Genomic DNA, 137,889 nt, shown 5'->3' with positions numbered 1-137,889 from the left:
GGACTGATGAACCCACTTGCAGGTTTTTTTGTTGTTGTTGTTGTTGTTTTCACCAGTTGCTGAGGGTATAATTGGGATAAATATACTTAGTACCTGGAGCAAGAGACATTGTGAAGAGCCAAGAGGAAGTTCCAGAGACTGAATTCTTTCATCCCTGGACAAGATAGTAAATCAAAAGGAGTATTTGTCCTGGGAAAAATTACTGAAATAACACCATCATCAAATACTTAAAGAATGGTAGTTTTGTTGGAACTAAGTGATGGATACATAGGGGTGCATATACTATTCAATTCATTTGAACCTCCAGATTTATCTGAATATTCCAGGTCAGCAGAAGCAACCCTTCTCCCCTGACTCCTGCAACACAGTAGAGGATAATGAGTTAGTATACATTTAACAACATGGTAGCCCCAGTCATAGCTGCCATACTGAATGTGGCTTTCCCCCCCCTTTTTTTTTAAGAGAGAGAGAAACATCAGTGTGTGGTTGCCTCTCACATGTCCCCCATTCGGGACCTGGCGGGCAACCCAGGCACGCACCCCGACCGGGAATCGAACTGGCAATCCTTTGGTTTGCAGCCTGCATTCAATCCACTGAACTACACCAGCCAGGTTGAATGTGGCATTTTTACTGGCCAGCGTCTAGCACTTGATATGTGACTGTTGGTATCGAATATTGGTCTACCTCATTGGTAAGGATAGTTCAGAGAAATTTGCCTTTGTATGGGAAGAGCAGCAGCACACAATCACTGTCTTGTCACAATGTTATTTTCATTCTCCTGCTCTCTAACCCAGTAGTCTGCAGGGAACTCAGTTGTCTTGACATTCTGCCCAGCAACACGCTAGTCCACTTTATTGATGACTTATTCATTGGACTTGATGATCAGGAAGTGGCAAGTAGTTTGGTAGGAGTATAAGTTTCAGGCTTCTGACACACTGAAGAAATTTGTGGAGATCCAATAATCTGAGAAATGCCAGGACATCTCTGTAAAGGACGAAGAGCTGCATTTTGTGTCCCCTACTGCTAAGAGGAACAGTGGTTGGCAGAACTCTTTAGATTTTGGAGGCAGCATGTATCACACTTGGGAATATTGCTCCACACCATTTGTTAGGTGACTTGGAAGCCTATCAGTATTGAGTGGGGTTCAAAGCAAGACCTATGGGCAAAAAAGTAGTCACATACTAAACCTGCCAAGCTCAGGGGAGTCCTGTATGATGGGTCTTACAAACTCAGAGACCTAAAGTAACCACATAGGATGGTCTGAACATCAAAATTCATAACTAAAAGCCAATCATAGTGGATAGTCACATCCTAGGCCTGTAGCTTCCTTGACTAAGATCAACTTGACCATAAGTAAGCCTGTCTATTGTCTTTTTGCACCTAAGTTGGAATGTCAAAGTAATTCCCTTTTTCCAGGACCCGCAGGGTACAACCCACTGTATCAGAACAAGAGACCACAGAATGCCTCATTGTTCCCTGCATATCATCTCTATGTGCTATAAATGTTCATTGTTAACTAGCCCATACCCAGCTATGTAAAAGGGAGCATATATCTCTCTGTTTTATCCTTTATCCAGTCTCAGAGATTTCCCTGCCTTGCTTCCTCTCGATTTGCTAATCTACCACCGATGAGTTTCTTGTAACCCCCTTACATGTCCTCCTTTGATTCTAATATATAAAATAACCTATAAAACTACCATTCTCCATTGAGATTTTCCTGCTTGGCAATTGTCATCAGTTTGGCTCAAAAAACTTATAAAAATTCTCTACAGGTTTGGACGTTTCTTATGTTGACAGAAGGAAGTCTAAAGCAGGTCAAGGCTATGATTCAAGCTGTTTTGCCACTAACAGCACATGACACGCCAAAAATGCCATGAGTCCAAAGGTATCTGTGGTGCATCAGGATGTTGTATAATTTCTAGAAAGCCCCAGTAGGAGAGCTGCAATACTGACTGTTAGGATTCTAGAGTAACCATTTGCCTACTGCAGCAGAGAACTCATTATTTGAAAAATGGGCTACAAGGCTTGAGCACAGACCTAGTACCTGATTATGGGACATTGTCCAGAGCTATTCGTGTTGACTGGGTATTATCAGATCCATTGAGTTACAGGACAGTGAGGGCACAGCAGCAATCCTCTGTACCTGGGGAAGTGGCATATTTGGGATTAGGTCTGAGCAGATCTAAAAGACACGCCAATCACATGAAATGGTTATCCAGACTCCCATGTCATCTATGTCATTTGCACCAATGTTTTTTTTTTCTCAACTCACATCTGTGGTCTCAGGGGTAACTTTCCAAGACCAACTGGCAGAAAAGTAAAAACACAGGCCTTGTTCGGAATACCCCCAAGTATTTTGTATTAAGCTATTATTGTTATTTTCAGGTGTAATAATGATGTCTTTATTTTTCAAAACATGTTTTTCATTTATTATCATTTAGTAATACATATCATTTAGCAATACATACTAAAACATTTACAGTGAAAATATATAATGTCTGGAATTTGTTTAAAATAGCATGAGAGGGGAAAATGAATTGGACAGACATGGTCGCCCAAATCTTGGATTTGAGTCCCGGTTTCCTTCCCTTCACTCTTAGTTCCCTGTATATATTTCTTTTCTTTTCTTTTTTTTTTTTTTGAAAAAATATTTTATTTATTTATCTTTAGAGAGGGGGGAAGGGAAAGAGAAAGAGAGAGAGAAACATCAATGTGTGGTTGCCCCCCATGTACCCTGCACCGCGGACCTGGCCTGCAACCCAGGCATGTGCCCTGACCAGGAATCAAACCAGCCACCCTTTGGTTCACAGGTTGGCACTCAATCCACTGGGCCACACCAGCCATGGCCCCTGTACATATTTCTTTGTTTCACTTTGCATAGCCTTCACTTCTTCCTCTATTTTGTGACCATACTCAACCATTTCTGTGAGCATCCTAATTACCAGTGTTTTGAACTTTGCATTTGATAGGTTGGCTCTCTTCACCACTTAGTTCTATTTTTGGAACTTTGATTTGTTCTTTCATTTGGGCCATATTTTTTTTGTCTTGGCACACCTGTTACTTTGTAAGGGGTGGAGCCTTAGGCATTTGCCAGGGCAGGGCAACCCACTTGGCTGCACTGTGGCACTGTATGTGGGGTCCCAAAGGGAACAATGCCACTTGCTGCGCTCCCAGTGGGATCTGTCACTTCTCCCACTACCCACAAGCAAATTGGGCCCTTCTGGTGCTGATTCCTGGGTGGGTGGATTTGTGTACATTCTAGGACCCTGTGGGTCTCTCCAATGAATGCTCCTGTGAGGCTGGGAGTTTCTCCCACTACTACAACCCCCACAGATTTTTATAGCCAGAGGTTTTGAGGCTTTAGTTTCCTATGCTGTAATCCTGGGTTGTATGGTCTGTCTTATTCCCCAGTTGTTCCTCCTGCTTTATCCGAATGCAAATGTGGTACCATCCAGTCTGCAAGTTGCCACCTTGCTGACCCTGGTCCTCCAGCTGCAGCCTTGTCAGATGTCCTGTTGCTTGTCTCTGCCCCCCCTACCAATCTGAATGAATATTTCTTCTTTAACTCTTTGGTTGTTGGACTTCCATACAGTTCGATTTTCTGGCAGTTCTGGTTATTTTTTTGTTTTTAAATTTGTTGTTGCCCTGGTTGGTGTAGCTCAGTGGATTAAGCATGGGCCTGTGAACCAAAGGGTCGTGGTTTGATTCCCAGTCAGGGCACATGCTTGGGTTGCAGGCCAGGTCCCCAGCAGGGGGCACATGAGAGGCAACCACACATCGATGTTTCTCTCTTTCTCTCTCCTTCCCTTCCCCTCTCTCTAAAAATAAATAAACTCTAAAAATAAATAAATTTGTTACTGTCTTTCTTTTGATTGTGCAAGGAGGCAAAGTATATCTACCTACACCTCCATCTTGCCAAAAGCTATGTCTCTCTTTGCTTTATGTCTGTATCTTGTTTTAATCTCTATGCCTCTCAAGGAAAAGGACTATTTGATTTGCTGATTACTACATCCTGTACACAGCACCCAGCAGAGTTCCTGGCATATGGTCAGCAATCAACAATATTCTGGGCGCTAATGGAGAGAGGGCAGAAACAGACAAGAGTTGCCTGAGGATGGTCTGGAGTTTGTGGTTCCAGGGAAGGAACTGGGGAACAACAGGTGCCAGGAACCCTGTGCTCATTCTTCCATATCGCAAATGCCACCTTTCTTCTTTATAAACTATTTTTTAATGCACGCTGATATGACAGCCACCCCAATACAATCTAACAAAATTGTTTCTAATGAAGTTAAAGACAACTAAGCACTACTAGAGTAATCTTATGGGAGAAAACAAACGAACTTTTTGACCAACCCAATATTATGACAAAAACTGTTTTTTTAATCCTCACCCAAGGACATGCTTATTGACTTTGCAGCAGGGTGGGGGCAGGGCAGGGGAGAGGGATAGAGGGAGAAACATCAATGTTGAGAGAGAAACACTGATCACTTTCCTCCTGCACATGCCCCAACCAGGGATTGAACTGCAAACTAGGCACATGCCCTGACTTGGAATCGAACCTCAACCTTTTGGCACACACGACAACACTCCAACCAACTTGGCCACCTGGCTAAGGCAAAAAATGTGGGTTTTTTAAAAAAATTTTTTTAAGATTTTTTTATTTATTCACTTTTAGAGAGGGAAGGGAGGGGGAGAGAGAGAGAGAGAGAGAGAGAGAGAGAGAGAGAAACATCAATGTGCAGTTGCTGGGGGTTATGGCCTGCAACCCAAGCATGTACCCTGGCTGGGAATCGAACCTGCGACACTTTGGTTCGCAGCCCGTGCTCAATCCACTGAGCTATGCCAGCCAGGGCTGGTTTTTTTAAAATTTAAGATTTTGTTTTGTTTTATCTTTATTATAATTTTATTTATTTATTTTAGAGAGTGGGAGGGAGGGAGAAAGAGAGGGAGAGAAACATCAATATACGGTTGTCTCTCATGTGCCCCTTGTTGGGGACCTGGCCTGCAACCCAGGCATGTGCCCTGACTGGGAATCAAACCAGTGACCCCTTGGTTTGCAGGCCAGAGCTCAATCCACTGAACCACACCAGCCAGGGCCCAAAAATTGTTTTGACCTCATGGATTCCCCACTTTTTTTAAATAGTTCTTATCATCATCTGACATACTTATTTTCTTATAATCAGTCTCCCTGCACTAAAATAAAAATTCCATGAAGCACATGAATACCTAGTGAATGAATGAACGAATGAGTAAAAAAGGAACAAGAAATGTTATCATTTTAAGGATTATCTACTCATAGGGAATGTAGTGATATTTCCATAGAAGTCAGTTGGGGTGTTGAGGAGTCTCCCTCATTGGCCAAAGGGGAGGTTCTTATGTGGATCCATAACCTAGCAAGATAATTGGATAGAAAGAATGCCCTCCCCTCCCTATCCCTATAAGAACCACAGGCTTGAACAGGAAGTGGGGATGGTCTCTGAGAAGAGAGTCCATCATTCTCCCAGGTAGTGGCACCTGAAAAAAATTATTTCCTTTAGCACTAGCACCTGTCTCAGAAGTTTAGCTTTTGTTGTGGCAAGCAGCTGAAACTGGGTTTTCAGTTACAGTAGTACTATAAAATGTCTCATCTTTAAAATTTATTTTTTTTTTCTGTTTTGAGAGAGGAAGGGAGGGAGAAAAAGAGAAAGAGAAACATTCATGTGAAAGAGAAACATCAATTGACTGCCTTCCATACATGCCTTGACTGGGGACTGAACCTGCAACCCAGGCATGTGCCCTGACTGGGAATCAAATCAGCAACCCTTTGTTTTGCAGACCAGTGTGCAATCCACTGAGCAAAATCACCCAGGGAGTTTGTTCTTTATTTCCATGTCTCTGGTTCTGTTTTGCTCATTTATTTGTTTTGTTGATTAGGTTCCACTTATAGGTGAGATCATATGGTATTTGTCTTTTCACCACCTGGTTTATTTCACTTAGCATAGTCCTCTCCAGTTCCACCCATGATATCATGAAGGGTAGGAGTTCCTTCTTTCTTTCTATTTCTAGTATTCCATTGTGTAAATGTCCCACAGTTTTTTGATCCACTCACTTACTGATGGGCACTTAGATTGTTTCTAGCCCTTGGCTATTGTAAATAACACTGCTATGAACACTGTGGTGCATAGGTTCTTTTTTTTTCTTAAGATTTTATTTATTTATTTTTAGAGAGGGAAGGGAGGGAGAAAGAGAGAGAGAGAGAAACATCAATGTGCAGTTGTTGGGGGCCGTGGCCTGCAACCCAGGCATGTGCCCTGACTGGGAATCGAACCTGAGATGCTTTGGTTTGCAGCCCACGCTCAATCCACTGAGCTATGCCAGCCAGGGCTGCACAGGTTTTTTTGAATCGGTGATTCCGGATTCTTTTTTTAAATTAATTATTTATTTTTTTAAATTCTTCAAGTACAGTTTTCTGCCTCCCCTCAGGTCAACCCCCCAGCCCTCCCCACCTCCTTCCTGTTTCCACCCCTCCCCCCGTTATTGTTCACGTGTCCTTTATAATTATGCCTGCAAACCCTTCACCCTTTTCCCCTGAAATTCCCCTGAAATTCCCTCCCCTCTCCCCTCTGGTAACTGTCAGCCTGTTCTCAATTTCAGTGTCTTTGGTTATATTTTGCTTGTTTGTTTGTTTGTTTGTTTTGTTGATTAGGTTCCTGTTAAAGGTGAGGTCATATGGTATTTGTCTTTCACTGCCTGGCTTATTTAGCTTAGCATAGTGCTTTTCAGTTTCATCCATGCTGTTGCAAAGGGCAGGAGCTCCTTCTTTCTTTCTGCTGCATAGAATGCCATTGTGTAAATGTACCATAGTGTTTTTTGTTTTGTTTTGTTTTGTTTTTTAAGATTTTATTTATTTATTTTTAGAGAGGGAAGGCAGGGAGAAAAAGAGAGAGAAACATCAATGTGTGGTTGCTGGGGGCCATGGCCTGCAACCCAGGCATGTGCCCTGACTGGGAATCAAACCTGCGATGCTTTAGTTTGCAGCCTGCGCTCAATCCACTGAGCTATACCAGCCAGGGCTTGTTTTTTGATCCATTCATTTACTGATGGGCAGCTAGGTTGCTTCCAGCGCTTGGCTATTGGAAATTGTGGTGCTATGGTGATTCTGGATTCTTAGGGTATAATCCCAGCAGTGGGATTGTTGGATCAAAAGGCAGTTCCATCTTTAGTTTTTTAGGAAATTCCATACTGCTTTCCACAGTGGCTGCTCCAGTCTGCATCCCCACCAGCAGTGTACTAGGGTTCCCTTGTCTCCAGAACCTCTCCAGCACTTGTTTGTTGATTTGTTTATGATGGCCATTCTGACTGGTGTGAAGCAGTATCTCATTGCAGTTTTAATTTGCATCTCTCTGAGGGCTAGTGATGCTGAACATGCTTTCATATGTCTCTGGGCCCTTGTATGTCTTCCTTGGAGAAGTGTCTGTTCAGGTCCTTTGCCCATTTTTTAATTGGGTTGTTTGTCTTCTTGGAGTGGAGTCATGTGAGTTCTTTATGTATTTTGGAAAACAAACCCTTCTCCAAGGTATCCTTGGCAAATATATTCTCCCATATGGCTGGTTCCATTTTCATTTTACTGCTGTTTTCTTTAGCCATTCAGAAGCTTTTTATTTTTATGAGGTCCCATTTGTATATTGTTTTCTTTTGTGTCCCTTGCTCTAGGGGACATATCAGTGAAAATATTGCTGCGTGGAATATCTTATTTTTTTCCTGCCTATGTTCTCTTCTAGGACTTTTATGGTGTCACAGCTTATATTTAAGTCTTTTATCCACCTTGAATTTATTTTTTGTATGGTGTAATTTGGTGATCAAATTTCATTTTTTTTTTTTTGCATGTAGCTGTCCAGATCTACCAACACCATTTGTTGAAGAGACTATTTTTACTCCATTTATGCTTCTGTCCCCTTTGTTGAATATTAATTGACCATAAAGACTTGGATTTATTTCTGGGCTCTTGATTCTGTTCCATTGATCTATATGTCTGTTCTTGTGCCAGTACCAGACTATTTTGATTACTGTGGCCTTGTAATATAGTTTTATATCAGGTATTGCAATCCCTTCTATTTTGTTCTTCTTTCTCAAAATTGCTGTGGCTATTTGGGGTTGTTCATGGTTCCATATAAAGTTTTGAAATGTTTGTTCTATATCTGTGAAATATGTCATTGGTATTTTAATAGGGATTGCACTGAATCTATAAATTGCTTTGCATAGTATGGACATTTTGGTGATGTTAATTCTTCCAATCCATGAATATGCTTCCACTTGTTTGTGTCTTCCCTAATTTCTTTCTTCAGTGTTGTATAGTTTTCTGAGTACAGGTCTTTTACCTCCTTGGTTAGGTTTATCCCTAGACACTTTATTTTTCTTGTTGCTATATCAAATAGGATATTTTGTCCTGATTTCTGTTTCTGATATTTCATTGTTGGTGTACAAAAAATGCCTTCAATTTCTGAATATTGACTTTGTTTCCCACTCTTTAGTCAAATTTGCTTATTAGGTTGAGTAGTTTTTGGTGGAGTCCACATGGTTTTCTATGTACACTATCATGTCATCTGTAAACTATAGGGAACCTGTCCGTGTGGTATGGAGAATGTAGCCCAGCCCCTGATTCAGAAAACCAATGTGGAAAACCGAGATCAGCACACAGGAACCAAACCCACAGACTGGTTTTCCAGTGGGGAATCAGGCCTGCATTGTACCTAGCCTGCTATGAGGCTTGCTTTTGCTAAATCTTCCTTACCCTGGATTGAGGCAGCAAATGTTTACTGTGAATCTTTGAAATGGCTTCCCAAAGTCTGTGCTAAACCCCCCAAGTAGGGAGTATAACCAGTCCAAACACTTTTCCCCTGGATCTGCAACATCCTTCTTTTTGAAGTAATTAGCAACATTCTTTCCTTTGTTATCTGTAAAAGGTAATCAACTACAGCGAACCTGTACGTAGTAAATGAAGCCCATCCTCCATGTAACATACCTAGAAAAGCAATAAAAGCCTGTCCAGGCAGGGGTCAAGGCCCTCTCTCTCACTTAGAGAGTGGCTATGCTGTTCCTTTTTCTCCACAGGACTTCTGTGGAGAAAACGGACTTCTGTAGTCTGTGTGAATTTGTTCGTCGCAGCCACAACACACGGACTGCACAGGCCAGGGTTGACATCAGCAAACAATGACAGTTTTGCTTCCTCCTTTCCAGTTTGGATGCCTTTTATTTCTTTTTCTTTTCTGATTGCTGTGGCTAGGACTTCCAATACAATGTTGAATGGAAGTGGTGAAAGTGGACATTCTTGTCTTGTTCCTGATCTCAGTGGAAATGCTTTTAGCTTTTGCCCATTGAGTATGATGTTGGCTGTAGATTTCTCATATATGGCCTTTATTATGTTGAGGTATGTGCCCACTACTCCCACTTTGCTGAGTGTTTTTATCATGGATGGGTGCTGTACCTTATCAAATGCTCTTTTTGCACCTATTGATATGATCATGTGATTTTTGTCTTTCCTTTTGTTTATGTGCTGTATTATGTTTATTGATTTGCGAATATTGTACCATCCTTGCATCCCTGGGAGGAACCCCACTTGATCATGATGTATGATCTTTGTAATGTATTGCTGGATGCAGTTTGCCAATATTTTGTTGAGCATCTATATTCATCAGTGATATTAGCCTATAGTTTTCTTTCTTTGTTGTATCTTTATCTGGTTTTGGAATTAGGGTGATGCTGGCTTTGTAAAAAGTGTTTGGGAGTTTTCCCTCTTCTTGTTTTTTTTTGGGGATAGTCTGAGAAGGATGGGGGTTAACTCTTTCTTAAATGTTTTGTAAAATTCTCCTGTGAAACCATCTGGTCCAGGGCTTTTGTGTGCCAGTTTTTTTATTACTGCTTCAATTTCACTAGCTATTTTAGGTCTGCTCAGGCTTTCTGCTTCTTCTTCATTCAGTTTTGGGAAATTATATTTTTCTAGAAATTTGTCCATTTCACCCAGGTTTTCAAATTTCTTACTTTCTTACAATCTTTGTATTTTTCTGGAATCAGTTGTAATCTCTCCTCTTTCATTTCTGACTTTATTTATGTGGGTCCTCTTTTTTTTTCTTGATGAGTCTGCTTAAAGGCTTGTTGATTTTATCTTTTCAAAGAGTCAGTTCCTGGATTTATTGATCCTTTGGATTGCTCTTTTAGTCTCTATGTCATTTAATTCTGCTCTGGTCTTGGTTATTTCCTTCCTTCTACTTGCTCTGGCCTTTGTTGTTGTTCCCCCAGCTCTTGAAGGTAGATGTAGGGTTAGGTTGTTTACTTGAAATGTTCTACAAACATCTCATTTTTAAGACAAACAATTCTATTGTTGAATTTATCCTTAGTCACAAGTACTCTTACCACAAACCAAGGATGTTTATTGCTACATTGTTTTTATAGTAGTAAAAAACTGGAAACAATATAAATGATCATTAATAGGAACTATTGTAATTAAATTCTGAGATGTTCTGCAATTAAATACTATGTGTCAGTCTAAGAGAATGTGGTAAATCTGTACATGCAGGTTTGTAATGATCACCAAGTTATATTAAGTGGAAGAGCAAGGCGCAGAATAATGTGGTAGGTAGAATAATGCCCCCCTCAGAGATGTCCATGTCTTACCTCCAGAATTTGTGAATATGTTATGTGACAAAAGGGAATTAAGGATGCAGATTAACTAAGTTAGCTAGTTAGTTGACTTTAAAAAGGGGAGGTTGCCCTGGCTGGTGTGGGTCAGTGGGTTGAGTGCTGGCCTGTGAACCAAAGGGTTTCCAGTTCGATTCCCAGTCATGGCACATGACAGGGCACGCGCCCCAGTGGGGGGCGCACAAGAGGCAACCACACATTGATGTTTCTCTCACTCTCCTTCCCTTCCCCTCTCTTTAAAAATAAATAAAATCTTTTTTAGAGATGCGGTGTTGTGCTGTGGGGAAGGGAGACGGATTTGTAGACCCTAGAGCGAGGTTCTGTCTACCCGAGGCCACTGCTGTGTGGAGACCCTGGGTGAAACCACCATCACCATGTCTGACCAGGAGGCAAAACCTTCAACTGAGGACTTGGGCGATAAGAAGGAAGGAGAATACATTAAACTCAAAGTTATTGGACAGGATAGCAGTGAGATTCACTTCAAAGTGAAAATGACAACACATCTCAAGAAACTCAAAGAATCATACTGTCAAAGACAGGTCAGAGAATTGCTGATAATCACACTCCAAAAGAACTGGAAATGGAGGAAGAAGATGTGATTGAAGTTTATCAGGAACAAACAGGGGGTCATTCAATGGTTTAGATATTCTTTTTATTTCATTTACTTTTCCCTCAGTCCTTTTTTATTTTTTAAAATAGTCCTTTTGTAATGTGGTATTCAGAATTGAATTGAAAACTGACCCCTACCCCCTGTGTCTTTAAAACATCTGGTAATTTGAATTCTAGTGCCCATTCATTATTGTTTTGTTTTCATTGTGCTGACTTTTGGTGATCAAACCTTAGACCCCTTCATACTGCCCTCTCCTTTTTAAATATTACATGTGTGCACAGAGAGGCCACCTTTTTCAGGACTGTGCATTTTCAGGCTTGTGATAAATGAGGTCAACCAATTCAAGTGTTTGTAATGACATTTCTAATTGGCCCGGAAGTTCTAGCTTGTGATTGGTTCACTCCTGGACTATGACTTTCAGTGGGAGATGGACGTTTTTTGGAGAACTGAACCGTGGAAAATGACCTTTCCTTAACTTGAAGCTACTTTTAAAATCTGAAGGTCTGGACCAAAAGAAGAGAAATACCAGGCTGGAGTCAAGATGACAGATAAAGTGAGAGTAAAGACTAACTCCAAAGATGGCTTCACTGAAGAAAAAGCATTTTAAGAGTAAAGAAAAATCTTGCCAGACGATCCCAGAAAAGTTCTAATTTTCATTAACAGTTAATAAAGTTATTCATGCAGAAGTGTGTACAACAGAACACTGCTCTTTTTTATTTTAATCTGTACTTTTTGGCCTGGGATATGGGTTTTAAATGGACATTGTCTGTACCAGCTTCATTAAAATAAACAAAATATTTGTAAACATAAAAAATAAATAAATAAAATCTTTTTTAAAAAAGAGAGGTTGTCTTGGGTTATCTGTGTGGGCATTATATGGCCATGAGTCCTGAAAAGTGGATGTGGGAAGAGGGGAATCAGAGGAAGAGATGCACAGAGATACAATTTTGCTGGCTTTGAAGATGGAGGTTGGAGTTCTGTAGAAGCTGGAAAAGGCAAGAAGGTTTTCTTCCCTCCAGAGCCTTCAAATATAAATGTAGCCCTGCTGACAGGCACCCCGATTTCAGCCCAGGGAGACTGAAACAGTGCAAAATTGTAATGGTGGGAAATTGTAACCTACCCCACTATTCTTTTGACATTGTTTCTGTAAGTGCTGACTCTGATTAATATATAGCTTGTAGACGAACAGCATGTTTGTGTATGAATCCTAGGGACTGTATGAATCCTAGGGATTAACTTCAAAAGATACAGACTCCAATCTTCAGACTTCCCAGCTCCAGATTTGATCACCTTCAACCATGGAACCAAGATGACATGAAATCAGAATGATGCACACCGGACCATCACTTGCATTATCAGAATGGACTGTGCTCGCCTGCATGTAGAGAGCTTTGCAACCTCCACCCTTGATCTATTTATTCTCTTCCCCTCTCCCTCCTTACAAAAACCTCTGCCTCCACTGAGAGCAAGAGATGGGCTTCGAGACACCAGTCCCCCACCTTCCAGATGGCCAACATCTGCAAATAAACCACTTTTTTTTGTTTTGTTTTATATTTTAATATATTTTATTGATTATGCTATTACAGTTGTCCCATTTCCCCCCTTCACTCCCCTCCACCCTGTATACCCTCTCCCAGCCATATCCCCCCATTAGTCATGTCCATGTGTCATAATTGTAAGTTCTTTAGCTTCTACATTTCCCATACTATTCTTGCCCTCCCCCTATCTATTTTCAACCTACCATCTATGCTACTTATTCTCTGTACCTTCCCCCCCCTCTCCTCCTCCCACTCCCCCCGATAACCCTCCTTGTGATCTCCATTTCTGTGTTTCTGTTCTTGTTCTAGTTGTTTGCTTAGTTTGCTTTTGTTTTTGTTTTCAGTGTGGTTGTCAATGATTGTGAGTTTGCTGTCATTTTACTGTTCATATTTTTTATCTTCTTTTTCTTAGATAAGTCCCTTTAACATTTCATAAAATAAGGGCTTGGTGATGACGAACTTCTTTAACTTGACCTTATCTGAGAAGCACTTTATCTGCCCTTCCATTCTAAGTGAAAGTTTTGCTGGATAGAGTAATCTGGGATATAGGTCCTTGTCTTTCATGATTTGGAATATTTCTCTCCAGCCCCATCTTGCCTATAAGGTCCCTTTTGAGAAATCAGCTGACAGTCTTATTGGAACTCCTTTGTAGGTTACTGTCCCCTTATCTCTTGATGCTTCTAGGATTCTCTCCTTCATTTTTACTTTGGCTAATGTAATTATGATGTGCCTTGGTGTGTTTCTTCTTGGGTCCAACTTCTTTGGGGCTCCCTGAGCTTCCTGGAAGTCTATTTCCTTTGCCAGAATGGGGAAGTTCTCCTTCATTATTTGTTCAAATAACTTTTCCACTTGTTGCTTTTCCTCTTCGCCTTCTGGTACCCCTATAATTCAGATGTTGGAACGTTTAAAGATGTCCTGGAGGTTCCTAAGCTTCTCCTCATTTTTTTTTGAATTCTTATTTCTTCATTCTTTCCTGTTTAGTTGTTTCTTTCTTCCTTCTGGTCCACTCTATTGTTTTGAGTCCCAGTTCCCTTCCCTTCACTATTGGTTCTCCGTGCATCTTCCTTCATCTCTTTTATGGTAACCTGCATTTCTTCATCTAATTTGCACCCAAAATCAACCAATTCTGTGAGCTTCCTGATCACCAGTGTTTTGAACTATGCATCTGATAGGTTAGCTATCTCTTGGTTGCTCAAAAGGATGAGTTCTGGGGCACTGATTTGTTCTTCTATTTGAGCCATCACTCTCTCTCTCTCTCTCTCTCTCTTTTTTTTTGGTCTGGTCGCTCTTGTTATGGTGAGGGGAGGAGCCTTAGGTGTTCACTGGGGCTGGGCACCCCAGTCACTAGATTGTGACGTTGTATGTGGGGGCGGGGGCGAGGGTGAGGGCCAGGGTGGGGGTGGGAGGGAACAATGGTGGCAGCCTCATTCTCCTGGGATCTCAGTCCCTTCCCTGGGATCCTGGTGCGCTCTCTGCCCTGGTCCATAATCGCAGCCTCACTGGGTCTGCCAGTTGCCACTTGCGTACTCAGGGTCCACCGCTGCGCGCCCCGGGTGGCTTATGCGCTCCCGGTTGCCTTAGGCATCCAGCTCTCCCCACATTACACGCACCGGTGCTCATCTTTGCCCCTCCTACCGGTCTGGATGAACAGGTCTACTTCAACTTCTTGGCTGTCCGACTTTCATTCAGATAAATTCTGTCAATTCTGGGTGTTATTCTGCCTCTAAATTGTTGTTGTTCTAATCTTGGTTGTGCGTGGAGGTACGGTGCGTCCACCTATGCCTCCATCTTGCCGGAAGTCCTGCAAATAAACCACTTTTCTTTACATCAGCACCTGCCTTTAGAGTATTGGCCTTGTAGTGGTTGTCAGCTGGACCTGTGTTTGGTTACAGGGCTTTTATTGGACTTCTGACCTACAGAACTGTGAGATAATAAATTTGTGTTGTTTTAATCAACTAGGTTTGTGGCAATTTGTTATAACTACAACAGAAAAGAAATATACTACCATTTGTGTAAATTAGAAAAATGAATATAAAAATATATATTCAATTCAAAACCATATGCTGGCATAGATATATTGCTTTCTGGAATATCAGAAAATGTCTGGCAGTGGTTTTCTTCGGGGAGAGGGCCTAGGCTTTTGGCAGAGACTTTTGCTCTTCTGCTCTTCTATTTTATACCTTCTACATTGTTCTAAGCTTTTAAAATGTCTGTGTTTAAAAAAAAAAAAAACAAACCCTTTATTATGGAAATTTTCAACCATACAAAAATAGAGTGAATAGGGTAATAAATCTGATATACTTGTCACCCAAATAAAACAAGTAGGCATCTATAACCAATTTTATTTATCTATAACCCAACCCAGTCCCTTGTATCTAGATTATTTTTATTTTTACTTTTTTTTTTTAACTTTTAGAGAGAGAGGACAGGAGGGAGAAAGAAAAGGAGAGAAACATTGGTGTGCAAGAGAATCATTGATTGGTTGCCTCTCTCACACCCTCAACTGGGGACCTCACCCACAACCAAGGCATGTGCTCTGACCAGGACTCAAACAGGCCACCTTTCAGTTTGCAAGACAACACTCAGCCCACTGAGCCACATCAGTCAGGGCTACCAGGTTACTGTGAGGCAAACCCAGAAATACGTGTTTCTGATGTATCTCTAAGCATAAGGACTCTTATTTTCAACATTTTGTTATGAAAATTTTCAAGCACACATAAAAGTTGGAACAATTTTTTCCAGTGAAATCCCATAGAAAACCACTACTTAAGCTCTACAATAACATTTTATTCTATTTTTTCTTTATAACACAACTATCTATCCTTCCATCTGTTAACTCATTTTATTTTTTGAAGCATTTCAGAGTTGTAAACATCAGTATACTTTACCCCTAAACTCTTCTGTATATATATCATTAACTAGAGTTCAATATGTTTACAGTTTATTTTTAAAATTTTATTTATTGATTTTTAGTGAGAGAGAGGGAGAGGAAGAGACAGAGACATTGATTTGTTTTTCCACTTGCTTCATTCATTGGTTACTTTCTTGTATGTGCCCTGACTGGAGATCAAACTCACAACCTTGGTGTATTGGGGGCAATGTTCTAACCAACTGAACTACCCAGCCAGAGCTACCGTTTCTTTTTAAGGTAAATTTACATCCAATGAAATGCACAAAACTTTTTAAAATATTAATTTTTAAAAAAGATTTTATGTATTTATTTTTAGAGGGAAAGGGAGGGAGAGAGAAAGGGAGAGAAACATCAATTTGTGGTTGCCTCTTATGTGCCCACTACTGGGGACTTGGCTGCAACCCAGGAATGCACCCTGACTGGGAATCAAACAAGTGGCCTCTTGCTTCGCAGGCCTGCACTCAATCTGAGCCACACCAGCCAGGGCAAAATGTACAAAGCTTAAATGTACCACTTGATGAGTTTTGACAAATGCATACACTTGTGTAACTTAAACTCCTGTATCAAAATATAGAACTATCAGCCAGAAAGTTCCCTATGCCCCTTCCCAGTTAATGCTCATTCCCACAGGGGCAACCATTGTTTTTAGTGCTTTTTTCATCATATATTAACATTATATGTTCTAGGTGGTGTAGGTAAATGCGATACTTGATTCTTCCCTCAACCATATCAAAATTACAACTAAACTACAGAACAATCATCTTTCAGAACTGCCTGAAATCTAGCTGAACAGAAGTTGTACAACTAAACATATAAAGAAGCCACATGGAAACTGGTAGAGGGGTTGGGATGCAGAACCAGCTGGTCCCACACCCACATGTGGCAGATAAAAATTTGGAGGGATACCTTGTCTGATGGTCCCCCTGAGGAACAAGTGATCCCAGCTCCACACCAAGCCCCCCAGTCCAGGTTTCCAGTCCCAGGAAGAAAAGTCCCCATAATCTCTGGCTGTAAAAACCAGTGGGGATTGTGGCTGAGTGACATTAGGGTGGCTGGAGTCCCAAGAGTTCCTCTTAAAGGGCAGGCACAGGGCTTACTCAGACTCACTCACTATTGAGCTCCAGCACTGGGACAGCAGCTTGAGAGGCACTAGGGACATACAAGGAAGAACTGAATTGTTTGGCATCAGGGCACGAACTGGAGGGGTAGCTTGCTACCAAACAGAAGTGCTGGCAGAGGCCATTGTTCCTTTTCTGAGCCCTCCCCAGTAAGAGCGAATGTGCAGGTGGGCACCATATCTGAGGCTCCATCAACCTGGCTAACCCTGTTTGCCCTGCTCTGGTTATTCCCTGAGACCCTACCCCACCCAACACGTAGGCTCAACCCAAGTTGTTTTCAGTGACATTTTTCATACAAATAGTCTGTCTTGCCTCATGCTTTGGACTTTCCTAAAATCTTTCAAACAAGCAGCATCTGACCTCTGTATACCCTGTATCCCTTGTTAAGTGTCCCTAGGCCCAGCACTAGCAGAAGCTGGCCTTGGTTTGTAGCTTGGCCTCTCCTGTGTATCTCCAAGCCCAGCATGAGTAGCAGCCATCTGCAGGTCACTGTAGCTTGTGCCAGGTGGCCCCAGGCAGGGCACAGGTGGTGGCTGACCTTGTACATCTTGTGAGGTCACAGAGCCAGTGCACCCTGTGGACATCTTCAGACCATGCCAATTACAATCCTATCACCGTCACAAGCAACACATTCAAGGAGCAAACTCAGCAAGCACCAAAGCCCACTAAAGCAATTCCTGCTTCATAGGGTTTACTCTTACCCAGCAGCTCCTTCACCATAATTGCAGCTAGTACTCACAACCGGTCAGCCTGAGGGTCAATCCTTCCCAATGAAGCCAACATCAGCCAAGGCTCAACTACAACAGGAGAGTGCACACAGTTCACACATGGATGCATCCCTGGAGCACCCAGCTCAGGTGACTGAGGAGGCTGCACCACTGGGCCCTACAGAACACTACCAAGTCAGGGAGATGTAGCATCTCTACCTAATACATACAAACCAGCATAAGGTAGCAGACAAAATGCAGAGACAAAGAAACAGGTCCCAAATGAAAGAATAGGAGAAATCTCTAGAAGAAATAAATGAAATAAAGGCAGGCAAACTACCAGATACAGAGTTCAAAACAATGGTTATAAGGATATTCAAGGAACCTAGTGAGAACTTTAGGGAACTTAATGAGAACTTTAATAGCATGAAAGAGGATGTAGAAATCATAAAAAAAAAAAAAGAACCAGTTGGAAATGGAGGATACACAAACTGAAATAAAGGATAAGTTACAGGGTATCAACAGTAGACTAGATGAAGCAGAGAATCAAAATCAGTGATTTGTAATATAAGGAAGCAGAAAACATCCAATCAGAATAGCAAAAAGAAAAATGAATAAAAAAAATGAGGAGTGTAAGGAGCCTCTGGACAACTTCAAATATACTAACATTTGCATCATGGGGTACTAGAAAAAGAAGAAAGAGAGCAAGAAATTGAAAACGTATTTGAAAAAATAATGATGAAAATTTCCCTAAGCTTGTGAAGGAAATAAACATGCAAGTCCACAAAGTACAAAGAGTCTCAAGCAAGATGAACTCACCTACACCAAGACACATCATAATTAAAATGCCAAAGGTTAAAGACAAAGAGAGAATCTTAAGAGCGGCAAGAGAAAGTCAGTTACCTGCAAGAGAATTCCTACAAGAATGTCTGCTGATTTCTCTACAGAAACTTTGCAGGCTAGAGGGACTGGCAAGAAATATTTCAAGTGATGAAAAGCAAGGACCTACCACCAAGATTACTCTACACAACAAAGCTATTATTTAGAATCAAAGGATAGATAAAGAACTTCCCAGAAAAGAAAAAGCTACCAAACCAGTATTACATCACCACAAACCAGTATTACAAGAACTGTTAAAGGGTCTTCTTTGAGAAGGAAAAAAAGATAAAAATAGGAGTAATAAACGGCCACAAAAAAGAATAACAGCTTGCCATTTGAAATAGCATGGATGAATTTAGAGGGTATTATGGAAGATGAAATAAGTCAGAGGAAGAAAAATACCATATGATTTCATCTATATGTGCTAGCTAAAGAATAATATAAACAAACAAACAACACAAACAGATTTATAGATACAGGGAATAGACTGATGATAGGTAGAGGGGCCAGGGACTGGAGGACTGGGTGAAAAGATGACAGTATTGAGAAGAACAGGTTGGTAGTTACAAAATAGTCAGGGAGGTGTAAAGTACAGCATAGAGAATATAGTCAATAATAGTATCATAACTACGTATGGTGGCAGTTGGTTACTGGAAATAATCAGGGGGAACACTTTGTAAAGTATAAGATTGTCTAATCACTATGCTCTACACCTGAAACTAATACAAATATTGAATGTAAATCGTAATTGAACTTTAGGCCAAGATGGAGGCATAGGTAGATACACTGCCTCCTTGCACAATGAAAAGAAGGAAAAAAATTTAAAAAATAGCCAGAACTGCCAGAAAATCGAACTGTGTGGAAGTCCAACAACGAAGGAGTAAAAGAAGAAATGTTCATTCAACCGCTATGAGGAGTGGAGATGGGCAGCCAGGGCAAAGAGGATGTGTGGCAAGATGACAGCTGGAGTAATGGACAGGCAAGTTGGCTGCTGGCAGATGGGGCAGTCTCACATTTGTGTGCAGATAAACCAGGAGGAACAAACGAGGAGCAAGACAGTCTGGGCAACCCAGGGTTCCAGTGCTGGGAAATAAAGCCTCAAAATCTTTGACTGTAAAAACCTGTGGGCACTGTGGCAGTGGGAGAAACTCCCAGCCTCACAGGAAAGTTCATTGGAGAGACTCACAAGGTCCTAGAAATATACAAACCCACCCACCCAGGAATCAGCACCAGAAGGGCCCAATTTGCTTGTGGGTAGCAGGAGAAGTGACAGCAGGAGAAGTGGCATTGTTCCCTCTGGGACCCCACATACAGTGCCTCAATGCAGCCAAGTGGGCTGCCTTGCCCTGGCGAACACCTAAGGCCCTTACAATGTAATAGGTGTGTCAAGACAAAAAAAAAATATGGCCCAAATGAAAGAACAGATCAAACCTCCAAAAGTAGAACTAAACAATGAAATGATAGCAACCTATCAAATGCAGAGTTCAAAACACTGGTAATCAGGATGCTCAAAGAAATGGTTCAGTATGGTCATAAAATAGAGGAAAAAGTGAAGGCTATGCAAAGTGAAATAAATAAAAAAAAAACATGGAACCAACGGTGAAGGGAAGGAAACTAGGACTTAAATCAATAATTCGGAGCAACAGAAAGAAATAAACATTCAACCAGAACAGAATGAAGAAACAAGAATTCAAAAAAAAAAAATGAAGAGAGGCTGTGGAACCTCTGGGACAACTTTAAACATTCCAACATCTGAATCATATGGGTGCCAGAAAAAGAGGAAGAGCAAGAAATGAAAACCTTACTTGAAAAAATAATGAAGGAGAACTTCCCCAAACTGGCAAAGGAAATACACTCCCAGAAATCCAGGAAGCTCTAAGTCCCAAAGAAATTGTACCCAAAGAAGCACACACCAAGGCACATCATAATTACACTAGCCAAGATTAAAGATAAGGAGAGAATCTTATTTCTCTTGAGAAAGCAGCAAGAGAAAAGGAGACAGTTACCTACAAAGGAGTTCACATAATACTATCAGCTGATTTCTCAAAGGAAACCTCACAGGCAAGAAGGAACTGGAAAGAAGTATTCAAAGCCTTGAAAAGCAAGGACCTACATGCAAGATTACTCTATCCAGCAAAGCTACCATTTAGAACGGAAGGGCAGATAAAGTGCTTCACTGAGTACTAAACTAAAGTCTTTCACTTTCCAAGAAAGGAAAGAGGCCAAGCTTGGAGAAGTATACTAGCCCCTGCTGTTGTGAGCTTCTGTTGAGTTATAAAGGGCGAGGGAGTTACAGTCAAGTAATCAGGGCTATCACAAAACACGATGCTTCAGTTGATTTTGTGCAGGCATCACTCTATTTGGATGTTATCTTTTGGCTCAGGGTCCACTCATTGTGATATGGCAGGCCCTGTCTTACAAATTTTCAGAACACCTGCGCCTTTAGGGAGCTTTCAGTAATTATACCATCCTAAGAACAGAGGCTCAGAAAAACAACAGTTACTTATGCCTGACAGGGTCAAGGAAAGGACAGTGAGCTCTGATAAAGAGGGCCTAAAAAGGGCTTTTTGTCTTATTGTCAACAGCCCAGAGGCAATAAACCACAACTCGCAACGCCCACAAGAAAAGCTGGTTACCACCTAGCCCTGCCTGATAGGGCTACAACTCCGTTTCATCCTGCAGCCAACCTGCCAGGTCTTCCCTCAACTGCAGATTGGAGTCCTGCCCCTTTCTTCCTCCCCGTTGTTAAGGCTGGAATAATAGAGAGAAAACTGTCACGACTTCCTTGTTCTTTGCTATCCTAAAGCAGCTGAATTGAAGCGCAAGCCACTCAAACGACCTCACCTGCAGTATTAATAGAGAGCATCAACCCCAGCACCCACCCTGAAGTTGAAACACGTGCTCAGCGACGTGCGGACGAACTGCCGGCGCTCTCTTTGGCGCTTGCGCCTACGGTCTAGCGGGGCGCGGCAACCTCATTTGCGCAAGCGCCGGTGCTCTCCCAAAGCCCTCATCGCGCTCTCTCTATCTAGCTTGAGTCGCCGTTCTTGCGTAGGGGGCAGGGCTAAGGATGTCAATTGGCCTATTTTTGTGCCAGTCAATGAGGTGGGCACGGTGATTGGTGGCCACCCGGAAGGCAGCGGGTTTAGGTGTAAGCCTTGAGGAGGCAACGTTTTTTGCGCTTCTCTCAAGTTCTCTCCAGAAGCTTCTGCCTCTGAGCTCTGGGTACCTTTGTCTGTATCGCGTCGCCATGATGGGCCATCGTCCTGTGCTCGTGCTCAGTAAGTTGTGAGAAAACTGGGGGAGGGACCCCCTTTTCTCCCAGCTCGGTCCACGTTTTCCAGGGTTGCCTCATTCCAGTGCCGCCGTGGGACGGCCACTGAGCCTTCCAGTTCCAGTCATCCTCATTTGGGTGGATGCACCTTCTCCCGCTTTCCTGCCATCCTTTAACTCATCCCTGCCCTGACAATCAGTCTGACCTTCCGGTCACTGGGCCCTTGTCTTTAAGGCGACTCGTCTCAGGAGGCTCCTTGCGGTAGTAGGCCTTCGTTCTTCGCACCCTCTTACTCTGCACCCTTCCTTACGTGATTTTCAGTGTGGAGGTAAATGAGTAAGGGGTTTGGTTTGGTTTGGTGTTTATTTTGGCCTAGCTTTATAACCTCGGCCCACCCCTTAGTAGCCGCTATGGCCGCGGCTAAATTGCTTAAGTGTTTTCCATCTCTATCATTGGAGTTAACAGTATTTCCCCTTAGAATCTTGAGGGTCAAAGGAATAAGTAGGTAAACTGTTCAAAGAATGACACACAGCAAGCGGTATCTTGGGTCACTTTTCTTTTCAGCAACAACCCTCTTGATTATCCTCTCAGCATCCCCTGTCTGTTCCTGAAGTAAGTCTGCTTCCCTCAGTGCCTGAGATGTAATTACTCAGTGTCACCTGCGTTGTAATCTATCCCAGTAACCAACCCGAGTTTCCCCAAACTTATTGACTCATTCTCTTCACGAACATTCCAAATTTCTGACTGTTACGTACCTCGTTCATTGTCTTTCCCTGGTGTATTTGCATTCTGTATGTAACTTATCTGTGACATCTGCAAGACCACCTAAGATGGCCAACTAGCCGTTTTCCCTTGTTTGCCATCTTCTGTAGACTGAATGCCGTTCAGAGATTCTATCCATTTTTGTCTCTACGTGGAAAGTTAACTTTTCAGAAAAAAAATTCTCTTAACCCAGGGGGAAAAACTATTCTTTTTGATGAATCCATCAGAAAGGTTCATGCAGGAGTTTACTTATAGCTGCCTGAAATGGAAATCTAAATCCTGAGAGTTGTGAACGTTTAGACTTGATGGGACTGATTTGAAAATTTTACAGGTTTAAATTGTAGGAAATGTGTAATTTGGGGAGAGGAAAGAAGTGAGCATGTGTTGGTTGTTTTGGCTATAACCACTTGCTTGTCCATTGAGAGCGCCCTGGGGATAGTGGTGCATTGTGAAAGCCTTTTCAGGTCTGCATTAATCCCTGGCATTAGTGGCTGGAACCTGTTGGACTCCCTGTTGAAATATGTACACAGCTCTTACTGATAGGGAATGGACTACTGAGGCATTCTTCTTATATCTAAGCATGGAGTGGCTGTATCTTGCAAACTGGGATACTTTTCAAGATTTGTGTTTCATAGCACACTGGGGGTGGGGGGGCACTATCATTCATTACCAAGAGTGTGATTCTCTTTATCCAAGTAGGAACATATGAACCCCCATGCTCTTTCCCTTTTTACATAAAGTAGTGATAGGTTCTTTGTTAGGGTCAAGCCTTTTGAGAATCTAATAATAGCTGTAGAACCATTTCCCAGACAAAAATGCAGTCACTCCCATTTTATCAGGGATTTCACTTTCCCACTGAGGCCCATTCTCGAATCTTAGGTTATGAATCCTTGCTGTAAATACGTGAATGTTTGGTTAGAAAGTGATGAGCAAGATTCCAAAGTTGAAGCATAATTGGTTGTTTCTTAGCATACCAGGAGTTGAACTAAATAAAAAAGTAAGTAGCCATAAGTACATGTTTATTTTTTAACAGTTTTTGAGGTATAATTGACATATAACAAGCTGCACATACTTAAAGTATACAGTTTTGATAAGCTTTCATCTACATATACACCTTTGAAACCTGTGTGTTTTTGTTTCCCAAGGTTAGGGAATAAATAGCTTATCTACAATGTGACAATCCTGGGCTGTTGTCTTTTGTTTTTACTTATTTTAGGCCAGAACACAAAGCGTGAATCTGGAAGAAAAGTGCAATCTGGAAACATCAGTGCTGCCAAGGTAACGTATCTTTGAAGTTGTTTATAGTATTTTCCTCCAGCTGCCTTCCCTGTTATTTTTGCATCTGTTTGTAGTTAGGCAAAGGAAAAGTTGACTTCCCTTCTTTCTGGACATTTCCTTGAAGGTGGTAGGGAGAAGGAAGCTCTCCTTCTCTAATTAGGCCTTCTTATAATAATTTATGCATAATTTAATTGCTGTATATTGTTTTATATTTTATTTGTGTTTGTCTCTCATACTAGACTGAGTTACTTGAGGGGAAACACTATATTAATTCCTTGTTGTATTCTTAGTGCTGCTATAGATCCCAAATAGGTATTCAGTAGCTTTGGAATGAAATAGCTCTAGATCTGATTTAGCATGGTGTGAAGGCCACTGTCATGGAAAGAAGTACTAGGACATAAGATTTCTGTTTTTCTGGACTACTGGGAATCTGAAGCTCTGGAAGGCATATCCCTTTTTTCTTGTGAAAAGTCACTTCTTTCTATATCCACCCTGAAAATATTCCCAAAGGGGAAAACAAACAATCTAGCCATATGGTATGCAGTGTCTAAAGAAGCTGCCCACCCTACTTCAGAGATGACATTGCTAAAACACTGGCTCTGTGGGTTACTGATGCCTCTCTTCTAGCATACACACTTGCATCGTCCTCTGATTTGTGCTTATACGTTTTTCTATTTTCTACCCGATAGACTATTGCAGACATCATCCGAACATGTTTGGGACCCAAGTCCATGATGAAGGTAGGTTTATGTCTTGTTGAAACTTCGACTACAGATTTTCCCTTTCTGTTATCTGGAACACTGAAATACAACTTTTACTTTTGTCCTAGATGCTTTTGGACCCAATGGGAGGCATTGTGATGACTAATGATGGCAATGCCATCCTTCGAGAGGTGTGACTTTTCATTATACTTTCTAACATTTTTATAAAGTACCCATAAAGATGTGCGTAGATGATGATTAGTTTCTTAGGGCTGCTGGAACAAATTACCACAAACTTTAAACAACAGAAATTTATTATCTCATTAAAGGCTAGAAATCTGAAATCAAGGTGTCATGCCTCTTCTGAAGGCTCTAGGGAAGAATCCCCCATTGCCTTTTCTAGTTTCTGATGGTTGACCACGTTCTTGGCTTGTAAACTCAGCCTCCTCCTCAGCTGTCATATGGCAGTCTCATGTGTGTTTCATTGTAATAACGTCAGTGAATGGATTAGCCTATACTAACATTCATGTGACCTTATCTTGTTTACATCTACAATGATACTATTTCCAAATATAGTCACATTTACAGTTTCCAGAGGGTAAAACATCACCCTTTCCTTTTGAAGTACACAATTCAACCACAACAGTGGTGCTCCACTGTAGAAAATATAATGTAGAAAAAAGAATGTTTTGTTCTCAAAAGACTTTAATAGTTCAATTTTTCCTTAAAAAGAAAGGGACTTGGAAAGGTGGTTTGCTTAAATATTTTGGGGATCACTTTTAATCTTTCAAGTTACAGTAAAACAAGGAAAATGAAGTAAGTGTGGAAGCAAGAAGCTTAAGAATTAGAGCCAAGCAGAGCAAATTGAAGGGTCTTTGAATAATGTTGATTCTAGTGGTTGACTACATTTTCTTTTCAGATTCAAGTTCAGCATCCAGCAGCCAAGTCCATGATCGAAATTAGCCGGACACAGGATGAAGAAGTTGGGGATGGGACCACATCAGTAATTATTCTTGGTAAGAGGAAAATGGAAGGTTGATGAGGAAAATTGGATTGAAATGGGAGGATTTTTGCCAGAAACAACATCTGTGTCATATTTTAAGAAGGAAATTGTTACAAATTTAATTACAAATATTTTAAGTAACTTGTTGCTGATTACCTATGTATTCTTTCCAATTGAGTATAAAACATTCATCAGTAGTGTAGCATGAACTGTATAAATCTGGTTGAATAAAATACAGTTAATTCTCGTTAGTCATAGTAAGTTATATTCTATTAAGTAACCACAAACTGAATTAGTGTATACTAAGCCATCGGTCCTAGGGGAGATGTGGGATTAGGTTCCTGTGAGCTCTGGGCACATTCATTAACTGAATACATACTTTATTTTATGTTGTTTGTTTTTGTTGTTGTTTTGTTGATTTATGGCTAAACAAAGCTAATGTGTTTTTTCTTTTTTTTTCCTTTTTTTTTTTTTATTGATTTTAGAGAGAGGAAGGGAGAGAAAAACATCAGTGTGAGAGAGAAACATTGATCAGTTGCCTCATGTATGTGTCCCCCAACCAGGGATTGAACCCACAACCTTTCGGTATATGGGATGATGCTCCAACCAGCTGAGCCACCTGGCCTTGGCAATATGTTTTTTTTATAAGGCACATCACAGTGTTCTTGCATTTAAAAACTAGACAGCATTTGAGTGCTATGCCATTTTAACAGTGAAATTGCCAACAAAATGCACAAAAATGTGGAAAATGTAGTACTAAATATACCACATGAGGATACTTGCTTATAGTCAGCTCAAAAAAGGCAGAACATTGTCTTATTCTTCAACTTCACCTGGGAATGTATTCATTCACTGGAGGTTCAAATTTTTCAACTCTGTGCATGTCTGTGAGTGACCATGAAATTGATGTAAATACCTACTTTGATAGTAACAGGTTTTTAACAAGTAGTCAAATTGACATACAAAACTTGAGAATGAGTCTTGATTGTTCAAGTTTTAATGACTAGTCTTTCCACATTTACTAGGATCATAAAGGATCACTTTTGAAGACGTGACATATTGCTTTTATTTGTTGTATCAGTTTTTAAGTTTGTGAAATGTTTATAACAAAAGGGTTCGGGGGTTTTGTCTGTTTTAAGATTTTTATTTTTTTAGAGGGGAAGGAAGGGAGAAAGGGAGAGAAACAGCGATATGTGAGAGAAGCATCAATCGGTTGCCTCTGGCGTGTGCCCCCAACCAGGGACTGCAGGCAACCTAGGCATGTGCCTTGACTGGGTAATGAACCAGCAACCTTTTGCTTCTTGGGACAGTGCCAATCAACTGAGCCACATGAGTCAGGAGAGCAGTATTCATTTTTTAAAATCTGATTGCAGCAACACATTGCTAGGAAATGAGAAAAGAACTGTATTTTAGAAGTGCCAGTTTATAGTGGTGGTCCACATGCCTAAAAAGTAGAGTTCTTAAAATTATTACATGAACTTTTTAAAAAGTAACCGTTTAAATTATTTCTAGAATGCCTCTGTACTGCATTTTGAGAATGGGTTGGGTGGGGAAGTTTTCTTGCATCATCACCAACTAATCTCATCTTTAGGTTCAATTCTTTTGAGGATTGGGTTAGCCAAAAAGTCCATTTAGTTTTTTCCACAAAATAAAAGATGCGTTTTTCATTTTCACCAATAACTTTATTGATTTGGGTATTTTCAGTACTTGTTGTCTATCTCCCACTATTGGCTCCTAGTGGGTAGAGGCCAAGGGTGCTGCTAAACGTCTTCAATGCATAAAACAGCCCCACAGCAAAAATTGAGTGGCCTGAATGTCAGTAGTACCAAGAAACTTTGCAGACAACTTTCAATACGTTCGATCAGTCACAGCACCTTCTCCACACCCTGCACAAATCTCATGTTGTGTTTCTGTTGTGTTTTTACCTTTCTTGAAATAATAAAGCATAATACACTAAATTGTTGCATATTTTCTTCAATCTTCAATATTAAAATGGCTACACAAATATTCACCAATTTTAATTTTGTTTTTTTAATGCACCCTGGTGTAACAGCTGTCACAATACAATCTAACAAAGTCATTTTGAATGAAATTAAAGACAACTAAGCACTACTAGAGCCATCGTATGCAAAAAAGTAAATGAACTTTTTGGCCAGCCCAATACATATGATCAGTTCTGTACTTTGAAGCAAAACTTGGAAGATGAAACACAGAGGAGACTTCAGATGCTTTCTCACTATTTTGGGTAGAAGGTGAGCTTTAGATATCAGGCAAAATTTTCTAACTGATAATTTTAATCGAATCTCCTGGAGATACTAGGTAGGATAAATATCCTTAAGTGTAGGTATCTCAGATATGGGTTGCTTTATTTTATTTATTTTATTATTATTATTTGCTGTCACTAAAGACATCTTCTGTGTTGCTGTTCTATTTAACAGGGCATATGCTTTCTAAGCTAACATTTGAGCATCTTGTTAAGTATTTGATTATCTTTTAATATACATGGTGGTCACTTAGGAATTGGTATAAAGTATTGAATTCAAACATTTGAGCACATGAGTATACATGTGAACTTCAGTGTTAGATAGTATAAGCAATTTAATCTTCACCTGAGGATATGTTTTCATTGAGTATTAGAGAGAGGAAGGGAGAGGAGAAAAAAGACATCAATGTCAGAAACATTGGTAGGTTGCCTCCTATATGTGCCCCAACCAGGGGTTGAACCTGAAGCATTTGGGTGTACAGGATGACGTTCGAAACAACAGAGCCACCCAGCCAGGTCTTGTTATACTTACTTTTGGAAACAAGGTTTTTGCGTATCTATGTATTTTGTGTGTGAATTAATTACAAAGTACAGACAAATTTAAAAAGAAAGTGACATTTTACCAATAATTCCTCTTCCAACAGGTAAATTCTGTACATTTTTGTGGGTATTCTTCCAGGTGTAAAGTTTTTGTGTTTTGTTTCTTTTTTCTTTTTTTTAAATTAAATTTATTTATTTTTAGAGAGGGAAGGGAGGGAGATAGAGAGAGAGAAAAACATCAATGTGCGGTTGCTGGGGGGTCATGGCCTGCAACCCAGGTATGTACCCTGACTGGGAATTGAACCTGTGACACTTTGGTTTGCAGCCCGTGCTCAATCCACTGAGCTACGCCAGCCAGGCCTTGTGTTTTGTTTCCAATACCAGCAATTTGCATCCTAGGTGTTGAGACAATAAGTCAATTTTATGTTAAGTATTTTTCTGTTTTCCAGTCTTCGGAAATAAGTTTTTTTGTTTGTTCGTTTAAAACACTGGTAACATTTTGTTAAATCAAAAGACTAAGTAAACCCTAGAATCAATCTTTGATTGTTTAAACTATGTATGATGAAGTTACTTTCTTTATGAGTTGCCTTGTACAAAGTATAAAATTTGGAACAGTATTAACAGCCAAATTGCCTATTTTAGGAAGAAGGTAAGCTATCTTTAGAAGCATAATAAAGTTGCCTTTATATCCAGGTACTTTTTAAAACATGGTATTTTTATCCCTTTTTCAGCTGGGGAGATGCTGTCTGTGGCTGAGCACTTCCTAGAGCAGCAGATGCATCCAACAGTGGTGATCAGTGCTTACCGAAAGGCATTGGATGATATGATCAGCACCCTTAATAAAATTAGGTACTGAGGGAGGACCAGAAATGGGTAGTATCAGGTATGGGAGGCCTGGAAGAGGGGTCTGTTCTTAGGTAGGTGGAGCAAGTCCAGGTGCGTCACACACGTGGTGGTTTATACCCTTGTGTCATTTTGTGAGAAAGAGGACAAAGGGGAGAGCAAAATGAAGAAAAGGATGAGGGGAATGAAAGTTAGAAAATAGCAGAGAATACAAAGCAGACAAAAGGAGCTAGGTTTAATTCTTCATAACGTATTTTGGTTACATGGTATCTTCTGGTTTCCGTGTAAGGTGCTGCCATGGGCAATGTATAATAAGTAAAGTAGACCTACCTTCCAAGAACTTAGCTTCTCGTTAGGAAAATAAGGAGTTAAAGTAACGATTTGGGATTTAAAATATCTTACCATATGTGATTATAACTAATTCAGCCAACACTCTAATAAAGCACCAGAAAGGATGGTAGCCAGCAGATTTCCATTAAAATAAAAAAGACTGGGGCTGAAAATGATAACTTGAATCCATGTAGTAATTGAAGAACTTTCTCTTAGCCTCTATTTCTGAGTGCTAATAGGGTAATTAAAGGAATATAGAAATGAATGACTTCTAACTTTAGGGAATGTTAGTTAAATCATGACATACACGGAATGCAAAAACAAAGCCTGTAATGTTCTACCCTTTTATATGGCAGGGTCATTGAGTACCCAGTAATTTAGTGAGCTCTGTATTGTACTGCCTGCTGTTAATAAAAGCATATGATAATCTGGCACTTTTAAGGGAATGGGGTTATTTAAGTTACATTTATGAAATAAACTTTATAAGAATGTAGAGACATACAGGATTTGAGTGTGTGGAATCAAACCATTAGAAAGTTTTCCTGCAATAACTACATGCATTTTAGGTAATACTTTTGAAGCTATTGTTTTTTTTTTTCCCTAAAATATACATTCAGTAGCGTTTAGTGTTTGTATATTATGTGCCTTACCCTCTTTTATAAAAGTTCAGCAATATGGAAAAGTTTGGACAAGATGGTATTCAAGTACTATTACAAATTCATTTTATGGTTCTAAATAGTCTTACCATGTACAAATGCATACTGTTGTTAGGGGAGGCAAACACATAAAAACAGTGAACACTGTGTGGCGCACCATGTATTCAGGTGCTAGGTAGAGTGGAATCAGGTGTTCAAATGGATAGTTTGGACTGATGCTGATTATTAAGAGGAACTCTCAGAATTCATTAGGGGTCAGGCTTCAAAGACCAAATGTGTCTTGACTTAGGTTGTAAAAGTTTTAGAATTTACTTGATTGAAGCAGAAGGTTAAGAACAAATTATTTTACTGTAAGATACATATGTAAGTGTGGAAGAGTTGTCAGACATGGGAACAGATTACTCAGGGATTTTATACACCTCGTAGGGATGGGTTAGTTATAATCTTGCTGAAAAGGCAGAGGGTTGGACAAAATTACTTGATGTCACATTTCTTTGTAGTTTCCTACAAAGAAACATATTCCCCTAACTGATGCATTATTATAGTCACTGAGATGTAGATGAGAGACTTCTTAAATATCCAAGACCCCTGTTTAGCACACTATCCATTTTTCTTTTCTCCAGTACCCCTGTCGACACTAATAACCGAGATATGATGCTGAACATTATCAACAGCTCCATTACTACCAAAGCAATCAGTCGATGGTCTTCATTGGCTTGCAACATTGCCCTGGATGCTGTCAAAACTGTACAGTTTGAGGAGAATGGTAGGAAGGAGATTGACATCAAGAAATATGCAAGGGTAGAAAAGGTAAGCTCTTCTGGTCAGTACTTTGGAGATGAATTGTTTCCTAGCAGGAGTCATCCCACTCGTGCAGCAGTAGGTTTAAGTCAGAGCAAGATATCTTGGTAGTTAAAACTAGGAAGAAGAATATATGCTGTCTGGAAAACAAAAACTTGGAAAAGGGATATTTGGGAAGTAATTCTGTTATCTTCAGTGCTGTGCTAATAAACACAAGGTTTATTAGGAGCTAGGGAATAGTTCATTGGTGTGTTCATTTTTGTGCATTTGTGTACATATCAGCCACTTGGTTAGGATATAAACAATGTCTCTATTATACTGTTAATAAATCCCAGAAAGTTTTCTCCATTTCCCTACTAATTTAAAATTAAAAAGTAGCATTAATTTCTTATAGCCAGTAGATGGAGCCCCCATGCCTAAAATTCTATGGGACTATCTCAGGAAGTAGAAGAGATCTGAGCCCCTTTAATTAAATCTTTGTCCATTGCCAAGTTTCTGTGAGCTTCAACTGATCTTCAAATTAGGTGTCATGGTCTAAGATGGATGTGCTTCCTAGAGGGGGAAGAAATGTGCAACAGTATTGTTTCTGAGTTTTGTGGAAGAAAGATACTTTAGAAACCCAAAATAATCATCCTTTGGGAAAGATGAATATTTGGGACAAGAGAAATTGTCTCCTCCTGGTTATGGATTAAAGTGGCTCTTTTGTTCAGATACCTGGGGGTATTATTGAAGACTCGTGTGTTTTGCGTGGAGTCATGATTAACAAAGATGTGACCCATCCACGAATGCGGCGCTATATCAAGAACCCTCGCATTGTGCTGCTAGATTCTTCTCTGGAGTACAAGAAAGGAGAAAGCCAGGTAAGGTTCCTGGTTCTACTCCTTAAAATTGATATAAGAGCCCTGGCCTGTGTGGCTCAGTTGGTTGGAGCATCATCCCTAACCAAAAGGTTGTGGGTTCGATCCCCAGTCAGGGCACATACCTGAGTTGCTGGTTAGATACCCGCTCCAGGCGTGTATAGGAAGGCAACTAATCAGTGCCTTCCTAATCAGTGCCTTCTCTCTTGAATCGATGTTTTTTGCTCCCCCTTCCTCTTTCTAAAAGCAGTGAAAAAATGTCCTTAGATGGGGATTAGAAAAATAAATAAAATTAATATAAGAACCTATTTTAATATGTACAAGGGAAATAAAAGGTATGTTTATTACACACCTACTAAATGTCAGTTACTAATTTTTACATATACTTTCTGAATCTTAACAACAACCCTTTATAAACAGTTGGTATTGACTTCCATTTTACAGATGAGGAATCTAAAGCTCAGAGAAGTTAGATTGACCGGTTAAGGAACACAGCTGATACTGGCCAAATCAGAATTTCACATCGACTCTGTTTGGCCTCAGGTCCACACTGCCTTGGAGCCAATTTAGCTTTGAAGTGCTAAAGAATAATTTCCAGAGGGCAGGAACCTCACAAGGCACTTGCCCTTGTATGAAACAAAGTACTTCGAGTTTATCAATCAAGGATTTCAAATAAGAAATCAATTCATTGCTGGGAAGAGTTCAGACCCAAAATTAATGACACGCTGAACAAAAAATTAGAGGTAACGTTGAGCTGAGGGGTCAGAAATGTTAGGTCACACTCTCCACTAACTGCCTTATGACTTTGAATACCAATCGCCTTAAAATTAAAGTGTTAGCCCTGGCTGGCGTAGCTCAGTGGATTGAGTGCGGGCTTCGAACCAAAGTGTTGCAGGTTCAATTCTCACTCAGGGTATATGCCTGGGTTGCAGGCCATGACCTCCAACAACTGCACATTGATGTTTCTCTCTCTTTCTCCCTCCCTTCCCTCTCTAAAAATAAATCAATCTTTTTTTTTTTTTTAAAGGTGTGATGTCATGGCTTTAACATTATTCTAATTCATACTTTCTGGGATACATGAGAGGAATTGTAGTAGCTGGGGTGACCCTGATTGGTTCCTCTGCTGCTGTTAATACAACTTTAGATTGCACCCACTACTTCTACACTGATGCCTATGCTCAGATACCAATCTTTTTACTTTTTTACCAGAAACATTATATTTTATTTTTTATTTTGTTGAATATCTTTTTAAAAAATATATTTTATTGATTGTGCTAGTATAGTTGTCCCATTTTTTTTCTTTTTTATTCCCCTCCACCCCCTCCCATCAGCATTCTCTCCCTCTTAGTTCATGTCCAAGGGTCGTACATAAAAGTTCTTTGCCTTCTGCATTTCCTGTACTACTTTTAACCTCCCCATGTCTAGTTTGTATGTACATTTTTGCTTAGTCCCTGTACCTTTTCCCCCATTCTCCTGCCACATCCCTACTGATGAGCACCCATGTGATCTCCATTTTTGTGGTTCTGTTTCTATTCTAGTAGTTGGTTGCTTAGTTTGTTTCCGTTGTTTTTTGGGGTGGGGGGGTTCAGTCTTTGATAGTTATGAGTTTGTTGTCACTTTACTGTTCATATTTTTGATCACCTTCTTTTTCTTAGATTAAGTCCCTTTAACATTTTATGTAATAAGGGTTTGATGATGATGATGAACTCCTTTAACCCGACCTTATCCAGGAAGCACTTTATCTGCCCTTCCATTCTAAATGGTAGCTTTGCTGGATAGAGTAATCTTGCATGTAGGGCCTTGCCTTTCATGACTTTGAATACTTCTTTCCAGCCCCTTCTTGCCTGCAAGGTTTCCTTTGAGAAATCAGCTGATGGTCTTATGGGAACTCCTTTGTAGGTCACTCTCCTTTTGTCTTGCTGCTTTAAGATCTCTCCTTAACTTTAATCTTGCCCAGTGTAATTATGATGTGCCTTGGTGTGTGCTTCCTTGGGTCCAAATTCTTTAGGACTCTCTGAGTTTCCTGGACTTCCTGAAAGTCTATTTCCTTCTCTAGATTAGGGAAGTTCTCCTTCATTATGTTTTCAAATAAGTTTTCCATTTCTTGCTCTTCCCTTTCTCCTCCTGGCACCCCCATGATTCAGATGTTGGAATGTTTAAAGTTGTCGTGGAGCTTCCACAGTCTCTCCTCAGTTTTTTGAATTCTTGTTTCTTCCTTCTGTTCCAAATGGTGGGTTTGAGTCCCAATTTCCTTCCCTTCACTCTTGGTTCCCTGTATGTTTTTCTGTATTTCACTTTGCATAGCCTTCACTTCTTCCTTCATTTTGTGGCCATACTCAATCATTTCTGTGAGCATCCTGATTACCAGTGTTTTGAACTTTGTATCTGATAGGTTGGCTATCTCCTTGTAGCTTAGTTCTTCTTCTGGAGTTTTTCTTTTTATAAATTAAAAAAATATATATTTTTAAGGAGGGGAAGGGAGGAAGAGAGGGAGAAACATCAGTATGTGGTTGCCTCTCAAGCGCCCCCTACTGGGTACCTGTTCCACAACTGATACATGTGCTGTAGACTGGGAATGGAACCCACACTTTGGTTCCCAGGCCAGCACTCAATCCACTGTGCCACACTAGCCAGGTTTTTCTCGAGCTTTGATCTGTGCTTTCATTTGAGTCATATTTCTTTGTCTCAGAGCACCTGTTATATTGTAAGGGGCGGAGCCTTAGGTATTCACCAGGGTGGGGCAACCCATGGCACTATGTTGTGGCATTGTGTGTGGGGAAGGGGTCAGGGAGAGCACAGTGCTGCTTGCTGGGCTCTTACCCCACTTTCAGTCACTTCCTCCACTACCCACAAATGAATTGTGCCCTTCTAGCACTGATTCCCAGGTGGGTGGGTCCCTCCAAGGGACTCACCTGTGAGACTGGGACCTTCTCCCGCTGCCTCAACCCCCACAGGTTTTTACAGCCAGAGGTTTTGAGGTTTTATTTCTCCATGCTGGAACCCTGGACAGCATGGTCTCGCTCCCCCGTTGTCCCTCCCAGTTTATCTGTGCTCCACCACACAGCATGCAAATGTGGGGCCACCTTGCCTGCCTGCCTGCCTGCCTGGTCTGCCAGCTGCAGCCTTGCCGGGTGGCCTCTCTGCCCCAGCTGCCTCTGTCCCTCCTACCGGTCTGGATGAATGTTTCTTCTTCAACTCTTTGGTTGTTGAACTCCCACACAGTTCAATTTTCTGGCAGTTCTGTTTTTTGTTTTTTTATAATTGGTGGTGGTTGTCCTTTCGGTTGTATGAGGAAGCAAAGTCTATCTAACCTATACTCTATCTTGGCCAGAGTCCTGAAAACAGTCATTTTAATGCTAATTTATAAAAAAAGATAATTCTGCCCAACTACACAGAATATATCAGAGATCCAAATCAAATTTTATATTTCTTCTTGTTCTGAAATTGCCCTGGGCATGTGTGCATATACTTCATTGACTCTACATGCCCATGAGTGGGGGGAAGAGTGACAAATAAGAAATTAGTCCTGCATTTATTAAAATTGGGTCATACACATACTTACTTACTTAATTTACCTTTCTCCTTGCCTGCCTTTGCATGATCTTTAGTGGAGTTTTGTTATTAGCCTTGAAATCTAACTGGCTAGTACAGAATGAAGTCTATCTAGAAATGACCACTATAGGGCATATACATGTTAGGTATGTGTAAGAAGTCATTTGTCTTAAGATTTTAAAATCAGAGTGACTTTTCTTCACCACACAGACTGACATTGAGATCACACGAGAGGAAGATTTCACCCGAATCCTCCAGATGGAAGAAGAATACATCCAGCAGCTCTGTGAAGACATTATTCATTTGAAGCCCGATGTGGTCATCACAGAAAAGGGCATCTCGGGTAGGATTCTTTTTTTTATAGTCTGCTGTTAAGGTAGAAGAAGGTTGGTGATTTTATTTTTCCCATGTTGGCATAGAGTGAACATAGTAAATGTGATGGTTAGGGTACTTTGAGGATTTGAGGATAAAACCAATTTAAAACCCAGGAGTTCTGGTTTTGAGCTTGACACCTCTACTCTTGGGTTTACAGATTTAGCTCAGCACTACCTCATGCGGGCCAATATCACAGCCATCCGCAGAGTCCGGAAGACAGACAATAATCGCATTGCTAGGTGAGTAGGCCAGGTAAAAATAAGATTCTTCCTTTGCATGTGTTTCTGTTTTGTAGCTTCATAATGCATCACCATTACCTGAAAATGTCTAATATAGGATATAGTCAGCCATATGAGTTGCGGGTAGGAGTAACCTGAGTTTAGCTGTCTGTCATCTTCAGGAGTCCTCGTGTATTCCGAAAATTGTCTCCTGCAGGAGTCCCTTCTGTACTGCTCCTAACCGGTTGTAACCAGCTTACACTTAAGACTTCTGTGATCACTACCTTGGTGGGGATCTATTAGAGTAGCCTGTTTTTAACCAGCTCAGAATATAGCAGAACCGTCAGTTGCCTTGATTGGCCCCTTAGCTTAGCTACTGTTAATGCAACTTTAGATTGCATTCACTACTTCTGCCCTGACACCTGTGCTCAGATACCAATCATTTTTAATGCTAATTTATTAAAAAAAATAATAAGCCTGCCCCAACATCACAGAATATATCAGAGATCCGAATCAAATTTTATAGTTCTTGTTCTGAAATTGCCCTGGGCATGTGTGCATATACTTCATTGACTCTACATGCCCATGAGTGGGGGAAGAGTGACAAATAAGAGATTAGTCCTGCATTTATTAAAATTGAGTCAGACATATACTTAGGAGGGGGCACCCAAAGAATAAAAGTAGAATTATCTTCTAGATGGCAGACCCCTTGTAGTTCAGGCTTCCCCCGCTAGGTGAGTGTTCTAGGAACCCCTCTGTATCAGTGCACCAGCTGGCGTTGTCGTGAAAGGCTGCCTTCCAGCTTCGGTGAATTTTTTTTGAAGACTGTTTCAGCGTGTTTGCCCATTTTGTGATGGGTGAATTACGAGCACGCCTGAACACACCCCACAGAATGTTTAGCAATTTTTGACGAAAAATGGCATGATCCCTGTGTCCCACCCTCCCTGTTCACCCAATATCTCCCCAAACAACTTCCATTTCCCCGGATGAAAAAAGTCCTCAAAGGGAAATGTTTGCCATTGTGGAAGAAGTGAAACAAACAACAGAAGCACTAAAAGGCATCAAAATTGATGAGGTCAGAAACTGTCTTGAGCAGTGCAAAAAAGGTCTCTAAGTATATTGCATCAGATGGAGAGTACTTTGAAAGTGACTGAAGTTTAAACATGTAAGAATACCCAATTTTTTTTGTAAGTTCTGTTTTTTTGGGGGGGGTGCCCCCCCCCCCCCCCCAGCACCTTGTATGTACTTACTCACCTTCGTCTTTGCTTGCCTTTGCATTGTCTTTTTGGTTTGAGGGAGGTAGGGGAGGAGAGAGAGAGAGAGAAGCAAATGTCAGTTTGTTGTCCACCCTTCCATGCACTTATTGGTTGCCTCTTGTATATGCCCTAACCTAAGATCTATCTGCAGCCTTATCAAGACAAAGCTGTAACCAATTGGGCTACCTGGCCAGGGCTGCATTGTCTTTATAGAGTCCTATTATTGGTCTTGCAATCTAACTTGATAGTAAAGGATTAATTTTATCTACAAATAACCATTATGTGGTATATACATGTTAGACATGTATAAGAATTCATTTGTTCAAATTTTAGTATCCACAAAAAATATTACTCTGAATTAAACTATCTGGTTATGGTAGTTGTGTTAAGTATGTGCAGTTTTACTTATAAAGCCATATTAGCCCTGGCTGGTGTGGCTCAGTGGATTGAGCACCAGCCTTTGAATCAAAGGGTTGCCAGTTCAATTCCCAGTCAGGACATGTGCCTGGGTTGCGAGCAAGGTCCCTGGTTGGGGGCGCATAATAGGCAACCACACATTGATATTTCTCTCCTTCTCTTTCTCCCTCCCTTTCCCTCTCTAAAAATAAGATCTTTAAAAAATAAAAATAAAGCCATGTTAGTTTAAGGAAACTTGACCTGTACATGTTTGAAAATCTATTCCACCAGGCAGCCAAGACCTGTTGAGTTAGGTAGCAGTGTTTCTAGCATCCACGTTTCCCTGTCCCCAGTCATAGACCCTAGGGACTTGAGAGATGAGTAAAAGTATCTGAGATCATCTGGTTCCTCCTCCCCTCTCATTTAATCAATAGAGCCTGTGGGGCCCGGATAGTCAGCCGACCAGAGGAACTGAGAGAAGATGATGTTGGGACAGGAGCGGGCCTGTTGGAAATCAAGAAAATTGGAGATGAGTACTTTACATTTATCACTGAGTGTAAAGACCCCAAGGCCTGTACCATCCTCCTCCGGGGGGCCAGCAAAGAGATCCTCTCGGTAAGTCAGCCTTGGAACTGTGACTGACTGAACTGCAGGTCATTTCTTGACTTTCTCAGAGGGCTTAAATCACCCTGCCGTCCACGTAATAGCTATTTGCCTTTGATCTGTAGCCACACGTATCTGTCTCTCGTGCTTGCTTTTTGAGTCATTCACATTCCTGTACAACAGATCTCCAGAACTTCTTACACAACCGAGACAATGTTTATTGAACAGTGATTCATCATTTCCCAGCCCCTGGCAACCACTGCTTCCTTATTTAAGTGGAAATCATAAATATTACTTTTTTTCCTCAGTGAGGTTAAGTAACTTAAAAAAGGCACATAGCTAATAAGATAACCTAGATTCACAGAGCGACACCTCTTCCCTACCTACCAGCCCTTTTGCTGTTGTAGTTATTGTGTTTATCCAAAGCAGAGAGCTTCTGCCTTGCCCAGTAGGGATTCCAAGGACCTTTCTTAGTTGCTTTGCTTGGTGGTTTACTGAACTTGGCAGTCAGGAAGTCCTTTGATACCTCTGATTTGTCCCTGAGTCATCAAGCTTTTGCTTCATATTATCTGTTTGCTTTCCCAAGGAAGTAGAACGCAACCTCCAGGATGCCATGCAAGTGTGCCGCAACGTTCTCCTGGACCCTCAGCTGGTGCCAGGGGGTGGGGCCTGTGAGATGGCTGTGGCCCATGCCTTGACAGAAAAATCCAAGGCCATGACTGGTGTGGAGCAATGGCCGTACAGGGCTGTTGCCCAAGCCCTAGAGGTCATCCCTCGTACCCTTATCCAGAACTGTGGAGCCAGCACCATTCGTCTACTTACCTCCCTTAGAGTGAGTTCCTTTCCATGCTATTCTCTTGATGGGGTAGGGAAAGCTGAGTTTGCCTTAAGAGGATGGTTGACATCTCTATTCACATTCTCCTTCATAGCTTGTTTCTTTAATATCTCCTAATTTTTGACTTGTTTGTTGTCATTTTTCTCTTAAGTGTTCCTTACTAATCGAGTGTTTTTGGTTTAATTTTTTTTTTAAACCTAATGTTTCCTGCCAGCCTACTTGTTTCCAGTATTTTCCCCTCCAACTGTTTATGCTTGTTCCAACTACAGGCCAAGCATACCCAGGAGAACTGTGAGACCTGGGGTGTAAATGGTGAGACTGGTACTTTGGTGGACATGAAAGAACTGGGCATCTGGGAGCCATTGGCTGTGAAACTGCAAACGTACAAGACAGCAGTGGAGGTGAGGCATATGCTATGCTGTTTATTCCCAGTTAACCTAGTGTGTTTGGTCCCACCATGAAGGGGAGGGGATATAGAAGGCAAATCTCCCAAGGAATTCCATTTCCCTGCTTCAGCTCATAGAAAGCAAGGTAATGGCACAAGTTGCATTCCTTGCTTAGGGAGAGCTGTGTTTAACATTCAAGACTCTGAAAAGGTAGCTTTCAGATAAAATGGTAATTATGTTGGAGGCGCTAAATGGTAATGTCTGAAAGAAAACGAATGTCCCTCCCTTCGGCTAACCTCTTTGGGATGGTGGTTTTTCTCCTAGACGGCAGTTCTGCTGTTGCGGATTGATGACATCGTTTCAGGCCACAAAAAGAAGGGCGATGACCAAGGCCGGCAAGGTGGGGCTCCTGATGCCGGCCAGGAGTGAGTGGTGGGCAACATGACCTCAACACACAGAGCCGCCAGTCTCCCCCTTCACTGAGCCAGACTGCCGGGACACTGTGGGTGTCTTTGTTTGGAAGGGATCAAGTTGAGGGGCAGCCCCAGTCCCTTTCTGTCCCAGCTCAGTTTGCAGAAGGCATTGACATGTAATTCTTCTGTTGTAAGCTTTCCATTCAGTTTGCTTCCTATGATTAAATCTAAGTCATTTGAGACCGTCGTTCTGTGTTTTTCAACCTTGGGTCATATCTCTGCCTCCTGACAGAAAGGGAGGAGGCAGAACACCTTACTGGGGAGTAAGGAAGGTAGGAATAGGGTCATTACGTGTTTATCTGCCTTCTTGAAACAGTATTCTTTAGACTCCTTAGTAGGTCCTGGTTGAAAAGACTTTTGGAGTTCAAAGGATGATACTGTAAAGCTTAAAGAAGGATCACCTTGTGTTTACCACCCAAACAACAGGAGGAACCTGTCCAAACCATGGGTGTTCCCCATCTGTTGTTATGTAGAGCAACGCCCAATTCATGCTAGGTTTCAGGCATGTGTCCTAAAGCACGTAGAATATCTGTTTATCTTATTGCAGCCTGTACCTTACAGAATGGATCCTATCTCACCTGGAATTCTTTTTCTCTGCCTCCTAATGTTCTAATCTATATTTTGGCTTTTTTGCTTACTGCCAGGGCATGCTTTCTCACAGTAGGACCTCTGCCCTCCCTGCTAGCTGAAACAAAATAATTTAAAATTCATTTTTCACTTTGTTTTTATTGAGGAAAACAACTTCAGTAGTGGTCCTGGGATGTGGGAGGCTAGGTAGACCTAGCCTTTAATGTCATTAGGGTCCTTCCTGGCTGTTGGGCCTTTCACCCATTGTCCTCATGGTATGTATAATGAGCCTTTATCTGCTTCCTGACTTAGTTGTATTAAGTTGAATACTAGGTAGAATCATAGTGCCTACTGTATAATAGACATGTTTTAGTCACTTTACGTATATTAATGAATCTTCACACCAACCCTGTAAGATAGGTAATATCTCCCATTTAATTGTTTTTTAAAGATCTTGAATTTATTAGAGAAATAGGGAGGGAGAGAAACATCCATGTGCAAGAGATACATCAATCAGTTGCCTCTTGTACACTCCCAACTAGGAACCTGGCCTGCAACCCAGGTGTGTGCCCTGACTGGGAATCGAACTGGTAACCTTTCGATTTGCAGCCAGCATTCAGTCCACTGAGCCACACCAGCCAAGGATCTTTCCATTTTTTTTTTAAGGTTTTATTTATTTTAGAGGGAAAGGGAGGGAGAAAGAGGGAGAGCGATATTGATTAGTATCCTCTCACACTCCCCCAACCAGGGACCTTTCAGTTCGTGAGATGACACCCAACCTTCTGAGCCACACTAGTCAGGGCACATACTCCCATTTTATGATGGGGACTTGAAAGCATAGATAAGGAAGCTTGTCCAAGGGTGACGAAGTGGTTAAGTAGAGACCTAGACTTCCTTTGTAAGCAGTCTGGCTATAGAAGCCGTGCCATTAGAGCTGGATATGCTGGCTGGATTGAGGTGTAAGGTGGAAAAGGTCTTAGGACAGGGCCTCTGGAGACGGCTGTGTTCATACTTAGTTTTTAGCTTCCTGCTTATCCCAGTCAAAAGTCCTCAGCTTTTCCTCTTCTGTAAGGAGCTCTAAGATACGCCTACCTACTTTTTGTTGAAGTTCTTGCCTTTGCAATGTTAATAACTCCCTTGAGTTTTAAAACCTTAGGTTAATTCTGAAATAAGTAAAAAAGACCTTGGAAGAGATAGTGCTTGTGCCCTGAGTGATATGGCTCAATTGGCTGGGAGTCAGCCCACAAAGCGAAAGGTCATGGGTTCAATTCCCAGTCAGGGTAGTGCCTGGGTTTGGTCCCCTCTCAGGGCACATACAAGAGGCAACTGATCATTGTTTCCCTCTCTCCCACTCTTAAAAACAAAGAAAAAATGAAAAGTACCATCTTTATAAAACAAAATAGTGAAACCATTAGAGTACTAGAAGAGTATGATTTTAAAATACATTGTGGGGGAAAAATAAATGCAACTACATTAAAAAGTTTGTATGGCAAAAGACTAAATGGGACAGGGAAGATGTTTCAACAGTATGTGCTGATTTCCTGAAGCAACATTTAGGACTTGGCAATTGAGAAGAAAGGGTCTATAGAGAAATAGGCAAGAGTGGACTTCTGGCCAAGATGGAAGTGTAGGTAGATAGACTTTGCTTCCTTACGTAACTGAAAGGAGGACAACCACCACCAATTTAAGAAAATAAAAAAAAAAAACAGAACTGCCAGAAAATTGAACTGTGTGGGAGTTCAACAACCAAGGAGTTGAAGAAACATCTAGATCAGTAGGAGAGACAGAGGCAGCTGGGGCAGAGAGGCCACCCGGCAAGGCTGCAGCTGGCAGACCAGGCAGGCAGGCAGGCAGGCAAGGTGGCCCCACATTTGCATGCTGTGTGGTGGAGCACAGATAAACTGGGAGGAACAACGGGGGAGCGAGACCATGCTGTCCAGGGTTCCAGCATGGAGAAATAAAACCTCAAAACCTCTGGCTGTAAAAACCTGTGGGGGTTGAGGCAGCGGGAGAAGGTCCCAGTCTCACAGGTGAGTCCCTTGGAGGGACCCACCCACCTGGGAATCAGTGCTAGAAGGGCACAATTCATTTGTGGGTAGTGGAGGAAGTGACTGAAAGTGGGGTAAGAGCCCAGCAAGCAGCACTGTGCTCTCCCTGACCCCTTCCCCACACACAATGCCACAACATAGTGCCATGGGTTGCCCCACCCTGGTGAATACCTAAGGCTCCGCCCCTTACAATATAACAGGTGCTCTGAGACAAAGAAATATGACTCAAATGAAAGCACAGATCAAAGCTCGAGAAAAACCTGGCTAGTGTGGCACAGTGGATTGAGTGCTGGCCTGGGAACCAAAGTGTGGGTTCCATTCCCAGTCTACAGCACATGTATCAGTTGTGGAACAGGTACCCAGTAGGGGGCGCTTGAGAGGCAACCACATACTGATGTTTCTCCCTCTCTTCCTCCCTTCCCCTCCTTAAAAATATATATTTTTTTAATTTATAAAAAGAAAAACTCCAGAAGAAGAACTAAGCTACAAGGAGATAGCCAACCTATCAGATACAAAGTTCAAAACACTGGTAATCAGGATGCTCACAGAAATGATTGAGTATGGCCACAAAATGAAGGAAGAAGTGAAGGCTATGCAAAGTGAAATACAGAAAAACATACAGGGAACCAAGAGTGAAGGGAAGGAAATTGGGACTCAAACCCACCATTTGGAACAGAAGGAAGAAACAAGAATTCAAAAAACTGAGGAGAGACTGTGGAAGCTCCACGACAACTTTAAACATTCCAACATCTGAATCATGGGGGTGCCAGGAGGAGAAAGGGAAGAGCAAGAAATGGAAAACTTATTTGAAAACATAATGAAGGAGAACTTCCCTAATCTAGAGAAGGAAATAGACTTTCAGGAAGTCCAGGAAACTCAGAGAGTCCTAAAGAATTTGGACCCAAGGAAGCACACACCAAGGCACATCATAATTACACTGGGCAAGATTAAAGTTAAGGAGAGATCTTAAAGCAGCAAGACAAAAGGAGAGTGACCTACAAAGGAGTTCCCATAAGACCATCAGCTGATTTCTCAAAGGAAACCTTGCAGGCAAGAAGGGGCTGGAAAGAAGTATTCAAAGTCATGAAAGGCAAGGCCCTACATGCAAGATTACTCTATCCAGCAAAGCTATCATTTAGAATGGAAGGGCAGATAAAGTGCTTCCTGGATAAGGTCGGGTTAAAGGAGTTCATCATCATCATCAAACCCTTATTACATAAAATGTTAAAGGGACTTAGAAAAAGAAGGTGATCAAAAATATGAACAGTAAAGTGACAACAAACTCACAACTATCAAAGACTGAACAACAACAAAAAAAACCTAAGCAAACAACTAGAACAGGAACAGAATCACAGAAATGAAGATCACATTGAGGGTTATCAGCAGAGAAGGGGTTGGGAGAGAATGGGGGAAAAGGTACAGAGAATAAAAAGCATAAATGGTAGGTACAAAATAGGGGGTTGCCCTGGCTGGTGTGGCTCAGTGGATTGAGTGCTGTCTGGGAACCAAAGGGTCACTGGTTCTGTTCCTAATCTAGGGCAGGTTCCTGCGTTGCAGGCCAGGGTCCCCAGTAGGGGGTACACAAGAGGCAACTACACATTGATGTTTCTCTCCCTCTCTCCCTCACTTCCCCTCTCTAAATAAAATCTTTTTTAAAATAGGGGGAGGTTAAGAATAGTATAGGAAATGGAGAAGCCGAAGAACTTACGTGTACAACCCATGGACATGAACTAAGGTGGGGAATGTTGGAGGGAGTGATGGAGGCTGGGTGCGGGACAAAGGGGATAAAGGGAAAGGAAAAAAAATGGGACAACTGTAATAGCATAATTACTAAAATATACTTTGAAAAAAGAAAAATAAGCAAAGGGTATAAATGACTCCAGAAAAGGAAAAATAAATAAAACATGAAGGGAGGCTTAACCTTAGTCCTAGGGATATGCAAATTATGTAAGTTTTATAAATACTTGGCAAGGGTGTAGGGGAATGGGTCTCAACACACGCTTTGAGCAGCAATTGGTAAGCCTCATAGGGCAGTTTGACCTGGCAATTCCACTTGTGGGTGTTTATCCTATGGATTTGGATTCAAATGCATATGAAATGCTGTACATACTGGGATATTCCTTTCAACATTGTTTGCCACAGTGAAATGTTGGAACTAGGAAGGTTCTGGCTAAATAATATCCATGGAACGTTCCCCTGCAATGAAAGACTTATGGAGAATGTGACAGCTCCAAGTGCATTGATGCAGAAGAGTGTTCAATATTCAGGTGAAACAACAAACTGCAGACCAATGGATGCCCTTTTATGATGTGCACACCTGTGTATGTGATAGGTATTATATACCTGAGAATGCATGGAATACCTTCAGAAGGACACAAACTGGTAATGGTGGTTGTCTCAGGAAGGAGCCAGGTTGCTGCAGAATAGAGGTGATATACCCTATGGCATCTTGAGAATTTTGTGCCATGTGCATTTATTATTAGTGAAAACAATTTTAAGCTTGAGAGGAAAAAAAAAAGAACAGTGTTCATTAAGTCGGGCATGAGCTCTTTTTGACAAATAACATGTTCTGTTCTCATATCCTATTTTCAGAGGTATCCTTTTTCTTCAGCTCTGCCTGGGGGCTCAATATATAATAATTGGCATAAAGAACCTTCTAGAGTGTGCTGTCTTCCCCACAGAATTCCTTTAATTCCTCTCTGTGCTTTCCCTACCAGAGTCATTTTGGGGGATCCCATTTGGCTCTACACATCATGCCCACTTACAGGTAACTGACTATTCAGTGTGATCAGTTGGGTAGAGAGGATGGGAGTATGTCTACTTGTCTGTCTAGTTTGGGATGCCTTTCTTGCCAGCCAGGTTGGGGGTGACAAACTTCTAACCTTTCTGATTCTGTTCTCACTGAAGCCTAGATCTGGGTTGAGTGAGGCGATCTCTTTAAGAACTGGCGTAATGGTCCCGCCCTTTAATGAGATCAGCTGAATGTAAGTCACATGACTCTGGTGTCTTTCGATCTCTAAAGCTGGGGCTGCATGCGTAGCTGTGAGGAACCCCGCTGGGGTTGGGGCCGCTGTGACCCCAGCCCCATTCTCTTCCTGAGTCTTCTGTCTGCAGCTCCATTTGGCCTGCTGGGGGAAGAGACCCGCCAGGTGAGGGGCTTGAGCAGTAGAGGTTTCAGGAAATACTACCCTTGAAGCTGGTTTGGAATCTAGGGCAGCAGGCAGCGGGCGGGGCCGGGAGGGGGGTATGGGGGTGTGGCCCAGGGAGTGGCTGCATAGAGAAGAGTTCTTCATCTTGGGGCTGGGTATGAGGGCTTCCTGTCTTCTGGGAAGTCTGGACCCTGACTCAGCCCTGAGTGACCCAGGTGCAGCAATGTTAGTTTTTTCCTTCCCTTATCTTTGTTCTGATCTCTTAACCTGGGTCCAGGCAGTTCTGGCTCTTCCTCTCCTTCACCCACCTCTACCCTTGCACCAAGATTGCCTTTGCCCCCACATGAATTTCTCTTGTCTAGGTCCCACCTTGTCCCCAGCATTTCCCAAGTTCCCTGCCTCTCCCCACAAGCTTCTCCTTTGCCTTGTGTCTCTCCCTAATCCTGTTTTCTTCACTCTCCCCTACGCCAATGTTCCAGGTGTCTCTGGTGGTCATCCCCAGTGATGTGGGCCCCCCCGAGAACCTGCTTCATATCCGGGCAGTGGGCACCAACTCCACGCTGCACTATGTGTGGAGCAGCCTCGGGCCTCCAGCAGTGCTGCTGGTGGCCACCAATACTCCCCACAGCATCCTGAGTGTCAACTGGAGCCGCCTGCTGTCCCCTGAGCCTGACGGGGGCCTGATGGTGCTCCCTAAGGACAGCATCCAGTTTTCTTCTGCCCTTGTCTTTACCAGGGTGAGGAGGTTGGGGGAGAACCGAGGGGAAGAGGAGAAGGTTCATCAAATTGGAGGAACGGAAGCCTGGGTGGGTGAAGCAGAGTCAGATGTGAGATTCTGGGCATGGGTTCCAGTGAGTGCTGGGTTGGGGGCATGCTTCAGGAGAGTGCTGGACTCAGGCAAGCCCCTCCCCGCCCTACTCCACCTGCCAGCTGTTTGAGTTCGACAGCACCAACTCGTCTGATACAGCAGCAAAGCCTCCAGGAAAACCATACCCACCATACGCCTTGGCTGACTTCTCCTGGAACAACATCACTGACTCATTAGATCCTGCCGCCCTGAACGCCACGTTTCGAGGCCACCCCAATCATGACCCCACCAGGGCTTTTGCCAATGGCAGCCTGGCCTTCAGGGTAAGGGTGTGGGAGTAGACAAACTCAAAAGCTGGTTTATGAGGGTGGGAGTTAATGATGGGGGTGGCCTTCAAGCACAGGCTACCATCTGCTTCCTACCCCCCCCCGCCTCATCTGTCCTAGGTGCAGGCCTTCTCCAGATCTGGCCGACAGGCGCAACCCCCTCGCCTCCTGCACACGGTGGACACCTGCCAGCTAGAAGTGGCCCTGACTGGGGTCTCTCCCCGAGGAAACCGCTCCCTTTTTGGGCTGGAAGTGGCCACCTTGGGCCAGGGCTCCGACTGCCCCTCACTGAGAGAGCAGCACTCCATCGACGATGAATATGCACCGGCTGTCTTCCAGGTCAGGCTGCCAGCCGAGAGATGGTGGGGGATGTAGATGGAACCCCAGGTAGCACCTCAGACAATCATTCAACCACTTACCATTTAGCAACACTTTATTTAGCTCTCTTAAGTGCTGGGCACCATGCTAATGAATTTGGCCCGGACGGACAGAAGACAGGCAGTGCAGGCAGGACTCAGTGCTCTGACAAGCGGGATGTGCAAGGGCCTAGGGACCCAGAGGAGGAAGTGAGCTCAGGCTTGCAGAGAGACAGGGCTGGAAAAGCACACGTGTTCACCCAGTCCAACTCCCCTCTCTACGGAGGAAAGGTTGAGGTTCTGGCACAACAGCCTTTGAGTTCTAGAACCAGGCCTAGGACTCAGGACAACTAGTGGAGTCCGAGAAAGGGTGGGGTACAGAAGGGTCAGACACAGGGCAGTCCTCCTTACCTTGCCTTGTGTGCCTTCCTCCCTAGCTGGACCAGCTGGTATGGGGCTCCCTCCCATCAGGATTTGTGCAGTGGCGACCAGTGGCTTTCTCCCAGAGGCAGAGGAGCCGAGAATCAGCCCTTCCCTGCCAAGCTTCCCCTGTTTATCCCACCTTGGCATATCTTCTCCCCCAGTCACCCATTGTCCGAGCCTTCTTTGGGTCCCAGAACAACTTCTGTGTCTTCAATCTGACCTTTGGGGCTTCTACAGGCCCTGGTTACTGGGACCAACACTACCTCAGCTGGTGAGAGTCGGGTCCTGGGCAAGGGCTCAGGAGGTTGAAGGGGCGGAGGGCTGGGCCTCTCAGCCTTCCCTCCTAAGCCTGCTTGCTTCTCTTTCCCTGCTCTCCCTAGGTCGATGCTCCTGGGTGTGGGTACCCCTCCAGTGGATGCCTTGTCCCCGCTTGTCATAGGAATCATGGTGGTGGCCCTGGGTGCCCCAGGGCTCATGCTGCTGGCAGGAGGTCTGTTTTTGCTGCTGGGCCCCAAGAAGTACTCAGAATACCAGCCCATAAATTGAAGCCCATTCTTTAAAGGGAACGACACTACTGGACCTGTGTGCTGTGCCTCAAACCCCTGCAGGTTTGAGGGTCAATGTTCCCAGCCAGCTTCTCCCATCTTGCTTTACTGCAGAAACTCAGAGACTAGCCTCAAGTCCTGGGAACCACTGGGTGGGGCTTCCTTCAGACTCTGGAGAGGGACCAGGGACAGGGTTATTGCTGGAGAGATGGTGCCCTTAGAGTTGGCTCCCTGCCCCTCCAGCCCCCACTTCTCTAGGATGGGACTCACAGGCCAAAATGAAAGGCTTTCTGATGGCTGCCTTGCGGGCATGAAATAGACTTATTTTTTCCACAGGGCTTGCCTCTCTGTGTGCGAGTGTTTATTGGGTTGATTCCAGGGAATGAGAGGGCTAAGAGATGGGTGCGGAAGGCAGGTTTCTGCGTATGGCCCCGTTTTCTCACCAGGTATAGTTCTCTGTCCTGACATGAGACTGAGGTTCCTGCCAGCCACTCTCCATCATGTGCAGCAGGGAGGCTTCTGGGGCAGTAAGAATCAAACAAGGAAGGGACACTTGAGACCAGGGTGCAAGCACGAAGAAGGAAACCAAGTAAGACTGTGGTAGTCGTTTATTGTTACACCCACCCCCACGCACACGTCACATGGAGCCAACACCAACCATGTGCCTCTCAACCCCTCTCCAGCCACCATATACATGGACGCAGACAGACAGACACACGCTCCTCTTGGGTTTTCCTGTCCACTCCTCTCTTCTGGGCAGTTTGGAGGTGGGACTTTACAGGGGCCTAGTTGGCTGGAGGGGAGGAAGCAGCAGCTTTGGGCTGGGGCAGTTGTAATAGTCTTCGCTGAGGCTAAAGGACCTGTGAGGGCCAGTCGTGGAAGGTCCTCAACCCAGGCCCCCAGGATGGTTTTATGGGACATAAGAGTCCTATTTGACCTGATGTCCAACCTTTAGGCATGAGCAATATTTCCAGTCTCTGTGAGGCCCTCTGCTTAGACAACTGGCACAGAAACGGTCAGAGTTTTGGCTGCAGCTCTGCCCACTACCTCGTAGGAGGCTGGAGAGTGAAGCCGAGTCCAGCAGGGGTGGGCCCTAGTGGCTATGGTGGGAGGCTGCTCAGGAAGGAACCGTGCTTCTCCTCCTGGTCCTAGCCCCACACCTTCAGCATCCTTAAGGAACACGGCTGTCCACCTCCTTCCCTGCGAGACAATGTCAGTCCACCTCCCCCACTCATGACCATCCCAGGCCCAGAAGGTGAAGGGCAGCCCTGACTGGGGAAGAAAGGTGGGGGCAGTCCAAACTCTGATTGGATGGGACCCTGTCAGGTCAGTGGGGTTCATCCCATGCAGGTACCCAGGCTGGGGACGGGATAGCTGCTCAGCCCCAGGGGCGGGGCCTGTAGTCCGAGCGGGCGTAGTCAGGGTAGTCCAGGCGGCTCTCGGTGGCAGTGAACATGCGCTCAGGCTCCACCACAAACATATAGTAGAGGTTCCACACTAGCATGGACAGCAGGGGCAGGAACGTCAGGCCATAGCCAAAGCCTCGGAAGGAGCGGCCCACGGCGAAGGTCAGCCAGTATATCAGCCTGCCAGGGCGAGAAAAGGTCAGGCTACCCCCAGGGCAGCTAACTGGCAGTAGGCGAAGGTGGGAAGAACAGAGGGCCAGGGAGGTAGATGGGTGCTGGTGGATATGACTGATACTTTACGTGGTTCAAAATTCAGAGGTACCAATGCTTATAGTCAAATGTCTTCCCCCTCTACTGACTGACTGGCAGCCTCTCTATTTGCTCTCTTCCCTCTACTCCACTCCTACCCCAACCCCCATCATCCAATATTATGGGGTTTTGTGTAAGAAGTGATTTTTTATATGTATATGAGCAAAAAGATTTGTTTTCCTCCCTCCCCCAGTTCTGCACATTGACTTTTCTCCCATTTTGTATACCTTAGGGATTATTTTTATCAGTATATAAACACCTTCCTCATTTCCCCTTTTGCAGATGAAGAAACTAAGATTCCAAGGGGGTTAAGTTAGACTGATTCAAGGTCACACATCTGGGAAATACCAAAACTGTGATTTGAACCCAACCCTGTTCATCACCCTCTCCTTCCATTTCAGAGAGGCAGAAGAAAAGAAGAGAGTAAGGAAGGCAGCTTCAGGAGGGCTTAAAGCCCAGAGGGATAAATGAGCCATAACCACAGCTCCCCTCTTATAAGATCCACTCAAAATATATACCCCTCTGGGAGAGGGCAGCAGCTTCCTCTTAATATATGAAGGACCACTTATTACAGAATTGATGTGCCTGTGTGTTTTCACCTGTTAAACAGGGAAGAGTGGCTACTGTTTCTCTGCTGCACCAGCAGGCAGCATGTTCTGGTGCAGCAGAGCTAATGAAAGTCCACATTTAGCAAACCGTTACCCAGCACCAGGCTACTCTACACGCTCTACATGAATGAACTCATTTAATCCTCACAACTCCATTTTATAGATGATATGGATGATGAAACCGAGACATGAAATGCTTAAGTGACTTGCCCATGGTAGAGAACAGAACCTTGGATAAGGGAGGGAAAGGACTAGGATTCCCATCCTGCCTTTTCCGCTGGCTGACCTGAACAGCTGTTCTCCCCCAATCTGTCATGATTCCCTCTCTATGAAATGGGTCAGATGGACCAGACAATCTCTGAGTCTTCTTTAGCTCCCTGATGATTCTTACTGCTTAAGCCAACCTGTATCTGAGAGCAGCATTCCCCTACAGGGAGGTGGAGTTACGTGAGCTGAACATTTATCTCAGGAAATATCTAATGCAGGGCTGGCTGATAGGAGGGTGGAGGGGTCGGTGACCACTACACTATACTCAGAAGTAACAGGAAGACAAGCCCTGGCTGGTGTGGCTCAGTTGACTGAGTGCCAGCCTACAAACCCAAACCTGAAGTAACAAATTTTAGCTCGATAGGAAGAATGTTTTAGCAGTTAAAGCAATCTGGAGTTGTATATCAAAAGTGACAAAAGGAAACATATTACAGAAAAAAATGTAAAGACCTGCATTTATTTGGCTTCAGAAATTAAAAGGTACCTTCTGAGTTAACTGGAGTTCACCTAAAAGTACCCCTAAGGATTTCAGGTGACTATAAATTCTAAATGAAAGGAGAGTGATGTGGCTGCCATGAGAGCTAATGCAGATTTGGTTTGTATGAACAGAAGGGCAATACCCTTGACAAGCAGGAGAAATTCCTGCCTGAAGGACCCAGGACAGTGAAGGGATCAGGGCCACTTGGCAGAGTAAACACTAGGGGGGCAGGCTGTTCAACTGGGGGAATTAAGAGCTGTTGTCAAATGTCCAAATTTGTCCTAGGCAATTCCAGAGATCAATCAGGGCAGCGGTTTATAGCACAATGTAAGGAACTGTAGTAATGAGAACCCTTGAAGAATGAAACAGACTGCCTTACAAAGAACTGAACACTTGGGTAGAGGGGGTGTTCATCTACAGGCTAACGGCTACCTGATCAGACTGTCACAGAGGAGTGGCTGCAATAGGTGAGAGGTTGGTCTGCATGACACCCGAGAGCCCTTTCAGTTCTAGATGGTATAAATATCTCTGAAATCAACTTCCAGTAGGAAGACATACAAGCTGATCACCTGCCACTAGGTAAGATAGGATGCAAGGGAGAGAGTGAACTCACCTTTCCAGGGCACACATTTGGGCTGATGCAGGATCCAGAGAGCTCCCTGTCCCTGGTTCACCAGACATTCAGACCTGGGTCCCTCTAGCACCATTACCTTCCCTGTGCCCCACCCCCATCCCCAACTCACCGGGAGACCGCAAAGAGGCCAGTGAGCAGAGGGAGCAGTTTGAGGGTATCTTGGGGCAGGTAGGTGGAAAGCACAGCCAGGTTGAAGAAGTAGAGGATGAAGAGCTGGACTGACTGGGTCACATACTGCCGGTGGATCTCCACCTCCCGCCGTGGCTCCCCAAACGGTCGCAGTGCAGAAAAACACAACAGGCTCAGCCCATACACCAGGATCCCTGGGTTGGGGGTGGGAGCGTGGAGAATAGAACTAGGTCAGAATAGAACCATAGTCAGGAAGCAAGGGCAGGGTTTGTAGTGGAGAGCTCATGGGCATGGGCTTTCCACAGGGGTTCCTGGGAGGGGACAGGCACATAAGGTGGCAGGGTGTTCGAGGCCCTGAGGGTCCAGGTTGAGTGAAGGGAAACTCTCCTGCTCCCCAAGCCAGGTAGGCTCTGACCTCAAGTCCAGTTTTCAGATGCCCCCTTCCCTCAGGGCCCCAGCTCACCCAACACGATGGGGAAGGTGGCGAAGACCCCGCAGCGCAGCGTGTAGATGAGGCGGGAACTCATGGTGGGCAGCCGAGGGGCATCGAAGGGCAGGAAGGTGTATGCTCCGTATAGCAGGCAGGGGAAGAGGATGAGGGCGGCTCCCACTGAGGCCACGGCCCTCAACCCCTCATGACCCCCACAGCTCCCGCAGCTGCTACAGGCGTGGCCTGGTGGCCTTACCACAGCCTCGGCCCACTTGCACTCAGAGGGCTCCGGGTGGGTGGTTCGGATGGGCAAGAAGGTCTGGCGGCGCTCGCCCTCACCTGCCTCACAGCGCACAACGAGGTCCTCCTGAGGCCGCCGCTCAATGCATTGCAGGTCGATGGGCACAAAGGCCCGGACCGCCTTTTCAGGCAGCAGGTTGGCGTCATCTTCAGGCAACTCCTCTAGCTTACTGAGTGGCTCTGACTGCAGGGGCTCAGGCTCAATGTCCCTCCAGCCAGGGGGGTCCGGGAATGGGGTGCTGAGCTGGGGGCCAGCCCCCCAGGGCAAGGTGGCAGCCTCACTTACTGTGCTGTCTAGACCATCCTCAGCCTCTTCTCCAGCTGTGGGAGACCCAGCTGAAGACCCCACTCTAGAGGATTCAGCACCGGGGGATTTGGCCCCGCTCTCCCCTTCTGGCTGCTGGCCATTGGGGACCAAGGCCTGGGGTGGGCTCTTCTCTGGGGCCTCAGGCCCCTTCACCTCCAGCAGGGCCAGGGTCTCGGGTTCTGTCATCCTGGGACCTCAGTTCTGGAGGCTATGGTGAGGTCATGTCACTGTGGAGGTTAGCAGAGGAAAACTGTCAGAAGCTCCTGTCCTCTGGCCCTTCAGATGGGTTGATAGAACTGAAACTCTCCAGGACAGCTGACCTCATGGGATTTAGCCCCTTCTGGGACCTTAGGGAGAACACGGTATGGAGGAAGGTGTTGAAAGAGAAGGAAGCAGGATGGAAGTGAGCAGCTGAAATGGAGACACCCTTCCAACATCAAATGTAGTCCGGCAGGATAGGGTGCATCAGGGGGCACAGGCCCTGGCAGCTTTGGCCTCAGCCAGTCTCCACCCACACCTTCTACCCACCTCCACCAAAACCCCTAGGGTCATTGCCACCCTAATGCAAGAATGGGAGGAAGAGGAGGTGTCTAAAATTTTGTTAAGAGCTCCTTTCCCACTAAGGATCTCCTTGTGGACAGAGAGGCTGCCCCCTTCACCTTCAAAACTCCCCTTCTCCCTGCAGATCCCCATTTGGAACTCTCCTGGCAACTGATACTAGTGATCTGCTGACAAATCTGTCCCAAAGAACTGGCAAAAGAAGTGTACCCTATTCTTCAGTCTCCAGTCTGGGTACTGGGCAATCTCTAAACTCCTCACTAGCTCACCTCATCCATCTCCAGAGGGCCTAGATCTGTGCATTCTGACTCCTAAGTCCAATCATGGCTGTTTCCTATGCCTCTGCTCCTGTCTTTCTCTTCACCCTGCCATTCCTCGTCTCACTGCTTCCTGATGGGGCTGACGCCCTCCCTCCACCTCCTGAAAGGTCTCCTACCCCTTGCCATTTGGACCCATGACCACCTCTTACTTTCCATCTGGAGAGAGGTGGAGGGTCCCCAGCTTCTGCGAAGGAGCTGCCCAGCTCCCTGCTGGCTCTGCAAGTATTCCTTTCTTTTGCTTTACCTGTGTCTCCAAACCAGTCTGACCAGAGCAGGTGGGGCCCAGATTAAAGGGGCAGGCCCTGCCCTACTGAATCTGCCGACAGAAAAAGCATTAGAGGAGGATGTCATCCTTTCTGAAAGTGGAGGTGCAGCTGGGCGTAGAAGTAAGTGTGTGTATTAGGCAAATGGGATGTATAGGAGCTCCCAGCTCAGGAAAAAAAGAGGGGGACCATCGTGTTTGTGCATCAAAGGGTATTTGGAGTAGGTCAGAATACCCAGAAAAGAGGTGGAATTTCTACACTTATTCATTCAATATTTATTGAGCACCTAGTTTTAGCTAGGCACTATTCTAGGCACAGACAGGGGAGAGAACAAGATGACAGGCAAGGACTCTGCTCTTGAGGAGCTTGTTCTACTGGCATAACATAATAAAGCCTAGCAACTAAATCAGTAAGACTAGCCCTGGCTGGTGTGGCTCAGTGGATTGATTGTCAGTCTGTGAATCAAAGGCTCACTGGTTCAGTTCCCAATCAGGACACACGCCTGGGTTGCCGGCCAGGTCAGCCCAGTGGGGTCCTCTTGAGAGGCCACCACACATTAATGTTTCTCTCCCTCTCTTTCTTCCTCCCTTACCCTCTATAAAAATAAGTAAATAAATAAATAAAATCTTAAATCAATAACATTATTTCGGTAGGAAAAACCTCTTTTCCAAGGTGCCATTTGAGCTGAGACTTGAAGGGAAATGAGGAGTATGAAAGTTTCAGGCAGAGGAACAGAAAGTGAAAGACCAATGAGAGGGAAGACTTGGGCTGTTTCAGGAACAGAAAGAAGGTTGGTGGCTGGAACCAGGAGCATAGTAGTGGAAGAGGGATTTATGTTCCCATTACAACAGGTGCACAGGGTCCCTAAACTCCTTGCTTTTTAGCTTAGGTTTAAGGCCAAGAAAGCAATAGGAATCCAAGTTGATCTTTCCAGTGGGAGGACCAGGGGGCAGAACCGTGAGGGAGTGGCTTCTTATTCCTGTGGGACCTTACCTCTAAAGTCATTTGAGCTTTGTGAGGGCGGGAGAGTGACTGGGTTGCTCATCTTTGTGTCTCCAGAACCCAGCATTGTGGCTGGAAAACAGAAGGTGTTCAATAAATGTTTGCTAGACTGTAAATCTTTGGGAGGGAGAGCTGAAGGGCTCAGGCACTTGTACAAGTCAAGTCTTGGACGGTCTTACTCGTGTTCAGTCCTTTACAAGAAAACTTTCACATACATTTTTTGTTTGTTTGTTTGTTTGTTTGTTTGTTTAAATAATGGAAAAAAAGGGGAAACTTGGAATCACTCTAACCAGTAATCTGAAAGGGACTTGGGAGAAACAGAATGATAGAGCTAATAACCACCATAGGACAAAGCAAAGTTAGGATCCCAGCTCCCAGCGTGAGCTCATCTACCCCACTCAGCTTCAGCCCCTTGGCTGGGTCCACTGTCCGCACTCTGGTAGCTTTGTCAATAAAGTTTTTCTTACGGGCTTGAAAAAGCCGGAAAGAGGATATGCTATATGCTGCCCATAGTTAGTTCGGGCAACTTCCCGGGAGGGAAAATGAATTTCGCGAGATTTGGTGGTAGCAGGCCACTGGTCCACTACTGTGCAGCTGCTATCGCGAGATTTGGTACGCGGAGGAGGAGCTGTCGGGGGCAGCCGCCTCACAGCGATGGCGGCCAAGCAAGGCCGGCCGTGGTGGCGACTGGGGCTACGGTCGGAGGCGGCCGTGGTGGCTGTAGCGGTGGGTGGTGGGGGCCTGTGACCGGGAGCCACCCTTGGGCCCTGGAACCATGAGCCAAGGCCCCGCCACAGGGGAGAGCAGCGAACCCGAAGCAAAAGTCCTCCACACTAAGCGGCTCTACCGGTGAGAGGGGCCAGTGCGTGAGTGCAGCTGCAGAGGGAAGTAAGGGGCAGCGAGGGGTGGGGCCTCTGGGCGGGCGGTGCCTGGGTGCTCGCGGAGGTGGAGGGTGCAATTTTGGAGGGAACAGGGGGCGGGGTCCCGTAACCCGGGCTGTAGTTGAATGAAGGAATTGGGTGGATGGGAGGTTTGGATGGAAGCACGTGGGGAATCCCCTCCGCAGTGCGTAGTGAGCTCGGAGCGGGTACCGAGCTTTGCCAGTTTGGGGTAAGGTGGGAATTGAGGGGTTGAGAAGGTAAAGGGTGGGGTCAGAGCTGGAGAAAAACCAGGAGGGGAATAGTGTTAAGAACCTTGTAGGACTTCTGGGAAGAGCTCTGAACTGAAATCAAGAGAGCCAGGTTCAGGGCCTTGCCACCTCTCACTCTGTGACCTTGGGCAGGAGCGCCATCATCCTTAAAAGGAGAGATTTGGATTTGATAACACCCTGAAGCCCCTTATGGCTCTAGTTTTTGGGAATCTGAATGAAAAGAAAGGCTGGAAGACACTGTGTTGGACTGGAAGGGCTATGATGGACTTTGAGTCCTGAGAGTTCTTAGGTCATGGGAGCCCATTTAAGGGCTCCTGGGACTCCTGATTCCTGCTTTCAACCTCATGACTACAGTCTTTTGCCAGGCAACTTACATCCTTGGTTTCTGATTTCCACAGTGCCACTCCAACATCTTCAGCCCTCTGTTGGGAATAAGCTAGTATGCACTCTCCCACCCTGGGTCAAGGATTTTTTGTGTGAAGCAGCTGGAACATGGGCTGTAGAACTGGATCAAAATAGAATGAAGCATAGAGATCAAGTTGAGTTTTCTGCCTTCTAATAGGGAGTAGGGCTTGCAGTTTTCATTTAGCTCAGGCTCTACTGAACAGGATGTTGGCATGAGAAGACTACTCTGTGATGAGCCCCGCGCCCCATCCTGGCAGGGAAAGAGTGAAGAGCATGTTGTCTTTTCTCCTTTGAGGAGGCATCCTGCCTTCTCTGGCTTCGTAAGTCAGAAGACTGGGGAGTATAGCCTTTTCCCAAAATAGAAAAGATCCAATCCAGCAGCTCCTGGGCTTCCACTGGGCCACCCCAGTGGTGAGGAGGTGGCTGGGGGTGGGACATGTGCCTTGTCATGCTGTCAAGTGTCAGTGCTGCCCATCAGACAGCATGGGCAGTGTCTGCAGGATTCCTGTGTCTCAGTAGTGAATGAGACGCAGGTGAAGGCTGTGGTCATCTTTCTAATCATTGTCAAATGTAGCTCTTCCTCAAGTCACAGCCTTCATAGGACTGACTGATTTAAACTGATGTGTTTGCATGTGTGGTTAACATGGGTATCTCCCCCTGTAGTTGTATGCTGTTGGCTTTGAGCATAGTGGAAATCTCAGGCAGGTCTCTGTTTTTATTCTTTTTTTAAAAAAAGATTTTATTTATTTATTTTTAAAGAGAGGGGAAGGGAGGAACAAAGAGAGGGAGAGAAACATCATTTGGTTGCCTCTTGTATGCACCCTGACCGGGAACCAAACCCTCAACCCAGGCATGTGCCCTGACTGGCAATTGAACCAGCAACCGTTTACTTTGCGGGTTAGTGCCTCTCCAGCCGAGCCACAGCAGTCAGGGCTCTTTTTATTCTTTATTATAGCAAGGAAGATGTGATTTCTCTGCTAAAGATAACTTTGTTCTTAGACTACAAAACTGTTAGTCTGAGCTTTAGTAAATTTGGGACAGTCCCACAGTGAAACTGTTTTCAGAAATGAAATTCTGGAAAAAAAATTTTAGATTTTATTTATTTATTTTCAGAGAGAAGGGAAGGGAGGGAGAGAAGCGTCACTAGGTTGCCTCTTGCACACCCCTAATTGGGGAACTAGCCTGCAACCTAGGCATGTGCCCTGACTGGGAATTAAACCTTTTGGTTTGCAGGCTGGTGCTCAACCCAGTGAGCCACACCATGCAGGGCTGAAATTCTGAAATGTTTTAAGCTCCTTAGAAGAAAAAGCAACTGGAGAAGAGATGTTGGAAGGGATACAGGCACCAATTAATTAATTATACCAATTAACTTAAAATATATGTGTATATATATTTTAGAGAGAGGAAGGGAGAGAAGCATCAATTTGTTGTTCCACTTATGCACTCATTGATTAATACTTGTATGTGCCCTGACCAGGGATCAAACCTGTGACCTTGGAGTATCTGAATGACACTCTAACAACTGAGCTACCTGGCCAGGGAATGTTTTTCTTTTTTTAACACTGCTTGTCCTGGGATTACAATGGTGAATGAGACACAGGACAGTTTTTGTGGTTTTGTTCTAAAGGATATTACAATTTAGTGCAGGAGCTTGTAATCTGATGTGGAATGGAGAAAAATGTCCTGAGTCCTCTCATGTTTAAGAATTTGTAATTACCCCTGGCTGGTGTGTCTCAGTGAATTGAGTGCTGGCCTGCGAACCAAAAGGTCGCCAGTTCGATTCCCAGTCAGGGAACGTGCTAGTTTGTGGGTTGAGAGGTAACCCATTGATGTTTCTCTCACAATATTGATGTTCCTCTACCTCTCATTCTTTCTCCCGTCCACTCTCTAAAAATAAGTAAATAAAATCTTTATTTTTTGAAAATGGTGAGTGGCATCTTAAGAGCACTGGTAGAAGGAATGGCAAGGAAAGAAGAGACATAGGAAATATTTAAATATTTTATTTATTTTTAGAGAGGGGAAGGGAGGGAGAAGGAGAGGGGAAAAATCAATGTGTGGTTGCCTTTCATGTGCTCCCTACCGGGGACCTGGCCCACAACCCAGGTATGTGCCCCAACTAAGAATGGAACTGGCAACCCTTTGGCTCACAAGCCCACACTCAATCCACTGAGCAACAGCAGCCGGGTGCAATAAATAAAATATTTTTTAAGAAAGAATTTGCAAGTAGAATGTGTTAGAGTAGTGGTTATTAAACTGTTGGCATTGAGGCTCTAAGGAGAGCTCTGGAGCCTGTCCATAAAACACACACACACATACACATACTCCTCTCACCTACTGTGGGCTGAAGTTAAAAGCCCTGCCCTGGGGACTAAGCTGGTATGGAGTAGATCACTGATTGCTGCCTGACGCTGCCCCGGGCATCAAGGGCCGGGCTGAGCAGAAGTGCTTGGCTCCCATGTCTAGGCAGCCAGTTGGTTAGAGTGTCGTCCAGAAAGTGTTTGGAGAAATGCTGAACTCTTGAGATTGTTTGTGAGAAGGCCTTGATTACCCTCCTACCCACTCATCTGGGTACTGGTGGTCACTTTGCCCTGTAAAGGGCAACTTTCAGTGGTGTACCACCTGAGGCACTACAGGGTGCTCACCTGCTGAGGCCCACCTTCCCCAGCCCAGGAGCAATACTGATTGCTTCAGTATTCTGAAACAATCCTGGATTGTTTTGGGCCACAATGATCACTGCTTGGTTTTTGGTTGCTTTTGTGTTCAGAGTTATAGCCAGTTCAGCTGTTCTCCCAGCTGCTGTCTGTCATCCTCTGGGTTTTACCCTTCCAGAGATGACCTACATCTGGCACTTACTAGCCATCTGTGGAGTTTCCTTGGCCTTTTCTGTTAGTGGCTGGAGTCTCTCAGTCTTTTAATAAGAAGGATGGAGACTCATACATATTGAGCACTTAATACATGTGCGGCACTGTTATGAGTGCTTTTTGTATTAACTAATTTAATCCTCACAAAGTAGGTGATAATGTTATTCCTGTTTTATAAATGGGAGAACTGAGAAATAAGGAAGTTAGGTATTTTGCTCAGGACCACATAGCTGGGAAGAATTAGAGCCAGGATTTGAACCCAGGCAGTGTGTTTCCAGAGTCTACACTCTCTGTATTGAACAAACAATTCCTTCAGCAGAATCCAGAAGACCTTATGATAAGGAAGCTCAGGAAGCCCCCCACCCTATTTTCCCATACCCCACTATTCCAAAACAGAATTTTATATTATGAATACGGTTCCTTTCTGTCAGAGATAATATGTTCTTATATTATAATAATTCATTCATCCCACCATTATTGAATACCCACTATGTACCAGTGCTATATATAAATTATTTTATTTAACCCTGACAACAGTCCTTTGTGGTAGCTGCTGCTATTTTCTCCATTTTTATGGATGTGGTAACTGAGGCTTGAAGAGGTTATGTAATTTGCTGCCCAAAGTTAGAGTTAGTAAGGCGTAGCCAAGGGTCATTCCCTAGATTTTCTGCCTGGGATCATAGCCAATGCTCTTTCCCTTGGGAGGGTCTACCTTCCCATATCACAGGGTTTCTCTTCTTTGACACTGTTTACATTTTGGGTGGGATCGTTATTGTGGTGGACTGTCCTGTGTATTGTGGGGTGTCTACCACTCTCTAAATGAGTTGTGACAATCACAACTGTCTCTGTCATTGCCAGATATTCCCTGAGCGGGGGGGCTGCTGTATCGGGATGGAGACTAATGATCTTGTCTCTTTCTTTTTTTTTTTTTTAAGAGCTCATCCTGCATCCTTCTCATTTCCCCATCCCTAATTTTTTAGCTCTTCCTTTAGGGTCAGTGCCTTAGCATGCTAGGCAGATCATTTGCATGGCTCAGGGGCTGTTTGCCTGTATTTCCCTGCAGGGCTGTGGTGGAGGCTGTGCATCGACTTGACCTCATCCTTTGCAACAAAACCGCTTATCAAGAAGTGTTCAAACCGGAGAACATTAGCCTGAGGAACAAGTAAGCTAGAGATACTAAATCATAGATCCTTATAGTTTCTCTACCTCTCTTGACTGGAAAGCATCACATACAGATTCATGTTCTCTCTTACCTCCTGTCCTTGTGGTACAGTAATGTGCTGTGGAGTCTCTGGTCCTCCAGGGAGAGGAGATGGCGATCCTTCACTCTCTCTGCACCTTCTACATCTAATAGACTGGTGCCATAGAGTGGCATTTGAGTTAGGGGAATTGGCCATACTAAACAAAAGGCAAAAAAGAGGGGATAAAAAGGAGAGAAGGATGCAAGGAAAGAAGGAGAAGGTTATTAAAGTTCTTACTGCTCCTGTCTGTCTTTTGGGGCTCCCGCTGCCTTCTAGCACAGATGTTGTCCTGGGTCATACTGACTGAGCCCAGATGTCTCCTGGGAGGGCCAGAGCTTTGTTGGTAGGGCATTGGCAGATACCTCCTTGCTTTCATTTCTTGTGTTGTTCATCAAGGAATGGGCAGTCTCTCATGGTCCTCTGCACCCTTCCAGGCTGCGTGAACTCTGTGTCAAGCTTATGTTCCTGCACCCAGTGGACTATGGAAGGAAGGCTGAGGAGCTGCTATGGAGAAAGGTATACTATGAAGTTATCCAGCTTATCAAGACTAACAAAAAGGTAAGGTGAGATCCTAGGTCTTGGGAAGAAATTTTTTTTAAGAGGGGAAGCTAAGGAAGGAAGAGATAGCTAGGAAAGTGGGCTGGAGCACAGATAGAGATAGGAAAGCCAAAGAAGAGATGGCAGAAGGGAGGGAGGGCATTAGATAGAATTAGGACTGGGGAAGGATGGGAGCCTGATACCAGGAGGGGGGAGACCTAAGGGCAAAATAGATTTAAAGATGTGGGGATGGTTCATAATTAAGAGGAGGTGTGGATTAATTTCCAGAGCCAAGAAGAGTTTATTTCCTCAGTGAGATGAAAGAGGTTAGGGAGGGAGAAGCAGTACTCTGAGTTTGTTGCTTAGCCAGTCATTTCCCTTTCCAAATCTCTAGCATATCCACAGCCGGAGCACCTTGGAGTGTGCCTACAGGACACACCTGGTCGCTGGTATTGGCTTCTACCAGCATCTCCTTCTCTACATCCAGTCCCACTACCAGCTTGAACTGCAGTGCTGCATCGACTGGACCCATGTCACCGACCCCCTCATAGGTTAGTGAACTCTGAAAGGTGAGCTTAAGGGGCATGTTCATATGCCTCCACCTCTGGTCGTCTTATCCCTCAGGGTTCACGTAGCTTGTGACCCGGCCAGGCAGAGAAGGTTCTGGCAAGACGTACAAATGGTGCATGAAGTTTGGACTTACCCAAACAAGTATATGGATTAGGGTGAAGATCTTAAGAAGAAAGAGAGCCTTCTGATGATCTGAGATTGTAGACTGACATGGAGTCAGGAGGAGGGATGGAATGATCTGGAGGAAGTCTGGCACTAGAAGATGGTCTTAATAGCGTTTGTTTTCTTCTCCCAGTTGAATTTCGTTGGCACTGTTTCTTTTAACTTCAGAGATTATTTCCAAGGGTTTGATGAAAGTATTGAAATTTGTAGAAATGTTGGCAATATTATGGACATTCTTTCAACCTAATGCAAATCTCTTTTTCAGCCATCTCAGGTACTGGCAGCTACAGTTTACCTCCCTTTTCTATAGCTGGTAGTTTTCTCTCCAATTCGGCCTCCCTTTAGTGCTCCTCCCTTCTTTCTCCAACCCCCCTGCCTGACCAGGGCATGGACATTGCATGCCGGAGGTGGAGGTTTTGTTCATGCTGCCACGTGGAAGCATTTTCTGGTCAGAAGCCCAGCACTGTATTTTGTGCATTTAAAACCATCATTTAAAAATAAACAACATTCATCTGATACAGCACGCATAGGCTTTATACCAGATGGCCAGAGGGTTTGTAGCCTAAAAAGAAGATTAAGAACCTTTACTTCAAAAGGTTGGTTCCCCAAACCACTTTAGTTTTTTCCCCTTTATTGATATTTTCTCCATTCAGCCAACTAAGAAATGTCTCTCTAGAAACATTAGGAAGGGCTTTTCAGAATGGGAGCTGCAAACCCAGGAGAAGGGTGCAAGGTGGAGTAGGTGAAAGGGTGGTCTCTAGAGCCAGACTTCCTTTGAATCCCGGTTCTGCCACTCCCCCAGTGTTGGACTGTGGTCTGTTTGACTGTTACTCCCTTAGCTGTAAAATGGGAGTCAGAGGAGTAACTACCTCGTGGGGCTGCTGTGAAGCTCAGCTAAGTTGATATTGTAAGACACTTAGACCAGTACCTAGCACATGGGAGACTGCCTCCCAACGAGCTCAGGCTTTCTGAGCTGCAGTTTCAAGGAGGTGAAAGCCCAGCCACCACCATCCTCAGGCAAAGGCAAACTCACCTTGTCTCCTTTGTGCTCAGACTGTCCAATCTGCTGCCTACTCCTCTGTGGTTCTCTTCTCCTAGGCAGGAGCCAGGACCCTTGTTCATATTCCATTCTTTTTTTTTTTTTTTTTTTTAGATTTTATTTATTTATTTTCAGAGAGAGGGGAAGGGAGGGAGATAGAGAAGGAGAGAAACATCAGTGTGTGGTTTGCTCTCAAGTGCCCCCTACTGGAGACCTATTCCACAACCCAGGCATGTGCCCTGACTGGGAATCGAACTGGCGACCTTTGGGTTCACAGGCCAGTGCTCAGTCCACTGAGGCACACCAGTCAGGGCCCACATTCCATTCTTCCTGGACAAGTTTCTATTCTTTACCCAAACCTTTTATCTTTATATAGGAATCTTCTACCCAAGGCACCCACAACTGTCCTCACACTTGAACCTCATGCATTCTTCCTTTCTGGAAGCCTTTGTAGGCTTTCTAGAAGGTCTAGGTGACCTTTCACATGAACTTCCTCCAGGGAGCTGTTCTAGGTTGAGGACCCTAGTCCTTCTCTTCCATTTCTTCCTGTCCTGTGAATGAGTCCTACCTGCAAACCTGTGTGTCTCTTCTATGTCCTGTATGAGTGTCCTCTGTTCCTTAAAATAGTGTTCTAAGACTAACCCTGGATTCTTGAATTCTTTTGTCCACCTAGGAAAGTATTTCCTCATAGGTAGGGGGAGAGGAATAGTCTCATAAATCACTCTCTCTCTCTCTCTCTCTCTCTCAGGATGCAAGAAGCCAGTGTCTGCCTCAGGGAAGGAGATGGATTGGGCACAGATGGCATGCCATCGATGTCTGGTGTACCTGGGGGATTTGTGTAAGAATACGAACTTTTCATTTTCTCTGTTTCAGGCTACAGGACAGGCTCAAGCTGCTTCAGTTGTTGGTACCACCTGTTATGTTATTTGAGAGCAAGACGATTATTTTGGCCTCTGATAACGTTCTCCTTTTCGACTGCTTACAATGTTCGTTTCTTTTCACTGCTTTTCTGTAAGTCAGAGAAGATCAGTGAACACAGAAAAAGGAAAATGTCTTTGAGCTTTGAGAAAGTCAGGGTGCTAACTCAGTTTCAGAAGTGCGTTAGGAAGATTTTAATTTCTCCTTTGAGTTTTTTTCCTCTCCATGGTCCTAGAGGAATTGAAATCAGTCCTCAGGGAGGACTTACCTGACTGACAGCAGTTTCTCAGAATGGAAAAGTACTCTCTCTGTGATTCCTGGGTCTCCCGTCCTTATAGACAAAAGGTACTCATTAGGCTGCTGGTGTGTGGCTATTGGGTGCATTGTCTTTTATTGAGCTGAGGCTCCTTCTCTTCCTGCCCCAAGCCCACTCCTTGGACCCTCAGAGGCAGGTTGCACAGAGAGAATGAGCCATTTCACATTAGACCGAGTGTCATTAGTAACCTCTCTCTAGAATTCAGTAGTTGCATTCCAGAACCAGTATCAGAGGACTTTCCGAGTATTATATATGCTGCTTCTCTTCACTGGGACGAGATCATGAAAAGAGCTTGTTTATTTTACAAACACTAGCTGTACTTTATATAGAGTAGAACTTACCAACAAGGAAGAGAGAGTCGAACAATTCGCCCATAGTCATGTACGTTTAAGACTGTTGGAGGCCCATGCAGCTGGCCTCCTAGTTCGGGTGTCTTCCTCCCAGCATCTTAGTGCAGCTTCTCAGAGTGGACTGCCGGATGAGGGGTGGGTTTTCTGAAACACAGGACCATTGCATTTCTTTCCTCCTCTTTCTCCTGCAGCACGATATCAGAATGAATTAGCTGGTGTAGACACCGAGCTGCTAGCTGAGAGATTTTACTACCAAGCCCTGTCAGTAGCTCCCCAGATTGGTAAGTGGACCTTTGTTTGGGCCTCCCAGCCCAGCATCATTTCCCAAGAAGAGGACAATGTTGAGATGGCAGGCAGGCCATACTCACTTTCCCCTGGGTCTTTCCCTCACTCAGTTCTCTTGTACCTCACCTTTGTTATGCATTCTCCTCCTTTGTAATGCGCACTAATAAGATGGTAGAAGGGGAAGAGAAATGGGAAAGTCTTGAATGAAGAAGGAGGGAGGCAGAAGAAAAGGAGAGAAGAGGGCTTCCCTGTCCCTGAGATCTGTGTAGAAAGAGCAGACTGTGCTTCATCTGCCTGCCCCCAGGATGCACAGGGAGAGAAGGGATTAGGTTCCGTTACAGGGAGAGACGGGGATTAGTGGAAGGAGATCTCAGAGGTGGGAAACTGAGCTGGGTTAGAGGACAAGGCCTCATGGAGTTCTGTCAGCCCTGGAAGAGTCCCAGCTGCTGCTGAAGGAACGGCGCCCATCAGTGCTGAAATCCTTAGCAGGCCAGGGAATAGACTGAGTCTGTGATCATTAATGCCCTGGAGGAATAAAATTAAGCTGCTAATCACCTAGACACCTGCAGACTCAACTCTTTTCCCCAGGAGTTTTCTCTAATGCTTAGCTTTGGTTGGGCCTGGCAGCTTTGGGTGAGTATTATGGCTACAGGCTGTGTGACCTCTCTCCCCCCTCCCCCCCAGGAATGCCCTTCAACCAGCTGGGCACGCTTGCAGGCAGTAGGTACTATAACGTGGAAGCCATGTATTGCTACTTGCGCTGGTGAGTACTTGCTGCTTCTTCCCCAAGCCTGTTTTCACATCCATGCCAGTCCTGCTTTGTTTTCTCTCTCCTCATCCTCCCTTCTCTAGCTCCTGGCTGATGTGTACAGGGGACTGCTGAGATTGAGGGGTCCCTCCTGTCGAGGGCACCTGGGAAGTTCTGCTGCTTTTCACCCAGCCACCTGGATTTGTAGGCACTTGGGCAACTAATGTAACTGTTTGCTATCTTATGCAAAATACAGGATTGTCATCTTGGAGGAGGAAATAAATTCGACAGAGTTGATAAAATGTTACCAAAGTAGCCTCTGACAGGAACCTCGGAATTGTAGAGCTTCTGTGTTTCGAGGTGACAGGGATAATAGTGTGGGGGACCAGCTTCCTCGGATCTGACAATCAGCTCTTAGGATAAAAAAACATTTTTAAAAATAATGTTTTATTTTTCAGTTACAGTTGACATACAGTGTTTTAGTGTCAGGTAAACACTTTTACAGGGCATCCAAAGTTGATTATGCTACTGAGTCACCATCACCAAATGCACATGAGACCGGTAGGTAAACCAGAATGCCATCGATTACATTCTGGTGAGAAATAAGCTGCCAGGGGAGCTGGGAGACTCACTGTTGCTACCCAGCCAGGGCTGGAGTCTCCTTATGGACCCAGTTATTCTAGAAGAGGTTTTGTAGTGAATTGGGCTTCAAAGTAAGAGAATAAGGTGGTTTTCATAGCTTAGGTAGTCAAATACTAAAGGGGAAAGAAAAATACTTAATTCTGCCTTATAAATCCATGTGTCACGATCCTGGGTTCACTTGGTCAAGGAAACCTATTCCCTGTACCAACAAAGTGCATGCTCTTGCAGTGCCCCGCCTCCTTTTCAGTACAGACCGGCCGCCTCTGCCACTGTACTTATCCCTAAATATTATTGTCTTGGATCCCTCATCACACTCATAATCATGATTTAGGGTGATTCACTTCCAAAGAGAGTCAAGCACATGCAGGTGTGGAAGGTGTCCACAGAGGCCCTACTCTGCTCTGCTGAGACAGTTACACCTCATGGTCTGGGGCTTTGGCATTGGGTAGGTTTAGTTGGGCAGGTAGGGTTTCTCACTGGTATTCAGCTGACCTGGAGGTCTCACATATATGAAGGGCTGGCCCAACGGGACGGGCCCCTCTTTCCATGTGGTCTCAGTCTCCATGTGGTTTCTTTCTCAGAGTAGACGGACTTCTTTCGTGGTGGCTCCAGGCTTCACAGTAAAGAATGACCCAAGGGACTTGGAAAAAGAATCTACCGGTCTCGTAAGGCCGGACCTGGAGACCGACAGAGTTACTCCCACAGGGTTCTGTCGGTCAGAGCAGTGTGCAGTCCCCCTCTCCCCGCAGGCCCTCTCCCCATGGCCCCGCCAAGGTTTAAAGAGCTGAGGAGACAAAAAACCCTCTTCTCAATAGAAGGAGTATCAAATTTAACTCTCCACAAACATATATTTCTTCCTTACTAGGCCTTGTTTTTATAATTAAAAGGTTTTTTTTTTTTTTTAAATTTGAAAGTGTAGCACACTGTTAAGATCATAGACCTCAGTGAGACAGACTCGGGTTGGAGACTCAGCTCCACCACGTATTTAGCTGTGTGACCTTGGCAGTAGTGCTTGTTCTCCCAGGCTTCGTTTCCTCACCTAAACATGTGGACAATATTAGGGTACAAAGCCTGACAGTAGTGTGATGGTGCTCAGCATATATTTGCATTTGAATGAGCATTATGAGGCTCAGCTGAAATGGTGTATGTAAATATCCTTGCACATCGTAAATCCTTGTTAAATGCTGCCTGTTAAGTGCTCAGTGCTTTAGAGAAGATGAAGGATAATGTATTTCAAGGATAGTAACTAAGTTAACTTTGTAACATGAAGTAGGATCCATCGTCTCATTTCTAGATATAGAGGAGATGTAGAAATGTAGAGGAGATGTCATCTTTACTCTGACTAACCTGGAAGCTGTAGTGTGCATGTGTGTGTGTTTTATCAGGAGAAATAGCTTTCACCCTTAGTGTATATGGAAAGACAGGCTGGGACAGACTGTATTTACCAGAAGCATTATTCTATAAAGCCCTGGCAGAGTTCCCCCCTCTCCTCACCCTGTCCCTGCCAGGACTCAGTAGCTTGCTCTCTGTCTCCTTCAGCATCCAGTCGGAAGTGTCCTTTGAGGGGGCCTATGGGAACCTCAAGAGGCTATATGACAAGGCGGCCAAAATGTACCACCAGCTGAAGAAGTGTGAGACTCGGAAACTGTCCCCCAGCAAGAAACGGTGAGTGAGGCCTGTGGGAAGGAGAGGCTCTTACTGCATCTGCTGCAGCAGAACCGTCGGAACTGTGGAGCCACTCACCCTTTACCCTGGACTCCTCTCATTTCAGGTGTAAAGACATTAAGAGGTTGCTGGTAAACTTTATGTATCTGCAAAGCCTCCTGCAGCCCCAAAGCAGGTGAGTTGAAAAGAGCCTAAGCAGAAACTGCCCTGTGGGCCCACCTGTGAGAGCTCTGTTACGGAGGATGCTTGAAGAAGAGGGGGAAGGCTATTGAATTCTGCTCAGATGGAAATTTTCTAGAGTTAGCCTTTTCTTGGCACCCCTCACTGTTTGGGCCAAGGGTTCTGCTCCCGTTCTCCTGGGCATCTCTTTCTCTGGCACAGAATGGGCTCTTAACTAGATGTTGAAGGAGCACCTGAGTGGAAAGCCCACTCATATCCCTTCCACTTAGTGTCTGCCCTTCCTGTGTTTTGTCTTTTTAGAGACCAGCCCAGCACCGAGTCCCCCTGCTGTGTTCTCTGAAGTCTCCCCTGCAGGACCCCTTCATCTTTTTCCTGAATCCTCTGACCCCAGTTCTTTTTGTCTGCCCAGCCTCCATCACTAACCACCCCTGTTACTCCTGCTTTCCACAGCTCTGTGGACTCAGAGCTGACGTCACTTTGCCAGTCCGTCCTGGAGGACTTCAACCTCTGTCTCTTCTACCTGCCCTCCTCACCCAACCTCAGCCTGGCCAGTGAGGATGAGGAGGAGTATGAGAGTGGATATGCTTTCCTCCCAGATCTTCTCATCTTTCAAATGGTCATCATCTGCCTTATGGGTGTGCACAGCTTGAAGAGAGCAGGTAACTCTTCCTGGGTTCCTCTTTTCTCCCCAACTGGCTACCCTTTTCTGCAACTTCTTATCCATAAACTTCCTTCCACAAGCAGCTCCTTAATTAGTGTGTCACTGCTTGGCTGTGGAAAAGTATGGAACACGGCGCCTTACCCTAAAGGGGCTGCTGAAAAATGAACAAGGCAACAGCATATTCCCTTTCCCTTCCTCCTCACTCCCTCCTACACACACCCTTGGCCAGGACCCAGGCAGACACTCGGTCAGTCCTGCAAACTTCCCTGGTGGAGACGTGTGTAGAGCCAGGTTGGAAGGAAAGAAGGGAGTGGCAGGGCTGGACGTGAAGGTGCTTGGGCTTTGAGGAGCCTGTGTGAAGGCATCAGAGCCAGGAGGACGAGGCGGGACAAGAGGGTACACTTATACGAGGAGGCACTGGGTGAGCTGGCACACTCTGGCACACTTACAGAATCACAGTGTGGGGACCTGGGAAATTTATTTTGCTTTAGAAGAAACTTTGGGATGAAGTTCAATCCTTGGGAGGGCTGAAACTACGAAAGATGGGGTTGGAATTACTGGTGCTGCCTCCTCCTCAGGGTCCTGGGCCCCGGACCCCTAATACCTACCTGGCTTTTCCTGGCTTTAGGATCCAAGCAGTACAGTGCAGCCATTGCCTTCACCCTGGCCCTGTTCTCCCACCTCGTCAACCATGTCAACATAAGGCTGCAGGCTGAGCTGGAAGAGGGGGAGAACCCCGTCCCGGCATTCCAGAGCGACGGCACAGGTGCGAGGATGGGGAGGATGTGACTGGAAATGTGAACGTGCGGATCAAGGAAGGGGGAGCACAGGCGTGACAGGGTGGCAGTGTCTGAGGGTGCCTTCCAGCTTCCAGCCTCCAGTTTGTCTCTAGGCCCCACCTGACCATCCTCTTTCCACAGATGACCCAGAGTCCAAGGAACCCTTGGAGAAGGAGGAGCCTCCTCCCACAGAACCTCAAGTGGGCGAGGCCCGAAAGAGCCGGAAGTTCTCCCGCCTCTCCTGCCTCCGCCGCCGCCGCCGCCACCTGCCTAAAGTTGGTGATGACAGTGACCTGAGTGAAGGCTTTGACTCTGACTCGAGCCGTGACTCGGCCCGGGCCAGTGAGGGCTCAGACAGTGGCTCTGACAAGAGCCTTGAAGGTAGGGGAACAGCCTTTGATGCTGAGACAGACTCAGAAATGAATAGCCAAGAGTCTCGATCAGACCTGGAAGACATGGAGGATGAAGAGGGAACACGGTCTCCAGCCCTGGAACCCCCTCGGACCAGGTCAGAGGCTCCTGAGTCCCTCAATGGCCCTCTGGGCCCCAGTGAGGCTAGCCTTGCCAGCAATCTACAAGCCATGTCCACCCAGATGTTCCAGACCAAGCGCTGCTTCCGACTGGCCCCCACCTTCAGCAACCTGCTCCTCCACCCCACCACTGAACCTCACAGCTTGGCCAGCCACAAGCCTTGTGTCAATGGAGATGTGGATAAGCCCTCAGAGCCAGGTATTTGGGCCTCTGTTTATCATCCTGCTCTGGTCCACACCTCCATGTCATCAGCACTTACCCAAGAGAGGCCACCTCACTGTGCTAGCACCTCTCACCCTGACCCTGGCTGCCTGCCCTTTGGCCCTCTGCATAGCCAGTAGTTTTTTTCCTGACAACCCTTCTGCTCACTTTCTCATCCCCAACTCCCAGCCTACTTCATGGTTTTATTTCTCTGCCTTCACCCTGTCTTGTGGATTTGGGGCTTTCCTCTCCATGTGACAAGTGCACCTACATTTTTTTCCCCTGGCACCATCCCAGGTCCCACCATGTCTCCTGGAAGTTAGAAAAACAGCACCACCAGGGCAGGTGGATTAGAGTTGAGATTATCTCCTGAGAGTCTTCCCTGCAGAGGGGCCGCCCAGTCAGCATCAGCAGTGAGCACTGCTTGAGTCTGCTGTCTGCCAAGCACTAGGCTGGGCTTTTTTGGAGGTGTTGTCTTAACTGAACTTTCACAGCAATCTGATGGTGGAATAGTCACCATCTGTGATCTAAATGCTGTCCTTTCCCTCCAAGCTGCTGTGCATGGTGATCCCTTGGTCTGGAGTGTATTTTTCCTCTCTCATCCCTGTTGCTTGACACAGTTCTTACTGGCTGTATAGATTTTACCTTAAAAATCGCATGGTCTGGGACTACCAAGGTTAGGTTAGATTTTCTTCCTGTGGGCTCCTGCAGCCTCTGTACCTCCTCAGCTTCCAGCCGTGTCCCACTCAAGCGAAATTGTCTGTTGACATGTCTGTCTCTCTAACTAGTCTGTGAGCCTCTTGAGGGCAGGATGGTCCATGTTTTATCCTCAGTGTCTAACATAGTACCTGGCATTTGGGTGGGCGTCGGAAATTCTGGCTGAATAAGAGAAATACGGAAGTGGATGCTCAGGTGGAACGACCCGCTCAGTGTTCTGACCTGCCAAGTTGAAGAGCTAGGAGCTGGAAGTAGTTCTTATAATTCTGTGCCCTTTTCTTCCTCCCTACAGCCCCCTTATCTCTGCCCTGCCTTCTAGCAGAGTAGCACTTCATAAATACCAGTTGAGTGTGGCTGTAGACCAGCCTCACAAATTAGCTTAAATGAAAAAGAATCACATTTTAAAGGGTACCAGGCTCTTGGTTTAAAAGCAACCAGTTAAAAGTTAGTAGGCCTGGAAATATTAGGCAGAGGTCTGTAAGTAAATTCCCTATCTTTCATATCAAAATTCTTCAGAAGAGCCAGACAGGCTGGGGCGCACTTCCCCCACAGAGCTGAGACCTGTGCCGAATGCCTGCTGGTTCATCCCGGTTCTCTTCACCCACCCGCAGCCTCTGAGGAGGGTTCTGAGTCGGAGGGCAGTGAGTCCAGTGGGCGCTCCTGTCGGAATGAGCGCAGCATCCAGGAGAAGCTGCAAGTCCTGACGGCGGAAGGCCTGCTTCCCGCCGTGAAGGTCTTCCTGGACTGGCTGCGGACCAACCCCGACCTCATCGTCGTGTGTGCACAGGTCTGCTGCTCCTCCCCCTAGTCGGGTCTCAGGGCGTTGGGGGCGGGTGTCAGCCAGGGCGGGACCTGGGACTCCCACTGATGGTCTGATGAAGATAAGAATTGTTGCCAAGGGCCTACTCTGTGCCAGGCTCTTACACTTTCCACAAGAAGATTAGGCCTGATCTTTGTCCTGGAAGAGGCTGCGACCTGGAATACAAATCGTGTGGATGGGAAAGTGAGAGAGCAGCCTACTCTGCTCTGTGTCTCCAGTGTTGGGCACGGTGCCTGCCGTTAACAATGAGTGTCGACGAGAGTATTTGTGCAGGGTCTCTGTAGAAAGGAGAGCACGCTAAGTGGTGACGGAAGAGATGGGGTCTAGGGAATGGTGGGGTTTTCAGACAAGGGCCGTGAAGGTGCTCTGGGCCGGGGAGCAGCTCAGGGAATAGCTTAGTCCTGCAGCCACAGCTGAAGGGGTCAGACTGACAGCTCAGGAGGCTGGCTGGGGTGGTGGCTGCCCTCTCTCAGGTTCTGAGTCTCAGTCTTGAGCCCCTGGTGCCCTGAGGCTTTGTTTCAGGGATGCCGTACCCTGAGTAGCACACCTGCCCTGCGCAGAGGTCCCCTCTCCCTGCAGGCTGCCCTGGATGAGAGAGAGGTCAGGTGCCCTCGGGTGTGTGCTTATGTCTGATGACAGCCTGGTTACTCAGTCACTGTCAGTCACTGAGGGAGTTGTGGTAAGATGGATGTGCAGTGTCACATCCCTGAGAAATACTCCCACATGGGCATGGTGAGAGTTTGTGCCAGATGGAGAGAAGCCTCCTCCAGTGTTCTGGCTTTTCCCGCCACTGATATCCAGAAAGTCCTTCCTGTGGTCTCATGCCTTCTCTTTTTTTGAATCCTTTAGCTGGTGGTAAAATTCATCAAGGTTCCGGGGCCCCTTTCATTCCCCATGGGACCAGCTCCATGTTTCCAAGTCCTCCACAGCCCTCCTTGGCCTCTGTTCATTTTTTATCAGATCCCTCTGGGCTTGTGACTATAGCCCTCAGGCTTCCCAGTGTAGTGGATTTCTTGCTCACTGCTGTCCCCCTGCACTGCCCTGGCTGAGGTCCTCCTCTGCCCTCTCTCCCCAGAGCTCTCAGAGTCTGTGGAACCGCTTGTCTGTGTTGCTGAATCTGTTGCCAGCTGCTGGCGAACTCCAAGAGTCTGGTGAGTGAGTCCCTGGCGTTACTCTCCTTTCCCCTCTCCCTCCTTGGTCCTGTGAAGTCCACCCCACCCCCCTTCCTGGTAACCTGGCCCTTTGGGTAAGGAGGTTAATGGGATTCACTGCCAAGCCTCCCTCACACACAGCAGTCATTGTGGCCTTGGCCTCTCTGGTTTCTCACCCCAGCACTGCCCCACTGGGCGAGCGCCTGGTCTGCCAGGGAGTGTGCTCCCTGGGGATAGCAGTGGAGTGGGCAAGAGCAGAGTGAGGGGAGCCTGGAAGCCACCCCCAGTCGCTGGGGTCACACTGGTGCGTTGGTCATTGAGAATTGATCTTGACCTCCAGTACTCATCTGCCTGGCTTATTCCCTCCTGCACCTTCTGGCTGGAAATCTCTACCTTCTTGTACCTCTGGACTCGCCCAAAGGCTATTCATTCCTTCCTCCAGAGCCTTTCTCTCACTTTCATCCTCATGTAATTGCCCTGCAGTCAGGGAGCCTTACTCTGAGCTGTCCTGGTTGTCCCCACCTGCTCTGCATCTGCAGCCCTTCCAGCTCTGGGCCCCTAGCACTCTGCCGCACAGCCCCATGCATATCTCTCTCCTTTCCTCCCTTCACCTCTCCCCCGATTCTGGTGCAGGGGCATATCCTATCTCATTAGCCTGATAATTCTCAAAAGGCAGGGCAGGTGGTCTCACAGGTCCTCTTTCTCCCCAGGCTTGGCCTTGTCTCCCGAGGTCCATGTTCTTCTTGAAAGTTGTGAACTGCCTGACCTCCCCTCTACCCTGCTGCTCCCAGAGGACATGGCCCTTCGCAGCCTGCCTCCCCTCCGGGCTGCCCACAGACGCTTTAACTTTGACACGGACCGGCCCCTGCTCAGCACCTTAGAGGAGGTGAGGACATCATTTCTCAGGGTACAGCTCTGCTGCTAGTCAGACACAGCAGCCAAGTAGGGGCTCAGAGTCGGAGGGGGCAGGCGAGAAGCCCTCCCATCCCGGCAGGTTGCGGGCTGTGGTTTCCTCCTTAGTCATCGAGCCCCTGGAACTTTCTTTCCTTCTTGGCAGGATGTCTTGCTGTGGGTGGTGTCTCCTGTTGTAAAATGAGCCTTCCTCCCTTTATCCACCTTTTGTAGAGGGCAGAACAGATGGATTATTAGGGCTTCGACATCTTTTATCAGGCTTTCTTTACTGTGGGCCCAGGCTCATCTGAGCTGAACATCAGACAGAGTTGGAGCTGGAAGGGCATGTGCTGCCTTAGTCCAGTGACCTTCACCCTTGTGTTGCCACATGGGCCATCTGGGGGCAGCAGAGGAAGGCCGAGCCGGTGGGTCTCCCGGGCTTGCTCCCTCACGTGCCCCCACAACACAGACACACCTTTTGTTTGCTCCTGCTCTGGCCAGAGCAGCAGTTTAGTCTATTTAATATTTCTGGGTTCTAGGTAAGATTTTTGTTTGATGGGGAAGAAGGATTCTGCTGACAAAAAAAAGTTGGAAATGTTGGTCTAGCTCAGTCCCTCATTGTACACCTGAGGAGCTGAGACTTGGAGGAGAGAGACAGCACTAGAAGCCAGGTCTCAGTCCCAGCCCGGTGCCCCAGCTCAGTCTTCTCAGCCCAAGTCCTGGTACTCTGGTCCTGTGAGTCTCCTCGCCCTTCTTACTCCTTTCCTGGCAGCTATGCTAGAGCCTTTGGGCCTTGGAGCTCCTCTCTTTCCCCCTCCGACAGACCACAGGCCTCTCTGAGGAGCACTGTGGCTAAGGGGCCTGGTACTACAGGGAGGCAGGAGGGCGGTGGGAGCCCCGATGGGCAGGAGCCCTGGTGGGTGGTCCTGCTCATCTGGGCTGGGCTCCCATGTCTCTTCACAGTCTGTCGTGCGAATCTGCTGCATCCGCAGCTTTGGCCACTTTGTCGCCCGCCTGCAAGGCAGCATCCTTCAGTTCAGCCCGGAAGTTGGCATCTTCGTTAGTACTGCCCAGTCCGAGCAGGAGAGCCTGCTGCAGCAGGCCCAGGCCCAGTTCCGCATGGTGAGTTGGCCCTCCCCAGGTCCACTCTGCTCCTGTTGGGCTCATTGGGGAACCAGGGTAAGAGGCTCAAACTGGTGGCCCATGACTGAAGAACATGGTGAAGGGGTTTGGGGAAACCAAGCTTAGGGAAGCAGGAGGCAGGGAGGGAACTGAAGGATAGTTGATGGACAGGAATGAGCGTGGCTTAGAGCAGAGGCAGAATGGCTCTGCACCAGTAGCCAGGCTGCCTGAGGGTCGAGGGCCATCTCCGTCACCTCCTTGTCTGTGAATTGAGCGAGTCACTGACCCTTGCTAAATCTGGTGCCTTATCGGGTATGTGGGAATAATAGAATTAGCTTTTGTGGGTGTGTAATGATAGAATGATAGTGCCTGTGGGGCACCTTGTCCGTTTTCACAGCAAATGCTCCCTTCCCACCCCTTTCCGAGGGATGCACACTGAGCGATGGAAGGGAGTAGAGGGACCTTGGTATCAGGAACACTGTGCAGGAACCCTCCCATCCCAGACCGGACGCCATCCCACAGAGGCCCTGAACAGGACGAGATGGCCTGTGCTGCCCTCTTTTCCCTTCAGTAATTCATTCCATAAATGTTTACTGAGAGTCTACTGTGTGTCAGTTTTCTAGGCACTGGGGTTACAGCCCCAAACAAGACAGAGCTTTCTCTTGTGAGGCTGACACTGTGAGCAAGGGTCTAGGGTCCACAGTGGGGCCTGCACAGCCCTGGGGCACGTTGTCCTTGCGTTTAGTGGCACCAGCACGTTTGGGGGCTGGGGGATATCTGGCACAAGAGGCATGGCCCCTGTGGCTCGGCAGGCCTCAGGCTCTTCTTTATCCTCAGCTGGTCCCCTCCCCCGAGTTCTTCCCTTCCTGGGGGAAGCTTCCCAGGCTTCCCCATCTCTCCGACTGTCCTCTTCCTGTGGACAGTCTGTGGGAGGGGGCACAGACTCCCCAGACACTCCCTTCCTTGCTGTCTTAAAAGCAAATACATCTTGTTAAAAACAAACCCTTTCTGTTAAGACTTTTATTACCGTTCCATAGGGGAAAGCACAAGGGAGTTACATGGGGAAGTTATACAGCTTCAAAAATATTAGCGTTTTTGCAGGCATTTCCTCCAGTCAGATTTTTTGCGGGGGCGGGGGGGGCGTGGATTTTATTTATTCATTTTTAGACAGGGGAAGGGAGGGAGAAAAAAAGGGAGGGAAACATGAGTGTGGTTGCCTCCCTGGCGCCCTCTACTGGGGACCTGGCCTGAAATGCAGGCATGTGCCCTAGAATGGGAATCGAACTGGTGACCCTTTGGTTCGCAGGCCAGCGCTCAATCCACTGGGCCACACCAGCCGAGCATAGCCTGAAATTCTTGAAGACTCTTCCTGGGGGCAGGCAGTACCTGTGGATATGGGCCACATTGCCTGCTGGGGCTGCCTCCTGCTGTGCCTGAGTCACAGGTTTGCACCCATGAGGTTTATGCCCTAGCAGCAGTGTGGTCATCATCATATTGCCATGCCATCTGTCATTTACTGAGAGCTCTCTATGTACAAAGCCTGGTTTGCATGTGACATCTCAACCCTTAAAGCAGTCTTGTGAGGTGTGTGCTGGACCCTCATTTTCTAGATGAGGAAGTGTTGGGGCTCTGAAATTGGACAGCCCAGGCTCTTGTCCTTGTTCCAACATAATGTGGGGCTCGGCTTTGCTACAGGCAGGTAAGTGCCAGAAGCCACTCCGACTTTCTGGGTTCCAGCAGCTGTCTGGTTTAGGGACCCCTCTTTCCTGATGGGACCTTGGGTTTCCCCTGAGGGGCATATCCCACTTCTCTGAACCGCTGGACCAGTGATATCAGAGCCGAGATTCGTGCAGCTCTCCTCTGCCTGGGCCCAGGTGGATCCCCACTCACCTGTGCTGGTTCTCTGGCGGAGACTTACCCAAGTGCCCACGTCCCCCTGCCTGGAACATGGGGTTTCACAACTTGAATTTTAGCCTAAAAGTAAGATTCCTGGGCTTGATTTCTGCAGTGAGAAGAGGGGTAGTTTGTCCACAGTGCTCCACTTCCTTAGCAGTTGGCCGACAGGGCCTGTTAGGAAACAGCTCTCACTTAGGCTCCAGTCTTCTTTCCTTCTTCTACCAGCATTTCTCAAAGGGGACACTCTTGGCATTTTGGGCAGGACCACTCTGTGGTGCAGGACTGGGGGGGGGGGGAGTTGAAGTGGGGTGGATCTTATATAACCTTAGTGTAATTATCAAAACTAAGAAAGTAAGGAATGGTACATACTGCTGATGGTACAATTTATTTAGATTTCACTGTTTTCCACTAATGTCTATTTTCTCTGCAAGGGTCCCACATTGCATTGGTTGTTCTGTCTCCTAAGTCTCCTGCAGTCTGTGTCAGTTTCTGTCTCTCTGTCTTTCACGACCATGACACTTCCGAAGAGTATTGGTCAGTTATTTTGCAAAGTGTCCCTCACGTTGGCTCATTCTAGACTCATGTTTCAAAGCACCACTCTGATGCTGCCACTTCATTCCCCATAGAACCTTCAGGGTTCCCCATATCTCTTTAGGGTAAGCCCGATCCGCAGCCTCATCTTTCAGACCATATTAAGAAATCTGGACTTCATCCAGAAGACAGAGGAAAACCAACAAAGGACTTTTAGCCAGGGCCATGACAGACGCCGGCTGGTTTTTAGAAGATGCCCTGGTTATAGGTGGGAGAAATGGATTGGGTTAGAGGAAGAGTCAATAAGGAGGTGGTTACAATGGTCCAGGTGGGAGGTGCTGTCTTAGACTAGGCTTGTGCAGTGGAGATGGAGGGATGTGGAAGGATTTGAATGAATGATTTTTGGGGAAGTACAGTTGACAGGACTGGGAAGCCAGTAACTTGATGGGGCTGAGAGAAGGAAAAGTCAAAGCCAGCTCAGCTTTCTGACTCTGGCAGATGGTGCTTCATTCGCCGTGCTGGGGAACACTAGAGGGAGAGGAGCGAGTACTGAGGAGTAGAGGAGGCCGCCAAGCAGGCAGTTGGACACGTGGGTCAGGGGTGGTCAGGTCTGGGCTGAAGCTGCAGATTTGGAAGAAGCTGGCAAGTGGATGGTGATGGAAGGCAAGGGGAGTATGTGGTTTCCCTGGAGCAGAGGGGCAGAGCTCAGACCCTGAGGCATAGCCAGGCGCTGCGCTGTCTGCTCCCCATTCCTGGGTCCTGGAACAGAGTGAGGAATGTGTTTCTCCCATGTGCCTTTTTACTTAGCAGGATTTTGACAGCTGACTGTGTGCGGCCATACCTACTGCAGGCCTCAGAATGCTTCCTGGTCGTCTTGATCTCTGGAGAAAGGAGTATGGCCCCGCCCCTCTTCCCAAACTTAGCACTTGGTTCTTTCCCTCACAGGCGCAGGAAGAAGCTCGGCGGAACAGGCTGATGAGAGACATGGCACAGCTGCGACTTCAGGTCGGAAACCAGAGCCCAAGTCCTCCTTCTGCTCGTGACCTGTTATCGCCTCAAGCCCTCTGTCAGGCCCTCATCCTTCAGCTCAGCACCCGCCCCTGCTCACCTGTGGCCCCCCACTTTGCCCAGTGTACCTTCCTGGCCTCCCAGGTCCCCCTCCTGAAGCCCATTTGTCACAGAGCCTTGGCGTCCTCTTGCTGCCTCCACTTATCTTTCCCTTCTCTTCCTCTCTACGAACCTTGGATTCTGTTTACTTTTCTTCCAAGGCCATTGGTTGAAGGAATCCTCTGTCCCTGGGACATTAAGAGGAACCCCTTAAGAGCCCCTTTGAGTACCATTTCCACGCCCCCACCCCCGCCCCGGCCCAGGCTGCGGGCACCACACAGCTCCACCCACTCTGCCTTCTCTCACCAGCTCGAGGTCTCTCAGCTGGAAGGGAGCCTACAGCAGCCCAAGGCCCAGTCAGCAATGTCACCCTACCTCGTCCCTGACACCCAGGCCCTCTGCCAACACCTCCCCATCATCCGCCAGCTGGCCACCAGTGGCCGCTTCATTGTCATCATCCCAAGGACAGGTGAGCATACTGGGGAGGTGGGAGGATAAATAAAGTGTGATTAAAAGACACTGTGTGCTTGGGATTGAGAGAGCCTTACCTGGGGTCCAGTTTATACACAATGGCCTTCATCAAGTCCTACCACTTCTGAACCTCAGTCATTTCATCTGTGAAATGGGTGTGATAACCCCTGGTAAACGCTGGCTCGTGACATGGTCAGGAGAAGCATGAGAATGTGTGAGTGAAAGCACGTGGTAAACTGCCAGGTGCCTGGCTGGCAGAAGGTCATACTTTGAAAAGACTTCAAGGGCTCTGTCAGACCCATGGTCCCCTCCTTTTCCTGCAGTGTGCCAGAAGGGCTCAGACGCCCCCTGCAGAGCCCCATGTCACAGCAGTCTGAGTGCTTCTGTTTTGTCCTTGCCCACTAGTGATCGATGGCCTGGATTTGCTGAAGAAGGAACACCCAGGGGCCCGGGATGGGATTCGATACCTAGAGGCAGAGTTTAAAAAAGGAAACAGGTGAGTGAATGCGAGCCTGCCAGACCTCTGCTTCCAGACGACAAGTGCTTATGTGTCACTTGTTACCTGTGCCACACAGTTGCAGTCCCTGCTCCCAGTTTGCTCACTGATGGGGAAGAAACCCAAAGACATAATAAGCCCAGGTCTTGGTGCGGAAATAGAGGGTGATGGGGGAAGCCAAGAGCCCTGCAGGGGAGCACTTACCTGCTGTCCACTTGCTGGTGGGGCGAACATGGAATCAGCCTCATGGAGCAAGGGGAGCAGACCCCCCCAGCTCCAGGCTGTGGGTGCCTTTGCTAGAGTTTCTTCTGCTTTAGGGTTAGGACTGGTGATCAGGTTTGCTAGGGCGGGAGCGTTTTCCATGGTGCTGCCTAGGGCTTCCCACCTCCCGCCCAAGCCACCATGAGCAGACTGCAGCACGTAGGTGCTCAGCCCCATACAGCCCCTTTCCTTCTGACCTCCCTGCTAGCTGACACCCCTTGTGCCCCACCCCACCTCCACGTCTGCCCTCGCCTGCCCAGGAAGCTGCACAAAGCCTGCTTGTTTGGACCTTGTCTCCAGAAGCCCTGGCTTGAAAAGCATCTGCTGCTCTCCCTTCCCAGCTCCTCCCCCTGGGAGGAACCGAGGAATTGATGTTATCAGGAAGAAAAGCCAGCCGGCCAGGAAACTTCAAAACCGGCCATGACTCCCAGTAGACCTGCGATGGGAGAGATGGGCTCCCCCCCTGCTGTAGAGCCGGGCCCCTGAGCCACAATGGTCTGCTTTGTATGCGGTGCCCTCCCTCCGCCCCCACCTCCACTCTCCTGTGTCCTTTGCAGGTACATTCGCTGCCAGAAAGAGGTAGGGAAGAGCTTTGAGCGACATAAGCTGAAGAGACAGGATGCAGATGCCTGGTAAAGTTTCAGCCCCCACCTCTAGAACCTCAGATAGGCTTCCTGCCTTGCTCCTCTGTGCCACCCCCTGAGAGAGCAGGACAGGGCCAAGGAACTTGGAAACAGGTAGTGGGACCAGCCTGGGGCCTCCTGCAAGTCTCATCTTGGAGGAAGAAACTGCTTCAGCACCCGAGTCCCTGGGGCCTTGAGATACTCAGTCATGGTGTCCTCTGTGCGCCCTTGCCCATTCCCTGTAGCACGGCCTCCAGTGTCAGTGTCGAGGACCCGCTGTCTCGGCTGCCTGCCTTTGCTCCCTGCTGTCCCCTTCCCCGTTCCCTAGCTTCCCTGTGCCCTGGAAATGCTGTGTTCAGGCTGTGCTAATGCTGGGCCTTAGCCTGCCTTCTCTCTCCTCCTCACCAGGACTCTCTATAAGATCCTGGACAGCTGCAAACAGCTAACTCTGGCCCAGGGGGCAGGTGAGGAGGACCCAAGTGGCATGGTGACCATCATCACAGGCCTTCCACTGGACAACCCCAGCGTGCTCTCAGGCCCTATGCAGGTGGGTTATAGGGTGAGGTGAGGGGACTGGAATGGAGAAGAGGTACCAGAATAGACTCCTCCTCAGATCTCCCAGACAGCTGCTCTTTGCTCATCCAGCCCCTCGGTGACGTAGTTCAGGAGATTGGACTCTTGCCCATCTGTCCTGCCCTCTTCTACAGGCAGCCCTGCAGGCCGCTGCACACGCCAGTGTGGACATCAAGAATGTTCTGGACTTCTACAAGCAGTGGAAGGAGATTGGTTGAGACTGACCCCCAAGCCCTGCAGTGGGGCTGACTCCAGATCTCTCCTGCCCTCCCTGGCTGCCAGGACCACCTGTAGTCATCCCACCACACGCAGACTCACGCACGCACTCAGAAAGGAAGCCCAGCTGCACAGGAGCTGAGGGAGGGCCCAGGAGCCAGCTGGGAGGGTGGGGTCCCCCTGTTGCCAAGACGAAGTCAGGAAAGTGCTTGGAGCAGGAGAGGCCTGTGGGCCCCTAGTCAGCCTTTCTGCCTCAACCCTCCTGCTGTCCCTAGAGGTGGGTGGCAGGCATGGGTGTCTATGTTTCATTGGAGTGATTCCTGGACCTCCAAGGGGAAGGGATGGCAGAAGAGGCCCTTCTTCCTTATCCAAGACACAGGGTGGTTGGGGCTAGGAGTTTGGACCCACCAGCCCTGGGGGAAGAGTAGGTAACAGCCATCTGAGTGGTTCTCTGCAGACCCTTCTCAAAGACCACCCACTGTTTGATTTCCCCTTGAGTGGGCTGGGCAGCTCTGGAACTTCGGGGACTCGGAGAGGAGTGGTGTGGAGCTGACTGCACTCGTAACAGGGCCCGGGCTTGTACGCCGCCTCACACGGGGGCTGCACACCTAGTTGCCCTGCTTCTGCTTCCTGTCTCCCTCTGTCTAGCTTCCAGGGTGGGGGGCAGGCCCCGCCAACGGCTGCCGGCGGTCAGGCCTCTATGCCAGTGAGGGTTCCTGTGCCCACCAGACCCACAGTCACCGTGCTTTGTGCTCTCGGCTGCTGTGCTAGGGCAGAATGGGATACCAGTTTGAGGGGGGGTGCAGTCTGAGGCCAGCCCCCGCCCCCGACTGGAGAAAGGAGAGGCCTCCTGAAGCTGCTTAGTCAGGGGTCCTTGTCCTGATGGGCTTCCTACTGTGTCCTTCCCCAGGCCTGAAGGCCTGATGGGGTGGAGCATGGGGCTAGTATTGGAGTGTGGAGGTGACTGTGTGAGCTGAGATCATGAATAGCTCGGAGCAGTGAATGGAGCAGCCAGAGCGGGGCTGTGGGAAGTGGCTTTAGCCAGGATTGCCTTGGCCCCTCCCCCTAGGGGGTGGAGGGTGGGGAATTTCAGCTCTGCTGTCCCTCACCCCCATGCTAGCCTAGCTTCCCAGGCTGTTCTCCGAGGAGAGCAGGTTCCTGCCTCCTTCCTCCAAGATAGCAAGTCTGAGACAACCTGGGGTGGGGAGTAGGGTCACCCCACTCCCAATCTCTGACAGAGACTAAAGCATCACTTAATAAAGACCCCTGGTGCCCACACCTGTCTCCTGGTGCCTTTCTGTACAGTTTTGTTGAGATGTTGGAGATGGTATGCAAAAAGTGGCATTTTGGAAAGGTTTCTTTAAGGTGGACTCATTGGAGGGAGATGTTGGCAATTCCAGCAGAAAGCTCCAGAGATGGTTTTGTGACATTGTCAGGTTCATTGATCTTGTGAACTGAGCTGGTGCCTTCATAAGGGTGATGAATGAAGCCAATATTTTGAAGGCCACAGTGCTTCCTGGGCCTAGTTGTCTGTCTCCAGCTGGGTCCTCTGAATCAGATAAACTTTTCCTCAGGGGGGAGGAAGGGATAAGCCTTGAAACAAGCCTTAACCCCTATGTCTGCAAGGACTGGCACCTCAAGTGTGTCTCTGGAGGGTAAGCTTGGCAAATCCCTTGTGCTTGAACCAACATACTTGCAAAAGGCATTTGCTCTGGACACTGCTGAGTACCAGGTGCTAGGAGGCAGTGAAGCACCATGAGGTAGTTTCTGAAGTCCAAACCCTGGATTTAGAAATTTCTGCCCAGCCTGTGGCAGAGCCCAGTGTCAGCTCCTGGTTGAACCAGAATGGTGATGGGGCGTGTTCTGAAGGGGGCTTGCAACACACTAGCTGCATCCTGGCTGGGCCACAGCCTATTCTGGCCAGTCTGATCTCAGTGGGTTTGAGTCAGCTGGAGGGGCGGCTGTGTGCAGAAGGCCCAGTGAGCTGCCTGCTAATGGGGTTGGGCCACCCTCCTCTGTTCCTTGGAGGCTGCACAAGGCTGGGATTGTTCCTGGCTCCCCTTTGTCTCCCGATCCCCGCCCAGGCCCGGCCTGCTGGCCTGCCACTCTCCTCTCCCTCTTGGCCTGCCTGGCAGGAGGACCCCAGGCCTGCTGACCCACCTGCTTAGGATCGCCGGTAAAGCTCTGGGTAAGGAAGCTCACCTGGGGCTCTGCCACCCATTCTGGGGAATTAGGACCTGCTCCAGCCGCCACCGCCCCCATCTCCAAGGCTACAGCACACACTACACAGGCCTCTAAACCCTGTGCTAAGTGAAGGGACCCTGAGGGCAGCTAGAGTGCAGGCAGCAGCATCTTTCCCACTCCTGCCCCAGGTCACTGGGCAGCACTTGGGTTGGGTCAGACCACCCTGATTCTGCTTTTAAGGCTGTCTTACAGCTCAACCAGGGTGCAGGGACTAGGGACCAGGGTTGTCTGGTGCCCAGCCCAGCCCAGGAGCACAGAGCCCCCAAACAGGACTGACCGACTGGTGGTGTGAGGCCCACTGTACATCAGGGAAGCTGGTAGCAGGAAGAGGGGTGGGGCTAGGCTGTAAAGGTTTGGCCCTGGGAAATGGCGGGGAGTGTCCTATTCTCCCTCCTGAGGTGGTTCCAGCCCCTAGGCCCAGCCCCACCACTGGTGCCAAGGAATGTGCCTGGGAGAGGGGGCCCGAGGCGGGTGAGGGCGGCAGAGCCACCGCCACCCGGAGGCAGCACACAGGTCTGGGGTGGAGGGGCATGGGGCTCAGGAGGGCCAGGGACCCTGAACATCCCCAGGGGCACATGTCTCCCCAGAGAAGAGTCAGGCATCTTCCTAATTCCTTGACCCTGGCATCTGGCCTCCTGGAATTCTCCCTCAGAGGACCAGGAGTTTTCTGTGCTCAGCCTGCACACCATGGGCCAAGGGCTTTTGGTGGTGGGTGGGCTTGGGGGTCTCTGTGCGCTGACCTCTATGAGCTAGGCTTCTCTTAAGACAGAACTGGGGGGTTGGGGACCTCTACCCAGAGTCTGGGGTTACTAACTGAGGCAGCATTCCCACTGGGGAGGAAGCCCCTTCACTCTGTGCTGGGCTAAGGCTGACCACCACCCAGTGGGGAAACTGAATGCCCACAGGCTAGGATCAGGAGCAGTCAGGGAAGCTGGGCCAGCCTCCCCTGGCCTAAGGGAAGCAGCTGGGGGGCCAGCTACCAGCTGCCCCAGCACCCATGCGCACACAGCCCACTGAGGTGCTCAGTGACCAGGTGTAGCCTGGACCTGGGGAAAAGGAGTCGGGTGGGGGCAGACACCTGATTTCCCACACCCCCACTCTGCCTCTAGGTCAACGTGGAGGTACCCAGCCACCATGCTCAGTCTCAAGCTACCCCAGCTCCTTCGAGTCCACCAGGTCCCCCGGGTGAGGAGCTACACTCTCCAACTCCTACTCCCCAGGGGACTCACTGGGGCTGAGGTTCTTCTCTTTTAGCAGTGGGGAAGTCCCTCCTGCAAGCCAACTCTGCTCTCTCCCATTCCATTGTGAGACTGTCTGAGGACAGGCTTGTGACCCCACTCCCTAGGCCCAGAATTGTCCTTCAGTCCCCTTCCCCAGAGTGCCCTGTCTTCGCCCCTTCTGCTGACTTCTGTTTCTCTTCTGCTTTTGGGGTTTTGGAACCTGTGCTAAGAGGGAGTCAGATTTAGTTTGGCTTTGGGGCCATTGCGACCCCAGCCCATTCTCTTTAATCCTGCTTCCACAGCTCTCTCACGAAGAGAGACAGTCCAGCGTAGTGACCCCCGCCCCCCGCCCCCCGCCCCACCACCACTAGGTGTTCTGGGAAGACGGCATCATGTCTGGCTACCGCCGTCCCACCAGCTCGGCCTTGGACTGTGTCCTCAGCTCCTTCCAGATGACCAACGAGACTGTCAACATCTGGACTCACTTTCTACCCACCTGGTGAGGGAGGCTGTCCCCAGCTGCGGCGGGAATCGAGACACCTCCTACCCCGACCCCCCCCCCCCCGGCCCCCCGCGGCCGCCTGAGTCCCTGCCACCGCAGGTATTTCCTGTGGCGCCTACTGGCGCTCGCGGGGGACCCGGGCTTCTGGGCGGAGCCCTACCACTGGCCGCTGCTCGTCTTCCTGCTGCCCGCCTGCCTGTACCCTTTCACTTCGTGTTGTGCGCACACCTTCAGTTCCATGTCGCCCCGCGCGCGGCACATTTGTTACTTCCTGGACTATGGCGCGCTCAGCCTCTACAGCCTGGGTGAGCCCCGCGGGAGACAGGGACGCGGGACAGCGGGTGCTATGGCGGGGGAGGGGAGGGTGGGATGCGTCCCCGGAAAGGGGTGGGGTGTTCCATCCGAAGCACGCCCTTCGGGCCTCAGCGCCTGCCCCGCCCCCTCAGGCTGCGCCTTCCCCTATGCTGCCTACTCCATGCCGGCTTCCTGGCTGCACAGCCACCTGCACCGGCTCTTCGTGCCTGCCGCCGCACTCAATTCCTTCCTGTGCACTGGCCTCTCCTGCTACTCGCGGTGCGTTCTTGGCCTGTGTTGGAGGGGATGATGGAGGGACAGAACAGGGCGCCCACAATCACACTTGACAATTAGGAGGCCAGCAGTCCTGTGCCTGTGCTTGTCTCTGGAACAACACTAAGAGCAACAGGACCATTTATTGAGACTGACTGTGTGCCAGACAGAGCCTGTGTGCTAGCAGCATACCTACACTGTCTCCTTTAATTCTCCCAGCCACCTAAGAGGCCGATGTCTTTACCCCCATTTTGCAGATGTGGTCATTTAGAGAGGGGTCATGTGTCACTAAGCTACAATGACATTCCATCCTGGTCAGTGGCCCCCTGCCTTCCTCTGACCCCTACCCTAGCACCAGGATGGTGACCAGCTTTTCTTCCAGGTTCCCTGAGCTGGAAAGCCCTGGGCTTAGTAAGATCCTCCGTACGGGTGCCTTCGCCTACCCCTTCCTGTTTGACAACCTCCCACTCTTCTACCGGGTAAGGGCACCTGGGACCCCTGCCCAGGCCCCTGTTTTCCTGTCCTGGGCCTCACAGTGCCCCTTCCAGTCCTGCCACCCTCCCTGCAGGCCCAGCACCCATCCTGGCTGTGCACCCCCCCCCCCCCGCCCCCATTCTCACTAGATCCCAGACAAACCCCTCCCACTCCTCCCTGCTTTTCCTTTGCCAGCTGGGACTGTGCTGGGACAGGGGCCACAGCTGTGGGCAGGAGGCACTGAGCACCAGCCATGGCTACCACCTCTTGTGCGCACTGCTCACTGGTTTTCTCTTCGCCTCTCACCTGCCTGAGCGGCTGGCACCAGGACGCTTTGACTACATCGGTGAGAGCAGGCCCGCCTGGCCTGGAAAGGGCAAGGGGGGACAGCTTTCCAGAGCACAGAGTGAACTGAGTAAATGGCGTATTACAGCCGGAGGGCTGGAGGGTCCTCAGGGTCCAGACCCACCCCCACTTCTCAGATAGCAGCAAAACTAGTAGCATGTACACCAGGGCATGTGTTTTATGTATACCAGCTCACTCATTCCTTCCAAGAATCAGGTTTTCTTACTCCTAATTTTAGGATAGTAGCAGGTCCAGAGGATGGGGTGACTTGCCATGGATCAGAGGGTGAATTGGGGCAGCCCTAGGAATGGGGATATATGGTGACTGCCCACCCTCCCCACAGGCCACAGCCATCAGCTGTTCCACATTTGTGCGGTGCTGGGCACCCACTTCCAACTGGAGGCGGTGCTGACTGATATGGGATCCCGCCGAGCCTGGCTGGCCACGCAGGACCCCCACCTGGGCCTGGCAGGCACAGTGGCCACGCTCGGCTTGGCAGTGGCTGGGAACCTGCTCATCATTGCTGCCTTCACAGCCTCCCTATTCCGAGCCCCCAGGGCTTGCCCCCTGCTGCAGGGTGGCCCACTGGAGGGGCACACAAATGCCAAATAACAGTGAGTGAGGCCTCATCACTGAGCCTGTCCCTGGAAGGAGGCAAAGGCCAGGCCTTGGTGTTGGGGAGTAGCCCAGACCCAGAGCTGAAAAAGTGGGAGCACATTGGAGCCTGGAACCAAGAGGGACTGAGGGGAGAGTGCAGAGGATAAAAGGCAGAGGAGGGGGAGGAGCTGGTGGAGCTGGCAGAGAACAGGGGGTCTGTGGGGGTGCTCTTGATGGGGCTTGAGGAAGTGCTGAAGGTCTGAGAGTGGAGGTGACTGTGTTCAGGCTGGAGAGCCCCCAACCCAGCAGAGGCTGGGATGGGGGTGGGTGTTGGGGCCCTTTCATCTGGTCCTATTTCTGGTGCTCCTGGAAGTCTCTGCCCAGCCCAAGGAAGAACTAACATAACCAGCCTAGGCCTACCCTGAACGCTTGTCAGCCAGGCCAGCAGGCCCACTACTGCCCCCCTCCCAAACTAGTCAGTGCCTTCTGCTCTCCTTGCCTGTAGCAATGAGTCTGTCGTGGCCACAGTCATGTATTCAGGGTGCCCAGGCCTTTGGGGTCTGGGTCTATTTGGGTGTGTCATCATGGATGGTGTGGTGGGCTAGGGTGAGGGGAGGGTGCTGGGTCAGAGGGGAACCCTGGTTAGACTTTAGAAAGCCACCTTCAATGATTCTGAGGCAGGTACAAATAAAAAAATCAGACTCTGGAAAGCACTTTTTGGGACTTGCCATACCCCGTCCTCTCAGTAAACCTTCACCCCACAACTCCATAGATGGACAAAGAGTCGGAACCCACCAATTCCTCTTCTGGAGTTTATTCTGGAGCAGCTGGGCGGATGGTGACCCCACACTTGTAGGGCAGGGAGGTCAGGGCGAGGGGAGGGGAAGGGGTCATAGAGAGAAGCCAGGGTGGGAAGTGGGTCGGGGGCCAGCAGGCCGGCAGAGGTGCAAGCTCTAGGCTGTGCCGTAGAAGCGCAAGTAGGCCTCCTGAAAGCCGATGTGGTCAGCTAGCTCGTCACAGTCCGGGTTGAGCTCACACACCTCCCTCTTGGGCTCCAGAGGGTCCGGGTAGGGGGCTGGGGCTCTGAGAACCCAACACAGTGGCATCAGCCTCCACACAAAATGCCCCCTCCCCTCCCACTTCGAGCAGGGCTCCAGAGTCCTCACCGGGGCCCCCCCTGCCCCCTCCCCCAGCATCTCTCTCCTCTCACCCCAACCCGTGATCCAGATAGCGCCGGAGTCTCTTCACTACCTCACTGCCCTCCTGCTTGGACACGAAGGCTGTGGAGCACAGGGGCAGGGGTCAGGTGGCTGTGAGTTTGGGGGAATGAGGTGGGAAGCAGGCTGGCCTTTCTGACAGCCAGGCAGGCGCCAGCAGGGTGGAGGGAATGAGACCGAGGGGACCCGGGTGAGGGGGTGCTGGGCAGCTGAGTGGTGTGGCACACGGTCCCCATCAGGCCTGCCTCCTACCTGCACCTCTGCCAGACTCTGCACCGCTGGGCTTTGCATCTGTGAAGTAAAGAAGCTGGATTCACCCCTCCTCGCCCCTAGGCCCCCTCCTCCCCTCCTGCTCTGGCAGCTTGCTCTTTCCCCTCTCCCTCCACCAGGACAGGATTGGGGCGAATGGACTGAGGCTATGGGAGGGTGGTTAGACAGCCAAAGGGACTGCCAGTGGCAGGGTGAAGGGAAGCGAGGCCTTGGTGCTCCCTTCCTCACCGGCTGGGGTGGGCAGAGGGACACTCACCTGCCTGGGCAGTGAGGCAGAGTGCGGCCAGGGCCAGGAGAGCGAGGAGCATGAGGGGCCTCATGGTGCGTCTCAGAGTCTGTGTTCGGTCTGCTGCTGGGACTCTGCTGGGCTGTTTCCATCAGCCTCCAGCACCATTTATACTCTCTGGGCTGTGCCCCGGAGGCCAGGGTGGGGACGCCTGGTCATGGTGCGGGTGGGTCACGGGGAGTCTGCCAGAGCTATTTGGGGGTCATCCGCCCAAGATCTATAGGCCAAACCCCAAAGGATGTTGTGGTTGGAGCTGGGGCAGCCTAGGCAGGCCCTGGGAGTGAAGGGTGGGGGGTGGTAACCGGGACTGCCAGCCTCTGGATGTCCCCTACCCCTCTCTAAGGGAGTCACCCACAGTCCCCCAGCCCCTACTCCCTCTTGGAGACCCAATCTCAGCCTCAGTTTAAGCACCAGCTGAACAGACCAGGAGGGGCATGGAGGGACCCAGAGAGGAAGGGGCCCAGGCGTCCAAAATAGATTGGAGCAGAGCTGGGCTACAGCTCTGCAGATTGTGATTTCCACTGTCAGCCATGGGCAGGAGCCAAACCCCAGGGAGGAGTGCCCAGCGATGGCCTCATTCACCCCCAAGACACCAGAGGCAGGCCTGGTGTGGGCCGGCTCGACTCTGGTCAGGCCCTCTGTGTCGGGACAGGAGAAATGGTCAGGCAGCACAGGGCCAAGGGCCAAGAGCCAACACAAGTAGGGCTGGTTGGGCATGAGATTAAGGACAGCCCTTCATGGGGGCAGACCAGGTGGTCAATGTGGTGGGGACACCCTCTCCTGTGCCTTGAGGAGCAGAAAGAGGGAGAGCACCTCTGGGCTCGTGCCCCTCCCTGCCCTTGCAGCCTCCCCAGTATGGAAAGCCCAGGGGACCTGTCCTCCAAGGGACAGAACATCCAGCCTAAAAACCCCCATCCCACACCTGAGCTCTGCCTCTGCCTCAGATCAGTCTGGAGAGGAGGGGAGGGCGACCCCACTCCCCTGTTGGGCAGGTTGAGGGCTGTGGCTCCAGGGCCAGAGAGAGGGCCATGGGCTCAATTTAGGGGTTGGGGCCGGAGTGCAAGCAGGGGCCACCTGGTACCTCCCTGAGTGTCCCAGTGCTCCCAGACAGGCCCACCCCTACCACTCTCCACAGAGTTGGGGTGAGACCCTCACCAGGGAAAAAGTCTGGCCTGTTCACCCTCTCCTCTTCACTTTGTGGTCTGGAGGAAGCACCTACCCCGCTGGTGCTGAGCCCCTCCTGCTGCTCTGCTGGCCGAGTGAGGTGTGAGACCCAAGGACTAAGTGCCCAGCTATGTGAAGGGCTTGTGCGTGCGCACTGACCAGATGCAGACATGGAGGCCCACCATGGGCCCTCTCCCAGAATTAACCCAAACTGGCGAAGAGAAGTAGGCTCTTCTCCCTTGAAAGCTTGTCCTGGTCTCAAGGAACCCAGTGGTCCTGGTTTCTGTGTCGAGGGCCTTCATTATCCTTCTGCACGTGGTGGTCAGATACACGCCTGTTGACCCAGCCGAGATTGGCGTCTCTCAGTGGGCTGCAGCACAGGCCTCGAGGAGCCCGAACTCAGGAGCCAGGAGGGTCTCGGCCCACGAGTGCCCCAGGCAGAGGAAGCATCCTCACAGATTACAGTGTAGTGCAGGAAGTTTATTTACGGATGTGGAGAGAACATGGCAATCAGTGGAGATTGAAAACAGATTCCCCGAGCCAAGTCCTAGGGAGGGCTCAGCAATGGGCAGGGGTATGTGGGGTGGGATGGAGGTAGGTTTTGCCAGAACCTAAAAGAGAGAAGGCATGGTGACTGATTCCCAGGTGGGACCTGGCCAAGAATCCTTGTTACAAGGAAACAGAAAGGAATCTGAAGGTTGTGTATGACACCTCCAGGGAGTCCCAAGGCACAGTGGCAGTGGGGACTGTTCAGACATCAGCCCCCAGCAAATTCCTTCACTGCTTAGGGGTGGGGCAACATTTCAGCTGTTCCTAGGGGCTGCTTGCCACAGGATGACCTTGACCTTGACCACCTTTTGCTCCTGGGCTTGGCCATCCTCCTCTTACTCAGACTCCCTCAGCACGGCCACCAGTTCTTTCTGTCCTCTGTGTAGAGCCTGCCATCAGTGGGAGAGAAAAGACAGACACATTCGGAGAGGAAATCCAAACCCTTTCCCTTTCCAACTACTGTCCTTGCCCCCAGGCCAGGTTCCCCCAGAATGGTATGGGTCTGTGGCTCATGTCACAAACTCAGCAGGGCATGTGCAGAAGTCCCCCCGCTCCATTTAGCAGTTGCTTATGGCATGGCAGGCTGGGTGCCTTGGCAACCTAGCCTGGGCCTCTCCAGAGTAGGACCCATCTTCAGTAAGAGCCCCAAAGCATCCCCCTCATCCTCTGACCTCACTTGGTCTGTCTGCCCAGCTGCAGCAGGGGAACAGGGGGCTGAGGGCAGGGCCAAGGCACTCACCTGCCAGGCCTGCCACTGGGCCTGGCCCTGCAGCTGCAGCTCCTCCACCTGCCTGCGCCCAGCCAGGACAGCGTCTGCCAGCTGCCTGTTCTCAGCCTCCTGTTTCTGCACACAGCGCTGCAGGGCGTCCCTCTGCTGTAGGAAGTAGGGCACCAAGGTGCTGCGCAGGTCTTTCTCTGGTATCCCACTAGGGCGCCTGGAGGGTGGCAGGGAGCATGGGACGGGAGGCGGAGGACAGTGTGGGGTGAGGGCTCTACTTGCAACTCCAATTGGTGATATTCCCACCTCCAATTTCAAGTTGGACTGGCTTTCAAGGTCTCTCCTTGGGTCCCTCTCACCTTCTTAGACCCAACTGCATGGCTCATGCTCCTGATAAAAACACTAACCTCCTGCCCCTCAGCTTTAGTGCCCAGGAATCCGCCTCCCCCCCTCACTCTGCCAGTAGCCTCGCCTTCCCAGCTGCACTCACACTCTCCTCCCATCCACATGCACTCCCCATCTCTAACACTCCAGGGCAAGAGGTGACTTTTCAGCTTTTGCGTCTGTCCTACGGACCAAGCTGGAGAGGTGTGGGGGTGGGGGTGTAGGATGAGTCCTCCCAGATGGAGTGGTTGCCTGAAAGTGGGCCCAGACCTGGGGAGGCCCTGGTATGAGCTAACAAGGAAGCATAAGTAAAGACAGGTCTGGGGAGGCAAGATTATAAGGGCTTCTGAATGTCCAGAGAGGAGATGGGTCAGTTCTGACGAGCACTAGGGTAGAAGCCACTGTAGGTTCTTTTAAAATTTCTTTTTCAATTTAAAAACTTAAGTTTTTTTAAGTATTGCCCCAGCTGGCGTAGCTCAGTGGATTGACCTCAGGCTGCGAACCAAAGCATCGCAGGTTCGATTCCCAGTCAGGGTGCATGCCTGGGTTGCAGGCCATGACCCCCAGCAACTGCACATTGATGTTTCTTTATCTCCCTCCCTTCCCTCTCTTAAATAAATAAATAAATAAATAAGTATTAAGGTCACAAAGCATTAAAAAAAATTTGGAAAGTACAAAAACTGTTTTTATTCCCTCTGGCCTAGCATCCTATTCAGGCGGGAGAGAGTGCCAGGAGCTCAGGCCACTTGTGGTCTTGGTGGCCTCAACTCTCCTCTTGTCTCAGGGCCTCCTCTCTGCCCTACACAGGGTACTCCAGGAGGCAGAGCTCCCACTGAAATGCCAGCTCAAGGGAGCAGGCCTTCTGTGTCTTGTTCATTGTTAACTCTCGGGCATATGAAACAGTACTGGGTGTACAGTTCGTGCTCCCTAAATATTTGTTGAATGAACAAATGAATGAAAACCAGATGTCTGGGACAGCCTAATGAACATAAGACTCCAAGCATACTATTCTGCCTCCTTCTACACCCCTCCCTACCCTTTCTCCCACAGGCTAGATAAACCCTGAAACCCCCCAGGAAGGTTTCTCTCGGTCCAACACAAACCCTGGACAACATGCGCCTGCCCCGGGACTCTCTTTCCCCAGAGTGGGCTGTGCATTTCACTGTTTCGGGTTACTCTCTGGTGCCTGCCCTCCCCACCTGTCCCTGTCCCAAGGTCCTCTCCGTGAGCCCAGAGTCTCGTGCATATGGGCCCATCACAAAAGCTCCTTCAAGATCCTAAGATGCTTCCTGTTCCTCCTGTAGCCCTCCCGTGGTTCTTTCTCACCAGGCGGGCTCCTTGCGGTCTTTGCCTTCTTCCACAATTGTATCCAAAGCGTTCAAGACAGCCTCCAGGTTCCCCTCTGCTTTGATGTCAGAGATTTCCTCCTGAAGAGAGGGGAAAGCTACGATACTAGACAAGCCTATAGTGGAAATATGCTAAACTGCTAACTTAGTAAGCAGTTTCTCTACATGTGACTTTTACATGAAGAAAATAAAGGATAAAATGGGAAACATTTAAAAAGAGCCTGCAGTACATTGACAAGTGTGGCTCAGTTGGTTCGCTGTCATCTAGCAAAGTGAAAGGTTGCCAGTTCAATTCCTAGTCAGGGTGCATACAAAAGGCAACTAATTGATGTTTCTCTCTCACATCAGTGTTTCTCTCCCTCTCTTTCTCCCTCCCTTCCCCTCTCTAAATACAGATAAAATCTTTTTAAAAATAAGGAAAAAGAGCTTGAAGCAATCAAAAATAAAATATTTTTCAAAAGAGCTTGCATCAAGCCTTTCCTTCTGCCCATCATCTGGGTGCCAGAGGCCTTGCTGTTACCCCCACATTCTTGCTGGTTCCACACTTGGGTGCTTAAGAGGCCCATCCTGCAGTGTAACAGCAGGGCAGTTTAATTCTCAAGAGAGATCGTGAAGGGAACACTGTCTTTTTTCGTATTCCCTCTCACACACAGTTCTATTGGATCCGACAATCTGTGAAAGGCCTCCTTTGGGCCAAGCACTGCACTGGGTGCTGAAGACACAGAGGAGTATGACCCAGTTGTGCCCTCGCTGAACTCACAGGTCTGGCGGGCAGACAACGTATAAACACAAAATTACAATACAGAACAAGGGGCATTTAAGACACCCACGTTGTTGAAGGGAGGGACAATTGCCACTGCAGCCTGATGCACACAGAGGACAGTCATAGGGCCTGAGGACAGAAGGGGGTGACAGCATGGAGGCAGGACCTGAGCCGACAGTACCTACTGGGCTTCTCACCACTCACCCGGACAGACGTCTGCAATTGAGTCATGAACTTGTCATAGATTCGCTGTGTCATCTCAGGCTGCAGCTGGTAAAAGCGCTTGTAACAGTCAGTGAACCTCTGGTAGCTGGTGGGAAGGAGAGAAGGCAAAGGTGGGGAGGTTTAAACACACGGCCAGTCATCAGTCATCAACTTTTGCTGGGGCACCACTGCCCGCCATCACGGGACTCTGGGCCTTGTCTTCACCGCCCTGGTCAGAAGCAGTGCCATCTGCAATGCCAGTCAGTCACTGCCGAGGGCTCACCCCCCTGGTCTTCACCAGTCTCCCGCTTCCCCTCTGCAGAGTCCCCCGCAGGGGGGGAGTTCAGGCATTTCCCCCAAAGGGTGAGTCACAATTAGTCCAGCCACATTGTGTGGTTCCCATAACTTCACTGAGCATCAAATCACCAGGAGGGCTGTTTAAAACTCAGGTTGCTCAGCCTCATCCCAACATTGTCTAACTAGCTCCCCAGTGATGCCTGTTTTGCTGGAGTGGGCACCATACCATGAGAACCTTGGCCATTCCAGTCCCCTTTCAAGGCTGGATTAGGAGAAGGCATGTGGCCTCTGTGAGAACTTCCCTTGTTCCTAAAGAGAAACACAGGAAGGAACCGATGCCCTTCCCACAGGACAGGACTATGTCCAGGTGATGCCAAGTCCTCACAACCACAGGGGGTCTGGCCTGAGGGCAGTTTATCCCTAAGGAGGCAGAGCAGAAAGAGGGAAGAACTGGGGTCGCTGAACATACTGTCAAACTGCTGAAAACAGCACCTGGAGCCACCCTACCTTAGGGCTTCCTGTCAGTGAAGAAATGGATTTCTCTTATGGTTCAAGTAATTTAAAATAGGTCTCTGTTCCTGGCAGCTAAGCACACCTCACTGATACATCCCTTGTATCCAAAGGCACTTGGGACACTCCCAGTGGCTGTTCCTCTCAGACAAAGGAACCAAGTAAGTTAGATGGACTCCCCTGACCGTATTCTCCCCTCTCAGGACTTTGACTGAGCGCCCACTGGGTGCTGGTCGCCCACCAGGTACTGGGCGGTGTCGCCCCAGAGCTTCCATCCCCCGTAGGGGTGTCCAACCTTTTGGTGTCCCTGGGCCACAATGGAAGAGTTGTCTTGGGCTGCACATTAAATACACAACACTAACGAAGACTGATAAGCAAGAAAAAAAAAGTTTTTGAGTAAATAGACGACTTTGTGTTGGGCCGCATTCACGGCCATTCCGGGCAGCATGTGGCCCGCAGGTTGGACGCCCCTGTCTCTGAGAGATGGCAGCAAACAGCGAAACCCACACATGAATGTGGTGGTGGCCATTTGTGGAGAGTGCCTCTGGGATTACAGGACTAAGAGTGTATCGTGGGAATCGTCTTGGGGATCTCCCCTGTGTGGGGAAGGAAGTCAGGGGACACAGTAAAGGCCTCTCTCATGAGGCAATGTTCAATTGACCTACAGAAAGGAGTTCTCGAAGGCGCGGAAGCTCACAGCTGCGCTTAGCCGGGGTCCGGACGCTGCCCTGCAGTGTGTGGCAGGCCGGCGGGCCGCCAAACAGGGCAGGTGCCTGGGGCCCAGTGCATAGCCCCCGCTTCCTTCCCCACACAGGGAGCTACTGCTGGTTCTTCCCTTTCCCATGGCTCTCTAGGCTCCCCACCCTACATGAAAATTCCTTCCCCATAGCAATGTTTTCTGAAACAGGCGAAGAGTAAGAGCAGTAATGGGCTGGATGGAGCCCACTCACAGCAGCTTGCTAGAGATAATTGTCACATTTTCAGGAAGTCTGTGAACCAGTTGTTACATACAGCCATTATTGAAAATTAAAGTTTATAAACTTACAATAAATTACATTAAAAACAAAGGCACTACTAAACTAGTCAAAACATACAACTTCCTGCTTATTCTAACACACTTTGCTCTGCCCTTGAGACAGCGGACGCTGCTGCCTTGTCCACAGGAACACAAGACACTGTGCGGCTGCGATCAGGAGTGTTCACACCTCAGACACTGACAAAAACGTGAAGCCGGGGCTTTATTTTGAGAGCTGGTTGTAAGCGTCCAGCAGCACACCTCTGGGTAAGCGTGACATATCTCTCACCTTCCGGCAATACACATTTGATGTTAGCACCCGTTGGAGGGTGACCTAGTCACAAAAGGACAACACAAAGACCAGATGACGGTCAGAGTCCCAGATGCCTTGTTGTTTTGCTGCCAGCCCCACCAGCCACGCAGTCTGTGGCCACATGGAGGGTGTGGGCGGGGGGCATGTGACGCCTGGCCAAGCGGGGCTGGAATTGAAACCAGGTAATTGTGGCTGGAAACGGGTTTGGCTGGGACACAGGAGATCCTGCTCCTCCTCCCAGCCCACTCGGCAGGAAGAGGGTCTGAGCTGGACACATCTCTCCTCGGTCCGGGCAGCGAGCAGCAGAGAGGGCCCAGGGCGGGGCGGGGCAAGTTCTGCGCACCAGTGCTGCTCACGAACTCTTCCAGCGCCCCTGTGGGGCCTGAGAATTCTGTGAGAGTGAAGGGCCCCAGAAACGAGCACACTTGTCTAAGATGGGGAATGCCGCTGCGAACACTAAGAGGGAAGGCAGCCAAGCTGGAGGCCAATGTCAGTGAGAAAAGTGGTTCTTCTCCTTTTTTCCAGCTTTATTGAGATGTCATTGACATCCAGCACTGTGTAAATTTAAGGTGTACAGCATAATGATCTGAGTTACATGTATTATGAGATGATTACCACAGTAAGTTTAGCTAACACCCATCATCTTTTGTGAATACAAAAAAAAGTTTTTTCCTCGTGATGAGAACTCAAGATCTTTTAATAGCTTTCAAATAATCCACACAGCAGTGTTAACCAAAGTCATCATACCATGCATCACATCCGTTCAACATATTTATCTTATAACTGGAAGCTTGCACATCTGACCACCTTCATTCAATTTCCTCTCCTCCCATCCCCCAGCAATTCCTTTTTTGAGAGCCAATTCAGACTTGGGAATGGTTTGAACATCCTTGTGAACTTCCTGAAAAAAAATATAATCAGGGAAGCACAGAAAAAGTAAAGCACTTTAGAAAACATTCATGATCATCCACCCCTACCCTAGAACCACCCATCCACTCTCTCATGTAAACTGCAATAGTCTTGTGGATAGGGATGCCATCTACAATATCACTGTCATCTCCAAAGTTTCCAGAACAGTGCTGGATACATAACAGCACACAGAACATTCTGTAGACTAGGTGACTGGGACTGAGGTGAGGCCGGCCCCCATCCCAGCCATCTCTCCAACCCTGGACCCCCAGTGTACCAAGGCCTTAGTTACAGGGGTAGAGGAATACTCCCCCAAGAGCATCCTCGGAGGACTATCTGCCAAGCACCCCTTTGTCCTCTCCTGGAATGGTCTTCCAGACTTGGCCTTCCAGGAGTGCATAAGGGGCCACCCATCTAGGCACTGGGTAAGTACACTGGCTCTGAGGACAGGCTGCCTGGGTTCAAGCCCTACCTCTTCCACTTATCAGTTAAGTGACTTTGAACAACTTCTTTACCTCCATAAGTTTTAGTTTCTCCTTTGTCAGATGGGGTAACAACTCTCTATAACTCATGAAATTACTGTGAGGATTAAATGAGGTTATATATATATATAAATACAGTTCACAGCATATTGAAATGCTCCACATTAGCCACAATTACTATTACTAGTCTTAAAAGAACAGTCCTTACCTGTTCTTAAAAGAACAGTCCTCCACCCTCCTCGGAGGTATAGAACATAGTAACTTAACTTCCTAGAGTTAAGAAGGGTTAAAGCAACCCAGCTGCAGGAAGAACAGATTGGCCCCCAGTAGAGAGAGAAGATTAAATTGTGCTCCATCCCTAAAAATGCTACAATTGCCCTGGCTCTGTGTGGCTCAGTGGACTGAGTACCAGCCTACAGACAGAAAGGTTGCCAGTTCCATTCCCAGTCAGGTCACATGCCTGGGTTGCCTGCCTGGTCCCCAATTAAAGGTGTGTAAATAGGCAAGCCATCGATGCATCTCTCATGCATTGATGCTTTTCTCCCTCTTTCTCCCTCCCCCCTCTCTAAAAGTAAGTAAATAAAATAAAAATGCTACTTTTTTTTTTTAAGATTTTATTTATTTATTTTTAGAGAGGGAAGGGAGGGAGAAAGAGAGAGAGAAGGAAACATCAATGTGCGGTTGCAGGGGGTCATGGCCTGCAACCTAGGCATGTGCCCTGGCTGGGAATCGAACCTGCGATGCCTGGTTCGCAGCCCATGCTCAATCCACTGAGCTACGCCAGCCAGGGCAAAATGCTACTCTTATCATCAATGAAAGTAATTATTAAAACCTGCAGTTACTGAGTTTCTTTCAAAACAGAAATGATTCCATTAACTGAATTTTAACCTATTTTTTCTCTTAAGTAATTATGCAATATTTGAGATGCCTTCATTGTTTTTAAACTCATTTTTTTTTTTTAAGATTTTTTTTTTTAAGATTTTATTTATTTATTTTTAGAGAGGGAAGGGAGGGAGAAAGAGAGAGAGAAGGAAACATCAATGTGTGGTTGCTGGGGGTTATGGCCTGCAACCCAGGCATGTGCCCTGACTGGGAATTGAACCTGCGATGACTGGTTCGCAGCCCGCGCTCAATCCACTGAGCTACGCCAGCCAGGGCTTTAAATGTATTCTTAAAATTTAAAGTTAAATTTCTATGAAAACTCACTTTATAGTGAGCTTTTAAGTACAGTAAATGAAATGGTGACAAAATAGAGTTCAGAGAGTCTCTCTCTGTCTCCCTCTTCCAACTCTAAAAATAAAGTAAAAAAAAAAAAAAGAATACATTTATTGATTGGAGAGAGAGGAAGACAGAGAAACATCAATGTGAGAAAGAAATATCAATTGGTTGCCTCCCATATGTGCCTCACCTGGGGATCAAACCCTGTAGCTTAGGTATGTGCCCTAACTAGGAATCAAACCTGCAACCATTCAGTGTGTGGAAGGATGGACACTCCAACCAACTGAGCCACATGGGCTAGGGCCAAGTTTAACTTTCTTTTTTAAGCTTTTATTTATTTACTTTTTAGACAGAGGGGAAGGGAGGGAGAAAGAGAGGGCAAGAAACATCAATATATGAAAAATACATCAATCGGTTGCCTCTCATGCACTCCCAACTGGGGACCAGGCTGGCAACCCAGGCACGTACCCTGACTGGGAATCGAACCAGTGACCTTTCAGTTGGCAGGCTGGCACTCAATCCACTGAGCAATACCAGCAGGGCTAACTTTTGAAAAATTGACTTCAAAATATTTAAGCCCAGAATCAAGCCCTGGTGATGTGTCAGTCTGTCAGTTTATACAGGCAAACAGACTGTGCAAGGAAGGGAAAGATGAGAGGCACAGACAAGTAAACACGCACTTCCACAGTAGTGCTAGGGAGCCCCAGCTTGCCTTCCTCTGCCACAGTAACTTGCTGGTTGCCCAACCGTAGGCCTATTTCATAGACTGTCCACCAGAGGGCAGGCAGGGACTGGCACTTCAGTGAGATCAAGACTAGCTGGGGATGGAGAAGACAGGGATCCTTGTGACAGAAATTGATGCTCTCTGCCCAAACCAAACCCACCACCCAAACCCTCCCCTTTTCATTAAGAAATGTTTCTCTGGTCTTTTTCCGGCTCCTCTTCTCATCCTGTGTACACTAGGCAGCCCCAGGGCTGAGAAAGGGAAAGGGGGGAAAAAACAAACAGAAATGTCCCTTGATGAAAATAAGAGGTCAGTGACTTATGATGAAGACTGTATTAAACAATGTCTTTTAGCCATGGCTGGTGTGGCTCACTGGATTGAGCACCAGCCTGCTAACCAAAGGGGCACTGGTTCAATTCCCAGTCAGAGCACATGCCTGGGTTGAAGGTCAGGTCCCCAGTTACAGGCGTGCGAGAGGCAACCCACACATTGATGTTTCTCTCTCTTTCTCCCTCCTTTCCCCCCTAAAAATAAATAAAATATTTTTTTAAAGTCTTTTAAAAATTAATCTCAATTATGTCTTCAGGTTATTAGGGCTCTTGGGCTAATTTAAACTTCTTTGGAAACTTCTAGAAACTTACTGAAAATTTGAAATTCGGATACTTTTTCTGAAAAAGAAAGAAGAAAAAAACTTCAGATTTGATAAGTATTAGCATGAAGATAAAAATACCATCACGAGCCCTGGCTGGGGTGGCTCGGTGGATTGAGTGACAGCCTGCAAACCAAACGGTCACTGGTTTGATTCCCAGTCAGAGCACATGCCTGGGTTGAGGGCCAGGTCCCCAGTAGGCGTCGCATGAAAGTCAATCACACACTGATGTTTTTCTCCCTCTCTTTCTCCATCTCTAAAAATAAATAAAAATATTTATAAAAAATACCATCACGATAACTATATTCACCTATACATTTGACATTGAGCACTGACCTAGCTCAGTGGTACAAACCCAAGTACAATTCCTGCCTTCAAAGGGGGTACAGTCTATAAGGAAAGCATCAATCACTGGAAAATGAGGATGGAATACCATGGGGGGCCTAGCTGGGGGCTCAGGAAAGACTCCCTGGAGGAAGAAACGTTGGAAATCTAAGAGAGAAGTAGGAGTCAGCTGGAGGACAGGAGAGGTCCAGGCTGCATAGCTGAAGAGTGGTGTGCATACTCAAGTGAATGTGTAAAGATGTACAAACAGGAAATGGCTATCGACCACAGACTAGAACCAGGCACTATTCTAAGGACTCTACATAGAGAAACTCATTTAACCCTCACAATTACAAGGTAAGTTCTACTACCATCATCCCCATTTTCAGAAGAGAAAGCTGAGGCAGGGAGAAGCTTACCCAGGGCCACACAGCTGAGAGATAGATGGTGGAGCCATCTGGCTCTGGGTCAGGCGCCCTAGGCCTCCCTGGCACATAGCCTGCAGGTTGGCGAGGCAAGCAGGGAAGGGCCAGACACACAGAGGCTGGACTGTGTCATGATGAAAGGAGCTAGAAGGGTTTTAAGTAGGTATGGAACATCAGATGTGTACTTTCGAGAGCTCCCTCAAGCTGCTGTGTGAAAATGGACTCAAGAGGCACAGCTGAGAAGATGGCAGACTCATGCAAAGCACAGTGGGGGCAGAGATGGGGGGATGGACTGGAAACATGAAGAACAGAATCAGCTCGATGGGGCTGAAGCCACAAACCACAGTCTGATGAGTCATACCCACACTTCAGAAACAAATCACTGACAGTGGCTCACATCAGCAGCAGACTCAAAAAGGGCGAGATATTGTATTTCTGAGGCATTTATTCAGAATATTTTATATATTAAACAACTCTCTTTCCTGTAAAGAACTGTTTCCTGTGAACACCAATAGTGTTTGCCATTAGTTTAAAACTCTACCAACCAGTTCATGTACAGTTGCAGTTAGTTCTCTTTCCTCTGTTGCTGTCAGATGTAGGCTTTAATCAGCTTATCATGCAAATCATACTCTGCACAGCACATTCCAGGCTGGAATTCCTGACCAGGACAGGCATGGACACAGTCTGGCATCCAAGAACCTAAGAACTGTCAATCGCCTCTGGCTCCCTCAGCCCCACAAGCTGACACCACCTGAGGCACAGCTATGGGGTGCCGTGGGCAGCTGCGGCAGACCCACCTTTCCTCTGAACAGTGCTAACTGGTCTGCAGCCAGGGCCCTGCCAATACCACCTCTGTCTGACCAGCAGCCTCTTTTGGAGGGTCCTGATATGTAACAAACATAGAAAGAGGATAGACAGCCTCACTGTTTGCTGTAGCTAAAAAGAATGGTTGTTTCTCAGAAGGTCCAGGATGCTGTGAGGGCAGAAAAGAACCCTTCATTTTCAAAGGACAAGGCAGAGGTCACAAATGGTAAGCTCCTTCAGGGCCACATTTCTAAGTTCTGAAGCCTAAGGGGACAGATGCCGGAATCTTTGCCTCAGCTGGTCCAATGGCAAGAAGAAGCCTCAACAGAAGATGGTAAGTTGAAGGGTCTGTGGGATCCGAGAGCTCAGTGCGATTGATTATCTGTCAATTAGAGGTGCATCACATAATTTGCCCTCCTAGTCAAGTGAAAATGTACGTAAAAAATATGCTAAGTTCTGGGGAAAGTCATTCTGGGGTTTAAAATATCCCTTTGGATCACTGACATGTGAATAAACTAGCTTCTACTATGTAGAGACTTCTGTCCTGAGTATAAGTATTTGGTCTTTGAGATTGAGGACTTTTAACTAGCTGTTGGGGTCACTTTCACTGAGAGGGTACAGGTGGCAGGGAAACAGAACTGGCTTGGAGTATGAGACTCGGGTTCACTGAGGGCCCAGCTAAGCCCAAGACCATGATTTTGTGGAAGCACCATTTTCCACCACAGGTGAGACTCTGCAGTGCTGCTCAGCAAGCTGGGTATAGGGACAGAGGAGTACAGAGAAAACACTGAACGTGGGGTTTTGCCAGTGGTTGCAAAGATGAGGTAGCCAAGGAGCCATAAGAAACAGAAGTGTGGCTGCCTTGCAACTCCAACTGAACCTGTTCAAACAGATGTCTTGATTTGTAACCCCAGACCTGTTTCTCCTTAAACTCTTCGGGGGTGGGGCAGGATTTCCTCCCCATCTCAGTAGATGGCACCACCCTCCACCCAATCACCATCATGAAGCGTTGGCAATCTCCTGGAGTTCCCCTTTCCCTCATCTTCCCCTCCAAACCATCCTCCCTCCAATCGGCTAGCATGCACCCACATTTCTCCGCTGCACCATGTCTCTTACCTGGGCCTCTGTGGCCCCACCATGGGGTTAGCACCCCAGGCACAAAACGTTTGGCTTGACAAGCTTTTCAAGGACAAACAAAACTTTAGACTTAAAAAAATTAAATGGCTTTAAAAATAAAAGCTCCAAATTGAATAATTATTATCTTAAATGAATATACAAATCTAAAATATATTATATCAATTGCAATTTCAACTAGATAAAAATTTTATTTAATATGATATGTTTTTCTCTCCATAATCAATTTTAAAATTTAGCATTATAACATGATAATTTTTCCATGTGCCAATATTAGTCAAAATGGCATTTTTAGGAATTTTAAATACCTATATAATACTTTATTACATAAAGTTATTATACTTACGTAACCACCACTATTCAAATGTTGAACATTTTAGGTGGTTTTCAATCATTTTCTACTATGATACCTTTTTGTACAAAAACTTTTTTGAAGTTTTTATTCTGAAGTAATTAGAAATTTATATGAAGTTGCAAAGAACTATACTCTCCTCAGTGTTAAAATCTTATATTAAGTACAACATCAAACCAAGAAACTGACATTGGTGTAACCCACAGAGATAATTCATATTTCAACTGTTACACAGACGTGTGTGCGCACCCACTTTTGCAATTTTAGCATGAGTGTGGCTGCGCACAACCACCACTTCAGTCAAGACACTGGGTGCTTTCTAAATGCATTTGACGTGATGTGCGCTGGGGTCTCACAAAAATCAGAGTCTAGAGCCTAGGAAGACTGTAGATGGTCTGATCAATAGTCTATTCTCTACACAGCAGAGTACTTTTTAAGAGACCTGTCACTGTATTCAGAGCACTGCAAATAAATGAAGGTTTTTAAGCAAGTAGAGAGGGCCATTTATCAAACATTCTAAAACAATAGCTTTCCATTTCTCTTAGAATAATAAATTCCCTTGCTGCTAATAAAAATAATAACCCCTACATATTTAATGCAATACAGATAGACTATGGAAAGAAATAAATATAAGCAACTGGGATCAGAGATTTTATAATAGAAATGGATGGCTCAATTAAGATTTTAAAAATAAGCCCTGGCCAGGGGGGCTCAGTCAGCTGGAGCATTGTTCTCGGTTAGGGCACCTACCTACGGTCCTGCATGTAAGGGAGGCAAATGATTGATGTTTCTCTCTTGCATCAATGTTTCTCTTTCTCTTTCTCTAAATCAATAAATGTATCCTTGGGTGAGGATTGAAAAAATAGTAAAATAAAAATGAGCATTTAAAAAATTTCAGTGATATTTAAAAGTTCAAAATAATAAATAAGTATAGAATTTTACACTCAAGAAACAGAAATTGCAGCCCTGACTGGTGTGGCTCAGTTGTTGGGTGTCATCCTGCAAAGCCAAAGGTTGCCAGTTTGATTCAAAGTCAGGGCACATGCCTAGATTGTGGGTTTGGTCCCCGGTTGGGGCACATAGGAGAGGCATCCGATTGATGTTTCTCTCCCTCTCTTTCTCCCTCCCTTTCCCTCTATAAATAAAATTAAAAATTTTTTTTTGAAAACTCTGGCTAGTGTGGAAAACTCAGCGGAATGAGTGCTGGCCTGCAAACTGAAAGGTTGCTGGTTCAATTCCCAGTCAGGGCACATGCCTGGGTTGCAGTCTAGGTTCCGAGATGGAGGCATGCAAGAGGCAACCAATTGATGTACCTCTCACACACTGATGTTTCTCTCCTTCTCTTTCTCTTTCCCTTCCCCTATCTCTAAAAATAAATACATAAAATCTTTTTTTAAAAAAGCCCATTATCTAGTTATGCACAGTAGGAAATTGATAACATACTTGGGTTCTGTAAAAATAGAGCTTAAAAAGAATTTTTTTAAAAAGATTTTACTTATTTATTTTTAGAGAGAGGGAAAGGAAGGAGAAAGAGAGGGAGAGAAACATCAGTGTGTGGTTGTCCCTCCCATGCCCCCATCTGGGGACCTGGCCCACAACCCAGGCATATGCCCTGACTGGGAATCAAACCGGTGACCCTTTGGTTCACAGGCTGGCACTTAATCCACTACACCAGCCAGGGCAAAAAATAATTTTTTAAAAAAGAACAGAAACTACATTCTTTTCAAGTCCTTATGTACCATTCACAAAAATTGACTATATACTTATACTATAGTGTCAAAGTGCAAAATTCCAAAAAAAAATCAACATCATACAGACTGTGTTATCTGACCATAAGGCAATAAAATTAGAAATCACAACAAAAGGAGAAGTTTTTAAAAATTACATGTCTGGAAAAAAATAACATACTACTAAATAACCATTGAGTTAAAGAGAAAATCATAGGGAAAATTACAAAGTACATAAAATTAAGTGACTATGTTCACATATAAATGAATGAAATTGGACCCCTTTTTCTTTAACTTTGATTTATTGATTTTTTTTTTTAGAGAGAGAGAAGAAGGGAGAGAGAAAGAGAAACATCAATTTGTTGTTCCACTTATTTATGTACTCATTGGTTGATTCCTCCCTGTGTGCTGACCAGGGGACTGAACCTACAGCCTTCACATATCGGAATGATGTTCCAACCAACTGAGCCACCTAGCCAGCGTGGACCCTGTTTTCATACTATATACAAAAACTAACTCAAAATGAATCGAACACCTAATATAAGCTAAAGCTATAACATTCATATTAGAAAACATATGTTTAAACCTTAGTGACTTTGAATTAGATGAGTTCTTAGATACAGCACAAGCAATCAAACAAAAAATTCTTTGCAATTTTTATCTAAATAATAAAATTTAATTTGGACTTCTCAAAATTAAAACTCTTACAAATTAACAATAAAGACAAATAAGCCAATTAAAAATGAGGGAAGTATTTGAATAGACATTTCTCCAAAGATAAACAAATGGTCAATGAGCACATGAAATATGCTCAGCATCATTAGTCATTAGGAAAACGCAAGCATGAGCCACCATGAGATACCACTTTATACCCAGGTGGATGGCTATGGACTGTAATAAAAAAAAACAACAGACAAGCCCTGACCACTGTGGCTCAGTTGGCTGGGCGTCGTTCCTCAAAGCAAAAAGTCGCTAATTGGATTCCCAGTCAAGGCACACATCTAAGTTGCAGGTTTGGTCCTGGTTCCCAGTCAGGGAACACATGAGACAATCGATTTTTTTTCCCTTTCTCACATCATGTTTCTCTCCCTCTCTTTTCCTTCTGCTCAAAAAAAAAAAAAAAGAAAGAAAGAAAGAAAGAAAAGAAAAAGAAAAAGAAAAAAAAAGAAAAGAAAAAGAAAAAGAAAAAGAGACAGACAAGCTCTGAGGAACATGGCTCAGCTGGATGGACCATTGTCCCGTAGCCAGAGGGTTGCAGGTTGGATTCCCAGTTAGGGAAATCCAACTAGGTTGTGCCTAGGTTGTGGTTCAATGGCTGTTCCGAGTGTGTACAATCCCCAGTCTGGGCACATACAGGAGGCATCAATATACGCTTCTCTCTCTTGCATCAATGTTTCTCTCTCTCCCTTCCTATCTCTCTGAAAGCAATGAAAAAAATGTCCTTGGGTGAGGATAAACAATTTTTTTAATAAATAAAAATAAAAATAAGAAAGATTAAAAAAATAAAAGACAATAACAAGTGTTGGTGAGGATATGGATAAATCAGAACCATCATAAACTGCTAGTGGATATAGCTGCTTTGGAAAACAGTTTGGCTATTCCTCAAAGAAGTAAATGTAGAATTACTGTATGATCCAGCAATTTCACGCATAGGTAGATCCCCAAGAGAACTGAAAGCACTCGTTCACAGATGTTCGCAGCAGCATTATTATAAAAACAAAAAAAAAATGAAAACCCCAAATATCTATCTAATGATGAATGGATAAAAATGTGGTATTACCCATACAATGGAAAATTATTCAGTTATAGAAAAGAGTGAAGTACTAATACATGCTAAAACATGGATGAACCATGTTTTATGCCAAGTATAAGAAGGCGGGTAGCTCTGGCTGGTGTAGCTCAGTGGATTGAGCACGGGCCTGCAAACTGAAAGAAGCCAGGTAGATAATGCCACATATTGTATGGTTCCATTTATATGAAACGCCCAGAAGAGGCAAATCCATAGACACAGAAAATAGCTTAGGGGTTACTACCAACTGGGAGATGGGGGTGAGGAATGTCCAGTGACTGCCAATGAATACAAGGTTTCCTTCTGGGGTGATGAAAATGTTCTGGAATTAGGTAGTTTTGATGGTTGTACAGCTTTGTGACCATACTAGTTGTATACTTTAAAGGGTGAATTTTGTGATATATAAATTATATCTCAATGAAAAAACTGAAATGACACCCTGACTGGTGTGCCTCAGTGGACTGAGCTTTGGCTTACGAATTGAAAGGTCACTGGATTGATTCCCAGTCAGGGCACATGCCTGGATTGCTGGGCAGGTCCCCAGTTGAGGGAGTGCTAGAGGCAATCCATTGATGTTTCTCTCATACATTGATGTTTTTCTCCCTTTCTCCCTCCTTTCTCTCCAATAATAAATAAATAAAATCCAAAATAATTTTTTAAAAAAGATAACATACTATATGATTTCACTTAAAAAGTTTAAAAAAATAGGCAAAACTAATCCATGGAAACACAAGTCAGGAAAATGGTTGCCCTTCCAGCTTAAGGTAAAGAGGGAATGGAGCACATGAGTACCTCCTAGGGCTCTGACCATTGATTTGGGTGCTGGTTTCACACGTGTGCTCATTTTGTAGCATGTTATCGAGCTGGGCACCTATGATTTGGGTACTTTGAAGGAGGTTAAACTTTAATAAGACAAGCAAGACTGCTAGACACAAAACAATCTTACAAAAATCAATAATTTCTCTAAGGCATCTGCAACTAATTTTAAAAGAAAATAGAAAATAAGAGCATTCACAATAGTAACAAAACTATAAAGTATTAGGCAGTACCTAATAGAGAATGCATGAGTTCTCTAAAGACCTTTGGAACTTCATTGTACATTGCAGAGACAGCCAGTTCTCGCAAACTGATCTATAGACTCTTTACAACCCCAACCAAAATTGCAGCTGAATGTTTTGAGGAATGAGAAAAATTCGCTTTAAAGCTTACAAGGAAAAAATCAAGGTCCCCTGGGCCAATTTTAAAGAGGAAGGAATTTATTTGCACCACACCTAAGGTTTCCTAGAAGGCCTGATGTTAAGAATCCACATGCATAGGCACAAAGATGGCCAACACATCAGTGGTGCAGAAGATAAGCTGAGGGGCACAGTAGGCAGAGGGACTTGCCATGTGATAGGGGGGCTCCATAAAGCAGTGGGGATGAATGAACTATTTAGTTGACAATGACTGGGAAACAAGAAAAATGAAACTGGCTAAGGCCACCACTTTCACCTTAATCCAGAAAGATGAAAGATTTTAAGTAGAGAGTAAAATGATAAAACAGCTAACAGAAGAAAACATTGGAGACTATCTTAGTGACTTAGGTGTGAGTATAGCCTCTATAAACAAGACCCCCAAAGCACAAAACTATAAGGGGGGGAATGTAATCACATGAAAATTAAGAGTTTAAATAATAGGTTAGGCAGTACTTAATTTACCATGACGTCAGGATGCTGACTTAGTCTGGAGGCTGAGAAAAGAGAGTCATAAAGATCCGAACAGCCTGTGAGGGACACCCTCACATTACTGCATTTCTCTACTTTATTCTCCTGGGGTAAACTGCAAAGTACCATAATCTGTGGGGTTTTTATTTGATTGAAGATTTCTGTTCCTGCTCTGGCTGGTGTAGCTCAGTGGATTGAACACCAGCCTGCAAACCAAGGGATTGCTGGTTCAATTCCCAGTCAGGGCACATGCCTTGGGTGGCGGGCCAGGTCCCCACTTGGGGGCATTCGAGAGGCAACCACACATTGATGTTTTTCTCCCTCTCTTTCTCTCTCTCTCCCCCCTCTCTAAAAATGAATAAATAAAATCTTTAAAAAAAAGATTTCTGTTCCTCAAAGGACATTATAGACAAAGTTAGCACCTAACAGACAAAGATAATCCCTTCTTTGGTCTAAAACTGATAGACTGATTTCTACACTATACCAGGAACTGCACCAAATCAAGATAAAAACCTCCAATTTAAAAAAATGGGTCTGAAAAAACAACCCTGGAGGAAATGAGTAGGCAGTTTGCAGAAGAGGAAGCCAAATAACAAACAAGTATATGAAGAAATGCCCAAACCTATGAGGAAATCAATAACATGCAAATACAAACAATAATGAGATACCCCTTTCACAACTTCAGAATAGCAAATACTAGAATGGTGGATACCCATTGAGGGCGAAGCTATAGGAGATAGAAACAGCTTTTCTGGAAAGCAATCGGATAAAACTCTTAGGCTCAGTGATCCCTCTCCATTACAGACTCAGAAATTCCAGCACTGCTCCAAGAGGGGACGTACAAGATATTCACCCTGATGAAATTTGTGGAGGCAGGAGTTGGAGGCAAAGAGGTGTCCATGAGAGACAATGGGTATGAGCTGGATGCTTATCATGGAAAGACAAGCAGCTCTGAACCACATGCACTTGCCAAACATGGTGAGATCTTTTTAAAAAATGGCATTGGTGTGACCATGCCCTTCAAACTAGATGTGTGTTCACTGCGTGTTATATAATTTGTGGTTCCTTTACTCGACATGCCTAGTTCAACTTTTTCCTCCAATCGATCACATCCTGGAATCCAATATATAAATCCAATATTGCATGTCTAGTGCATAACTATTGTAAAGGATCTTATTTTGTGTACTTATGCATCAGAATAGTGCACACTGACATATAATGTAAAAAGTCTATATGTTAACAACGTAGACAACTATCCAAGTGTCATACCAACTAAAACACCAAATAAACCTTAACAGTGAAAAAAAGGTGTTGAGTGAAAAAAGATATGTAGTATAATAATCATTTATATAAACTTAAAACATACACAAAACAACATGCTTTACAAGAAAACAAACATATTAAAATGTCACTTCCTTGCACTCACACTAACCCAGACCCCTCTCCTATTCCTTTCTGTTCCCTTACCTTGATTTCTTTGTCTTTTAAAAAAAAATTAAAAGATTTTATTTACTTTTTTAGAGAGAGAAGAAGGGAGGGAAAAAGAGAGGGAGAGAAGCATCAATGTGCAAGAGAAACACCTACCCACTGCCTCTTGCACACCCCAAACCGGGGACCCAACCCACAGCCCAGGCATGTGCCTTGACTGGGAATCAAACCAGCAACCCTTTAGCTCACAGGGCAACGCTTGATCCACTGAGTCACACCAGTCACACCATTTTTCTTTATGGCACTAGAATGTCTACTCCATGAGAACAGTACCTTCCTGTCTTGATCACTGTCATATCTCCATTCCTAGAACAGAGCCTGGGACATTGTAGATGGTTGATAAATATTTGTACCTGAATAAATGAATAAATGGTAGACATAGAGCCAATAGACAGCAGGGCCTATGAGGAGGGGAAAGGGGCAAGGATGAGTAGCGGGAAATCGACCAAAGAAGGGACATATAATAGTGTGTCATGAATGATCCATAAAAATAATTACAATTATTTTATCAAATTCATTACTGTGGAAATTAGACCCTGCATGATAAGGCTGTCACCTGGCTGTCCGGCTTCCTCTGATTTTACTCTCTCTGCCCACTATGTTGTAGCCAACCAGACCTCCCTCTGCCAGTTCCTAGAATGCCCTCACTGTCTCTGCGTCTTTGCACAAGCTGTACCCTTTGCCTATATGCTTTTTCTCTAGTACTTTCTCTCATTCTTCAAGTTTCAGCTTAATATCACTTCCTCAGAGTGGGCTCCCCTAATCATCCTAGCTAGTGTTTTCCTTTCCTCCAAATTACTCTTATCACATCACCTGTTCTTTACCTTTCCAAGCTCTGTGATTATTTTGTTCACTGAACGTCTCTATCCATTAAATATAAGGTCCAAGATGGGGGCTCCATCTGCTTGGTCTTATCTCCAGCACCTGACACAGTGCCTGGCAGAGCGGGTACTCAAATAATTGCTGTGCGAATCAATGAAAGAATAGATCATAACGTTTCTGCCGGAAAGGAGGGAGGGAGGAAGACTGGGAGAAAATGGGAGTCCTGAGGCGGTCAAAAAACAGGTGTGGGGACAGACAGGGCTGGAGGGAGAACAGGCTGCGGTCAAAGCCCTTTAAGTTCTTGTAACTGTTTCAGCATTAACATTTTGGGTGGTGGGATCATGGGCAAAACGCTTCCTTTAGAATTCCAATATCGTTACAATACTGTCCACATAACATGAAAATCAGGACAGAAGTGTTTCTATGGTAATGCACTAAGTCCTCACCCAGTGAAGGCATTATTATTCCCAAAATAACTAAAATCTAATGCTTTCTCCGTGGCAGGCACTGTCTAGCGCCTTTCATGTATGTACTCATTTAAATCCCAAAAAGACCTCTGAGAAAGGTCCTCTTGTTGCCATTTTACTGATCCGGGCGAGGCACAGAGCGGTTAAGACTTGCTCACATTATGTTGGGCCATGATTCCAACCCTGCTCTAATTCCAAAGCCTGCACCTTCCCTCTCAACCACCTGAAGTTCAGGCACAAACTAGACTGGCTGGAGGACGCGGTAACTAGTCGTTCTCGGTAACCTGCGTAAGCACACCTCACGTGACTCGCTAGGCTCCGGGACGCTCAGTGGTCCACTAGACTGCCAGTCAATACCCTCTCGCACCCGGGACCCACGTGACGGACCTTTCTTACCGTTTTACCACCACAGTCTCGCGGGATTTACACTGACGGACCAAACTCGGTCCTCTGTGCTTCTGCGAGGTGGGTTCTCGTCCCCGCTTCCTCCACCTTACCTCCCGGCAGCGACTAGCTTCTGGAGAAAAGTATCCACTGTGGTGTCGAGGAGTTTCAGTCTGGAAATGGTAGTGCTGTGGGGCACGGATTCGGCAGACGACCCCTCAGGCCCTTTTTCCTCACTGCTGCTGCCTACACTGGCACTGTTTGCTTCCGCCATGTTGAAGTCGAACCGCCAAAACTAACTGGCCCGGCTGCCCCACCCACCAGGGCCTCCGATTGGCCGCCCCCGGCATGGCTGCTTCCGATTGGAAGCTGCGGAACGTCTCTCAGCGAGTCGCTGGAGGCTGACGGTTGACTGCTGATAAAAGCAGTGCTGTAGCGCTCCTGAGTCTTTCGTCCGCAAGCCTGCAAAATAAGCGCCAGCCAAAGCTCAGGGGCTTAATACAAACTTTTAATTACAATTCACAGACTTGGTACAGTGCAACAGTGAATGAGTGTTTGCAGCTAATATTCACAAGAGTCCACTTTATCAAATGTTACCGCATCTGTCTTTTCGTTCCTCAGTCCCTCAATACTCGCTTCAGGTTTCCTGTCTCGCTCGGTCTCCCGAGTTTCTTCCAGTTTTGGCTACGGACCAGTACATTAGAACTGCTGTCTACGGTCCTGGGGAAACGGAAGCCCACTGTCCCATTCCCACCAAGTCATGGTTTAATTGAACCCAATTAGATGGGAAAGTAGGGGCCAGGGGTTCTTTCATTATTAAAAAAAATAATAATAAGTTCATCATCCTTTGAAACGAGAGAGAGGGAGAGAAAGAAAGGCTGAAAGGCTATGAAATACTGTACAAGAAAACAGAAGGAAAGGAGTCTGGAAAGGAGAAACATCCTAAGGCATGAGAGGCAGGAGATGAGTCCTGACCGTGACACTCCACCCACTTTGCCACAGTGGAGACAAGTTTCTAGGGAGGGGAAGGAGTGGAGCTGGAAAACAATCTCCAAAGGTGTCACTAGAATGAGTTTAAAGAGAGAGAAGGCGAGCTTCTATTATGTTGGGGGTTCTAAGGTAAAGGGGTGGCTGAGGGGCAGGAAAATTCAGAATGATCTGTGGCCCAACCCTTTGGATGACCATTTGTAGACAGAAATAGAACCCTTGACAAAGTACAAGAAAAGGCAAATAAAAATAAAGATAAGTTAAAGGGAAGATAACCCTCAAAGATAAAAGACCAGGATGGACAGTGGTGGTGGTGGTGAAGGTAGAAAAATGTGGTTTTCAGATTCTGATCTGAATCTGGCCAGGATGACAGAGTGTGGGGCAGCCACAAGAAATAGAAAGGCTTCAGAAGGCAGCTAGCACCTTTCAAATTGGCACCATGGCCCTTCCCGGGGGGTGGGACCAATAAGAAGGTTTAAAGAATCATCCTGGCCAAATGTCTCACGTAGAAGTGCAGGGTTTGATATGATTTCTTCTCATCCCGTTTCCTGCATCTCTCTTCACCTGCAACACAGGCTAGGTAGACAAGGTGGGGAGGATGAGGCAGGGAAGCAGCATTCATCATCTAGCTCCTGCGAGCATCAACAGTCTCGGCAGTATCAGGCTGGTACGCAGTGGTCCTGGTATTGGGTGATTTCCTGACCCGCTCTTTACTCTCTTCCAAGCATCCCTCTAAAGGGCACTGTGACTGGCATGAGTTCACATTGGGGAGAAGAAAACACAAACAGTTCCACATATCAGAGACTCCCATTATGAGACAACCACTGTTTCCACGAATCCAAGTGATTGGGTATATATGCGTTATGTTATAATTGCTTGGGGCTGAAAACCTACAGTGCCCTCTCCTAGGCCTTGCCCAGCTGGTCTGGGGAGATGGGCTGGAGCACACACACCCTCTTGTTGTTTTCCAAACCTGACTTTCCAGGGTAGTGCTCCAAGTTCTGTGTGCCCCAGACAGCCCGATCTACTTAGAATTATGCCTACCACGAGTCATTTGGGTCAGGGGAAGCCAACAACTTATATGTCCTGGGGCTACAGAGACGGAAAGGACATGGAAGGAATGGGGAACTGAGACTGAGGGAAAAGCTACATTACACTTTTCCACCTGTCTGTGGGAGGGGTAAGCACTGACTGTGGGACTGTATTGGTGCTTTAGCAGGACAAAGACAGTACCTGGTTCACAGATGTTAAAAAATATAAACACACAAAATAAAGTATTAACATTTCTCCCCAACCTAGTAACTCCAAAGAGAGGATGAGTACTCTGAGGTTTTTTTGCTGTTTCTCCTCCCTGTGCAAAAGTGCCTGGCACCTTGCCCCCAGTGGCAGGAAAAAGCATAGTAGTCTGGTGGACAAATCAGTCCCAGAATAAAAATAAGCAAGCCTAAGAGACGAAGCAGGAAAGGGTTGGTGGCAGCTGCTTGGAATCTGGGCTGAAGGCCCAAGTAGAAGAACCAGTGATAGTAAGCAAGCTCTATGCACAGCTCTTACCAGGATCTCAGGGACAGAGATGGAAGGGAAAGCCAAAAGAAGGGTTAGCAGGGGTGGGGTGGAGTGGGACTGGCGGGGAGGGTGGGTTTCCTTAGGGCAGCATTGAGTACAAGGACTGAATGAGGGAGCCCAGCTCGGCAAGAAAACTAAAAATAATCGGCGCAGGAGATGCAGGTGTGGAGCCTCTTCAGCGAGAGCAGTTCAAAGTCTCTGCTCCTGTCCCAGACAGGGTACCTGGCCCAGGGCAGGGCTTAGGTATGTGTCAGGGGCACTTGGAGAGGGTGCTACCCTCCCTGCTCTGCCCCGGACCCAGAGTAGTGTGGAAACAGCAGGCTTCTCTCCCACCACTGGTTACCAGTGTCTCGAGTCCACCAGCTCAGGTCGGAGGCTGAGTTTCTTGAGGCTCTCATAGCCCACCACAATGACAATGGTAGAAGGTGTGGCTGAGATGATTCTAGCTGAGAGGCCCTTCATGAGGCCCCAAGGCCCCTCTTCTGCCATCAGCTGTCTGAAGGTCAGGATGATGGAGTTCTTGCCCTCAACCTAGAAAAGTCAATACAGTGGAGGGTCACGGTCTGCAGTCAAAGCTCCTCTGCTCCTTCCCCCTCTGCCTTAGGGTGAATTTGAATTCTGGGATGAATTCTGCTCCCCAGTTTACTAACACATAACCCCAGGTAATTTACTTAACTCTTGCACCTCCGTTTCCTTGGATGTAAAACAGTGATAATTGTTCCTATGCCATGTGGTTGTTCTGAGCAGTATACAAAAGAATACTAGTAAATGTTGAGAACGGGGTCTGGCAGACAGTAAGTGTTCAATAAACATTAGCCATTACTTAATATCACCAGATGAGCTACACAGCTATGAGTCTTTGGACTGGGTGCTTCTCTCTGGTCTCAGGGCGGCTGGATTAAATCACCTCTAAGGTCCTCTGCAACTCTGCCAGTCTGTGATTTTGACTCTCACCATCTCAATCCCTCTGAACACCCTTGGCTAGAGTCCTCCCCTATGACTCTGGCGTCTCCTGGGCATCTATCTTCTCTATCACATTGGAAGCCTGGCTAAGGCAGGAATCTCTTTTCTTTCTCCACAGTTCTGTCCCCTTTCCCCCCGCCCCATACCCTGCCACCAAACCACACCTTTAGAGGCTGCCCACTCAGACCCTCAGTCAAGGCGGGACAGATACACTCCTTGTTATACACCCCCCTGCACTGTGACCTTCACAAGGTGATCTCATCCATGGCTAAGAACCTTTCCCTACTCATCATGCCTCTCCCACACTCCTCTCACAAGTCCTCTCGTCTAACCGCCTCCGCTCCCCTAACCCTCACACTTATCCACGGCCATGTCGAGGGCTTTACAGCTATACCTCCGGCCCTCACATGCACTTCATGTCCTCCAGCCTGGGAGCACCTCACAGTAGAGACCTGTCCTTTCCCTGGATCTCCTTGTGAAACACCTAGGATAAGGCTCAGGAGAGAATAAAGATGGAACCTATGTACCTTATTATTTGCAAACCAATCAGATGCCAATTTACTGATTTTCAAATGTGTGTGGTGGGGAAAGGACATTCTTGAGACAAAAGTACCTAGATTTTCCCAGACAGGAAAAAGTTAAAGGAAATCATCACCACCAAACCAATATTACAAGAAATGTTAAAGGGACCTTTTTAAAAAGAAGAAGGAAAAATAAGATAAAAAAATGTAAATAAAATAGCACTAACTACATACCTAATTACTTTAAAGGTAAATGGATTAAATGCTCCAATCAAAAGAGGTAGGGCGGCTAAATGGATAAGAAAACAAGACCCACACATATGCTGCCTACAAGAGATCCATTTCAGATCAAAAGACACACAGACTGAAAGTGAAGGGATGGAAAAAGATACTTCGTGCAAATGGAAATGGGCAAAGAAGCTGAGGTAGCAACACTTACATCAGACAAAGTAGACTTTAAAATGAAGCTATAACAAGAGAGAAAAAAGGACCCAGCAATTCCATTTCTGGGTATTTATTGGAAGGAACCCAAAATACTAGTTCAAAAAGACATACGTATCCCTATGTTCATTGCAGCATTATTTACTATAACCAAAATATGGAAGCAATCTAAGATATGGAATCTAATATTCCATATACAATGGAATATTACTCAGACATAAAAAAGAATGGCCAGGAGGCTCAGTTGATTGGAGTGTCGTCCCACACAGCAAAGGGTCACAGGTTCAATCCCTGGTCAGGACATGTATGGGAGGCAACCGATCAATCTCTTTCTCTCTCTCTCAAATTAATATCTACACTGAAGATTTAAAAAAAAAAAAAAAAAAGACCTGGCTGGCATAGCTCAGTGGATTGAGCTCGGGCTGAGAACCAAAGCGTCACAGGTTCAATTCCCAGTCAGGGTACATGCCTGGGTTGCAGGCCATGGCCCCCAGCAACCACACATTGATGTTTCTCTCTCTCTCTCCCCCTTCCCTCTCTAAAAATAAATAAATAAATAAATAAATAAATCTTTAAAAAAAAGAAAGAAAAACGGTGCCAGGGATGTAAGGTATAGCACAGGGAATATAGTAATAACTATGAATGGTGTCAGATGGGTACTAGATTTATCAGGATGATCATTTCATAATTTATATAAATGACTAATCATTACGTTGTGCACCTGAAACTAATATAATATTGTGTGTCAACTATAACTGAAAAATAAAAAATTATTTAAAAACAATACCTAGATTGACCCTGGCTGGGTAGCCCAGTGGGTTAGAGCAGGGGTCCCCAGCTTCCCTCCTCCTGGTATGTGGACACGACTCACATTACCACCTGAGCTCAGCCTCCTGTCTCCCTTTACTCCATCCCGGTCTGTGGAAAAATTGCCTTGCACAAAAAAGGCTGCTGGTGCCAAAAAGATTGGGACTGCTTGGGTTAGTGTCATCCTAATACGCCAAGGTTGCGGATTTGATCCCTAGTCAGGGCGCATACAAGAATCAACCAATGAGCCCTGACTGGCGTGGCTCAGTTGGTTGGGCATTGTCCTGCAGAGTGAAGGGTTGCTGGTTTGATTCCCAGTCAGGGTACATGCTTGGGTTGTGGGTTCAGTCCCCAGTTGGGGGTACATGAGAGGCAACCTACAGATGTTTCTCTTGCACATCAATGTTTCCTCTTTCTCCCTACCTGCCCCCTCTCTAAAAATAAATAAATAAATCTTAAAAAGAAAAAAAATAACCAATAACTGCATAAACAAGTGGAATACCAAATCAATTTTTAAAGAGGACTACTCTCTCTAAAAATCAATAAATAAAATTTTTAAAATATTGGAGGGATTGACCAAAAAAAGAAAAAAAAAAAGAACTCATGGACATGGACAACAGTGTGGTAATTGTTGAGGGGAGGGAGGTGGATGGAGGTGGAAGAGGGTACAGGGGGATAAATGGAGGTAAAAAAAAGTGTTAAACACACCTAGTGGCTCATGGGGGAGGAGGCTGGGGAAGGAGGCTGGTCTTACCTGCACTCGGGTTCGGATGACATCCATGGGATTGGTGAGGATGGAAGCGGTAGCTGCAGCCAGTGGCCCTGAGATGGCTTGAAAGACAATGTGAGGGCACTCCTTAGGACAGAGGTGTGAGAGCTGCTCTGGAATGGAGGGCAAGACAATGCCTTAAGACATGAGGCGCCACCCCATCTGCCCTCACACTGCTCCTACCAGTTGGCCCAAACCCCCTATCCTTAACCACCTTAGACTGATCCCGGCCCCATCCCTGTAACTCCCATCTTTTTTTTCTTCTTTGCATCCTTCTGAACCAACAAAACACTATACATCTCTGGCTCTTTCCAGAAGTCATCTTGGTTATCTCCTCTGGAGAAGGAAATTTCAAAGCCTCTTTTCTTGTTTATTCCTTTCATCTGATGAAGTGAAATCTTTCCTGATATAAAAATATTATGCCTGGGCTCTGCTCCACCCAACTCATAGGCTGGAAAAGCACACACCACATATTCTCTATGCTATGCACTGGGTAACTGGCAAGACACCTTGAAAGCTGGTAATGCTGCCTGTGGTGGGTCAGGGGCCTTTTCACAGTACACCCGTCTTCCCTTTTGAATTTTGAACCATGTAAATGTTTTTACATATAACAATAATTACAGTTAAAAAAAAAAGTCATATTCTACAGTGAGAACTTTTCTCCAACCTATATTGAGAAAGGAAAATTCATTTTTCAAAATGCTAATGAAGAAGATTGAATAATACCCAGATTCACCCACTTCTAGTACCACTGGGAAGTTCATCTGCAACTGAGTTGTTTGCTTTACACTCTCTGGAGGTGAAAGACAAGATTCATGCATTTACTCAACAAAGACATATTAAGTAGCTACCATGAGCCAGTCACCCTGGTTTTTGAGGATATGACAGTGAATAAAAGTGCCTCAAAATCCCTGCCCCTACGAAATTTACATTTTAGTGGGGAGAAACAGACAATAAACAAATAAAAAACAAAATACAGAGCTTTATCAGAAGGTGATGTGTGCTAGCTATGATAAAAATAAAGCAGGAATGCCAGGCCTGAGAATCAAAGGGTTGCCGGTTTGATTCCCAGTCAGGGCACATGCCTGGGTTGCCAACCGTGTCCCTGGTTTGGGGCGTGCGAGAGGCAACCACACATGGATGTTTCTCTCCCTCTCTCTAAAAATAAATAATTTAAAAAATCCAAAAAATATATTAAGAAAGCAGGAAAGGAAGATAGGAAATACCAAGGGTAGGGGATGAAGGGGTTGTCATTCTAAACAAGGCAGTCACGGAAGCCCTCTTCAAGAAGGTAAGTTTGAGCAAAGTGCTAAAGGAGCGTGCAAGCCATCTGGCCCCGTGGGAACAACTTTCCAAGCAGAAGTGACATCCTATGGAAAGGCAGGAGCACACCTGACGTCTTCGAAGGGCAGCAAGGCCAGTGTGCTTAGAGCAGAATGAGGGAAGTACAGGAGATGCTGAGGTCCAAATGGCAAGTCATTTAGGACCTTGAAGCCATTGCAAGGCTTTGGCCTTTAGTCTAAGTGAGGCTGGATGTAAAACAGATTCATCATCTCAAAGATCCACTCAGTTTCCTCTCTACAATTCCATCATCATAACACCTTTCAGAGTTTTTCCTGAGGCTCTGAGTGTGGGTAATTTGTGGTTGGGCAACTAAATATTAGGGGGCAAGTACGATGGTGGATGCTGGCAGGGCAGAAGTGAGCGCCTCGAAGTCCCGGCAGCCGGCAGAACTCCTTAAGCCCTACCAGAACTGCCTGTCCCGGGTTTCTAATCGCTTTCTCCCCCAGGGTCAGCATACAAACAGAAACAGAGAAAACCGGTAGCTCCACCTCATGGGTGTCCTGTTTCTCTTAAGAAAACGTTTCATAACCATTAGAAGGGAGCCTCTGGACTGGCACTGCCAGCCTCCCTGGGCCTGTCTGCACTGGCCCCAAGCCTGTGAGCTGCAGTGGGGCCCGGACTCCTATTCTAGTCCTGCACACATGCCCTTTTCCTGGGGCTTAGGGAGATGATGGGAAGTCAAAGGCAAGGGGGTGGGGGAAAGAGCCCCAAGTCTTTCCTTCTCCATTATTCATTCAGCAAGTGTTTACTGGACACCTATTATCTAACTTGGTTTAAGTCCTTCCTGGCTAAATGACTTTGGACAAATAATATGAATAAATATTTATTTAATGCTTACTAGATGTCTGGCATTGAAATAAGCACTAGACATAAAACAGAGAAATGAACAGAGAAATGCCTTCATGGAACTCAGTCTAATTAAGGAGCTGGGAGTTGGAAACAAAATGACTGCAAATTATAACAAGTGCTCTTATGGAAACAAGGTGCTGAAGAAGAAAAGAGAAACAGTCCTCTTTCCAAATGGGTAGTTGAAGAAGTTCACTTTGCAAAGGCGGCATGGAAGCTAAGGCCTGAAGCATGAGAAGGACCAGCCACAAAAGACTAGGGGAAAGGGTATTCCAGGCAGAAAGAACAGTATCTGCAAGGGCTTTGAGGTAACAACAGAGCCTGGTGTGTTTCAGGAACTGAGAGAAAGGCAGTGAGGATGGACCAGAGTGAGGAAGGGGAGAAAGACAAGATGGGGCTGAAGAAGAGACAGGAGCCAGATCGTGTAGACCTGTGCAGACAAGGGGAAGCACTAGATTTTATTCTAAACGCCCATAAAGCAGCATTGGTAGATTTTAAGCAAAAGGGAATGATGAGAACCAATCTACTCATTCAACAAATATTTACTGAGTACTTCAATTCCCCGGTCCCTGAGACACACAGTGGTTGCAGAGCCTGGCATGTAATGGGTATTCAACAAACATTAATTTCCTCCCCTTTCAAGAAAATTTCCAATCAATTATATCTAAAATAGCTGGGAAAATAAACATTAAAAAAAAAAAGAACACTTCCACATTGTAGAAGAGATAAGGCATACACAAATAACATCAAGGCAAATGTTATAACTGCCTTAACCAAGATACAAGCAATATCATGAAGGTTGAAAGGAAGGAAAGATCACTTCTGGGTTAAGGGCTACATGGAGAGGATGGGAAAGACAATAAGAAGCGATTAAGTCAAGATTTTGCCCGGGGAAGTGTCCCTGGAAGGCACCGGGGCAGAGGAATGATACGAACAAGCACAGGGAGGAGGAACGATGCACGGCTGAAGAACTGTGCGTTTGCTGGCCCAGCTGCAGCAGGGACTGTACAAAGGGAAACAGCAGGAGGTTCCACTGTAAAGGAAGGTTGAAGCCAGGCTGACAAGTTTGGATTTTTATTCAGCAAGCAGTGGATCCACTTAATATCACCACAGGGTTTAAAAAGTTAATTAATTTAAGAGGTGAGTGAGGGGCAGGAAGGCACAGACTTAGAGAGAACAGGCTGATGCTGTGGTCCAGAAGGGTGTTATCAGTGACACAGTTTCCAGCAAAGGCAGCAGGAACAGAGAGAAAGTTGGGAAAGGTATTCTGTGTCACAAGGACTACATGTGGTAACAAGGAAAAGGGAGTGGCTAAGCACAACCCCCCAGGCTTCAGTCTCAGTGATTTGGAGAATAACATGACTACTGACGGATAAAAATAAGTCAGAAGGGAATGAAGAATAGTTCATTGAACAAAATTTCACATGAATATACATGCATCCAGGTCATGAGATCAGTCAGAATGTTTGTCAGGAGCTCTGTACAGGTTAGTCTGGGAATGGAAATAGGGATTTTTAGACATATTAGAGAAGTATAACTCAACTGTAAATAAAATCAAATGAGGAAAAAAGGGCAAAGATAAACTCCAGAGAAAATATTCATATTTCCTAGAAAGTTGTTTTTAACATTAAGATTGCTAGGATCACCCTGGGTGGCACAGCTCAGTGGGGTGGGCGTCATCCCGCAAACTGAAAGGTTGCGGGTCCAGTTCCCAGTCAGGGCACACGCCTGGGATGTGGGCCAGGTCCCCGTTTGGGGGTGTGAGGGAGGCAACCGATCCATGTTTCCCTCACACATTGATGTTTCTCTCTCTCTCTTTTATCCCCTCCCTTTCCCTCTCTCTCAAAATAAATAAATAAAATCTTAAAAATAAAAATAAAAAGATTGCCAGGATCCAATCCTAAAGATCTGATACAAAGGATCAGAGTTAGAGTCCAGGTATGTGAATTTTACCAAATACTCTATTGTGTTACATAGAGTAAATATTGAAATATTGTAAATAGTAAATAGATGAAATATTGTGTTAAACAGAGGAAAAAAGAAACAGAGCTAGCAAAAAAAGGAGGAGGGAAGAGGAAGGGAGGAAGGAAGGGGAGAAGAAGGGGAGGAGCAGGAAGAAGAGGAAGAAGAGGTACAATCAGAAAAACAGGAGAAACAGAAAAGTACAGTGCCCCCAAAACACAAAGACCATAGGCTAGGAAGTCCTATGTATAATATGGTTAGAAAAGTCCCAGATGGGATAAGACAGAATGTCCACTGACAAGGGTGACAAGCCAGCAGCAGGATGAAGGAGGCTGCAAGCGTATACTGCCCTAACTAGAATTTGATAGTTACTCAAAGCTGTGGGTGCCACAGGGTAGCGGGCATGCTCCAATCCTACTCTTGGCAATGTGTTCTGTCCTTTCAGAAAGCGATCTGGCAATATGTTCATTGAGGCCCTCAAAAATCTTATCTTTTGACACAATAATTCCACTTCTGAGAAATACTTAAAAAGAAGCAAAATGTGTTATGAACAAAACTACATTATAGCCCTGGCCGGTGTGGCTCAGTGGATTGAGTGCTGGCCTGTGAATCAAGGGGTCACCAGTTCAATTCCCAGTCAGGGCACATGCCTGGGTTGCGGGCCAGGTCCCCAGTTGGGGGTATGAGAGAGACAACCAATCAATGTTTCTCTCACACATCAATGTTTCTCACCCTCTATTTTTCCCTCCCTTCCCCTCTCTAAAAATGAATAAATAAATAAAAGTTAAAAAAAATACTCCCCAGCTGGTATGGCTCAGTGGATTGAGTGCCAGCCTGCAAACCACAAGGTTGCTAGTTTGATTCCCAGTCAGAGCACATGCCTGGGTTGCAGGCCAGGTCCCTAGTAGGGGGCACATGAGAGGCAACCACACATTAATGTTTCTCTCCTTCTCTTTCTCCCTCTGCTCCCCTCTGTCTATAAACAAAATCTTAAAAAATAATAAAAAATAAAAGTAAAAAAATACGTTATACAAATGGAGAGGTTCATGGTTATATCACATCCTGAATTTAACAATGGCAAGAAAAGGCATCCAACTCTAAAGCTCACTATTATTCATTAATTTTATCTTCAAATACCAAATACCCCTTAATTTTGTCCTTTCCTATCTTCCAATTCTCTGCCAATATTTCACTAGCCCCAATCCATTCCAATGCACCCAGAACACACTCTGTGTTCTACAATCATCTAATTCACTTGTCTGATTCCCCCCACTCTAATATAAGCTCCTTGAAGGCAAGAACTATGTATTTTTTTTTACCAGTTTTTAAAAAGACTTTATTTATTTAAAGAGGGGAAGGGAGGAAGAAAGAGAGAGAAATATCAATCAGTTGCCTCTCGCACACCCCCAACTGGGGACCTGGCCTGCAACCCAGGCATGTGCCCCGACTGGGAATTCAACCAGCAACTTTTCGGTTTGCAGGCCAGTGCTCAATCCACTGAGCCACCCCAGCCAGGGCAATTATGTATTATTATTCATCTTTGAATCCTCTTGAATCAAATGTCTGCTGAATGAATGGCCCATTCTCCCATTAATCTCCTATTGTCACATATATAGAACTATGGTATCTTAGCCAGATTAGTAACCCACCCTTCAACCCACTCTCCTGGTCCCCCGCTTACCTGCGTAGAAGTGATAGAAGGGCCACCAGACAGCACTGTTTGGGATGTAGGTAAGCAGTGAAGCCACATAGCCTCGGTAGAAGCCTCGAAGACCATCAGCCCGTAGGATCTGCTTGATGATGTCCTTGGTTTGACCAAAGGCAACTACCCCTTGTCCCTCTGGGTTCCCTTGCACTTGGAAGCGGCCCATTCTCTCACCCTTACGCTGCATCATTAGGTGCTGGGAGACCACATCAATGGGCACTGTGATGCTCTGGGCCACAAGAGAGGCTGAGCCGCCAGCCACCAGTGACTTGACTGTATTGCTCTGGCTGTAGTCAGCTACAAACTTCCGTGTGAGCTCATAAGTGGTGACATAGCACTGGCCCGAGATGAGGGTAAAGGTGTTGACCAGGAACCCCCGGTAGAGGCCAGTCACACCATCTGCTCGCAGGATCTTGATGAAGGCGTCGAAGGTCCCATGGTAGAGGCTCTTGCCTTTCTGAACCTGCAACCGAGTGCGGATGAGGGTGAACGGATAGACGCTGACGCGGATCATCATTGTCATTGCTACACCAAACACATAGAACTTCTTCTTGTCCAGGTGTTCCCACTCGATGATCTGGATGTTGCGCTTGTCCTCCATTGTGCCTGAAGTCCTGGAGATTTGAACAGGGTGGGGGGATGTGAGGAAGGAGGTCAGAACTTCACACTTTCCCCTTCCGGCTAGGCTCTGAAACCACATTCTCAGGCTTCATCTCCCAGGGTACTCACCTACCCAAAGCTTCAACTTCACCCAGTCTTGTTCCGGGTCTTCCTTCACAGCCCAGGAGACTGCCCCCTTCTCTATCCTTTCTCAGTGCTCCTCAGTTCCAGAAACCCTGGCTTCACTCCCACCTCAGCTCCCTACCCTTGGCTTATAGGCTATTTTGGTCTTTCTGCCTCTGTCTTGTCCCATTCTCCTCTGGCTCACCCGGGCAGCGTTCAGGATGCTGTGGACAAACCAACCGGCTGGCAGGATGTAAGGACTTGTCCTTTTAGTGGGCTCATGAGATGTCACTAGGTGACATTCAGGGGGTTCCGAAAGGCTGGAGGGAGGAGCTCCATTTTCAATGCTCTAGGCTCACTGAGGAGGCACTGCCTTTGTTGGCCCTGCATCCTCAGCCGGGTGCCTCTTTCATCACCATTTACCAGCTGACTCACCTGACTCCACTTCTGGTTTCCATGCTGGCCCCTCTGAGCTCTCCTGGCCTGCACTCACTACCCTCAAATTTTCTTCAGTTTGCATTAGAAGAAAATGTGGTGAAAAAGCTAAGTGGGGCTTTCATAGCACAGGGCATCCCCCCCACACCCACCTCCCCTCCCTCCAATGAGAGTAGAATGTTAGGGACAAGGCAAAGGTCAGAGTCCTCTCTGGTTATTAGATAACTCACTCTAGAGAAAGAAAAGAACCATCTAAAGAGTCTTGAGAACTACAGGGTAAAGAACATGCTTGACCCCTTTCATTCCTAAGCATGTAAACCACAAAAATCATGGAACTTCATTATCAGTTCCAGATAATGAAGGGAGATCTGAGTAACATAGTATAGGTTCTGCCTTCAAGGAACTCACAGTGTGTTCAAGAGATACAGTATCTCTCTGGGAAATGGATATCAGATATAGAGGTAAAGAATCTAGGGCAAATTACTGTACATGTGACCCTCATGTTAAGTGTATCCACTGCCTAAAGAAACAAAACTAAAAAGTTTAAAAATCAGGACCTTCCAACTGAAGAACTATCAAATGAGAGGACATCATATATTGGACATATTCTTAGTACAGTGTATATGCTCCCATGTGGGGTACTGGACATTTTCAGCCAGAAGGGGAAAATGGGAAGTTCAGTTCCAGGATTGAGAAGTCAGGGGCTCCCCAGGGTTTGACAGAAATTCTGAGGGCTGGGAAAGGAGGTGGCCACATCAAAGGGACAACTCCAGAGGGCTGAAATGTTCTACACAAGCAGTCCCAGCGCTAATGCAGGCATCAGTGGGGAGCAGGTTAGCTTTTTCCGTGTTCCTCAGCTGGACTGTATCACTTTCATTGAGTACAGAATACCTGCAGTGCACACTGAGTACCTGGTAGGCAAGGAAAACCCTCACCTTCAAGATGAGTCAGTCATAGGTGAAGGTACATGTAACCAAGACAGGCTTCCTGGAGGAGGACAAAGCAGTTTGCATGATGTGGCCCCCAGTGAAAATGAGTGTGACACCCCTGCTCTAAGAGAAACCAAGAGCTGCCCTGCTCTCTCTGTATGCTTGTGGAGTGGTCAAGCTGAGTGGCTAGTCACATTGTCGTCACAGGACAAACACAGCGGAGCTCAAGGGGGAGAGCATCCCTACAGGGCTCATGCAAATTGTGTCCTAAGCAGGGCAGAGAGGCGGAGCAACAAAGGATTCGTTCCAGGACCTGGCTTTGTGGGTACAACAGCTGAATCACACAGTACCAACATATCCTGATGAGAAATCCTAAGGCAGGAACCAGTGCCTGCTTTTCTCCACCTCTGACATGTGCCAGTCTAATTTTTAATCTTTTTAAAAATCGTCACCCAAGGATGTGTTTTATTATTTTAGAGAGAGAGGAAAGGAGAGAGAAGAGAGAAATATGATCAGTTGCCTCCCTATACCATCCCAACCAGGCATCAACCTGCAACCTGGGGTATGTGCCCTGACCTGGGCAATCGAACACGCAACCTGTTGTGTATAGGATGATACTTCAAGAAGCTGAGCACAGGGCCAGGGCTGTGCCCGTCTATTTCAAATTCCAAGAGGGAAATGAGGACTCTCCAAAGCTGAAGCAGGTAACTTCTATTGTTTGTGGTGACAGAAGAAAGCCACTAAGAGTCATGTCTCAGAGGGATAAGCCTCTATATTTGAAGAGGGAGAGGGGCATTGCAACCCCTCCCCTCTTCCCTTCAAAAAGTAGGACTGCTCCTAAAAGGTTGAATCTCAACCTGCTCTTGAGTATATAACCTCCAAACTTCCTGCTGAAATATCAAAACGAGTTCTTGTTTTACCCTTTGGAAAATACTCCTTGCAGATAGCTGCATGTACACTTCCTTCAGCCTCCCTCCCCACAGTGCAATCAGCCCAGGTTCATTATGGCTCTTCCCAGACCCTTATTTGTATACATAACTCCAGTTCTAAATTTTCCCCATCCTTTAACACTGCTCGGGTACAAAGGCTGAAGTGCTTGCTATTAAGATCCGACAGCTAACCCAAGATATTCTGAAGTTATTGAACAAGATGTCAGAGGCAGAACCCCCATTACCAAGCCCACCAGTGAAAAGGGACAAACTGGTGGGCTCAGCACACCTTCTCTCCACTTCTACCTTCCTTGTACCAGGAAAATCACACTAGACTATTCACTAGGTTCTGAGGTAAGACTCTGGTTCCGGACGAGCAGTGTCGCCTGGAAGGCAAAGTCAGGCAGTGTGACACTAGTAAGGTCAGGAAAGGACACTAGTAATCAGGAGATCCAAGTTTGAGCTCCACTTCTATTATTTACTAGTAGGACTGGAACCAAGTCACTTCACTGAAATTCCGTTTCCTCGTCTGTGAAATGGGTATAATAAAGCCTGCTATAGCTATACAGTCATGTGCCACTTAATAACAGGGACACATTCTGAGAAATGGGTCATTAGGTGATTTTGTTGTTGTTCAAACGTCATAAAGCTCACTTACACAAACCTAGACTGTATAACCTACTACCCGTAGGCTGTATGGTACAACCTGTTGCTCCTGGGCTACAAACACTTACAGCATTACTACTATACTGAATGCAGTAGACAACTGTAACACAATGGTAAGTATTTCTGTATCTAAATATACAGAAGGCACAATGTAAATGCAGTATAAAGTATAAACCATGGTGCACCTGTATAGGGCACTTACCATGAACAGAGCTTGCAGGACTGGACGTTGCTCTGGTTGAGTGAGTGAGGGGTGAGTGGATGGGAAGGCCTAGGACATTACTGTACATACACTACTGTGGACTTTATAAACACTGTGCACTTAGACTAAACTAAATTTATAAAACAATACAAGATTAAGTCAAGCACAAGAGAAAGTTATTCTATCAAGAGACTTGGTACATATGAGATGAGTGAGCCCGCTGTCGGTGTAATATGGCATACTCTTTACAGCAAACTTTTTTTATAAGTAGAAAGAGGAACATTCTAAATAACATTTAGTCCTGACCAGTGTGGCTCAGTTGGTTGAGCGTCATCCTACAGAGCAGAGGGTCACTGGTTCCATTCCCAGTACAGGCATATGCCTGGGTTGTGGGTTCAGTTCCTGGTCAGGGTACCTACGACAGGCAGCCAGTAGATGTTTCTCTCTCACATCAATGTTTCTCTCCCTCTCTTTCTCCCCTCCCTTCTCCTCTCTCTAAAAGTAAATAAATAAAAATTTAAAATGATGTTTATGGTAAATACGTAAATCAGTAACAGTAATAGTAACAATTATCAACTATTATGTATTGTACATAATTGTATGTGCTGTGCTTTTATACAACTGGCAGTGCGGGTTTTTTACACCAGCATCACTACAAACACATGAGTAAAGCGTTATACTACGATATTAAATTATGATAACTATATCATCACTAGACAGTAGAAATTTTTCAGCCCCATTATAATCTTATGGGACTGCCATCATATGTGCAGTCCGTCACTGACTGACATGTCATTATGTGAAGCATGATTATATAACAGTGTGGTGTGGGGCAACTCATATGAACTAATATGTGTGGAGCATTTTGTTAACAGCAAAGCATTTCTATAATTGCAGAAAGCTCTTTTGAATGGTGCTGCTCTAGACCCTTGCTGTTCAAAGTGGTATACAGACCAGCAGCACGGACATCATCTGGGAGCTTGTGAGAAATACAGAATTTTAGAATGCACCCTAGATCTGCATTTTAACAGCCAGCATTTTAACAAGATCTGGAGGGATTAATGTGTGTGTCACAGTTTGAGAGACATTACTGTGAATATTAAGGATTGTCAGTACTGTAACAATGATAACCACACTCTAAAAGCCCAGGACCACTGTGACTAGGTTAGGAACCCTGACTCCATCCGGGCTTGTCACTGGAACTTGGCCAATAATGTCTACTAGACTCATTCATATCTTTTCAGTCAACCACCCCCTGCCAAATTAAATCACCTTCTGTAACTCCTGAGATCAAACCCATGGAGTTTGATCCCCACTGCTCAGCTGGAAACAAGATCTTTGCTTCCTCCTTCAATTTTTCTGTTCTCCCTACTGCATCTGCATCAAGGCTCTGCATCCTGGGAGCTATCTACATGAACGTGAATACCTTTACATGCTTGCTCATCTGTGTTAATGAATATGCATTTCCTTAGAGGAACTCCAGGGTGATATCTCCGACCCCTCCCTCCAGAAATCTCCCTTGGATTACGTGGGATTCCATCAAGCCTTCCTTGGGTCTTCAGTAGGTACTCATGTGATCCCTCATCACAGACATCACGTGACAATCTTCTCCACCTACTGTACATGACACCCCCTTATACACTTCTGTCCTGGCTCCCACGGAACTGCAGCGGGACACTGCAGACAGACACCCGTTGCCTCCTTGACATGTCCAGGTCCTCGGAGATCTTAGTCTGCAGGCACCCCAAACCGATGGTTTCTTACCTTCTCAGATCAGGGCGGTCCCGCCGCGTCTGAGGCGAACTCCAAGCCGGGACCGCTAGGCCGAAGCTCCCACTCTATCCGCGATTCCTGGCGACTGCCAGCCTCGGTGTTCATTTCCCCCCATCTTGACCCGGCTCCCGGCACTACAGGAAGCGGAAATACGGCCGCTGTCATTCCCGCCCCCTCCGGGGACGGGAATGAACGGTGGGAAACTCTACCAATGGTGTTTTGAGTCCGGAGCGAGGGTGGATGCTCCTGATGGCCATCTTGAATTTGGTCAGAAGCCACGCCCGTATTAGCTTCACCTTGCCCTCTGCTCTACGGCGCATGCGTATGTTTTAATTCGCAAAATCAAGTAACCCGGCGCTTCTCGAAGATCCAGATCAAAATGTGTCATCTGGTGTTTGTGGTCTATTGGAATTCTTAAATTAAAATCTAACCTTTAACTTTCGTGTAACTTTTCTCATCTATGGAGACAAAACAGTAGAGGCCAATGTGCAGCAGGAAGGTCTAAGGGTACACAACCAATTTACAAGCTTGGCAACAAAAAAGTGCAGAAATAGGGGGCATCCTGGGGTTGAGGTAAATGACATTAAGCGTCTCTTCAACCCTGAAACTATTTACCTATGTGTGGATTTAACAAGAGGAATAGTTCTTTAAATGAGTGACTGGAAGGCCTGGAGTGGAGAGTTAATTTATTTCAAAATACATAGATATTTCTATAACTCAATGACAAAAACGCAAACAACACAATTTTTAAAATGGGCATTCCTGACTAGTGTGGCTCAGTGGGTTGGGTGTCATTCTGCAAACTGAAAGGTCTCTGTTTTGATTCCTGGTCAGAGCACATGTCTGGATTGCTGCTGGCCAGGTCCTGGTTGGAGGTGTGCAGTAGGCAGCCATCGATGTTTCTCTCTCACATGGATCTTTCTTTCTTCTCTTTTTCCCTCCCTTCCCCTCTCTATAAATAAATAATTTTTTAAATGGGCAAAGGATTTGAGTAGATATTTCTCCAAAGAAAATATACAAATGGCCAAGAAGCATATGAAAAGGTGATCAACATCATTAGGCATTAGGGAAACACAAATCAAAACCATAATGAGATCCTACTTCACACCCACTAGGATGCTTGTAATTAAAACAAACAAACAAAAACCCAGATAATAACACCATTAGCAAGGATGTGGAGAAATTGGAACCCTCAGACATTGCTGGTAGGAATGTAAAATGGGGCACCTGTTGTGAAAAACACTTTGGTGTTTCCTCAATATGTTAAACAAAATTACCATATGATCAAGCAATTTCACTTGAATATATTCCCTAAAAAATTGAAAACAACTGTTCAAACAAAAACTTGTACAGGAATGTTCATAGCAGCACTATTCACAGTAACAAAAAAATAGAAACAAACCATGGTATATTCATACAATAGAATATTATTCAGTGATAAAAAGTAACAAAGTATCAATACATACTACAACATGGATGAATCTTGAAACCATTATGTTAAGTGAAATAATGCAGAATAGAAGTCACATATTATGTAATTCCATTTATATGAAATATGCGGAATAAACAAATCTGTGGAGACATAAAGCAGGGTGGTGGTTGCCAGAGGCTGGGGGAAGAAAGAGTAAGGAATGACTGCTTAATTAGTACAGAGTTTCATTTTCAGGTGATAAAAATGTTCTGAAAGTAGAGAATGGTGATGACTGCACAACATTATGAATGACTAAATATCACTAATAGTAAGTTTTATATTACATGTATTTTACTACAATTAGAAAATTGATACATCTAGGATAGATCCCTCCCAAACACTAGATTAGATATTCAAAATATCTAATGGAGATTTCAAACTTAGTGTGATGGTTAGTTTTATATCAATTCAGCTAGGCTATAGTACCTAGTTATTCAAACACTAATGCTGTTGCTGTGACGTATTTGTAGGTGTGGTTTGCATTTACAATGAGTTCACTTTAAATAAAAGAGATTATACTCTGGTTTCTCTTCATATCATATGAATCTTTCACCTTTTAAATAAAAGAGATTACCTTGATAATGCAGGTGGGCCGAATCTAATCAGTTGAAAAAAAAAAAAACTTTAGGCAAAACTGAGTTTTCTATGAGGAGGAAATTCTACATCAAGACTTTGGCATCAAAGCTGCATCCTAGCCCTGGCTGGCATAGCTCAGTGGATTGAGCTTGGACTGTGAACCAAAGTGTCGCAGGTTCGATTCCCAGTCAGGGTACATGCCTGGGTTGCAGGCCATGGCCCCCAGCAACCACACATTGATGTTTCTCTCTCTCTCTCTTTCTCCCTCACTTCCCTCTCTAAAAAAAATAAATAAAATCTTTAAAAAAAAAAAGCTGCATCCTGGAAGAGGCTGAGGAAAACTGTTCCTCGTGCCAACACTCAACCAGGCTAGACCAGATGCAGTGGCAGCAGCAATGGCCTCATCAGAAGGCCCCAGGGACCGAGAGCTTGCTCCAAAAGCATGGGCCTTGAAACAGATATGGACACCAGTTCAGGTGGGAAGCTGGCCCACCATCTAAAGGCCATCTCCACAACTCACCTAACTTTCATTACCTACTGTGCTTGTGGGAAATAGCTCTCCCTGACAGTGTCCCAGGTGCCTCCCCAAGCCCTAGTCTCAACCTAAGATCTGTCACCTTTCTGATAAATTCCTACATCTTGTTCTGTGGGAACAGACAGCCCCATCTGACTCAAGCAGCCCTAGGTCAGAAGGGTGTGCACCTTGCCCAGCTTCCTCACCAGTCAGCACACTCTGAAGCCAAGGGGAGCCCTTTGAAAATGGTGTCCACAAGGTCTTGGGCTTGGGGAACAGTAACGGGCCTGACCATGAGAGGAGAGGGTTGGCAGGCCAGGCTCAAGTGTCCAGGGGCTGCAATTCCCAGAGCTCACTGCCTCTTTGCTGGGGTCTGAAAGATGCCAGGGAGAACACCATAGCTTTTATGGAACTTATATTCTTGGAGTGGGGGATGGGTAGGAGGAGGGAAGGGAAGCAAGTTAAACAACTAAATAAATAAAGATGATTTTGAACAGTGACAAAATGAACACTGGTAGAAACTGAGATGGGGTGCAGGAATGGAAAATGATTCAAGTACGATCTAAAGCATGAGAAAGAGCCAGCACTGGGAGCCACCCTCCCAGGGCCATCAGCCCAGCACCTGATCCCAGGGTGGGGTCAGGACGTCCCAGCATGACAGGCAGGGACAGCACATTGGCTGTTGTCATCTTGGTTTACATGTAAGTGTGTAGGTCACCGAAGGACATGAGACACAGACCAGGGAAATTCAAGAACCTAGGTGGGATCAGGCAACCTGAGAGTAATAAAGGGAACAGGTGGCCCTAACTAGTGTGACTCAGTGGACTGAGTCCTGGCCTGCAAACCAAAAGGCTGCTGGTTCAATTCCCAGTCAGGGCATGCGCCTGGATGGCAGACCGGGTCCCCAGTTGGGGTCTTGCGAGAGCCAACCTGATCGATGTTTCTTCAAATTACATTGATGTTTCTCTCTGCCCCCTTCCCCCTCTCTAAAAATAAATGGATAAAATATTTTTGAAAAATGGAGGGTGGGGGATATGTTTCTCAAGAAGGGGCAGAAGTGTGCAAAAAGAAATGGAATATCATATTTGAACAAAAAGAGGGAGATATTATTTATTGGCCATCTACTACATACCAGGCCTATGTTGTTCCCTAGAAATGCAGAAAAAAGGGGAGTGGGGGTGGTTCCTGCTCCATAAGGCAGTCATGCACTCTAGAAGGAAGTGTGGTCCCTGGTGTGAGTGAGGGCATGTGGAAGTCTAAGAGATGCATAAGGCTGTGTGAAACTCTAAATCAGCCCATATGAGGAAGTGTCTCAAAGCTTTCAGATGGAAACTGTTGAATGTTCACTAACAAAAAAAAAAAAACCCTTGCTGGTGTGGCTCAGTTGGTTGGGCATCATCCCGCAGAGCGAAAGTTCTCCTGTTCAATTCCCAGTTGAGGCACATGCCTGGGTTGCTGGTTTGTTCCTAGGTCAGGGTGTGTACAGAAGGAAATGGATCCGTGTTTCTCTCTGACATCAGTGTTGCTGTTTCTCCCTCTCTTTCTCCCTCGCTTCCCCTCTCCACAAAAAAAAAAAAAAAAAGAGAGAGAGAGGGAGAGAGAGACTTCAGCTTCAGCTCCTGCCCCCAGAATTTCCAGACTGCACACCTGCCCTACAGATTTCAGATGCACCAGCCTCTATAATGAGGAAGGATATATATTGGAGAACCCTGATTTATACTTAATATGTAAAGAATAGAACTATTTCTTCACCCAAACACGGACTACCCGCTGTCTTCCTTATCTCGGTTCACTGGCAACTCTATCCTTCCATTTGTCGAGACCAAAAATCTGGGAACCATCTTTGAATATTCTCTTTTCTCACACATACCGTAGAATCCATCATCAAATACCATTAACGTCATCTTAAAAATACATCCAGCCTTGACCAGTGTGGCTCAGTTGGTTGGGTGTTGTCCCACAAAGTGAAAGATCACCAGTTCAGTTCCTAGTCAGGGCACATGCTCGGGTTGCAGGACAGGCCCCGGTCAGGGCATGTGCAGGAGGAAACCAATTGATGTTTCTCTCCCTCTCTTTCTCTTTCCCTCCACCTCTTTCTAAAAATAAATAAAATCTGCCCTGGCTGGTGTGGTTCAGTGGATTGATTCCTGGCCTATGAACCAAAAAGCTGCCAGTTCGATTCCCAGTCAGGGCACGTGCCTGGGTTGTGGGCCAGGTCCCTAGATGTGGGCATGTGAGTGACAACCAATTGATGTACCTCTCTCACATCAGTGTTTCTCTCCCTTTCTCCCTTCCCTTCTCTCTAAAAGTAAATAAATAAAAATAAATAAAATATTAAAAAATATATGTCCAGAGCTTGACCACTTCCTACCACCTCCATGCTACCAACCCTGGTCTTAAGCACTGTTCTCTCTCACCTGGATTATTACAGTAGCTTCCTCACTGTTTTTTTTTTTAATTCACCCTTGCTTCTGCTACATTCTAATCACAATAAAGCAGCCAGAGTAATACTTTTAAACACTAAGTCTGATGAGGTCCCTCTTCTGTTTAAATCCCCCAAAAGCCAAAGTCTTTGTCATGGCCGACAACCACCCCACGCGCTCCCATCATCCTTCCCACATCATCGACAGCTGTCACTCCTGCCCCACAGGGCCTCTGCATCAGCAGCTGCTTGTTTCTGGGGGCTGTTATTGCAGGCAGGCACATAGCTCATATTTTCATTTATTTTGTTTCTTTGTTCAATTCATTGTTCAAACTTTGCTTTATCAGTGAGACCCGTTCAAAACTGCGGGCACCCCTCCCACTCTCCATCTTCCCACTCAATTTTTTTCTCCATAGCACATCACCTTCTAATGCACCCTGCCTGCTTTACTCAGTTTAATACATAATCCATCTGCCACACTAGAATGTGTGCTCATGGCAGCAAGGGTTGTGTCTTTTTGTTCGTTGATGTGCCCTCAGCATCTAACAGTGCCTGTCATGTAGCAACTGCTCAGTTAATATTTGTTGAATAAATGAATGGATTTCACCTTTGAGGGAGTACCTATCATAGCCTAGGCACATGAAAACACAGCAAAGCTGCAACATTGTATAACAAGAGTTATACTGAGGTGTGCATAGGGCACCAACTCTGATTGGGAGATTAGAGGAGAATCCACAAAGGATGATGGTCTAGGTGGCAGAAATAGCAAGCCCTCAGGAACCTCATTGTCAGTTCCTTTAGGCTGGATGGTATTCATCTCTGTGTAGCCAAGTCCTGGAATAATGCTGGACATGCAGTATAGTTTTCTAGGACATTGTACAGAGGGGCTCAGGAACTGCAAGTATTGCCAAGGTGTGTATGGAGGAGCTGGTGGCAAAGCATGCTATCCCAAGGAGATTTAGTTTTTCATTTTGAATAATGAAAAGCCATTTGGAGTTTTAGGCTAACTTTTTTCTTAGTAAGCTCCCCTTGGCCCTGACCAGAGAAGGTGCATGCAAATGGGAGTGGGAAGAGGTGGGGTTTGGCTATGGTTGTCAGTGAAGTGGCCTGGGACTGATGGGACAGGGAGAGCTCAGAAATGTCAGGGAGCGGGAGGAGGAGGAGGAGGAGGAGATGGGACTGGTGGCCCACTGAATGTGAAGGGGGTGAGAGAAGAAATGTGGGATGAGCCCCATGCTGCTTCACTGCAATGTGATTGACCAGCATGGGGAACAGGGAGGAGAAGCAGGTTTGGAGGAGAGGATAAATTCAGTTTGGGACATGTTGCATTAGACGTGCCTATGAAGTATCCAGGTGGGGAAAACCAGTAGCTACAGAGGAAGCAAGAAACCTGAGCTAGCAAGACACTGTCCCACCCAGCTCTGACTGTGGCCACCCTGGCCCAGGGCTGGACTGTGAGCCCTGTGCTGGCAGGAAACAGGTCTTATTCAGGTGCCTCCCCAGCGGTCTAGACCAGGTTCTAAACCATAGCAGGTACTGAGTGCATATATGCTGATGAGCAAATAAATGAATGGGCACCCTTAATAACAGGTGAAAGTGGGAGCAATAGGCATGGAAGACATCGATATGTATGTATGTATGTATGTATGTATTTATTTATTTATATTATGACCTGTAATTTCTTTAAAATATTTTATTTATTTATTTTTAGAGAGAGGGGAAGTGAGGGAGAAACAGAGGGAGAGAAACATCTACGTGTAGTTGCCTGTTGTGTTCTTCCCACTGGGGACCTGGCAGGAAACCCAGGCATGCGCCCTGACTGGGAATCAAATTGGAGACCCTTCAGTTTGTGGAATGGTGCCCCACCCACTGAACCACACCAGCCAGGGCTAATTTTTTTTTTTATCATTGTTCAATTACAATTGGCTCCCTTTCTCCCCCATTACTCTCCCCTACCCTGCCCACCCCTCACCACATTCAATCTCCCCCCAACACCTGACATTGTCTCCAAGGGGAATTTTAAAGGGAGATAAGGGAAGAGGAGCATTTGGATCTTTTTTTTTTACATCTCTGATTGGTGTGGCTCAGTTGGTTGGGCATCGTTCTGCAAAGCAAAGGGTTGCAGGTTCGGTCCCTGGTTGGGATGCGTACGATAGGCGACCAGTTGACGTTTCTCTCCTTCTGTTTCTCCATTCCTTCCCCTCTCTCTCTAAAAATAAGTAAATAAACTATTAATGAAAGAGAAGAGGAGCCCTTGGAAGAAATGGGAAGCAGTGGCCAGCAAGGTAGGAAGGTGGCAAGAGCACTGCAACCAGAGGCCAAAGGAAAAGAGTGACCAGGAAAATCTGTCACCAATTTTAAAGCCTGCAGAGAGGCCACATGAGACTGACCAAGGCTTTCCTCTCATAAAAGGTAAGCCTTCCTAAGGCCTCCTTTGCTGTAGCATAGTGCCCCTCACTGAAGGCTGTGGAGACAAGGCTGCTATACTCCTGTCCCCAGACTGCTAACAGTCAGCAGGGGTTCTCTCTGCACACGTGCTGCCCACTCTGTGTCTTACACTCATATAGTTGGGTCCAAGTGCCTCGTGAGTGATACAGACAGTGAGTGCTGGGGAAACAAGGTGTTAGGGAAGAGCAATCAGCCGGCATTAGGGCCGACTGGGAAGATGGCCCAGAGGAAGCAGTCTCTAAATCGTATCTGAGAGAGAAATGAGGAAAAAGTACATTCCAGAGTGATGTTGGGAGAAGGCAGAGAAGGGGAAGAGGTCTACACTGGGCAGTGAGAGATCCACAATGATTAAATCAGAAAGAGCTGACTTCCCTGGCCAGCATGGCTCAGCTGGTTGGGCGTCACCCTGAAAGCCAAAAGGTCACTGGGTCAATTATCGGTCAGGGCACATGCCTAGATTACAGGATCTGTGCTCTGTCCCCATGGGGACACTTGCAGAAGGCAGAAGACAACCAATGTTTCTCCTTCACATTGATGTTTCTCTCCCTCTCTTTCTCCCTCCCTTCTGCTCTCTCTAAAATAAAGTAAAAAAAAAATTAAAGATTTTATTTATTCAGTTTTAGAGAGAGGGGAAGGGAAGGAGAAAGAGAGGGAGAGAAACATCAATGTGTGGTTGCCTCTTGCGCACCCCCTACAGGGGGCCTGGCCCGCAACCCAGGCATGTGCCCCAACTGGGAATCGAACTGGTGACCCCTTGGTTTGCAAGCCAGTGCTCAGTCCACTGAGCCACACCAGTAAGGACGAATTCTTTTTTTTTAAAGAGCTTCCTCTGCATTTGTTCCATCTGAGAGGTGAAGAAGTTGATGTGCAGACTGGGAAGCCTGTGTGAGTCTACAGCAGATGGAGGCTCCAGGAGCCCAGTCCTGACCCAGTGCCCTTTCCATTGCCCCATGCTGCCCCACTGCCCTCGGCTTCGAGGTCAGCAGCGGGGCCACTGGAGAGGAAGTCTGGAAAGGGTACTTGAAAAGTGAAGGCCAGGCCTCAGGGTAAGATCTAGCAGGGAAGAAAGAAAGAACTAGAGGAACCAAATAGTTCCAATAAAGGAGCCACAGCAGACGGAGTGTGGACGAGAGCTCTGCACACCCACGTTTACTGCAGCATATTTACAACAGCAAAACATGAAACGGCCCCGATGCTCATCAGCAGACAAATGGATTTTAAAAATTGTGGTGTATATGGATAAGGGAAACCTCAAATTCAACCTCGAAAGGCAACAGAATCCTATCACATGCTACAATGTGGATAAACCTTGAGGACAT

General features: G+C 46.5%; 8 protein-coding genes, 1 long non-coding RNA gene and 1 pseudogene across 19 annotated transcripts; 5 read left to right on the top strand and 5 right to left on the bottom strand.

Annotated features, from left to right (window-relative positions):
- Nucleotides 1-11,016: 11,016 nt before the first annotated feature.
- Nucleotides 11,017-11,891, top strand: LOC114488883 (annotated as a pseudogene).
- Nucleotides 11,892-21,544: 9,653 nt separating this feature from the next.
- Nucleotides 21,545-40,019, top strand: CCT3 (chaperonin containing TCP1 subunit 3). 2 transcript variants are annotated; one of them, XM_028502691.2, is made up of 14 exons: nt 21,545-21,718; nt 23,690-23,751; nt 24,441-24,491; nt 24,581-24,643; nt 25,372-25,468; nt 28,990-29,107; nt 30,711-30,897; nt 31,599-31,748; nt 35,508-35,640; nt 35,830-35,911; nt 37,977-38,157; nt 38,732-38,977; nt 39,250-39,381; nt 39,691-40,019. In XM_028502691.2, the coding sequence occupies exons 1-14, from the start codon at nt 21,688-21,690 to the stop codon at nt 39,793-39,795; spliced, it is 1,638 nt and encodes a 545-aa protein (XP_028358492.1). In that variant the 5' UTR covers nt 21,545-21,687; the 3' UTR covers nt 39,796-40,019. The 2 variants fall into 2 exon arrangements, with proteins under 2 accessions (XP_028358492.1, XP_028358493.1); XM_028502692.2 differs by lacking the exon at nt 24,581-24,643 and having other exon boundaries at nt 21,563-21,718.
- On the bottom strand, nt 37,246-58,381 carry LOC118498192. The gene is made up of 3 exons (XR_004900715.1): nt 58,086-58,381; nt 41,298-41,300; nt 37,246-37,261 (listed from the first exon to the last, which is right to left on the bottom strand). It is a non-coding gene; the product is annotated as an uncharacterized LOC118498192 (long non-coding RNA).
- Nucleotides 45,441-48,399, top strand: LOC114489171 (glycosylated lysosomal membrane protein). Of its 2 annotated transcripts, none has more exons than XM_036015510.1 (6): nt 45,441-45,603; nt 46,083-46,409; nt 46,534-46,734; nt 46,858-47,076; nt 47,531-47,787; nt 47,897-48,399. In XM_036015510.1, exons 1-6 carry the CDS (start codon nt 45,487-45,489, stop codon nt 48,060-48,062), a joined length of 1,287 nt encoding a protein of 428 aa, XP_035871403.1. In that variant the 5' UTR covers nt 45,441-45,486; the 3' UTR covers nt 48,063-48,399. The 2 variants fall into 2 exon arrangements, with proteins under 2 accessions (XP_035871403.1, XP_028358966.1); XM_028503165.2 differs by having other exon boundaries at nt 45,442-45,603; nt 46,083-46,340.
- Nucleotides 49,012-54,501, bottom strand: TMEM79 (transmembrane protein 79). Of its 2 annotated transcripts, none has more exons than XM_028503201.2 (4): nt 53,957-54,501; nt 52,356-53,156; nt 51,873-52,086; nt 49,012-49,647 (listed from the first exon to the last, which is right to left on the bottom strand). In XM_028503201.2, the coding sequence occupies exons 2-4, from the start codon at nt 53,113-53,115 to the stop codon at nt 49,440-49,442; spliced, it is 1,182 nt and encodes a 393-aa protein (XP_028359002.1). In that variant the 5' UTR covers nt 53,116-53,156; nt 53,957-54,501; the 3' UTR covers nt 49,012-49,439. The 2 variants fall into 2 exon arrangements, with proteins under 2 accessions (XP_028359002.1, XP_028359001.1); XM_028503200.2 differs by having other exon boundaries at nt 52,356-53,276; nt 53,957-54,500.
- SMG5 (SMG5 nonsense mediated mRNA decay factor) lies at nt 55,683-82,466 on the top strand. Of its 3 annotated transcripts, XM_028502504.1 has the most exons (22): nt 55,684-55,921; nt 60,552-60,650; nt 61,164-61,287; nt 61,661-61,817; nt 63,786-63,875; nt 64,813-64,902; nt 65,591-65,669; nt 67,836-67,961; nt 68,068-68,136; nt 68,592-68,800; nt 69,431-69,568; nt 69,723-70,310; nt 71,642-71,817; nt 72,926-73,001; nt 73,712-73,887; nt 74,856-75,014; nt 78,387-78,446; nt 78,858-79,017; nt 79,425-79,515; nt 80,334-80,408; nt 80,808-80,946; nt 81,107-82,466. In XM_028502504.1, exons 1-22 carry the CDS (start codon nt 55,848-55,850, stop codon nt 81,188-81,190), a joined length of 3,039 nt encoding a protein of 1,012 aa, XP_028358305.1. In that variant the 5' UTR covers nt 55,684-55,847; the 3' UTR covers nt 81,191-82,466. The 3 variants fall into 3 exon arrangements, with proteins under 3 accessions (XP_035871401.1, XP_028358305.1, XP_035871402.1); XM_036015508.1 differs by lacking the exon at nt 60,552-60,650 and having other exon boundaries at nt 55,683-55,921; XM_036015509.1 differs by lacking the exons at nt 55,684-55,921; nt 60,552-60,650; nt 61,164-61,287; nt 61,661-61,817 and adding an exon at nt 61,920-62,446.
- An 819-nt stretch (nt 82,467-83,285) lies between these two features.
- Nucleotides 83,286-87,850, top strand: PAQR6 (progestin and adipoQ receptor family member 6). Its single transcript, XM_028502932.2, has 8 exons — nt 83,286-83,376; nt 84,542-84,617; nt 85,024-85,151; nt 85,254-85,459; nt 85,601-85,727; nt 86,104-86,200; nt 86,391-86,541; nt 86,884-87,850. Exons 2-8 carry the CDS (start codon nt 84,567-84,569, stop codon nt 87,150-87,152), a joined length of 1,029 nt encoding a protein of 342 aa, XP_028358733.1. The 5' UTR covers nt 83,286-83,376; nt 84,542-84,566; the 3' UTR covers nt 87,153-87,850.
- Nucleotides 87,851-87,935: 85 nt separating this feature from the next.
- On the bottom strand, nt 87,936-89,120 carry LOC114489211 (bone gamma-carboxyglutamate protein). The gene is made up of 4 exons (XM_028503222.2): nt 88,881-89,120; nt 88,607-88,645; nt 88,348-88,417; nt 87,936-88,220 (listed from the first exon to the last, which is right to left on the bottom strand). Exons 1-4 carry the CDS (start codon nt 88,942-88,944, stop codon nt 88,091-88,093), a joined length of 303 nt encoding a protein of 100 aa, XP_028359023.1. The 5' UTR covers nt 88,945-89,120; the 3' UTR covers nt 87,936-88,090.
- A 1,417-nt stretch (nt 89,121-90,537) lies between these two features.
- Nucleotides 90,538-111,957, bottom strand: LOC114489210 (polyamine-modulated factor 1-like). 2 transcript variants are annotated; one of them, XM_028503220.2, is made up of 5 exons: nt 111,688-111,957; nt 94,039-94,144; nt 93,052-93,152; nt 91,363-91,558; nt 90,538-91,012 (listed from the first exon to the last, which is right to left on the bottom strand). In XM_028503220.2, exons 1-5 carry the CDS (start codon nt 111,846-111,848, stop codon nt 90,959-90,961), a joined length of 618 nt encoding a protein of 205 aa, XP_028359021.1. In that variant the 5' UTR covers nt 111,849-111,957; the 3' UTR covers nt 90,538-90,958. The 2 variants fall into 2 exon arrangements, with proteins under 2 accessions (XP_028359021.1, XP_028359022.1); XM_028503221.2 differs by having other exon boundaries at nt 91,363-91,497.
- A 111-nt stretch (nt 111,958-112,068) lies between these two features.
- Nucleotides 112,069-129,284, bottom strand: SLC25A44 (solute carrier family 25 member 44). 5 transcript variants are annotated; one of them, XM_036015511.1, is made up of 5 exons: nt 129,131-129,284; nt 127,367-127,496; nt 123,459-124,096; nt 117,611-117,738; nt 112,069-114,655 (listed from the first exon to the last, which is right to left on the bottom strand). In XM_036015511.1, exons 3-5 carry the CDS (start codon nt 124,081-124,083, stop codon nt 114,464-114,466), a joined length of 945 nt encoding a protein of 314 aa, XP_035871404.1. In that variant the 5' UTR covers nt 124,084-124,096; nt 127,367-127,496; nt 129,131-129,284; the 3' UTR covers nt 112,069-114,463. The 5 variants fall into 5 exon arrangements, 4 of the variants coding, with proteins under 4 accessions (XP_035871404.1, XP_028358500.1, XP_035871406.1 ...); XM_028502699.2 differs by lacking the exon at nt 127,367-127,496; XM_036015513.1 differs by lacking the exons at nt 127,367-127,496; nt 129,131-129,284 and adding an exon at nt 126,981-127,333.
- Nucleotides 129,285-137,889: the final 8,605 nt, after the last annotated feature.

This window comes from Phyllostomus discolor, chromosome 14 (assembly GCF_004126475.2).
Source record: "Phyllostomus discolor isolate MPI-MPIP mPhyDis1 chromosome 14, mPhyDis1.pri.v3, whole genome shotgun sequence".
In the NCBI taxonomy this organism is placed as follows: domain Eukaryota; kingdom Metazoa; phylum Chordata; class Mammalia; order Chiroptera; family Phyllostomidae; genus Phyllostomus; species Phyllostomus discolor.
Note: the sequence above shows the minus strand (reverse complement) of the source record. Positions and strands in the feature narration are given on the sequence as shown.

Bases quoted from the DNA above. Each gene is read 5' to 3' on its own strand.
- LOC114489210 (XM_028503220.2), bottom strand. From the start codon at position 111,848: ATGGCGGAAGCAAACAGTGCCAGTGTAGGCAGCAGCAGTGAGGAAAAA. The intron at 93,153-94,038 runs GTGAGTGGTGAG...CCCTCTCTTCAG, and splicing joins AATTGCAGACGTCTGTCCGG to GAGGAAATCTCTGACATCAA. The intron at 91,013-91,362 runs GTGAGTGCCTTG...CACTGATGGCAG, and splicing joins CCCAGTGGCAGGCCTGGCAG to GCTCTACACAGAGGACAGAA.
- SMG5 (XM_028502504.1), top strand. From the start codon at position 55,848: ATGAGCCAAGGCCCCGCCACAGGGGAGAGCAGCGAACCCGAAGCAAAA. The intron at 70,311-71,641 runs GTATTTGGGCCT...ACCCACCCGCAG, and splicing joins GGATAAGCCCTCAGAGCCAG to CCTCTGAGGAGGGTTCTGAG. The intron at 71,818-72,925 runs GTCTGCTGCTCC...CTCTCTCCCCAG, and splicing joins TCATCGTCGTGTGTGCACAG to AGCTCTCAGAGTCTGTGGAA.
- TMEM79 (XM_028503201.2), bottom strand. From the start codon at position 53,115: ATGACAGAACCCGAGACCCTGGCCCTGCTGGAGGTGAAGGGGCCTGAG. The intron at 52,087-52,355 runs GTGAGCTGGGGC...CCCCCAACCCAG, and splicing joins CACCTTCCCCATCGTGTTGG to GGATCCTGGTGTATGGGCTG. The intron at 49,648-51,872 runs GTGAGTTGGGGA...TCGCCCTGGCAG, and splicing joins GGCCTCTTTGCGGTCTCCCG to GCTGATATACTGGCTGACCT.
- CCT3 (XM_028502691.2), top strand. From the start codon at position 21,688: ATGATGGGCCATCGTCCTGTGCTCGTGCTCA. The intron at 23,752-24,440 runs GTAACGTATCTT...TCTACCCGATAG, and splicing joins GAAACATCAGTGCTGCCAAG to ACTATTGCAGACATCATCCG. The intron at 29,108-30,710 runs GTACTGAGGGAG...TCTTTTCTCCAG, and splicing joins AGCACCCTTAATAAAATTAG to TACCCCTGTCGACACTAATA.
- PAQR6 (XM_028502932.2), top strand. From the start codon at position 84,567: ATGCTCAGTCTCAAGCTACCCCAGCTCCTTCGAGTCCACCAGGTCCCC. The intron at 84,618-85,023 runs GTGAGGAGCTAC...CACCACCACTAG, and splicing joins GAGTCCACCAGGTCCCCCGG to GTGTTCTGGGAAGACGGCAT. The intron at 85,728-86,103 runs GTGCGTTCTTGG...CTTTTCTTCCAG, and splicing joins GGCCTCTCCTGCTACTCGCG to GTTCCCTGAGCTGGAAAGCC.
- LOC114489171 (XM_036015510.1), top strand. From the start codon at position 45,487: ATGCGTAGCTGTGAGGAACCCCGCTGGGGTTGGGGCCGCTGTGACCCC. The intron at 46,410-46,533 runs GTGGGTGAAGCA...TCCACCTGCCAG, and splicing joins TTGGAGGAACGGAAGCCTGG to CTGTTTGAGTTCGACAGCAC. The intron at 47,077-47,530 runs GTCAGGCTGCCA...CTTCCTCCCTAG, and splicing joins ATGCACCGGCTGTCTTCCAG to CTGGACCAGCTGGTATGGGG.
- LOC114489211 (XM_028503222.2), bottom strand. From the start codon at position 88,944: ATGAGGCCCCTCATGCTCCTCGCTCTCCTGGCCCTGGCCGCACTCTGC. The intron at 88,646-88,880 runs GTGAGTGTCCCT...TTTACTTCACAG, and splicing joins CTGCCTCACTGCCCAGGCAG to ATGCAAAGCCCAGCGGTGCA. The intron at 88,221-88,347 runs GTGAGAGGAGAG...TTGGGTTCTCAG, and splicing joins TATCTGGATCACGGGTTGGG to AGCCCCAGCCCCCTACCCGG.
- SLC25A44 (XM_036015511.1), bottom strand. From the start codon at position 124,083: ATGGAGGACAAGCGCAACATCCAGATCATCGAGTGGGAACACCTGGAC. The intron at 117,739-123,458 runs GTAAGCGGGGGA...CCTCCATTCCAG, and splicing joins CTTCTATCACTTCTACGCAG to AGCAGCTCTCACACCTCTGT. The intron at 114,656-117,610 runs GTAAGACCAGCC...TGACTTTTCTAG, and splicing joins TCATCCGAACCCGAGTGCAG to GTTGAGGGCAAGAACTCCAT.